The 114266-nt window shown below is 39.5% G+C and overlaps 1 protein-coding gene across 3 annotated transcripts; it reads left to right on the top strand.

The window, feature by feature from the left end:
• The first annotated feature begins 36080 nt into the window (after positions 1–36080).
• On the top strand, positions 36081–112301 carry EEA1 (early endosome antigen 1). Of its 3 annotated transcripts, XM_032208027.1 has the most exons (30): positions 36081–36149; positions 42869–42961; positions 56540–56667; positions 60737–60791; positions 60913–60978; positions 61822–61861; positions 62693–62800; positions 62881–63002; positions 64828–64983; positions 69609–69623; positions 71369–71485; positions 75865–76203; positions 81000–81149; positions 82121–82240; positions 82472–82675; positions 83218–83418; positions 84778–84891; positions 86120–86275; positions 88077–88216; positions 88830–89160; positions 90367–90468; positions 91867–92061; positions 92880–93062; positions 99329–99514; positions 99991–100122; positions 101589–101774; positions 102083–102321; positions 103752–103872; positions 104168–104266; positions 105264–112301. In XM_032208027.1, the coding sequence occupies exons 1-30, from the start codon at positions 36126–36128 to the stop codon at positions 105384–105386; spliced, it is 4245 nt and encodes a 1414-aa protein (XP_032063918.1). In that variant the 5' UTR covers positions 36081–36125; the 3' UTR covers positions 105387–112301. The 3 variants fall into 3 exon arrangements, with proteins under 3 accessions (XP_032063918.1, XP_032063919.1, XP_032063920.1); XM_032208028.1 differs by lacking the exon at positions 69609–69623; XM_032208029.1 differs by lacking the exons at positions 36081–36149; positions 42869–42961 and adding an exon at positions 46011–46106.
• Positions 112302–114266: the final 1965 nt, after the last annotated feature.

Below are 114266 nucleotides of genomic sequence, written 5' to 3' on the forward strand. Positions count from 1 at the left end.
ACGAATTTCGTGAGCCATGTGATATTGTTACTGTCACCTGATAAGACATGCTTATAGTTATAAACTACTTTTTCTTCTTTTGTTCTTCTCTGCTTCCCTCTCCAAGTTCCTGTATCTGTTCTCAACCAACTTTGGCTGCAATAGTAAAACTACTTTTTGTAAAATTTTGTTAGAGCAGACTTTTGTTCTTGGCTCTTGGAATATCTCTGAACAACTCGTAATGAAGAGGTTAAGTATTGAATTCAGTGAGGTAGTTTCAAGCAGGTTTTTAGATTATTTGTGTAAATCCAAGACATGTTTACCTGGCTCCCCTGGAACAAAATAATTGTGATTGTCACTAAATGTTACATCTGGTGTCAAATTCCATGACACTAGTTTATGTCTTTGAAAATCTCTGGACCCCACTTAAATAAACACTTCACAAAAATATACATTTCATACTTAGCAGTGGAGAGATGCCACAGTTAGATGACAGAGACACTCTATGAAAAGGGTCTCACCATGCATTCCCAAGGGACACATCTTGTTAAAATAAAATACAAGGAAAACAAGAACATATCAAGAATAGTGGTCTGTGTATTTCAAAGGCAACACGCTATGCCAAGAAAAACATTGTAGTCATGATTCCAGCTTAAACAATGTTTGAGAAGCATATTGAAAAGCTTTCTACTTCAGTTTCAGTTCAGTGCTAGTGTGAGTTTTTAGGCTTAAAAGACTTTTTCATATATATTTAATTTGGACACAATACAGAAAGTACAAAATTAAGAAAAAGCATTCCTAATGTTGGAACACATTTGTTATCTAGTCTGAAAATGCATGAAATATAGCTTGTTCTTTAAGTTGTTCTTAAGAAATAGGTTGCTCTTAAGAACTTGGAGAGATCAGGAAGAATGTTCCAAAAAGTATTTTTTTTTTTGTTTACTTTTTTGTTTCTTAAAAAGGAGAATCTAAATTGGAGAAACAAACCAGCTACATTCATATGCAACTAATGCACTAATTCATATGCATTATTAAACTGGTAATGGTTTAAACCTAAACAAGAAATTAGTCTTTCTTGCAATAGCAATGGCTAAATGGAAAGCTGGTGATGAAAACCCTTGTTTTAGGCATAGTAGTGTCTCTTTAACAACATTACACAGCAGCTTCTGCTGGCTACATATTAGATGAAAACTATTCTGCTAGATATTGTTCCTTGGAGCAATTATTAGCAGAATACAAATGGCATAAAATTGGTAAAAACAAATCAAATATATAGTTTCTCAGAACACATTTCTGTAGATAATCAGTGACAACAGTGAATGAAACTATCTGGAAAAGGTGACATCTGGCAAAAGGTGACATCCAGAAAATTTAGCTGATTTGGACAGGAATTATCTACAAACTGGCCAAACTGAGTAGCGCTCAGAAGGGAATATAAAGGCTTGTGTTTCTGATCATTCCTGTGTTGCCATCTGTCCCTGCTCTAAAGAGCATAGCAATCCTTAGTGGCTCTACATGGTTGCCTGCTTAGGCCATTACCTGAGCATCTGTTTCTTTTTGTTGGATTTCAGTATTCCCAGGAATGAAAGGGAGTACAGAACTCTAGAAAGTGAAACTATATAAATTAAAGAGTAACCTAAACCAGCTGTAAAACAGAAGGGGGAGGAGGAATGCTGCACTTCTATTGCTCCTGTACAATATGCTGTCCACCCTGATCATCTAGACCTGTCAAGTTTTCTTCTCTTTCGACTTTGACTGCATTTATCTTCTGGCAGCACCCTTAGTTTTTTTAGCTGTTTCTGTGTGATAGTTCAAGCTATAAAACTGGGCATTATTCTATGTAATTGGTTTGATATATTTCCAAAGATTAGACGTGCATGCTTCTGGGATTTAGATGGAAATATCTGAGATGTGCTGGTACACATGGGTTAAAGCTGTGTGTTCAGCCCCAGTGGAGCAGGAAGCCTAGGACACACCAAACTGTCCAGCTTCAATAGAATAAAACCTTAGTTTTTCCTATCTGCACCATGGTTTTGCAATGTGATAGATAATACTGCAAAACCAGAGCACTGGAAGGGGGCAGTAAGTGGAATTTCTATGATCACAGAATTGTAGAATATCAGAGTTGGAAGGGACCCACAATGATTATCAAGTCCAACTCTTGAGCCTCCAAAAGACAACCCCCTCAAAAACAAACAAATAAACAAACAAAAAAACAGACCATGTGTCTGAGAACATTGTCCAAATGCTTCTTGAACTCTGACAGCCTCGATGCCGTGACCACTTCATGGGGAGCCTTTTCCAGTACTCAGCCACCCTCCTGGTGAGAAACCTTTTTCCAATATTTGGTCTTAGCATCCCCTGTCCCAGCTCCATGCCATTCCCTCGGGTCCTGTCACTGTCCCCAGAGAGCAGAGCTGAGCGCCTGCCCCTCCGCTCCCCTCGTGAGGGAGCTGCAGGCCGCCATGAGGCCTCCCCTCAGCCTGCTCTGCTCTGGGCTGAGAAAACCAAGGTACCTCAGCCCCTCCTCATTCATCTTGTCCTCCAGACCCTTTACCATCTTAGTTGCCCTCCTTTGGACACTAACAATTTTATATCATTCTTATACTGTGGCACCCAAAACCCCACAGAGTGCTCAAGGTGAGGCTGCACAAGTGCAGAGCAGAGTGGGACAATCTCTTCCCTTGACCAAGCTGGCAGGGCTTGTGCCTGATGCACTGCAGGGTATGGTTGGCCTTATGAAAGGATTGAAGAGGACTGGTCCTAAAATGGAGCCCTGAATAATGTAAGTTCCATAACCAAACTAAAACTTTCTGAAAAATAATGAATTAAGCTAATTTCTGAAATTATTTAGCACTTGAAAATGACATTGCATTTTGTCTTCCTTTTTTTCTGGAAAGTATCTGAAGTTGCTTAAACTGCCTGATGGGAGGCTATGAAAGACCTAGATCCTGTTGGCTGTTATGTGAGGGAAAAATATAGCTATCCTTTAAAGACCAATTTCACCTTGCCTTTCATTTAACTAGACTGTTTTCTGCATTGGGTATTAATGAGTTGTATTGATCTTCAGAAAACAAAACAAACAAAGGAACACAGCTAAGACAATTTCAAAAACAATTGGAGAAATAATCTGTGAAGACCAATGCAGTATTTGATTGGAGATGAAGGAAGGAAGGCACATTTGCTCAGCATTAGATACTTAAGATACACATTCATGATGGTTGTAGCCAGCCTACCGCTGGCGGTTGAACCCAGTGGCCTCAGCCTCTGCATTAGCCAGCCAGGCTGCCTAGGCTTCCTTTGTAGGTAGCAGTGAGTGAGGCCCCTGCACAAAACAACTGAGAACACCTGAGTCAAGAGAGTCCTGATCTACTGGCAAAGGAAACTCTCCCATCTCTGTTGGACATCAGAGATATGTGCTTGGGAGGTGCCTAAGATTACATGGTGCCAATTATGCCTAGTATGTAAATTTTTAAAGAACTAATACATTACCTCAAGTCCTCTATGAAATATCATGGAGTCAAATAATTTCTGTTCGCTTCACTAACCAATAATATTTTATTTTATTTTCTTCTCAAAAATTGTCCTTATCTAGCTTTCACTTCCCATTCCTTGTACTGCTACCTTAAGATCATGAAAACAATGCTTCGTGGTTTGGCCTTATCATAGGAGAATCAAAACTGATATACAGTGAGAAATAGTGCTTACTAAATTTAAACATCAAGGCAAGCTGTTATCAACATGCAAGACAGCATTATTGTTATGATCATTTATTCATTATTCTTCTAGCGTACCAGGAGCTGTGCAGCACATACTGCTAGGTGTGCTCTCTGCCCTTTGAATAATGATATTTTGGAGTTCTCATGAGACTGAAAAGCTGGTTGATGTACTCTTGAAGCTTGACAAGCAATATTCTTATTTATCTTTTTAAAATGAGACAACAAAATGTAATTACCATTCTTTCTGAGCATCTGGAAAAATGTATATAACAGACATGAACAACTGCAATTCTTTTCCTCTGTTAATCACACTGGGTAGGAATACTTACAGATTTTATTGTCTGATTGCCTTCTTCATGTAATGTGATTCACCACCACAGTTGGGGATAAATGCTGCAGGAAAACTGCTGTGAAAGGTAAAGTATACATTATTCTTCGAGATGGTGCATTTATCTGTTTAGTAAACCTGGTTCATGGCTTTCAACAGCTATAGCCAGCCATGGATAATGTAATTTGTGTCAGCCCACAGGGGCCCGATAACAGAGCAACTAGGACACCTGGCCAAAGAGCCAGAATGGTGCGCATGAGTCCTGCTCCGTATATGTGCTGACAGTGCTTCCCAGGGGATCCTGCTTTGAATGAAGGCTTAGTCATTCAGGCTGGCAAGTGGGCAGGGGTGATCCCTACAGCCTCATGACTGTTCCTGCTGTTTTCTGCAGAAGTGGGGATGCTTTAGCTGCACTTAGACTCTTGGGTCTCATCCCAAGACTCTGGTGGGTGGTGGATGTGTTTGGTAGATGCATATCACTGCCCTCTTATGGACAGAGTCGGCAGTGGTCAGAAATCCATTATCAGTCCCCCACAGCAAGGCTCACGGTGTGCCTCATACCTAGAAAGCCTCTGTGGTTCAAGCAGTGGCAACCTTATCTTTCACAATATTAATATTATTAAGTGCATCCAGTCACCAATACAGTCTTTGCTGTGCTGTGCTGCACAGGCCAAAATCTTAGTCTTGCTGAAGATGGCTATCTGGAACCCCCTTATTCAGATGTACAAGCTGCCCATGGAACCTACTGTAAAAGCAAACTAGATTAGGAAAATGGCAATATTTGCAAGCAAACTCAATAATAATATTTAATCTGGTAGGTTAGTATTGTGCAGTCAATCAAAACCAAGACTTCACAACTTCTGTGCTAAGGAAGAAAGAAAGTGTATTCTCATTAGCTGGCATTAAACCTCCCTGGCTATATTGTTGAGCTGCTACAGTTTCAGTCGCTCTCTCTCTTATTTATTTATTTATTTATTTATTTATTTATTTATTTATTTAATATCAGGCTGAAGCTCCATTACTCTGTTTGTGACCTCTGTCAATCAAACCTATTGGAGTTCTAGCATCAGTTCTGGATCAGGTGTTGAACACAATTCCCTGCAATAAACAGCTGCCTATTTTCTCTGTACTTGTGCACTGCTACCTAAGGTGCCCATCAGATAATGGCAGTTACATGCTGTAGCTCCCAATCCAGTGAATTACTAGATGCTGAAGAGGGAAGATCATGCCACCTCTTCACTCTGCTCCTTCTTCTTGTTGCAGAGCTTTGGCTGTCCTCTGCATTATCTCTACTACTCATCTGACTATACAGTGAATTGACTTAACATGTTAGCCCAGCAGTAAAATAACCCCAACTCAAAAACTAAGTAGAGCTTTTTACTGCTTAGCAATTTGATTTGGCTTTATTGTACAGTCAGAGCATCAGAAGCAACACAAGAGAGGAGTTGAGGCTGTTTTGTTGGGAACAGGAATACAGACAAAAAAGAGAGAAAGGGAAAATGGATGAGCAGGACCATCACTTCCCAATGCAACCAGCTGTTCTGTCTTCTCCACTGTGCATCTAGCTGTACTCTTAGCATCTCAGCACCTCTCTGTCTGTGGTCTGTGGTTGCCATTTTACAGGAGAGAAAGTGAAGCACACATAGTCAGTGAATGTTCCAGTGTTAAGCGGATGAGCTGAGACATGGCAAGAAATTGGAGTTGGGTGTTGCAAACCCAAGGTGAGTGCCTGAACCCCTGGCCATCCTTTTTTCCAGGCGGTGAAACCAATCTTTCCTCCTCTGTCTTTATTCCTGCTCTTACATACTAACTGTATGTCTGCTTATAAGCATACAGAGTTATTTTAATACTCTGCTGCAAAGGCAGAGGTTTGGAATCCTTATCCTATCCTTTTATCTATGGAACTACTGCAAATAATCTTGACAGCTAGGAAGTAAAATGGAAGTTGCCTTCCATTTGTTGCTGCCCCATTGTAGACTGACTAGTGAGCATCTGTGGTCCTCTGTATCTGTTTAGCTGCAACAGTTTTCTAATTTCTAAGCTAAATGTGCTAGCACTTGGATTTCAAAGTGTAGCAAAGTATTTCAAAGTGTAGCAAAGTTTAGCATATTCATATGCAGGAGTGCTTCTAACTGGAGTTTTTATGAAATGGAGTTTCCTTCATTGTCAGGATTGGGGATATGAAAACATGTCTTGCTGTTTAAAAGTCCTAAGGTAACATGTCCTGAAGATGAACTTGTTTCTACGTAATAATCATGTGACACTCTTAAAAGCCACTGTGCAGACTGTACATGACACTCAGGGACGTGTTTAAAAGCAGTGTTACCAACTTCCAGTCTGACGTGCCAGTTCACATGTATATATAGTAAGTCAGATAGAAGTGTCCTATGCTTAGGTCTCTTTAATTACCCACTTGTAAAATCTTCTAGTAGCACAGTACAAAGGCAGTAAACAGCTCATATAACACCTTGAAAATAAAGTAACACATTGGAGCTGAAAGCTTCTAAATTACAGCTTATTTGTTGCATTTAATATTAGCCTCAACTAAAATTTTTATTGGCTCTGTTTTGCTCAGTGAATGTAGCCTCTTCCACTTACGGAGTGCATCCAAAGAGACTGTGCTTTCCTTGTGCATATTCTGTAAGTATGTTTGCAGTATGGAATACTTGGTATCCACAATACAAGCTGTGCTATTTAGCTGTGATTAGTTACTTAAGTCACTTGTTATTATTTCCATTACCTAATTGGGGGAGACAAATTTATAATTAGCAGGGTGAGTTTGACTTTCTGAATAAGGCAGTAATTTGTGGGATGAGATTTAGCAGTGAAGTAGAATTAAGATATTGTCCCTTTTCTTAATTATATAGATCCTGTCCATAGCATCAATCCTAGAAAATTAAGTTACTCTTAATACTTTCAGAAGGGAACATATTAATTTTAAATACTGTATTCTATTAAAAAGGAAATGCAAATATGTTCTTGATACTAACTGAGAAATATTGTCAGTAGAGTTTGGTTTGTGTAGGTCTGTGTATAACATATGTACGATGAGTCTATTATGTACTTAGATATTTTTGATCCATGGGCCTTGGCTCTTGTAACCACCTTTAATTTGTACCTGAAATCAGTGATATAGCTGTGATTAGAGGCTGACAGTTTGGTACAGGTTTCTAGTCAAAGCCTTTCCTTGCTGGTAAGGCAGCTTTTCTGTGTTGCTTGTGTGGAACCGCTGAAATGTATTAGGAATTTTGACAATTAAGAACCACAAACTTGTTCTTTCTTCCACATTTGGTAGGACTGGAAGTCTTTCCAGGGATACATTTAATGTTAAAGTTGAAGTAGCAGTAAGAGTCTGGCCTAATTGGAGACTTCAGCTTCTGCTGAGTCTATATGGGAATATTTTACTCTGTTTAGGAATATTATCCTCAAATCTGGGCTGTTCAGTGTCAGTCATGCAGTTCTAAATATCAGCTCAGGCTTCTTTATTGTGCTGATTTTAATAAACATAGTCTCTGGCACCTCAAGATTTAGTTTACTCTGTATTTGGCTTACAAATTATGTTTTCAACTCCAGTCAGTAGAAATGAGAGACTGAGAATGGACTCAAATGGACTCACAGACTTTCTTTAGGTTGCATCTAGCCTCTCACTGACCTATGATGAGCATGAGGGGCTGAGTAGTGCTCATAGGGCAGTCTTGAACTCTGTTGGGCTCATACAGAATTGATAAGCTAGGTGTCAGGATGAATTATCACTCAGGTGCTTATCATTCTTCATGGACTACACAGAAAAACTAGTGTGACTGGGATTCCAACTTAGAGGTCTGCATTAAATACCTACTGCTAGAGGTCTTTTTATTTTCTTTTTTTTTCCTTTTTTTTTTTTTTTTCTTTTCACGTTGGCAGTAATGCTAATGAAGATCAATTGCATAAATAAACATTCAGCACATCAGTACCAATCAAGAACTACTATGGAATTTACTCAGAATATTCTGATCAGGGGTTGCTCTCTTTGTCAGTTATTTTGAATAACATCTTGAGGTTTTTTTTTGACAAATACAGAAATACAGTGAAAAATAGGAAAGCTGGATCCAAAGTAGGTGAGTTGATTCCAGCTTTGTTCAGGCTTGATCTAAATCTGAAGAGAGTGCCTTTCCACAAGATGCTGGGTGGAGACACCCTGGGTTCTGCTGCTCAGCCAGTCTGGCTATTTCACTTGGAAAATTCTGCTTCGTTTATGCTTCTGCTCAGGCCAACTTTGTGCTAGCTTCTGCTTTCTAACAGATGTGCAGATTCACCTGGCTCCTATATATTTGGTAGAGAACTCCCCTCCTGAGTTCAATGGATGTGAAAATAGAAAATAAGCAGTACTTATTATGTCTTTCATCTATATCTGCATACTCTGTTAAGTCCTTGTACAGAAGTTCCCCTTTTAGAGAGAGGAAATTGTAGTTGTGAAGGGGCTGGACCAGGAGCTGATTCTTGCTTCTCCGAGGGTTGGGCTTGGCATAGAATTCATTAATCTGCAGCTCTGGCTTAGGCAGGCATTATCCTCCCTCCTTCCTCCTCCTTTCCTTTCCTCCACTTGGCTGCTTGTCCTTGTCTGGATCTCACCCCACCATGCTAGCAGAGTTGTGAGTAGAACTGCTGAATAAATTGGACTGGGGAACTGGTCCAGCTAAAAAAAGATTATTATATTGGAGGTCCAGATTATATTTCAGCTGAATCACTTCCTTAGGAGACTACACAAATGTTTGTGCTGGGAGGGCAGTGCAAGAAGCTGGATTGGACATGAAGTAGGAATGGCTTCAGCTAGCAAAAACATCATGGCTGCCAAAGCCTCAGTCACAAGAAAGTACTCTCAGAGTGAGGGCAAACCTGATCAAGTGACCCGATAGACTATTGGCAATGGACCTGCTTTGAGCAGGGAATTGGACTAGATGACCTGCAGAGATCCCTTCCAACCTGAAATATTTTCTGGTTCCATGATACAAACTTAAGTCCTGTTTCAGACATCCTTTGGCTTTCTAAATTTGGCACCTCATCTTTTGAATTTATCTGTGATGCTTTTGCACTTGTATTTTTTCAAGAGATGAATACAGAGTTAAGATCACTACTGTTCAAAAGAGGTAGAGGCCTTCTGACCATCTGGTATGCTGAACATAGTAAAAGCCAGAACACATCCATCCCTGTTTTCCTTAGTAGGAGGAACACACTTGTGACTTTCCTTTACTCTTTTTTACCTTTTTCTTAAGTAAGAGTTGCGAATGTGGCACTGAGTACTGTTGTATTTTGATTTGTTACAGCTTAATTGTAAATAATGTGAAAGCTGAAAGGATGTTGTCTAGGCAGAAACATTAGACAACCCCCTACCTGTTCTATTGTCACTTTCTGTGATACCCATGCTTCTGAGCCTGTTGTTGCATAGCAAGTGGCAAAGCAGGCAGTGCCTTCAGCGGTGCAGGACTGTCCCTGACAGCCATTTATCAGCTCTCTGGTTCAAGGCCACCGTGTGTTGGAAGTAGATTGCATGGGCACGTTGACTGTATACCTACCTCTGTTTCCTTTTTGTGCTGTGATGCTGGTGTTGAGACCAATGTTTATTTTCATGCACAAAGCAGGGAGCAGAAGACAGCGTAGCTTTCACTGTAGCTGCAGCAATGCAGATATCAAAGAAAGTGCTGAAAGTACCTGGAGATCCCACACATCTGATGCATCCTCTTGGGTATTGCAGCTCTGGCAGCCCCTGCTATTTTCCAATGGGATAGCACTCAAGAAGACCACAGATTACTGCACAGAGATCCAAGGCCAAAGATGAGTACTATGTCTAAGCACTCAAGGTGCTGTGCCTGACTTTTTTGGCAGTCTGCACAATTTCAGTTTTAAAAAATATATATATCTTTTTAGTATGCATGAAAATATATGTGGGAGACTTTATTCTAAACTTTTTCTGTGGCTTAAGTGAGAAACAACTCCAAGTATGCAAAGGAAACTGGAATGAACCAGTTCGAGGGTGATATACATGTAAATGTATCCAAGTGGGTATTTGTAAGAAATGGTGCAAGCAACTACAGCTCTGCTTGTTTGACATCCAGAAGGGGATCCATTTATGGATTCAATGGAGAGGCATAAGTACTCTAATACATTAGTCACCCCATTCTGAAGTAGATATATAGATTAATTCATACAAGTTGTACATTCTGAAGTAGATATATAGATTAATTCATACAAGTTGTACTCCAGAAGTGCCTCTCCACTACATTTAAAAGGTTGTCCAGATGACTAGCTCAGATTTGCCTGTTTACTTAAAAGGCATCTAAAGTTTTAGTGAAATGAATATCACCCCTGGTTTACTGCAGGCCTAACTCATGTCCAGCTTTAATTTGGGGATGTGAGAGCCTCATCCTGCTACTGACATGAATATGTTAGCTCTGTCTGGATCTTAGCCATATTGAGAGAAAGATATACTGACATGCAGAGCCATGGCAGAGGCAGGCAGGGGGCCATCAGATATGCAAGGGCTTCATGAATTTTGTCTGTCACAACGTGGGGAGCATCCATGCAGGGGGACGTGCAAGGGATTGTCAGTAGCTGGTGCTGCCCAGACACAGGATCTGTGGGTCACTGGTGGCATCTGAAAGGTAGGAAGAAGCACTGCAGTAGGTTGGTCTGGGAGAGGGATGCTCCTAAAACTTTTTATGACAGCTCTGCCTGCATTTCTTGCATGCCAGCAAACACTGCTTCTGACCCAGAGAGAGGCACGTAAGTTGCATTGCTCAGAAGCCGACAGCAAGTTATCTGCAGCATGTGAAGGATATTTTAGAGCAAGAGTGTTTCAGAGAAGTATCGTGTAGGGTCAGGACCTCAGGGGCAGCTCAGGGATGAAGTCTGAAGAGGAATTCCCTGGTGGCAGACCTGATCCCAACCAAAATCTCTAGCCAGTTGGCCTTCTCCATGCCAGCACAGCTGTTCATATCACCATGTAGGAGAGCAGACTGGGAAACTGATGCCACAGAAATATAATGTGTTCTTTATTATTTTGCCGTGTTGTTTGCTGTCTTAAATGGCTCTGCTGCCAGTTGTCCGTGGTGAGATTCAACCAACAACCCTTGCACAAAGCTATTTTTCAAAGGCTCAGTGTAGCCCATTGGAATGAATTGCTCTTGAATTGCTTGAAAGAAAGGTCTGATGCCTGTAAACATTATTTGCACAAATAACATGCTTAGTGAGAGAGTATCTGAGGCCGACCAGGTATCTTACTTTTGTCCCCCCATTAGATTTCTGTTGCCGTCCAGTCAAGTCATTCTTGCTGGTGACTCAGGTCTTTGCATGTTTCCTGGCTACCCTTCAGCCGCTCCTCAGAGGAGATACGGAGTCGTGACAAGCTCCTTCTCTGAGCATGGTCAGCCAGGCAATGTCGCAGTGCCTTCGCTTATCGTCAGTGACCTCACCGGAGAGACTGAAATCGATCCTCAAGGAGGACTTGCTCTTTTAAGGGAAGTCAGTGAGCCTTTACTAATTACTGGTTGGCATGATATGTGTTGGTTATTTGAACTAGAGAGGGCAAAATCCCTTGGGCCTGCTGCCCAGGCTTTATGAGTTTATTTGGGGGTGGCTGACAGCTTGCTGCCCCGGTGCTGTGCCTCATCCTGGACGTGCAAGGTGACTGAGTCAGCTGCTGCATCACCTCAGTTTACATCATGGTTATGTTCTGTGGTAGAAGAGGGCTGATTCACGTCGATTCACCAGCAGCTCAAATGTCCACGCAGTTTGGGCTGGGCAGAAAGCTGGGGCTTTACTTTTCACCTTTCGTCCCATCTAATGCACGGGCACCTTCACCGCAGCCCTTAGGCGATTTGAGTACAGGGGGATCCACTGCTCTGCAGAGCACAGCTGGCAGTCCTTCCTGCTCACCTCAGCACCCTTCTGCCAGGGACTTTCTTGGGTCTGCAATCGCAGGAGCATAATTCTGGTGGGCTCTTGCTGTGCTGCCAACCCCTGTATGTCTTCATTTCTTCATAGCTCACTGAGTGAAATCCCTTTTCATTCCCAACCCTACTCATCTCCCCGGCTCTGCCTCTGCAGCTGTGTGTGAAGCAGCAGATTAAACCCTATCACTGCACTGCTGAAAGTCAAAAGGAACTTTATTTCTGATGGTTAGCTGCACTCCTGATTGTGATACAGTTGCACTCCTGGTGACACTCCTGATTGTGATAGAGTCAGTGGCACAGCCCCATGGTGAAGTTAGTAGTGGACAGGAAACTGCCTGGTGGCTTTGTCTTGCAGAAGACAAAGCTTTGTGGGCTGAAAGGAGTCTGTCAAAGGGGCTTCAATGTACGAAGGGTGGGAGATCCACAGGATCTGCTCAGAGAGGCCTAAAGGACATGGTGGGGCAGGGTGAGAAGAATGGCCAGAAAGGTGGAAACGAGTGTGTGACAGCTTAGTGGGTCCAGGCAAGACTGTGAGTGCTGTCAGAACAGAGACAGGGCTAAGAGGAAGCTTCTCCAGGGAGAGCTGTGCATCAAGTCAAGGAGGGGAGCACTGGAAGAATATTGTTATCTTTTGTTAGATGTATTTGGAAAAGTTCAAAGACATTTCTAGGCACATCAACTTTTCAGTGGTGCAGAGATGGACTTGTGGACCTGAAAATCTGGCTGCTTCCCCTCCCCCCCCCCCCCCCCAAATATACCACTTAATCAAAAAAAAAAGAGGACCTCTCCTAACAAATGTTGCCTCTACCCTGAGACCATCATAGCTCCAACAGCAATGCTATTACAGGCAGAAGTAGAGACAGAATGAAATGTGGGGCACCAACAATTGAATTGGAGGAAAAATTCAAAAGCAGCTCTTTCTCAAGGGTATGTGAAAAACAAACCTTCCTTATGCAGTCTCTGCCCAGCAGTAGATTTTACATCCTCTGTAGTTCCTAGAGTTCAACCCAGTTTATCATCTAAAAATGCTTGCCTGTTTGTTACATAGCCAGATCCTGCTCTGCTTTCTCCAAAATTAGCAGGGCTTCTCAAATAGTAGAGATGACCAGGATTGGTCCCTTCCTGTTGTCTTTATGCACAATTTCCTGCACAAATTTTTTGTTTACTGCATAAACTCCTCAAGCTAAATATGTCCATCAACTTATGTGTCATGGCTCTGTCCCAACGCTGGCCGTGGTACAAACACTGCGTGAAGGAAGTCTCCTAGTGTATGATAACACACTGCCTTCGTGTTTCTAGTTTACTGCAGGGTAAGTGATGGTATATGATTTCAGGGAAGACTGCTGATCTGCAAACTCTTCAGGAAATTGTAACGTTCACTTAGACACTATCCTTAGTCTGAATATATTAACTCACTGCCGAAAAGACGGCCACAATTTAAGTTAATTGTACAGTTGTTGGAAACAATGAAAGAAAAAAAAAAGGATTCTCATTGTAGTCAGTCCTCCCACTCATGGGATCAGCCAGTTTCATATCCTTGCTGTCTCACACCACAAACCAACGGGGAGGAAACAGTAGTTCCTGACTCCTTTTTGAATTAGAGGAGGCAAAGGAAGGACATTTTTGTATTCTGCACAGCTTTATTTTTTAGCAGTAAGTTTGTATTTCACTACAATTTTCAAGTGTTTCACGTAACATTACCACAGCTATCCTGAGAAATATCAGCACTGGAATTGTCGCTTTATTCTTTAAGCAAAGAAAACGAGACAAAAATAAGTGAAATTGAAGGAATTCATGTCAGGATTTCCTGTCTCTATGTTTAGGCTTAGTATATTAGAACCTGTTAAATGGGGAGGCGAGCTAATTGCAAAAGGCTTCTTGGTAAAATGGAATCAAAGGGTAATACTTCCAGACTTTTTCCTCCAATTTACAAGGTAGGGCTGTGGAATAGGTAACCAGGCAGCATTCTGTTACATCAGTCCTCAAATCTGGAGAGAGTAAGATAAGGAGAAATGCTCTGTTTGCCTCTGAAATGCTAGTGGCTGATTCTGAAGGATCCCTGATCTTGTTGTTGATAGGAGGAAGCTCTTCTTAGATGAAAGGACCCTGTCTTGGAGATTATGGTCTTGGCCGCAAATCAAGGCAAGAATGAGATATCACTGTGCAAAGAAGTTTTCCCCAGGCATTCAGGAGGGGCTGGGAACCTTGAGTAGCTATTGACTTTGAGTAGCCTATTCACAGGCATATGTTCCCAAAACAGAGGTTTCTACATGCTATTTGGAGACAAATGCTGGTGAAAGCATACACCAAAAGGTGGCACCGCATTAAGGCCAGCAGTGCTGCTTAAAACAGCAGGCTGTTTCCCCTTGCTTCTTGCAGTCAGCCATTCCTGTTCTTACAGAAAGCTCCTAACAATCCCAACACAAGCATTTATATGACCCTGTGGCACACTATATTGGAAAAATTGCTTTTTTTTTTTTTTTCCCAAGGGCTGTTTTTCAGCTGGATCTGTTCCCTGATCTGGTTCACCACATGGCCACACAAATATTTATGATGGCACAGTACAGCAGATGATCTGGGAGTGATGTGGGAGTGGGAGAAATCAGGGGCTGCTTTATTGGCAATCTTGCACACTTAAAAGAATACCAAATTGTAGCTTAAGGAAGAAAGGAAAAGTCGTGGGGTGACACATCTGAGAAGAAGGGTTGAGGCATGTGCATTCTTCCCCAGAAATAAAAACACAGCTTCAAATGCCAAATGGTGCAATTACAGGAGGTGAAGATCAGCTAGCACAGCCATTTCAAATAGTGCAGTCTGCAGGCAGGGACATTTTCAGTATTTCATCCATCCCAAAACCTCACTTGGAGGGAGCTGGGAAGCAGAAGATGCAGACGGTGGACCAAAACAGCTGCAAAAGCAGTGGGTCAGCATGCAGATGAGTCCTACACTTCCTTGTGATCTGCAAGAGCTGTGGTGAGATCCTATGGGAGAATATCACCTACAAATTATTAATCACAATTTTCCTGCTAAGCGGGGCTGCTTGCAGTAGCCTTCTGTGCCTGGCACAGCAGCCTGGCTGAGCCCTCATGGGAAGATGACGTGGGGCTCCCTGCCCTACCGGCTGCAGTTGTACACCCTGCCTTGTGTCACTTCGCACTTGGGCTTTTCTGGCCTTGGGACAGGTGCCCTGTCTGTACCTGTCAATACCTCTCAAACAAGACTTTGCTGGGACTTTGGATGTCCTCTGGCAATTGCTTTAATATGTCTGGTTTTTACGCCAAAACATCCTAGTTCCAGGGCACCCGGGTGGAGAGGAAAGAAACTCAATAACTGTTGTTTTCTGCTTTCTGAAGCTCTACTGTGTTATAAAATGCTTCGGAGATAACTCCCAGTCCAGCAGGGAGCTCAAAAGACACTTCACCATTGTTAAATTAATGCAGTTGCCAAGTCTGTTCAGAGCCTTACAGCTCTGTGTGCTGAAAGGCTTTGCTGGACAGGACAGCAGTAAAAATGCTGGGCTACATCTCGGCTGCAGTCTCAGACTCCAGTTCATACTTGCTTTTTTTTCTCCAGGACCCAAAGTACAGCTTAGACACATCCAAGCTAACTTGTTAACTCAGAAGTAAAGCTATAGGGCAGCACAGAGTTCAGGAAAAATTCCTACCAGAACATCTGGGTGAATGAAGCAGCATTGAGCTCCTTGGTGCTGCGGGTTGTTGGTTGTCTCTGCCCCCCAAAATTGGGTCTTTCCACACTGCACAGTGTTTGTGGGGCATTCAGTCCATTATGCTGTGAAGGACAGTGCTTCTCACGTAGTAAGTAGAGATAAGTTTTCCCCATTTACAACTGTCTTTCAAAAGATTTTCAGGCCCCTGTTGTGTATAACCTCACAGTTACACAAGAGGTGAGGTGAGGGCATTTCTGCTCTGTGCGCAGTGTCGCGGAGGGATGGGCCCTGTGCAAGGACTTAGCCTGAATGCCAAACCTGATTTAGTGTAGAGGTTCCTCTATTTTTGTTCCCGGGGACACAAGAGCCAGTTCCTTTCGGAAATGGTTTGTAATAAATGAAGTTCTGAATATCCAAGTGACTTCTCATTTTTCACCGGCACTTTGTTTCAGTAGATACAGTTTCAGTCAGTACTTCCCTATCTTTTAAGTGAATGATGTTATTATACCTCCACTTCTTCAGAGGCTCTCAGGATCTGTGGTGAGATCAAAGATTTCGACTGCTCTGTGATCTTCATTAAAATGGAGAGACAATAGGGAGTGGGCTGGCTCAGGCAGTGAAAAGTTCTTTAAAAATCTTTGTCTCTTCAGGCCATAATAACTGAGCAATATCCCAGCTTGGGTAGAGGATGCAGGGCAAGAAGCAGAGCAGTGCCAGAATCAGACCATTGGCTCATTTCTTTCTTTTGCACTTTGGGAGGGTCCTTTCCTGAACATTAAAAGTTCTGCGTTGCCCCTGCATCTGGCTGATGAAACCTGATGGGAAGGAACAGCCTTGGGAACAAGTTTACAGTTCCAGCTGCTACAAATTGAAGAGCAGGATTGCGGGGCTTTTAAAGCTCCGAATGAAAAGAAAGCAAAAACATCCCCATCCCCAAGGAGGTGTCCGGTGCCCCCGTGCCCTGCTCCTGGCTGGGTGATGGGACAGGCCCTGCCCTGGTGGAGCCACGGGGAGCCCCCAGCCCCAGGAGGCCCCCGGCCCTCATGGGGCACTGACAGCAGGTCTGCTTCTGCTGGAATCCAGCCAGTGCCTTTCTGCGGGCTTTTTCCCGGTGTGTTCTCAGCTACATGAATACGTCTGAGCTGACTAAAAATATTCTTATCTATTATTCAATAATCTCTTCATCTTTCACCTTGCTGCTGGGTTGCTTTGTAAAACTTTAACAATAAGCTCAGCTGATTGAAGTGCAGATAAGGAGTCAGCTCCTATGCGCAGATTTTTGCTGGGGAATGGTTTGTGAAACCCCCACGTATTCAGTCTATCTACTAGTTTCAAGACCTACAGACACCACCACATGAAAAGAGGGTGCTTGTTTGTTTCCACAAATGTTTCAAGTATGTAATATAAGACAAACATGTTATTTAGCTTTTATTTAAAAATATCCATTGCAAAAGCACTGAGCTAGACTCCAACAGCCAGGAATAGCAAACGAGCTGTTCGTTATGTGAAGCAATGTTCTCAACAGTGTTTTCATATTATCAAATATTTTCAATATTTTTTCATTTCAGTGATTCTTCTTCATCAGTGTCAGAATGTTTGGTGAATGCATTTCACAATATTTTCTTAGAGAGTGTGTGACAGCCACACGTTTGAGGCTGGAGGAGGAGGAGGAAGGAGGGAGTTACCTCGCGTATAAAGGAGAATACTGGAGCAACTTACCTCTCCCAACCCACTTCAGATTTTATGACACAATTTGCGTTTTGGAAATATGCCATTTCATTTTTTTTTCTCCAAGGGAAAAAAAAAAAGGCAATACATTTTTCACTGTGACGAATTATCATTCTCCATCCTGCCCAACCTGTACATGTGCTACATGCAGGCAGTGTAACGCTGTCTCATGGAGGCACTTGTTCAGGAGTGACAATGGAAGTCTAATCCAGAGCACGATGATGGTTTTGGTCTGAAACACACTCCTACCTACATAAGGAAATTTCACCACAAAATACCTATCTGAGCTCTTGCCCAGTGTAGATAGGTGGATATCTGGCACCTTCTGCATTTTTGCCATTGAGGTGGCTGTGATAGCAAAGGCTTCTCCACTCTTAGCAAGGAATTGCTTTCGCATCAGACATCCCTCTAGGTCTCCTGTGTAAACAGGACTGAAAGCGAAACCATCTATATTCTCAGTATTTCCCTGAATCCAAATTCTGGAGGAAGGAAGGGTTAAAAGCATTTAAAGCATTAAGAAAAAAGTCTTATTAATTAAAAATGAATGAAATCCATCTTAAGCCTCTTTGGCTTTAGCTATGCTGAGAAAAAACAACACTGAACCAACTCATAACTTGCAGAAAATGCAATTGCATTTAATGACATGGTAGCTTGTCACAAATTTCTGCCCTTGCCCATTCCAAGGACAAAATGAAGTTTAATGTTGTGATAGTTAGAAAGCATTTTACCTCATACATTTAACGCTGCATTTTCCCAACGTAGCGTTGGGCTTAGTTATTCTAATTTTATCTTCAGTAATGGGTTCCTAATTTTATTGTTGTGGCCGTTGCTCCCTCAGGGCATTTGGAAATGAGAATCGGCATTTAAAAAAACCTTAGCTATAACAGACTTTTAATAATGAAATCAATGAAAGGAGTATTCCTGACTATAAATCCTGAACACTTTAAGAAGGACACATGAAGCATCATTACCATTTGTTTAGTGCTGAGTTTTCTAGCCCTGTTGCATTTAACCACATTTTTGTCCTGAGGATATTCTGCCCAGATCTGCCAAAACCCATTCAGAAGGGCTGGTGCATGACATTTTTTTTTTCAACCAAAAATCGTTCGTCAGATGTGGCAGAGTCCAGGAAACCTTTTGAAATAACAGAGGATTGTGGTAACCAGTGTAGAGTTGTGGCATTATGACCAAGAAGCTGCTTTGAAGTAACAGCAAGCCTTTCCTCTGACACAGAAATAGGTGCAATTTTTCCATCACTTCTGTGGGAAAGTTGGTGACACCAGATGTAGGAGGAAGCATGTCTATGGCTAGGTGGGATTCTGGGTTTCCTGCAGCTCTCTTCAAAAAGGTGATCAGTGTCTCTGTATGTGCGCGTCCCCGGGAGATGGGCTTTTCTCCTGGGAAAAGTCTCTGGGTCTCCTCACTGGCTGCAGCTTTTCTGCTCTGTCTGCCCTGTGCCTCCCCAGCACCTGTGTCTCAACCACTGATGGCATTTGGAGGTAAAAGGAAAGCCTTGGTGCCACAGCTCTGGGATGGCCAGGTGCTCTCTTCCTCTGCTGCCCTTCTCCACATCAGCAGGGACCATCAGTAAAGGTGTCTGTGGGCCCCACGTCTGCAGACTTCTCAATTCCCATGTCTGTAGATTACTCAAGTAGGATAATGTGTTTAAAAAAGGATTATCTTGCTGGCTCTTGTTTGCCAAATATCAGCCAGGAGCAAGTTTTTACAGCCGAGTTGCAATGGCCTGATAGCAGTGTTTATGATAGAAATTCTGCCAGCTATTTAATGCCAGGAACGCGCTGGTTGCTTAGTCACTGGAAGACTTTGTTGTCAGAATGATTTTTTTTTTCTTTTTTTCAGATGGGAATATGTTTGGTGAATATTGCTTGGTGCTTCTAAGAGCAAAGGCTCCAGCTGGTTAGTGGTTAGCCAGCCCCACGGGCACTGCTTGCAAACGCCCCATGCAGCTCTGCCAGGAACAATAGCGGCTAATGCTTGCGCAGCACTTCTCCTCGTCAGGCTGATCACAGCGGTGGTGGCACCCGCGCTGCACAAAGCTGTGGGTGCTGCAGAGCTGCCACCACAGCTGTCTGGTAGTACAGGGCAGGAAGGGGGTGGTGGGATGCAGGACATATGCTGCCCATCGCTCCTGCGTGTTGTGTGAAGAAGAACAGCGCATCCCAGCACAGGCACTCAGCACTTACCAGGGCTAGCTACCGCATTGTGCCCACCTGGAGGTAGGACTCCTCTATCCTATGGACAAGCATGTCTTGGGATATTTTACATGGGAAATATGGCCTTGAAGTACCACAGCTATGGCTTCCTAAACTCTTTTTTTACTGCTCTTCATGTCACAGAATCAGAGAGTGGGGATTTGTTCCTTTAAGGCAATTTTTTTTTTTTTTTTTTTGATTTCTCATCTGATTTCTCACACTTGGAGCACTTCTGGGTAAAGAATACCAAATATGCAAAACTATATAGTACTTCTACAGTGGAGTTACTAAGCCCCATTCAATCTTGTGCCCTTGAGCAAAAATTAAAAAAAAATAATGACAAGGCAACCTCATGGCAGTGGACTTTGCCCTCACAGAATTGCAGGATAACCTTTCTGTGGATATGCCCTTGGGAGATACTGAGAGCCAACAGCCTCACATGTTGGTATGGACAAAAGCTACCTAGAATCTAGACTAAAAGGAAAATGTGTTTGCTGAGCTGCTCTCGGTAACACAACAGCTCCTACACCAATGTGTTTGTTGTCATTGGCCTGGTACAAGCAGCAGGGTATGTTCAGCTCAAACTCAGTCATATAAAAGAACATGAAAAATGACACTGTGATCCAAGACCACGGAGCTTCAGGTTACGTGGTACATTGCCTGCTTTCAGTTAAGCTCAATTCGAAGGAAATTATTGCCAGTTGTGTTTCATTAGTGCATTGAAAAAAGGCTGCGTTTATGTTTTCCAGAAAGTTGCTGAATCACATCACTGTGCAGAATATGTTCCTCAAATTGTGTCTCTCCAGTAATGCAAGGAAAAAAAAAAAAAGGCAAACCCGTATCAAGACATGAAACCCTTTACATGGGTTAGTTAAATAAAAATAATACCACCTTTATTTAAAGCCTTGTGTTGCAGTGCCTGGGAGTTGAAGGGCATAGAGTGTTCCTCTTCTGTTCCACTGCTGCATGACCCTTGCTTAACTATTTATGCTGCAATCCTAAAACCTGCTCTTGCTCCCCAGGAGACAAACACTGAAGTGTTATTAGACCTTAGTGCGTGGGGGAGAGCTCTTAGTATAATTTTAATGTATAAATATTGTATGCTCTGTGCCTGTTAAGTTTTACAGACACACAAGTTAGCTGGTGCACACTCTGGTGGCCAGTCGTTCTGCAGAAGGAGCTCACAGGTATGACACAGTAAGTAGCACGTGTGTTTGCCATGCACTGTTTGCCAATTTCTCATTTATTCATAGTTATGTTTAAGCTGAGGATGCATATACTCAGTTACACATCTTATAAAAGTCATTACTTCCAAACAAATGTTTTTCAGTTGCTAGTCCTTCGATTTCAAAGGCTGAATCAAATCTGGGGTTGTTTGCTAAGATCGACTTTCTGTCAATTTTTTTGGTTACAGCCCCCATCTCCTTCAAATATAAAAATGCCTTATCCACTCTTTTTTGAACAATAAAATGCAAAGTGAGGTGAAGTCTCCTGGTACAGATCTGTATCATGCTCAGCAAATGCAATTCTGACTAGGCTGGGCCTTCTGGGCTTTGCAGTTGAAAAAATAACTACCAACTTTCTGGGCTGACAATAACTATATCCACGGGTTAAAGGTTTCTATTTTTTTTTTTTTTCTCATGTAAATTAGAATAAACATATTTGATCTGTTGAAAATCAGGCATATAGGCTGTAGTCACAGGAACAACTCTGTGCTATTTCTGTATATTCTGTCTTCTGAATGCCATAATAATATTGATTCTGCTTCATACTGCTGCCTTTATGTTGTCTGTGACATACAGTTAATTATTCATTTTCTAATTATTCTTTTTGTTCAACAGAATAGTAGGCTTTACTTACTGCATTCTTCCCTCATTTCTAGGCAGCTGTCTATTGCTTAGGGGGATGAAATTCTTCTAAATCAAGGAATCACAGAATCACAGAATTGTCTAGGTTGGAAGAGACCTAAAGATCATAGAATCCAACTTCTGACTAGCAAGTCCTCCACTAAAATATATTGCTAAGTTCAACATCTAAACATCTTTTAAAGACCTCCAGGGAAATCTCCATCCTGCAATGTGCAGAGAGAATGGGATGGAACAGGCCAATGACTGCAGAAGAGGGAAATCACAGCAATTTTTGACTCCTTCCTGGGCTCAGGTGTGAACTTGAAGATGTGTAAAGGAGGAAAAGAAGGCAGATGGGCAGCTGCAGCCCTCTTGCCCATGCCCTGGGCAGGTAGGTGTTGCTGCTGCCCCTCCTCTTTGCAGGGTAACTCGATCTAGCCCTAGGGCTGCTCCCTAAGACATTTTCATCCTCTGGCTGTCCTCTCAGGGTTATCACAAGCTGAAAACGGCTGTCACTCAGGAAAAACGGGCGACATGCTCCCTCTATTGGCTTTTCTGGTTGTTGCTCTCATGAGCTGGCTGTCCAGGGGATCAGAGCCACATGCAGGTTTTGAAGGGTGGTGAAAACTCGTGAGTGCGTTTATTTTAAATTTAGAGATGATTTTTGCATGTTTATATGTATACATTGGACACATGTTTCTCTATTTATGTATGTTCGCTAACACCCATGTATATAGCTACTTTTCCTGCAGAAGCCACATATGGAACATTTTTTACTGTTTAGTCTTAGTCTTTTTTGAACCAATTTATTATAGTGTTTTTTTTTTTTTTTTTTTTTTTTTGGTACGAATTTTCTGTTAATGGCATTATGACAACACACTTTTGATTGCAGTCTACCTTTATTAAGGAAAGAGACCATCTGAACCAAGGCATGCTTCCTTGGTGGTGCCAGCAATCCTGACTGCTTTTCTCCCCGCTGCATCCCAGGGCCCGACCTCCTCAGTTGCACCAGCACTGCAGTTTCTGGTGTCACTCTGATAACAAAAGCAATCTGGATTAAGAACATCCTGTAAATAAAAAAGATGGTTTGTAATTTGGGTCAGCTCAGTGACCTGCAGCAGTTGCAGGGCTGCATGAGTGTGCAGAAGCAGCCTGAGGCAAGGCAGGGAGAGGAGGATGATGTTCCCAAGCTGGTGTTGCAACCGATTTCCCCCTCTTTGAAAGTACACCTGCCAGTGTGCTTCTTTTCTGGCATGGATATCAGAGGGAATTCCCCTGTAGTGCCTGAAATAACACTTCAGGGAAGAACTGCAAATCTGTGAGTTATATATTAACAGTCACAGGTGACTTTCAGAGGGTGGCAGAGTAACCATCTCACTGAATTACTGATTAAAATAATGGCACTTTTTCCATTATGCAGAGCACAGATATTAACACCTAGGAAAATACTGCCAAACTCTTTCAGTTGAATGGTACCATTTTCAGTTCCTTCTTACTTTTGTAAATGTAAATAAATTGTTCAGAAGTTTTCAATGATAAATAGATAGCTCTGGCTGTTTCTTGTGGGGAGCAGAAGGGAGAAGGCAGGAAATGTTTTAGCTAGGATGTCGAGGGCATTTCCAAGGAAACGTCAGGAGAGTAACATACAAGCTTGCTTGAGTTACAGAAAAAAATCTTAGCAGTCATTCAGTGTTGTGCTCATTTTTCCTTCTCCAGGTCTGACCTTGTTCTGTGTTGAGCACTATTGGAAATCTGCTGCAGCGAAGTTTATGTACTTATGTCACTTAGGACACAAATGAATGGCTTTAACTCAAGCTTAAAAGCAAAACCCTGCCAAAGATGACAAATCTATATACCACCAGTTAAATGACTAATGATTTATTTGTCTTTGAAGCTTCTGGTGAAAGCTGAAGCATAATGAAAGAAAAAATAATGTAAGTTACATAACATCTCACATACGGAATTTATAATGCTCTGATTTAATATGGAAAAAAATGTTCTTCAGTGGTTATATATGTAGATATAATGATGATAATTTTATGCACAGTGCACATTGGACACCAGATATGTTCAGGAGATTAAGCTTTTTGACTAGAGAAGAAACATTCACAGAAGAGCCTTTTTTGGTCAATATATTCCACTACTTAATTAAAAGAAATCTTGGTCATGTTTCAATTCAATTGTTTGGTTTTCAAGAGACATATTTTGACCTTCAAACATACAAAAAATATCCTTGTTTTAAACCAGCATATTATCTTGACATTCATTAAAAATTGATATATATATATATATTTTTTTTTTTTCCAAAGATCGTCTTGTTTGCCTAGTAATACATTTGCTTCAGATTGGATGTTTGGAATTGTATGGAATTTGTGTAGCCAAGGATTTAAGCACGCTTGCATAATTAATAATATGAAACAAAGTCCTTGTGGTGTTGAAGCAGTTATTCTAACAAGAACTCAGCTAGACAGACACCTGCAGAGACTCTTCAACTCCATCAATATGGGAAGCATGCTCTGCACTCAACAAGGCAAAATAAGAAGGGATTTGGGTGATGAAAGGCTGCTAATAAATACCAGCCATCACAGGAGATTTAAGGGTGGACCATATTCAGGGCAGTATATAGTTATAATTATAGTTGGGGAGGGAAGGGCTGTACATTAGGGATAGGGATATAAGGGCTCATATGTAAGGGTAGCTGATCCACCCCTTAGAGTTGCTACCACTTCACATGGGCCAGCGTTGTCCTGGGTGATGAAAGCTGTATCTCCTTTCATCACACCCAGACTGCTCCAAGAAAAAGAGAAGCATAAGTAAGGGAGAAGAAGATAAATAATTCTACATAAATAGCTGGTGCTGTGGCAGCCGAGGAGGCAACCAGTGACAGGGGAGAAAGGTGAAAGGCATAGAGGATAACCAGGATTAGGTCAGAGTAAAGACTGAGTAAAAGCAGAGAGAGAAGCATAGGTACAAGAGGTTAGCCCACGGATGAATGATGCAGGGTTTTTATGCAATGGGTAGAGTCCAGGATGTAAGTGTGCTTAGGAGTAGAGTGGTGGTTATGTTTGGATGCAAGGGCATGGTATGTATATGTGCACTGCAGACACTGAATGCTGATGCCAGAAGCCTGCCACACATATCAGTCTTGGAATTGCTACCAGTTTGCTGAGTACAGTGTGTCCGAAGGATTATTACATGAGATCGCAGTTAGTAGCATGCAAAATGTAGCATGCTGCATGTAAGTCATACTTGCATCTGATGTTTGGGCAAAGAAAGGGGGAAGGAGATTACATGTGACAATTTTGATCAGTCTTTTAAATAAATAAATAAATAAATAAATAAATAAATAAATAAATAAAGTGCTTTGTACTTGGCCATAGATTAAATTTGTGTTGTGATGAAGAGACAGTAACATCAATTTCCACCTCCTGGAGTTGTTTAACATGCAGGCTTTGACAACCTCGTTTCTCCTCATGGGAGAAAGAATGTTAAGAAATTCCAGCGTTACCTTTCGAATGGTTATGCCACCATGCGACTGTATTATACCACCAGGGCCTTGCAGAGTACAGTACAATGCGAAGCTACCCAGGCTTAAAAAGGCTTGGGAGTGACATATTCTTTACTGTACGCATGACACCATCTCAAAAAGGAAGACTGTGCTTATCATGCTAGAGGTGATGGGAAGTTGGGAAGAGTTGTTATGAACTTAATTTCAGCAACGATGTGGTTCAAATAAGAAGAAAACCGTTACTGTCATTGTCCTCATTGCCACTTCTACCTGTAACTGTTCTCTTTCATTTCAGAAGAGGCAATCCCCACAAACAGCAGAATGAGCAAGTTTCCTGTGTATGAGCCAGAGCAACATCAGAGCGGGATGTGCAGAGCATCTGGTGTGGCTGTTTGGGCCACTCGGCAGGACCAAGAGGACCACGCTCCGCGCTGGCTGCAGGGCAGAGGAGGGAGCTGCCAGCAGCCACCTCTGGTATCAGACTTACACAAATAAAACCATGTCACTGCCGCATAGAAAATACCCACATTTCTTTCTTGAATTGATGAGAGGAGCACTGCAGATGTGAGGACGTGGACAAAAGTAGCCAGTATTTCCTCTCCTCTCTACATGCTAATCAGCCATGCTAATGGGACACTGGCTAATCCCTCTGGCTTTTGAATTGAGAAAAGAAATGCTCCCAGTAACTAATGAATCATCCCTTTTAGTACATGGCATGCATGACTGCATTGTTAAAAGCAGCCTTAATCACTCACTGAGAAAAATGATATTGATCATTTCTCCTTTTTAGAGATGTTGTTAACTGTAAGCCTCGGGAACTCTGACTCACACTCGCTGTGTGCTGCAGCAAGCCCAGAATGACTACAGTAGATTTGTAGCTAGTTATAGAAGCCCCCTGAGTCTTATTCTTTGTGTCTTCCTAGTATGGCTATAATTTTGAAAGATGCTAGATTTCTTGGCTTTGTACCTTTCTAGGGATCTCTAGTCTGCAGACAGATTTGGACTGAACTTTACACCAAAGTTTGAAGAGGGGATGTACTTTAGGTAGGCAACTGACTTCTAGTGAGAACAGAGCAGAACAGTTCCTGAACTGGAGGAATGGTACACTCCATTTTGCCTTTAGTTCTGCACATCTGATGGACAAGCTACACGTGCAGCAGTTCATCCTGCTTTATGAGCATAGGACTATGTATCAACAAGACAGTGGAACGAGGAAGAAGATTTAATAAGCATACATTTAAAAGTCCTTGACAGCTTCCTGGAAAGAGACTGAATGGTTATGAAGTGAGAAATACATTCTGTTGTTGTCTAGGAATTGCCAATGGCAGAGCAAACAAAGTAAATAGAGAAAAACTTTTCAACCTGATGGGAAAAAACATATCTGTTGTTGTTTCAAATATAGACAGATGTACTGATAGAGGTACTTGTGCATTCCATGCATAGAAAATACCACACTGAAAGACTGAAGATTGTTACCAAAGCCAAATGGTCAAGTTTTCAGCTGTTGGGGAAAGCAGGAATCAAGACAGCCCACATCCTCTTAAATCAGCCCCTTTGTGCACGTATATGTATTATATGAGTATCATATGGCTGAATTATGTTATTACAACCAGGTTATTTATTAGGCCAGGACCTGAACTTGTTAATTGCTCCACAAATGCACAGGAAGATCTGGGGCCTCCACTAGGGGCATGTAAGGACAGTTCTGACTGTCAGTGCCTGAAAGGATGCTTGCTTTTACTGACGCTTTCTGTTATTTCCCCTAAACAGCCCTTCTCATTCACTCTGTGCAGAGACTGCCCCCATTTGTTGCCCAGTTCTGACACCGAGTGCCATCCTGCAGGTCCCCGCTGTCCCACCGCTGCCTTCCTCAGCTGCTGGAAAATGCAGCTTGCCTCTGCTGACAGCAGACTCTCAGGAGGCAGGAAGAGGGTAAAAAGGCAGCCGATGAACTAACGATTGCTCATGTAACCAAAAATGCATGTGTGACAAGACCTCATCATGTTTGAATGTAGCTGGGGGCAAAGGTGATGTGAAACTGCTGACACAAGCGGCTGGGGTGGAGGTGCCTGGATGCTGTGCGTGATGCCCCCTCGCCTGTGCTGTCTGGTAGGCTGAGGTTGGTGACACAGCAGCTCGGTGATTTGTTGGGCGCTGTTCAACTGTCACAGCTTTCTGTAACAAACAAGTGCAGGGCACAGTATGCTCAGCCCCTGAAGTCCACAGCAAAGAGGTCTCTTCAAAGGGACCACGTTCACCCACAGTGGCTGATGGCCTTTTATTTTCTCAGTGGGCCTTTCTGGCAGCTCCATCCCTGCTCTCTGAAGAGAAAGGACAGGAGGCACTCCCTCCAGGACCAGTTCAATGTAGGATTAGGATCCACTTGCATGCTGCCCAAATGCAGTAGAGTATTTTTTTATTTGCTGCTGTGAAACATCAGCCATAAAAATAAGTGTAGGCTACTCATTAAATGTAAATTGCTAATGATGATGGCGAAAAACAGAGAAAAAATATCTCCAGATAAATGGCATACTAAAGGTACTCAATAAAGGCTCTAGTTACCATCACGTGGTCTGCTCTTTGAGTTGCACTGGTAGAGGTGGAAGGGTGAGAATGGCTCAAAGATCCTGTGCTTTAGCCAGAACCCCTGGGACACATTTGCTCGATCTGTAGATCAGGCAATCGTAGTTTTCTGTCAGCATCTTTGCATTGGATTGGAATTGGCATTGCATGGCATTGGATGATTGTGTTTTTGTTTCTTGAGCTGCCTTTGCTACAAAAGTTATTTCCATCTAAGAAATATCCTTTGCTATATGGAATGGAAATAGGATTTATCTAGTGACAGTCCCTCTCCCCTTGCAGGTTGCCTGATGGACGTGGTCACTGGATGGATGCATGCCGTCATGGGGGAGCAGCTGCCGGGACCTGCCCTTGTGTCAGCTCAGCTCTCAGACATAAACTGCCGTCAGGAAGCAGATGTTCCCAGTGGTATCATGAGGAAAGAAATGACAGAGGGAGCTTCTGGAAGAAGAAAGAAATGACTGGGGGATACCTCTGGAGCAAAGCCCCAGTGACCACAGGCTGCCAGAGTTGTTGCAAGGTCTGACTGCCCTGAGGGTGCAGAGGGTGCAGAGGCAGAGCCACAAATCCCAGCCATCCTCTGTGGTCAGTGAGAAATACCAAATAGTAACTGTACAAAGTTCCAGCCTCTACATAGTTTTCCCTCAGTAGAAAATAACCTGGCTCTTGGCAAAGAAAAATGGACTGACCTGTTTTAATCATCTGTAAATGTTTTCGCGACAAAGCAACAGTTACAGTAGCCAGCACTTGTTCTTTGTAAGTAGGGTAGCAGATGTCAGGAAACCAACATCTTTAATAGCAATCTGCAATGTGATGTTTGAATTCCTGACTGCAAATTCAGCTTAAGGTCTCTGTAATACTCCTAAAATATACTTCCAGTTAGGAACATCATTCAGCATCGTACTTTCTGCTCAGATCTGAGAGTACTTTTTAATACTTGCTTTTTGTTACATTCATAAAAATAGTAATTAAGCATCAATGGGTCCTTTATAATACAGGACTCTTGGATCACTTCACTAAATTACTCAGTACAACTAATTGCCCAGCACTGCACAAGGCCCCATTTCTGTTTCAGTGGCCTTCTCTGCAGCCCCCAGTGAGACTGAGATATCTCCTCATCTGGTATCCCAGTATGTAAGGTGTAAGATGGTGACTTTCAATAGACTTGAGCTTTTTCCTCCTAGATCCCATGCATGTCTATGGGCAGGCCCAGGTCTTCCTGGAAGACCTCAGAACTGGGCCCTGGGGTCACTCTGGCTGTCACACTCATCCAGGCCCACTGCTGTGGCCTCTCACAGTCTGTGACATCTACAGTCTGCCTTTCCTTGTGAACAGAGCGTCTTCATTACTCATTACTGGAAATCTCAGTATTTGACCAGAAATTGCTAATATGAATTAAATATGCCAACTTCAAACAGCACACCTGTTTCCACTTCTTACTTCTCCAAATCACCTGTCGAACTCTACAAGAGATTTTGTTTTTCTAAGCACATATTCTAGCCAGTTAAACCACCACCACTGAGACATTTTGCAGGTTGGATGGTTTTAATTGATTTTCCAAACTTTAATCTTAAAAAGATATTTTCTTTAGAATATGCTTTTTCTTGCTTATTTGGTTCATAAACTTTTTTTGAGGCAGAGACTGCCCATGCTATGGACTTGTATAGTATATAATATCCAGTTTTGGAAGAGCCATTTTAGTATCATTACAATGCCAAGCAGTAAATAAGGAGTGAACACTTATTTTCTGAGCATATGTATCAATGCCATTCCTTCAAGTGCTCTCAAGAATCACTTATTTCTCCTGCATTGTTCTTGCTGTTACAGCTACCTAACAGCCATCCAAGAAAGGACAGGTATGGAGGCCAGGCCATGGTTCCACTGGGTGGTAAATCTGGCTTCAGGGTACTTAAATGCAGATTAGAAAAGTTACCAGCGTGAATTATAAAAAATACAAGTCTGGTGCAAACTCATCCGACCTAATAATTTAACATTGTTTTAAAGCAGTAGCTTGCTTTATTTATTTATTTATTTATTTATTTATTTTCTGGCCAGCTTTATAATGGACATGATGATTTCATTTTATTTATTTATTTATTTATTTATTTTGCTTGCAATCAATTTACAGTAAGCTAAAAGCATAAAACTTCTTTAACACTATATCCCACACTCCTGGTAGTTCAGAAGAAACAGAAGCACATTGGTGCACATATATTTGATTCAGATTAAAATTGTATTGTCAGTTGACCCAGTAATGCATATAGCTGGCATTAATGAAAGGAAAGCCTCAGCTGTTGAAGGGTTGATTCTTGAGAATGATGTAGAATTTCATCATCCCACAGGAAATGCATTTGTTACTTTTCCCTTCATTGATTCCCAGTGCCTGTTTGTCCTAGGCTTTGGTAAACACTCTTAATTTTTCATTTGTAAATTAGCTTTTTTTTTTTTTCCTTCCCCATACTTTATGTAGTGTTTATGAAATTGCAAAACTTACCTGCTGCATGCCAGGAAAGGCAGATCAAGAATGAAAGGTCCACTTCATTATTCTTTTAGTATGTACATTTTAACATTAACAAAAAAAGGATTAAGTAAGAGATTTTTAATCCTGCTTTGGTTATTCCCATCATTCTTCTTCTCATCTAAATCATTGCTACAATTGCTACACAGACAGGTTTGGCTAGTACTGCAAGAAAATCAAGGGTTGGTCAGCAGGGCTTTTAGCAGTGTAACACTGTGCATCTTAAAAACAGCATTTTGGATCCTAGATGCAGTAAATTTCTGACATTAAAATACAAATTCTGAAAGACATTGAGAGGTTAAATTTATAATAATAGATGCCATGAAGCATTGTGTTGCTACTCTAGGCCTGTAGGAGTATTTGTGTATTGTTTGAAAGCCTGGAAACCTCCTTTTAGAGTCAAATTTTGCCCTCTTTATTTAGCAGCCTCTACTCTGACCATTTCAAAATATTTAACTGAATTGCTGATGCAATGCATGTACACAGTGACTCCCAACAAAGCCAACATTTATTGCAACTGCTTACTTACAAAGCCATGAACAAATCATGCATTAATTTTCAGAGAGAGTGAGGACAGTGTTTGAATCAGTGCTATATGGACCTCCATATATTTAGAAAAAGCTTGCTACTATGTTTGTTTAATTTTGTGTTTGAAAACTACTGCAGACCTTCAGCTTTTTTTTTTTTTTTTTACAATTATTCAGAAGGGTTATCAAAACAATGCACATAACTATTATTGCAATCTTTACATATCACATTGAAAATCCATCTTCTGTTTCAGCTTCAAGTAAATGAGCCCTAGTAAGATTAATGTAAATGATCAGTAGTACTGGCATCCCCTACAATCTGCATAACCAAGAGCTCCTCTGGTTATTTCATTTGGAATTTTAAGTATTTTGCTGAAAAATCTTTGAAATAGCCTCAAGCATGCCTAGAATAATGGAGAATAAGCTTGTGTCTAACACCCCAAGAAAGAGAAATTATATACATATATGCTTATGTATAAATATATATAAAAGCACATACCAAAGTGAGCAGGTGAGTAAGCCCAAAGAATGTGTTCTTTAAAATATTTATGTTTTACTCTGCAGTGGAATTTCACCAATCCCCTTTCTTTTTCCTATTTATTCATTTTCTGTGCCATTTACTTGAAAGTGCCTAGGAAACTTGCCAGCAAGAGCTAACATCTCTTTGAAGTAACAGGATCAGAATGTCATGGTATCACTGCAGCTTTTTAGGGTGGAATTTGGAAGTCTTTGTTTCGTGGCACGCTTTCAACTTTATGCAGAATACTTTCTTAGCTGAGGCATTTGGCAGAGCACTCTGCATGACTCAGCAGCAGATCTCCATCTCAGATTTTGGTCATATTAATATCAAGTTTATTTTTTACTTGAACTCATACATATTTATCATTTCAGCTCTCTTTCATGCTGCTGGGCTTTCTCTTGTCCCAATGCCTTTCTCTCCAGCTACTCTAGCAAAGCTACATGGCATGCTCCACATTCAGTCCTGGGGGATGGGAAAAGAAATCAATTACTGCAGCCTTTTTGTTGTTGTTGTTGTAAATACAGATAATTCTATCCTGTCTGTCTTTAATTTTGGGTTACCCATGGAGAACAGTGCAAATCCTTCAATGTTCAGGTTCTGTAACACCAGGTACAAATCTGGAAGGCTGTTGAATTTGTTACTAATGCTAGCCATGCGATCTTTCTTAGTACACCCACTTGTTACTCATGCAAGTAATTGTACTGACTTGAAAGAGGCTTTCTCTAGGACAGGACCTGGCCTGTAGTCACCTCTTTGTTACAGACCTCATCACATATTCAGCCTGACTCTGAAAAAGATGGGGAAACACGCTCACCCTGGCACATGCAGGCTGAAGTACTGATGCTCTGGCCAGCTTCTACAGTACCTCAAGTTAAGAATTGAAGAGTGGTTATTTTTCTCTGTAGTGAGAAGGGAACGGGTCAGGAAAGACTGGTGAGCAGTCTGAACAGCCTGTAATCACCCTAGAGTTTTTGCCTAGCTCCTTAAGGAAGCAGAGAGGACCTCGTGTGTCTTTCAACTTCCTTGCCTCTGCTCTCCACCAGCTCTGGACTGACCACAGCACTTATGTCTCCTGTGGAGTGACTTTTAACTTTGTGTGTCACTTTTAAAACTTTTTTTTTTCTTTTTTTCTTTTTTTTTTCTTGATGTTCTGTGAGTCTCCCTGATGTCTTAGCCCAATTGTCTAACACTTATTTCTCCATATCGCAAATGTCACCAAGAACTTTGGTTTTCTACCATTGGTGCCACCTGCAAGAATGACAAGTTACAACTGGAGTTTCTCAGCAAAATGAAGAAAACATGAATTTGAACAGCACTGTGAATAGTTAGTTTGCAAATATTTTTAATGGGAGACAGGAGTATCAATAGCTGAAATGTTCTTCAGGGTTGGTTTTCCTTCCTAAATTTTAATTTGTCCAGCCATGTTCTTAAATGACAATTCTGAGTAGGCGTTTTGATGGAATGGTGCTTCCACTTAGGAATACACAAATCCATAATTTTCTGTGGAATACATGCTCCTAAACCACTTGGGTGAATTTGCACATTCCTGATGTTTCTCCTGGTTTCAGCAATGTTGTAAATTACAATGTACTACTCACCTATGAATTACACTTCTGCACTTACAATGCTTCCTTCCTTTTCTATTCACAAATTTACTAGCTTAATCTGTTTATGAAATGTTATGTACTTAACATATATATATATATATATATATATATTTTTTTTTTACAAGTGACCAAATTAGCATGGCAAAACACTCCATGATGCTGATCTAGCATTTTAGAACCCAACCTCCAGATGACAGGTTTTCTAAATCATTGAGGACTAAATGGAAGATGGTGGCTGTAAACTTTATCTGTATCTGGACTCCTTGGCTGCCATTTAATAAACATGCACAGTAGTTGTGCAAACCTTTTAAACAATTTCCAGAGCTAACAAACTTATTGTGCCTATTTGTTTAAGTATTTTAAGATAAAAGACTTAACCTGATCAATAATTTCCATATTGTAAGCTGTATTTTTTTTTTAATACATATTTAAACTCTGTGTAGAATCCATTTTTTTCCCATTACCTCAAACATGCATTTGTTGGAGGTACTTGGGTGAGGAAGATAAAGGGGAGGTTATGGAAACTTTTAATCTTTGAAGACAGATGGTTGGCAAGTTTTTAATACTCTTAATCTTTAATCTTATTATTTGTCTTTGCCTGTTCTATGGTCTGTGATGTGGATTTCTAACATATTACTTTTACCTGCTAGTCATTATGGTTTTCAGCATACAAATCCTTTAAACCATCTGTTTTGTGCATTCAACTTAAATTCATAGAGTTTAACCTGAAAGAAAAGAGCCTCATAAAAAGATGTGGGCAAATCTGAAAGATGCTTGCTGAAAATACATGAACAGCATACAGTGACAGTCAAAAATGTACAACTTAAGAGCTAGGAAGAAAAAGAAAAAAAAAAAAAAAGAGAGAGACTTTATAATTCCCTTTATAAATTGGAAACTTGAAGGCAACATCTTGAAAACAATTGGATACTTTACTATTGCAGCACATCATGAACCCAATGAAATTGTGACCAAGAGATTTTGAGGTCAGGAACCTGACATGATTGAAAACAATCATCCATATAAACACTGATAATACACAGGACAGCAGCTCAGAATCTTTGAAAATTTACAGGCCACAGGTCTAAGCTAGTGTATGTGATGTTGATGTTATTGCACTTTTTCCCTATTGTTTTGTGCAATGTGCTGGTGGCTCCTTGTGGCTCTCAGGGATGGCAGAAGATTGTATGGGCATAGTGTCCTGTGTGCCACAGACCAGGAATCATTCCTTTTATTTGGCTATACGTGTAGCCATAAAACCAGAAACAAAACCAAAAGAAAAGGCAGCTCTCTGTTGGAATGTCTGTGAGGTGTTACTGCATGCTGGGCCATTCTGAATACTGCTTATACAGTCAAAAGATTGATTTTGATTGTTTGCTGAAATAAAGGCCTGCTGGGTTCTGCAGCTAATGGTATGCAAGAGGTTGATGTGAGTTCAGACTTTAAGCCTTTGACTTCTGTTCAGAGGATGAAGTACCCGCTTCCAGCTGGAACGTCCATGAAAGTCTTTGCCATGATTCTGGTCCAAGGCTCTTTTTGTCACCAATGAACTCCATAAAAAGGCACCAAACCCATTGCAGAGTTCATGAGGCTGGATGAAACTAAAATTTGCAACTCCCATGCCCAAGGGCATAAACCATATTCAAACAGCATGAGAGTGCTACAGCTATTAATTCGTAAGCATTACTATATACATAATAATTAAAAGTGAGGAATTCCACTGGAAACGGGACTGATGAAATCTTTCTTGTTTTTTCTTCTTCTTTTTTTTTTTTTTTTCTTTTTTTCTTCATGTCTGCCCCAAGGGTGAATTCTTATGTGCATTCTTGGTATTTAGTAAAGGTAGTCGAGCTGCAGTCTTTCCTTTACAAGGGGAAATGAGTAGGCTCTCTGTCCTCTTCCTGGTTGCCTGCTGAAATTTGTAGGAGCTCAGTATCTTTGAGCCTTATCTGGCTCTGTCATATTTGATTGAAATTGGCCATTGGATGCAGAAGTTACTGAGTGAATGGACAGGGAGACAGATATGCATGTTCACACAAACATCCACACAAAGAAACGGTCATGCATTTCCTTGCACTACTCATCTAAGAAAATCTTCCTCTGATGGACACTTTTCATTAGTGTCCTCAAATTTCTGTCACCTTTCTCTGAGGATGGAAGAATTGCTAACTTGGGAGAGTAACAAACGGGCCGCTTAAGTTACCTGGCATGGCAAACTGAGCACTCCAGCAGTTCATCATCTAAGTTGCCAAGTGCTCTTGTTGAAATACCTAGTAAAGGGAGTGACATATTAAAATTTGCAGTCATTTTGAATAGATTTAGAGTAAACATCTGCAGCTTGGCTAGACATTTAAGTAACTGTACAGCTGTGCAAGAACAATTTTGTTCCAATTGTCAATCCCAAGCAGAAAATTCAGAAACAGATGCAATTACCAGATAGTACAGCCAATGTTAAAGCTCTTTCAAACTGTGGACACAGAAATGAAAATGATCTGATGGATGTGACCAAAGAAGTCACCACGCAGCAGCTGAAGCCAGCACCACCTCAGTGCGTGCTCTTAACTTGCCCCATCTGAGGATTTACAACAGCAGGGAACAAACTGGCACCTGGAGCCGGAGTGAACTCAGTTCAAACACGTAACACTACGGTGCTTCAAGTCTTAAGCTGCTGCAGCTGAATCCTGCCTGCCCTGTGCTCATAACTCATGCTAACCCTTGGATTTTAGGATACTTAGAAAAATGTCAGCTCCTGAGTGGAAAAATGTTTTCAATCTTTGTATCGCAAGTGGCATTTAGTGTTTTCTGTGCTCAGGACAGTGTGTCATTGATCAGGTGTATTATGTGTCATGACCCTTTGCCTTGCATCACGTATGTAAAAGTTGCAGCTTTAGAACAGAAAAGGAAATGACAAATGTGTTCAGATGCATTCTGGAGGCTACTGGTTTTGTAGCAACTCTCCTGCTAAAAGCCTCATACGGGTTTTTGCCTCAGCACCAATAAGCACAGGCTCTGCCTTGATAGAACCACTCTTTTTTTAGCTATGTGTAAGCAAAGTACTAATTCCTGGTGGGTTATTAGGGGCTATGTGACGGGGCAGCCCTTCAGCCCGGGGCTGTAAGGCAGCGCGGGGGCACCCAGAATTCAGCTCCCAGCGGGTTTGGCTCTGTCGGTTGTCCACACGCGCTGTGACGGGGTTCAGGTCCTTCGTCGCAGCGCGTCCCCACGGATGTGCGGGGCGCAGGGCCCCGCTCCCCGAGGCTGTCTGAGCCGTGCCGAGCTGTGCCGTGCCGGGCGGTCCCGCCCCGGCTGCTGCTCCGCCTCCCGGCCGCGGCGGCTGTCACGGGGCTCGGGGCCGCGCCGGGCTCCTGCGGGGCGGGGGCGGCGCTGCGCGGGGCCCCGCGGCTTCCCCTCGGCGTGGCGGCCACCGCGAGCGCCCGGCGGCACCCGGGCCCCGCCACCATGTTCAGGCGGATCCTGCAGCGGGTAAGGCGCCCGGCGGGGAGACGCGGGGAGAGGCTCGGCTCGGCTCGGCTCGGCTCCGCTTCCTGCTGCCGGCCGGGCTCGGGGCGGGGGACACCGGCCCGGCCTGCTTGGCCGCCGCCGCTTCCTCTCCCTCTCCCGCCGGCCTGGCGGCGCCGCGGGGGCGGCTCCGTGCCGAGCCCAGCCGGGTCGGGGCCTGCGGGGTCCCCGCCCGGCGCTGGGCAGAGGCCGCGGCTCCTCCGGAGGCTCCCGAGCCGCCCGCGTCCATCTTGCATCCCCGGAGCCGGCTGAGCGCAGGGCGAGCCCCGCGGCCCGGAGGCTCCCCGGGCGGCTGCCGGGTGCTGGGTGCTGGCTGCGCCCCGCGGCTGCCGCAAGGAGGAGCGGGGGCTGCCGGGCGGCCCAGGGGACTTCACGGTGGCTGCTGGCCTCAAGCACGTGTCCCAAGTTGGCTGCTCCGTGCAGCCTCACGGGGGGAAGGTTGCCCCCGGTGTGCACGGAGAGCTGGTGGGAAGGCGCACCAGGAAGCAGGGAGACCTCGGCGTCGGTCTCACTAAATGCTGCTGGCGTTTAACCAGGTGTTTTGTTGGTTCTGAGACGTAGCAGGCCTTTGAGGAGAGGTTATGCGATGTGCAAAACACCTCGGTACAAGGGAGATTTGCCCCTGAGTGATAAGTTTAGCTGAAAACCTAAAGTCGGTATAAAAGTTTTCAGGTATTAGAAACAGCCGTTTTCAATGGAAATTTTAAACAAATAACCGTCCCCCAGGGGTTCCCAAAATTGCAGGATTATAGCAGAGCCAATTGCTAACAGAGGTGAAACAAAACTGCCCCAAAATAAATAAGGAAATGGCAAAATTTGCAAGGGCCTTTTGATTGGTGCAAATAACTATGCTTTTAAAAAATCCCTATTTCATAAAAAACCTTTTCAGTAGAAGTAGTGATTGTACGCATAACCTCACACATACTTTTGTGACCCACAGTCTGCAGTTGGCAAAGTGGGAGAATAACTTCCGATGTGCTTTGGTGCTAAAAGTGAGCCTCTGGTTGCTGTCAAATTTGTGCACAGAGAAAATAAGTATTAAAATCTTTCCTATCTCTGAAGCAGTGATTTGAAAGCCAGGGGATCCTCCTCTTGGTCCTTCCTTGTGTGGCATCAATGTAACTGGTTAAAAGAGAAAAAACAAACCCTTGAAAAAACAATCCATGCAGTCACTGAAACATTGTTTCTTACATAAGTTTTTGTTTTGTTATTGGCTTGTAGGCAACAAGTAAACTTCTCCCTTAAGGTGTCTTTTTGTGGTTCAGAGACTGGCATCAAGCTGTAAAGGAGGAAGACCAAAACTAAAAAGATGCTGTTTGCAGTTTCAGTCACTTACTTGACATTCTGGTTCCTGACATTTTGAAACATCAGATGCTTCTTTTTACACTCTTCCTGTTGGCTGATGACCTTTTTATTTCCTCCACAGTTTAATTTTTGTTTTTAGAAGAATACCCTCAGTAACTTTGGCATATTTCTAAAACAGAAAGTATTATGTACTTGTTACTACTGAACATCACTCAGTTTCTTTTTGAAGTTAGAGTCTCAGTGCTGTCTTGAACCAGGACCTCCTTTTAGGTCCTTTCGCTGCAGGCTCTTCCTACATTTTATGTGTTTTCAACGTAGTATCTCAAAGATCCATCTGTTCTGTGTGTTTGCACTGTAAAAAAAAAGTCTTTCATTTAGGCTCTTGTCACTCCTCAGTTTCAGGCATCGTTTGTCATGCTGATCTAGGGAGAAGGTAGTCCTTCCTGAAAGAGGTCTGTGTGGAATGACTGACAGACAACTTTCCTGCCCAGATATTTTGATTTTTATCAGCCCTACTTACACGTATTCCCCGGAGAGCTGTCTGATTACGTTCAGCTCCGAAGGCCCTGTGTGGCCAGTGCTTCCCCTCCCAGTTGGGCATTTACTGGTGGAGCTGGTGACCGCTGCCTCTGGTCAGCTGAAGTAGAGAGCAGAGCCCACTTCTTACGTTCACCAGATACCAAAACTTAGATGGGGGTGAGCATTTCTGTAGGGAGGAGGCATTTATTTTTAGTTCTTGGAAAACTAATTACTTAGGCCTTCTTCTTTCTCAGCTGTCCTATCTTGTGGTGAAGAATGCCTCTGGTGGGCCGGCGTGATTAATGTTTACATTAGTTTTTGCCTTAATCCTTCGTGTTTAGCAGGCTATCTCTACCTGTTAGCCACTGTGCTGTGTTTGGGTGGTAAGATGTTTTGTTTCTAACACTACTTGGTACACTTAGGTTCTTGGCAGGTTTTGCAGGCATTTCTGTATCTCAAGTAGCATGGTTGCCTTTTCTCTTTCTCCATCCTCAGGACTGGAGATACTGACGTGTCTAGGGTGTGTTGCGTCTCACACGGTGCCTATGATTCTCTTTGTTACGTTTATAATTACAGGGCTGGCGCGTTTCCTCAGGTGGGTGCTGAGCCGTGGCCGTGCCGGTGCCCTCACACAGGGCGGTGGGGAGGCCTGCTCCGAGGGACGGGACAGGCAGTGTGGTGGGGGGAAGGCTTCGTGCCCCGAGCATGGGAGTCCTTGCCTTTAACGCAGCCGAAAAACAGCTGTCACGCTTCCGAAGAAGTAAACGCTACTACTGTTCTGTACACATGGTGTACTCTGATTCTGGCATGCGAGCTAATTACTTTTAAGTGACGGTGTTATCAGGTGTGCTTAATTAGATTTACAGTGTTTTGAGAGCTGGAAATCTCGTAGGGAGGCCTTGAAAAGATGTTGACTGCAGAACATTGTTTTGAAGTGTGAAGTAGAATCTATCCAAATAAAAAAACTTGCTCTTTTCTTGGGAAGCTTCTGCAGAGAAAAAAATATTTTGAGTTTGTTTGGGCTATAATGTCTTTAAGGGTAGACACAAGCAAAACAGAGGGATGAAAAATGCACTGAAAGTTGTTTAATACCAGAGGCTTTTGCTGTCTTATCTTTTTGTTCTTGCATCTTGCTAGTTGCTTCAAGACCATAGTAGGTTTGGGCAGTAATACCCTTATGCAGTATTTAAACCTGTGCTGGAAAAACTATATAAATCTATATTTGTTAAGACATTCTTGAGGCTTAACATATTTTTCAAAGGTTTAATTTATTCTGAATTTAAAACTGCTGAAAGAGCTTCACAAGTGAATGGAGCGTAGCTATAGACAGATAAATGACTGTGCAAAAATGAGATGGTAGAGATCCATATTTATACTCTGTCATTTTAATGTATTAACTCAACTCATTCATTATATAATTTTCTGTTCCTTTACAGAAAACAAGCTGCACTCGTCTTGCTTTCTGTTGTTAATGATGTTTCTTTATATTAGCTTGCAGTTTGGAGAAAACACAGAGAACAACATGATGAAGTTTAGCATGTCATTTCCACAGCTATAGCGCTATGAGTAGAAATGCATGCTTCTCAGCAAAATAAACAAACAGAACTTGGACAACTAGGAAAGAAATGTGTTGGCTTAGAGACTAATTTTGTGTCAGTCTTATATCTCCATGCGTGGCTTTAGGGATCGAATGTTAGTTATGTTAAAATACATATACAGAAGCCTGTGTGATTCATAAGTCATTCTTCTGCTCCCCTATATAGCCCAGAGCTTTATTAAGTAAAGAATAAGAAAGGTAACTGAAAACAGAGAACATCATTCTGGGTCTCTCCCTAGTTCACAAAGTGTGCATCCCATTTGGTATGTTGTTCAATGTGTTATTTATTTTTTTAATGGAACAGGGCATGGCAGTGGTGTGGGAGCCAAGCTTAAACATGTTTCTGAATGTATTTCATCATGGGGTGCTCAATAGAAGGAAAAAGTCCTGATGTATCGGTCCTCCCATTCTTTATTTGTCTGTTGAAGCACATTGAAATTACAGTACAGCTTTAAAGGATAAGTTAGTTGCATTTATGGTCTTGGTCTCCATAACATCCTTCCAAATTTGTATTAAATTTTTCTTGACAGTTTGTATTAGTTATCAGATGGATGCTGTGGTGCATTTCTCCTGATGTGGAAAGGTACTTAATGACCTTTTTCCTTCCCACCCTTCTTTCTTATGCATGCCACTCACGAGAAGTGTACTAACCTTTCTAAATCTAGCTTTGAATCATGCTTTCCATTTTAAAATGAGCACATTGTGGTTTTTTAAAGCGTTAAAAGGATTTTACTAGGTACTGTTTAGTAATTTCTCTCTTTCATATTACATCTAATCAGACAAACCATGCAGTGCCTTTTAGTGTGATTATAGCATGTCTGAGGTGTTTCATACAGCAAGTATTTTAATCAACCTTGTAGTAATAATACAGTAATATATCATCTTTCATCCTCAAGGTTGTAATAATCTCCAGTTTGTGGTGCTAAAACTAGCAGAACTTAATATGCAAGTCTCATTGTGAAACACAGTCCTGCCACACGATAGCTGATGAACTCTGGGCTACTGTGTTGTCTAAGAAGTCACAATATAAAATGAAGAAAATGTTGTTCTTCTGTCTTAGTTGTCACGGGAGGTTCTTGGTTTGGGGAAGAAATGATTGATTCACTATACCGAAAGCATGCTGTCAGGTATTGCAAAAGCAGAGGTACATTCTGCCTGCCTCAATAGATGGTCAGACCATCTGTTGCTCTCATTGTCCAGGCTGTCAACTTTTATTCAGTTTCCCTCTTCTGCTGTCCGAGGCTAGGTATGTAAAGGTATATTCTTCAGTTTTTGGAACTGAAGAGAGGAGCTAAAGGCTTCCATTTGTTGTAAAGGATTACATGTACTGCAGAGGTGCATAGCTGTTAATGCCGACACTTTCTCATCCCATTTCTACGTGTGGATGTAGGTATTGGGACAGATAGGGGTTCAATTTCTCAGCTTTCTGGGGGACAGAGGATCCTTTGTAGCTAATTTCCATACAAAACCCTTTTCATCATGCTCAGATTTTTAAAGCCTTTTGAAAAATTCCTATCATTAAGAAACTGCTTCTGATATCTTGAAATTTCAGCTCCTTTATGGGAGAAAGCTGTGGCACCTGACTTAGTTGTGTTTCTTTATGCAGACATGTATATACATCCTCTTTGGGTTTGTTGTCCTCGCACAACGTGGGTTCACAAATGCAGTCCAACCTCCTGCTGTGGGCAGGCTTGGCTACGAGGTCAGAGTGGGCCACTAAGGCCTGTCCTCACTGTGAAGAAACTTCTTCTTACCTCGAGTGGGAACCTCCCATCTCAGTGATGACCCCAGGAAAGACCAGAATGAGGAGAGATGTTCTCGTAGTTGCTGTCACTAGCTCCTGATAGCTCGCTTCTGTCAGCCCTGCTCACTTCCCTTGGGTCAGCCTGTGGAGCCGTTCTAAAATTTAACAGTATCTCGCTGGGTATGAAGTCCTTAATCAGTAAACTTGACGTTTTTATTATGTTTGTTTGATTACAAGGCTGTAGTCTTTATAAGAGGTGAAAAATAGAACCTTCTTTACAAAACACAGCAGGAAAATGTACCTCAGTTTCCAAGTATGGAAAAGCTTTCGTGTTGTACGTATGTTGTAAATCAGGCTGATTTGTCTGAAAAGAAAGGATATATTCCAGAAGGAAAATCGTAAACCAGAATTTTGGAGACACCAAGATTTAGAAACTAAAACTATTTATCAAATTCTGTTCCTCTGTCTGTGGATTTCAATCTTAATATTTTAAATTCTATGTCTTTAATCCCCCTACATTAAATTAGAAATTCCTTTATAACATTACATGTATTTCCAGATGGGCTGGAAATGCTGAAGTCACATTACTTCATCCCATTTTCAGTTGTCATCACGGAATTACATAATGAATTTCTGTTCTTTGTAAAAACTAGGATTGAGTATCAGTATTAAGATAATTTATTTACCAGTGCTTGCTTTATGAATGCTAAACCTTCTGTCATTGGTCAAGCAGTGGAGTTGCGGAGACAAGTAAGAGAAGTTAAATTTAATTTGAAACAAAGTTAGATTTAAATAAGGTTTATAAGCAGTGATCCATCTATCCAATTTTTGAATCAAGTAGTACTTCAAATTTATCTGGAATTTATTTTCTCTGAATCTATGGTTTCAATCAGTAATGTTGTTTTCATTTCCAGCATGCTCATGGGAATTTATTTGTGTAGGTTGTCTTACTGAAAACATGGTTTAACTTAGCCATAAGTTTAACACTTGGGTATTTTTTCTATTTCAAATTACAGCACTAGTGTGCCTTCATGTCTGCTTATCACATCAGCAGGGTCCTTGCTCTTTAATTGTCTTTAATTTTTTGTCTTTGAGGTTGTAGATAAGTTGTCAAGAAAGCAGTATGGTATTGCCACTCCGAAAATGTTTATTGTGTAATTTCTGGTGTTCTATTTGATAGAGAGACCTAATTTAACATCAGAATGAGTGATGTAAGGGCAGGCTTTAGCTTAATTCTTTGTTTCATTTTGAGCGTTCATAAGAGGAAGTGAGTTAAAATCCTTTGCATTTGGTGTCTTCTTGTTGTATAATATATTGAGTCTTGGATAAAAGCTTTGTTGAAGTGTTGCACTGAAAATTAGGTAATTGGTTTGTCAGCTTGTTCATTTCATTACTCTGTGGAGGGAAAATACTTCTCTGTTTTAGTAAATAGAAGAGAGGCTTTTCCACAAGTTGCGTGCCATGCTTTGTTAAATGCAGTCAGCAGACATTTCATCTTTCCTCTCCTTTCTCTTCTAGACTCCAGGCAGAGTTGGGTCTCAGAGCTCTGATTCTGATTCATCTGCCGCACCAGGAAATGCTGTGGATGTCAACAATGAAGGCTCCTCTGAGGTACTGTGCACTGATACATGGATTTGGAGTTGTAAACCTTGTTTCTTGGGTCCATGAAATTGGTGGGCATTCCTTTTGATGCCATACCTCAATTAACAGCTGTACAAAGTAGATACTAGCAAGTGTCATTGCCTAAGAATAGGTCCTTGTTTAAACAAAAAGTGAGGGTAGATGACATAAATGTGTAACTTTTGATTAAAATAATCTAAATGGTCACAAGTAATCCTTCCTGTAATCATAGAGATGAATCATTGAAATTAAAAACAAGGAGACACAGCTTAATACTCCTCATTTATAAATGTTTTATGAGTTTGGAAATACAAGGCTCAACATTTTTACACACTTGTAATTCCTTTTTACCTTGCTTGTGCTAGCTGTAACGTATGTTGGAAATTTCCTTCTCCATGTAAAATAGAAAATGTGTTGATTTTTGTCTGTTTTTTATTTCAAAAAGCTACCAGTTACAAGTCCTATCTATTTTCTAATGTGTTGTATACCATGCTTAGCCAGCAGAATAAGTTGTTATTCTTGCTTCAATCCAATATTACGATGTCTTTAGATTTACAGTGTTGTCAAATATTAACTTTTAAAAATGCAAGCTGACTTCACTGGCTGCTGAAGCTATTTTGTGCTAACATAGCCTGATTACCTGGCTTGCAAATATGTATCAAGCTTGACATACAATTGCAGTGCAAGGTTAATTACTCCTATTACAGCATTAAAGGGAGCAAAGTGCCCTTTCTTACACTGAATGAAGTGTGCGATGATTCAAATACTCCTATGTCTGTTACGATAACCGATAAGAGAACTTTTTTCACTGTACTGTTTAAAATCCTAATTGCCTTCCATCTGTGCATCTGCTTAATTCTTAGCTCTCAAAGCCATATTAGAGTCAGTATAATCAAACATTCATTAATTTATTGCTGCATGTTATACATGTAATGCATTTGTGAGTTCAGTTCTAGTTTGTATGCATATTTACACTGTCCCTGAAGCAAATAAATATTCTTACTTTACAGACTAAAATCTCGTTACTTTTATAGTTAACAATGGCACAAAAATATGCAATTAGATAACTGTTTCTTTCCAAAGTTTGACTAAAATTGCACAGCTCTGTTAGCATGAGTGTAATACCACTGACTGTACAGCTCTGTTAGCATGAGTGTAATACCACTGACTGTACAGCTGGTGGGTGTCACAAGGTACCTCAGTATTAATGTAGGGTTATCTTCTTGACGTAGGATGTGCTTTAACAGTGTTGGTGTGCCTGCCCTACTGCACCATTAGTTTTTCTTGCTACTGAGTTTAAACTCAAGTCAGGCCAAAGGCTGCTGTGTCACTTTCAGTTGATACTACACAACATATTAAAAAGTATTTTTTTAGTTGTCAATACTTCCACCATCTGCTGCATTAGTTACAAGTAGGGTGTTCTCTTTAGCACACAATTTCCAAATCTGATTAAAACTGAATTCATTGAAGCTGGTGATGGTTTCTCATTTTCCTGAGATTCATGCATTTTGGCATGCAACTTGAGCCTTTCTCTTGGCCTTCCTTTTCCTGTGCAGCTGTCCTAAAATGTTCTCTTTGAGAGAACTTTCTCACCAGAAGCACCTTAGCTAGGCTTTGCGGGATGTTTTCTGTCCTTCATATAGTTACAATCCCACCTGGTTCTCCAGTATTGCATAAAACCAGAAATCTAGTTGACTTGTTTTCATTCCAATTTCTTAACTAGATTTTCTAACTTGTATTTCTGTAAGATTCAAATGGAGAATAATCATTAAATCTGGATAGTTTCTCATGTTTCTTACTCCCTTCAAACCTGGTTGAAATCATTCCTGACTTCTGAGAGTTGTAGTACAAAACAAAAGGAGTGACGAAGGTTGGTTAAATTCAAACTGTTTATTGCTCAACAAGAGCAATAAACAAAAAAGCTTGTTTGAGTCCCTCCTGGGGCTATGTCACACATGGACCTGTAGTTAGCTCTGGATATGTATTTTATTTACTGTGCAGTCTAAGAAGGAAAAGTTTGAGCCTTTTCTTTCTTTGTACCTTAGGTCCCAGTGCAATTCCATCTGCAGTAAAGGGTTGCTAAATACTGCATGTTTGCATTCCACCTGTGATGTACACTTTTGTTAGTGTATACCGTGGCTGCAGTGGTTAGACAGACCTGCCGCAGACCTCCTTTGTGGACGTGCACCTCTGCAGGGGCTATGTTCAGGCCGTTCTCTCTGCCTCTTCAGTGGTCTGCCAAGGAGGTGCAGGCATCCTGCAGCCAGCAGTGTGCACAGGGACCCAGAGCAGGTTATGCTACACCCATTTTTTTCCAGGTGGTTAAGGATGTTTCTTGAGCATCTAAAGCTGCTGTTCTTCAGAATCTCATTTAACTTCTGGCTTTGGTGAATCCCTGGTTGAGAATGTTTAATCTCCCCTCCCCCCCCACCTCCATTTTTTTTTTTTTTTTTAATTCTACCAAGAAAGACGCTTCTTTTTCCCTAAGTGGGAATACTGCTTGGACGTGCGGTTGCACTAGCACCTATGCCTCTCATTCTGCTGTAAATTTGCTTATTAATTTACAGAGATATTTCTGCAGTCTCGGTGTACCATCCTGGTCTCTTTCTGTCATGCATCTGAAAACGCCTGTGGGAAACTGCATGATGGATCTGATCTGATGCCTTTAATGGTCCATTCATGATTTGTTACACTGCATGTTCCTCTGCCACTTGAAGGGGGTCCCAAGGGTGTCTGGAAAACAATAATATGCAGCATGGTACTAGCTTTTAAAGTGTGTTCTAGATTTATTTTCATGTTCTTAATAACCGTTCTTTCTTTCTTTTTTTTTTTTTTTTTTTTTTCCCATGGAATTGATATGCAGTTTGCAAAAATTAACCTTCCAAAAGGAAGTAGCTGCAGACTTTGCTTTTAGTGCTTGTAAGAACTTTCATCATAAAAATTTGAACATCATTTGATTCCAGATCTTTTTGTGTCTTTATTAGTTTCTTAAAGACCAATATACATTTCACAGGGCTTCATCTGTCCACTCTGTATGAAAGTGTGTGTAACTTCTACTGATCTGTGTGAACATTACCAGAATGAGCACATGGGGACAGAAGGAAGACAGGAGCTTCGTGACCTTCCAGCTGTTACTGTGGGTCTTGTTTATTTTGTTTCAATAGCTTTGGTAATGGACTGTTATAAATGAACATGCATCTTTTCTCATGGCGTGGATATCAGCTTTTTTTTTCTTTTTTTCTTTTTTTTTTTTTTAAGTGTGTTTCTTTTGATTCTTCACAAAAAAATAGTTGATCTCTTTGCAGGATTCAATAGCATACATTCAGCAGAAGAATTCATTTATGTTTAGCTCTCTGGTTTACAGTTTTGTCTCACATGAAACATGTGCAGTATTGGGAGACTCACATTCACTAATGTGTTCTTTTCAAACAGCTTTTACTTGGCTTCCTTGTAAATGAGGCTTGCATTATTTGATATACTTCATTTGATATACTAGAGCCAGTTTCATGATAAATATAGTATTAAATCTTGTAAATCCCTTGTGAAAATACATGTTTTAAGCTTTTATTAGCTAATGTTTTAAAGCAGATTTCTAGAGGGAGACAGATACATTGCATAAAGGATGGAACTAAAGATAGGAATTTCAAAAATAATTTAGAAGTGTCTCTTCTTGAACATTTTTAGATCTCATAGGTACAACAACAACAAAAAAAAACAACACCCACATCATACTGGAATTGTTTTATATCTCCAACAAAAAGCAAAGGCTGTTTCTGTTAATAGACTGTAAGTAGTAGTGTGTTTCTAAATTCTTCCAGTTGTAGGTCGTAGAATATAAAATAACAGCCTAAAGCCTTCAGCTATCTGATCTCCGCCCCCCCCCCCCCCTTGGGAACCTTCAGAGAGTAGATTTTACTTCTAAGGGAAGGCAACTTCCCATGCACCAAATGAGTCTGAAAGGAGATAAAAATTGTTTTGCATTCCTTTTGATGATCTTCTGAGTTTTGGAATCAGTGTTTATTCTTAGTTGTATAAGCTGGGTGATTTTACCCTGTTTGTTGCTATATGCATTTGCTAAGCAGTGCTTTTTTTTCCAACCTAGAACCTAACGTGTATTTATGCTGCATTTTTAAAGGGAAGACTTAAAAGTGTGGGACTTTATTCCCAAAGATACTGAATGCCCTCGTTACAGAGATTATCTCAAAGTCACCTGAGATCCCTTGTAAAGGACAAACTGTCACCTGTTACAGTGAGCAAGAGCTGTGGTAAGACTGGCAGCTGCTCTCCAGGTGCACAGAGGGACTTCCTCATAGCCAGTAGAAGTGGGAACTGCCTTCTGATTAATTCATCACTGCCACCTGTAGTGCTGTTTGTGGTCACATTGCCTTTATTTTGTCAATTTTCTGGTCACTATGCTAGTGCCTTAGTTGAGTAAGCTGTCACTAACAGTGACAGACTGTGGCATTCCTGATGCAATGGTATCAATAGATAATGGGATGTGAGCCAATAGAGATGCCTTGGTTACCTGAAGAAATCATTCTTCCATTTAATCTGGGCTGTGTTTAAGATAGTTTTGAGAGTTGCCTGTGGGTTCTTGCCCAGTAAGAGTTTTTGTTTTGCCACCATCAGTTACTTGTCACATTACAACTTTTTAACCTAATAACATTTGTGTGTTAAGTGTGGCATGCGAAAGGGAAATTCAGTTGTTTCTAACTCTTGCTGTTTGCTGTAAGCTGTATTAGTTTAGTGATTTGATAAATATCTGGGAGAGGTGAGAAACAAAGAATGCTAATATATAGGGAGTTATTTATCAGTTTCACCTTTATTATATCAGCGTTCATAGAAACATTGAAAAAGTGGGGTATTTGTTAATCATTATCAATGCTAGAATGTAAAATTTTAAATACTTGACTACTGAGAAGCTGGTGGTTTGTATTTGTTGATGGAAAATGATGGTTTGTATTTGCAACAAGCACATTCTTATCCTGAAACAGGAACACAACCAAGCTGTCACCCTTCATTGCATCATTGCCATTCCTGAGGCAGCATTATAAGAGTATAATCTGCTATCAGAGTCATCTTCTGTATCAGACATATGAAACATTGCTGACTTTGGCTTACTCAGACTGATATATGGCTTTGTGTGGCTTGTTAATATTACTGTGAAAAGCTCAGGTACATTTTGCTGGAAACAGTGATGAAGAAGCTCCTAATCTTTTTTATTTTTATTTTTATTTTTATTTTTATTTTTATTTTTATTTTTATTTTTATTTTTATTTTTATTTTTATTTTTGCCAGTGCATTGTCCTCAAATTTAGAGACAGGAAGCATCAAAATGCCAGTGTTTAGTCTAATGTGTGATCTACAAAATGGGTCGTTGGTTGACAAGAGCATTAATTAGTACCTTACTTTTAAGTTTGCCTATTACTTTCTTCGCTAACTTGTCTTTTGCTGATTCAGCCCCCCTGCTGATCAAAATTTTAGTCAGTCAGGCCGCCTGCCACGCTGTTCTCCTTGCCCTTCCTTCCCTGTGTGCAAGGAGAGTTGGTGCCATTCTTCAGGCAGAGGTATTCTCCCCTGGACCTTCTGAACGTGTCTGATGGCCTGCTGCAGGAAAGGGTCCTCGCCGCTCACCTGCAGTGTGATTTATGGTCTTTCCCTTAAATAGCTCTCTGTGCAGCCCTCATTTTTCAAACTAGGGACTGCTCCATATGATAACTGGTGAAAATAGCAGTGAAATACTTTTCCCCACTCCTCAAGCACTGATGAAGCCTTACCCTAAAAGGTAAGGCCTATGCAGCTGCAGGAACAGGCACCATAACGTTGGCAAGTGTATTTGTCCATATATAGTCGGCTTGGCCAAACAAATTCCTTACGGAAGTGAAACGCATCGCCACGTTCCCAAACAGGGACATTGTTCCCCAACTTTTATATATACACTGGAGCCGCTAACAAAAGCCGTGCGGTTCATTCTGTTTTGTTTTCTTTTTCCTAAAGGAATGATACATTTCTAAACCGTTTCCCCCATTTCCTGACTGCCTATGTTGGATGTTCATGATGTTTAAACAGTAAACCAGAGAAGCTTAATTTCAGACTTCCCGGTTTCTCCAGGGGCATCCAGAAAACCACTGTGTGGCACTTTTGCAGTGTTTAGGATATGCTGGCTGTTAATGTCTATTGTCTTAGCTACAATGCAGCTAAATGTAAGGCAGTTTTAAACTGTTCTTGGGTTGTTTTCATGACTTTCCAGATGCTTAGTAAATACACATTTCTTGGCTAATACAAGCAAAATATGACACTGTTTTCAGAAAAGGCTTTTTATAGCTCGTTTGCCTAGAGTGTAAATTGGAAAACTAGTTGTGCAAGAATATGTTTTCTGTCTTTGAAAATACCTCATTCTTTTTTTTTTTTTTCTGCTTGTCTCTTATCTCAATTGATTACATATTCTTTTTTTATGGATGCCATTGGAATGTTGCAGACTCCTTCCTTTCTCCCTTTCTCCCTTTCTCCCTTTCTCCCTTTCTCCCTTTCTCCCTTTCTCCCTTTCTCCCTTTCTCCCTTTCTCCCTTTCTCCCTTTCTCCCTTTCTCCCTTTCTCCCTTTCTTCCTTTCAACAGAGCATTGTGTCAGTGCTTTCATGCTGATACTATATTTTATCCTCTTTTTTGGCTGCTCTTTCAGCTGCTTCTCCAGTTAGGTTGCAGTTTTCACCTTGCTGGTACTTGTCTGCTTTGCACAGGAACAAAAATAATTGGCTGAGCTGCATTACTATATTAATTTGCTGCAACATCTGAAGAATACTAAGAGAATGACGAATCATAGATACTGATTTGATTTGACTTGGCCATTTCATGTGACTTTCTTTTAAGAAATAGATAATCCACTGAATTAGAATTTCTAACTCATGACAAAATTGTAGTCTTGTAGGTTGTGACAGAACTGTAATCCTACTCATCAATAGTAATAAAAACAGAAGAGAACAGAACTAGAGATTGTTTCTTTTCACGTCAAGAAGAATGCAGATTCTTTTGTGGAAAGACATTGAGTCTGCAGTATGTTATAAAATAAACTGTAGCAAGGCACCCTTTTCCTTTTTTTGATCAGAAAGTTAAATACCTGCTTATAAAGTTGAAATGGATGTATCTTAATTTTATGGAATGTGACCTTTTAACCCACTTTTCTAATGATTAGAGAGAGATGTCATCTTAGTGTGTACGTAAACACAGGGGAAAGAGCTTTTTCTGGTGGAAGAAGGGGGAAAAAAATCTGTCAATTGTATTTTCCTTTTAAGAATATATAAAAGGAATGACCTTATTTATTTGTTCTTTAACTTAAAATACTTTATTTTTATTTTTTGTCAGTATGTCAGACTTCTGAAATAAATTACAGGTGTGATCTTGCCCTTACTCTTTAGGCAGGCAGTTTAAATTGCGTTTGAGAACTTCCTGAGGATTCAGTTAATTGCTTCAATGTGTATTCAGGAAACAAAACCTAGAAACTACATGATACAGCTTTCAGCTTTGAAGCATTTTTGTCCTCTGGCCCTAAGTGTACACAGTTCTTACCCTTCTGTCCTGTAAAGTGTTTCAGCCTTTAAATCGCTGTGTAACTGGAGAATATCTGAATTTTAGTCTAGAGTTACATGTTTTCACTTAGCATTTAAGTAGTATCCGAGAAGGTTGAGGAGGTTCAGCTTCAGTGGAAAAACATGAATAGTGAATCTGGAATCCTTCCAAATAATTGGCACAGTTAAAAACTAAAATCACCTCCAGAAAGGTGTTTATGCCTCTGAGTACATGAACAGGTTGTTGAATGTGCTGAGAAAGTTTTTAAACCTGCAGAACATTATTCACCGCATCAGCTTGTCATACCAACACAGTTCTGAAGGTTTTTAATGTAAATCTGAGTTCTGAGACATTGGCAAACATAGATCATGGCTGGGAGGTATTACAGCTTTGGACTTGAATCACAGCTATCACTTTTTGTTCATGTGGCTCAGTGTAAATAGGCTGTAGGCTTGAGTGCTGTCCCAGTATTTCTGGAGGGTCAAAGATGAAGCCCAGAAAACTCAAATTTATGTAAACTAGAACCTGGTCATGTAAATGCCAAACATGCTAAAATATGTACTGGATTGGACTGAGCTGCTCCATAGTGTGCATGTGGTGGACTATCCACTCGCCTTTTCCAAATTGGTAAAAGTAGCAATTATACTGCAATTCTGTGTTTTTTTTTTTTTTTTTTTTAGTTGTTATTGCTTATTTTTTGTTCACCACAGTACTTAAATATTTTCCAAGAAGAGTGTTTATGGAACAAAATCGACTTCTCAGTGGAAAATAGCAAAGTTCATTGGTTCTTTAAGCTTGACTCATGACGTAATTGCTGGGATAAAAATGCAAGATGTTGCAGAAGTTGTGCTTACATTAACAAATAGAGCTCCATGTGCACTATTCCTGTTATATGGCTCTCTACCACAGACAGCTGTACATCAGCAGTAATTACAGCAGGCATTTGTTTAGTTCTTTGCAGTATTAAAATGCGTTGGAGAACAGAAAGTTACCCCAATTTTAAAGAAAATACTAAGGAAGCAGGGTAGCTATGACTTCCAAACTTACCTAGAGTGCCTTTTCTCTTGTACGCCAACTCCTTAAGCAAATCTGAATTCCATTCTGTAAAAGCTGTCTTTGCCCATGGGACTGTCCCTCAAGAAGAGGTGGCTTCTTTTTGCCAGATAGCTCCAATTTTTAATTTGTGAAAAAGGAGCCTAGAGTAAAGTTTGCTGTGTTTTCACTCATTAATTACTTAAGATTTACTTAAGATGGGAGGAAAAAAGCAGTTGGTAGAAGTTTAGATTTAGATTTAAGGCATATATGTGGAGTTGGTTCAAGCTTCAGTTATCAGTGATGGAGCCTAGGGAGCTGTTACGCTGACCCTACTTACAATGTACACATTTGTTAGGTCAGCTGATGAGTTTCTTGCTCCGTTATCTGTGTCGAATAGCTCTCCATTGATGGTGATTGGAGAGTTGGACACCTCTGTGTAGATGTGTTTTTTTTTTTTTTTTCAATTGCACGCTGAAACCTTCAGTTTGTTGAAGAAATATTTTTGCATATCTTCAACTTTCGTTGCTACTGAGTAGGGAAAATATTGCTTATCTGAATGTGTTGTCACGTAACATAACTTCATGTTTAGATCAGGTTTGTGCAGAATGGTGAGGAAAAACATTTACAAGAAAGGTAATATTCTGAAAAGTTTGAAATTTTCAAATATATATTTTTACTTCCCTCTCTACTCATACAGAGTAATACAAGGAGCCAGAGAACCAGAATCCTTTCAGTTCTATGCGTGCTTTTTTCTGTTACATAAACTACTTGTGAATCAGATCTAACAAGGCTGAGGGTTAGGAGGGCTCCGTGGCTGTCTGGAGTCACTCTGGCCATGTTCAGTGTGCCTACGAGACTGTGCCCCAGCTCTTGCAGGGGAGGGTTTCTGTGTGGGAGGCCAAAGTTCTTCAAACAGCTAATTGCCCTGTAAATTATATTGGTACGATAAAAATAAATACGGTAGCTCTTGTTGCAAGAGTTCCCTTCTAGTGTCACTTTTAGCATTCGGGCTTAGTTCCCCAGAAGTGCTGTATTAACGAGTTGTAAAAATACTAATGTTACCTACAAGAAATTTTTTGCTTTGTATGTCTTTTAGGAGAGAGAAGCTTAACTTTATCAGGTCTGAAAGTACATCTTAACTATTAGAAGATTTTTTGTGGCTATTTTTCCCCTCTACAGGGTTGGTCATTAGTCATTCTTGAAAAAGGCAAATAAATGAGCATCTGGTACTTCCATGGATTTCAAAATTGTTAGTAAAATTTGGCATTATAACCCAAGCTGAGAGAAGACACCTTCCTAGGCAATTTCTTAAAAAGCCGTGTCTGTTCCGCTCTGAATGAGCTTGTCTGTTTTGAAGTCTGCACTAAGGAGGACCCATCCCACAGAGAGCAGTGTGGTGCTGTGGAGGTGCTTGGTGCTATGCATGGCTCAGAAGCATCTGCCTGGAAGAGAAGCTTTTCCCTCTAGATCAGAAAATTGGGATTTGAAATCGAGTGCCTGTCTCATCTACTTTGAGCTCAAAGTTGTGTGCTGATTCCTAGTGGACTGTTTGTGCACGTATATGGTGTTTTGGTTTGGACTTATTCTTTTTTCAATATTCTTGTTCTATCTTGCTTCAGAAGGTCTGCAGTGATTCTAAGAACTGTTTCCTGATGAAAGCTTGTGAATGTGGTGGTTTTGATATTACTTTTCTTCTTCCTTAACTAACAGGCATCTGCAAAACATTTTGGATTCAAAAAATTGTCACTTATATTTGTATTTTATCTATTTATAAAAACAAAAAGCAACAAATCATCCTTTAACTTCTTCCAGGCTCTTTTCTCCCTACATAAAGCAAAAGATAAAGCCCCATTAGAAACATCAGTTAGGGAGTTAAAACTTACAGTGCAGCACTGCAGGGGTTATAAGTGATATCTTTGCTTTTATTAAATGAAGAATATTAAACGCCTTCCACTTCTCCATGACTGTGCCTTATGCAAAGTAACTCGTAAATGCATTTTTAAATGAAATCAACCAAATGTCTCTTGGCAAATACAACCTTTTGAAAACTGTAATTGTGCTTGTTAGGTGTGGTAGCTATCTTCTTCAGATACAAAAAGAGTGCTCTGGTACTTTCTCAGCAAGGGAGTCTGTTAGTTAAGGAAGCAAAGCGTAGACTCACTGGAATGGAGACCTCCCTGCCCTCCTCTCCCCAGTTGTGGTGACCAGGGTGCACCTCATGGTTGTAACTGTGCAATCTCCTCTTTATCCAGGACCAGGCCTCACAACTTGATGTAAATTGCTGGAAACTAACAAAAATGCTTATGAGATTTATATATCTCAGACCATCAGTTTTTCTTCGCTTCCTCTTCCTTCTCACTCATTCATCTTTAATTTAGTGCAGTATACTTTTGTATGTTTTCAAAATACATCTCAAGACAATGCTGAGAAAGAGCTTTTTTACGGTTGCACTGAAAAGAAGAAAAAGTTAGGGAGACCCAGCACCCCAGACAAGATTCTCACCTGGGGCTAACAGTTGCAGGCCCTGGAAGGCTGTATGCTGCTGGCAGTTACTGGCTGATGCCCAGGGAAGTCCTGGTGATTCTGCTTTTCTTACTGTAAAGAGAACTGAATTAACATTTAGATGTCAGCCCTGGCTTCAGCAGTGTTACCAGCCTGCAAGAAGCAACCCAGGCCCGAGTGTGTAGGCGTAAGGCTCTGCTGTGGGAGCTGGGGCGCACACAGCAGTAGCAGCTGGTGGTCTTGCCCATACCAGTTCTGGAAACAGGGGGAAGGTTGATGTCTTCCATCCTTCCCCAAGGCTGCCCTTTTGCAGAAGGACATCGTTCTCAGAGCTCGTGATTCGCACCTTTAGGAAGTGCTGTGTTAGCGTAGGGGCGTGTATGCGAGCTGTAGCCAGCACTGACCCCAGCAGTGCCAGGCCCCTCAAAAGCGAGGCCAACCCTGGGTATGGCAGTGCCGGTGGGGAGGCTGGGACGGGTGGGTGACACACTCAGCCCATGGGAGGGGAAGGTGGCTCCTGGTATTAGAAGATGCTGTTATTATCTGTTGCCAGCAAGCCTGGCTCTACAGAGCTGGAGCTCCTGTCCACCGTGGGGGCTTTCACTCTCAGCCTGGTCTCTGGACAGCAGCTTTCCTCTGCATCTGGCCCCTCAGCCCTGCAGTGGCTGCAGTCACTTCTGCCTGCCTTTCTGGGAAGTCTGAGGCTGGCTTTGCTTAATAACAAGACAAATGATTGATTGCTGTCCCCTTGGGCTAATTGTGAACATAACCTATTCTTTCCTCTTCTCCAGGGCCCCTCTTTCCACAGAATAAAACCCGACCACACACCAAAAAAAACACCCATCCACCCCAAAACCAACCAAACAAAGAAATGAACTTGCTGTTCAAGTGGAAAGAAATAAAGGGCAAAATGAAGGAGAGGACAGCAGTTTCCTACTCTTTCCAGATGCTCGTAATTGTGCAATGAGGAGTCTGCTTTTCTCTGAGAACTGCAGGCATTCCTGTCACTGGGAGACTAAACTGAATGCTGAAAATCGCTTGGTAGCCTTTCATCCAGAAATATTCTGTTGCAGTGTCATTGTATGAGACTGTCTGCTTTCACCTGGTAGTTAAAATACATTCCTTGCTCTTTTTGACCGCTTCTGTAGTTCACTGCCACTGCTATTTGCCAGGAATTTCCTAGCATTTCCCTCTGGTACTTTCACTGCCGTCAGGTTAATGTTATTGGGAATTTAGTACTTTAACTATCTTTCTGTACCCGTGTTAGTATGTATGCCTATATATAAATTACTTGTTTTAATCTGGAGTGGAACAGTGCGGACCAGTTCTGGAAATAAGTAAATGTTTGTTCAAGGTAAATGCTTGTTGTCTGCTGATGGAGTATGCTGTTCTCTTTAACAGAATTGTGCTAAAGTTAGTCTTCAAAATAATATGCTGGATTTGAAAAGCAGCTATATTTAATTATTAATTTCAGTAAATAAATAATAGCAGTTGTGAAGTCTCTGCTCAGTGCTCTGGAGCTTCAGCCATGTTTGAATACCTGTACTTGACAGTTCTCTTGCAATAAATCCATGCCAATGTTTGGTTATTTAAGACTTAGCAACCAGGGGACCTTAATTTCACTTGCATGAGGTTCTCTTTACACAGTTTGGAATGATAAGGAGCCTTTAACAGGAGATTAAATTGTTTGCTTGCACTCTGAAATTTCTTTGTTTTGTCACCGTGGTGTATATTGGCTATGGTATAAATGAGAATTAGACTTGGAGTGGGCATGATAACCAAACGAGTGAAGAACCGAAACAAAATCCAGCCCCTAAAACCAGATGTAGGAGGTTGCTAGATAAAATGAGATGGATGAGACTTATGGTAAGTGTCAGTCTGGACACTCCACAAATATTTAGGGGTTCATAATAATAGCTGTTTTCACTTGGCTGTCATTTAATGGGTGGAATGACGGTATTACTCTGATAAGTTTTTGCCCTGGTCAGCTTGTAGTAAATATCTTGGAATGAACGTGGATAACTTCAGCTTCTTTAGGCTGTTAAGACGTGATTTCCTACAGATAGTAAGTGCAATTCAGAAAAATACTAATTAATTGTATGTGATGTAAAAAGTGGTTCTTGATCTCCTGGTCTTTACTGAAATCAGTAGCCTAAATATGGTGGAAGTTGCAGTGCAGTCCTTATAACTTCTCATTTTTTGAATAAACGCCTCATTACTAGTATGTAATGCTGATGGAAAAGAAAGCATTGAATAATGAAACATGAATTATTTAGGCATTTTCTAAATTTTTAATAGCCAAAGCTGCTATCAAAGCAGGAAATAAATAGTATGAATCTTTTTTTTAAATAACAATTGTAACTGCTACCTTTTAGATGCACAAAAAGCACATAGATTTGGGCAAGTGATGGAAAAAAAAAATTACTTCTCATTTCCTTTTTTTTCTTTTTCCCCCCTTTTTATAATAGGGCTTTATCTGTCCTCTCTGTATGAAGTCTCATGGATCAGCTGAGGAGCTGTTCAAGCACTATGAAGCGGTTCATAATTCTGGCATTGATTCAACTCGTGGAGGGGAAGGTCATCTGTCACCGGAAAGGTGGAACACTACTCATTTGTGCATGTGCTTTTGTGTCAGTGTTGAGCTGCTTCTAATTACACTGAAGGCAGTATTAATTTGAAGACTTAATTACGTACTGAAGTATTTAAATGTTCGTGTCCTATTTCCAACTATAATTAAAAAGCAGCTTTAAACTTCCATTGGTTGATATTAATCTGACAATAAATGAAAACCACTTGTTTAGGTTTAAATTGTTAATTCTGTTTTTCATGCATCTGTTTTTCATGCATCTGAGAATGTAGTGTAACAAGCTGGAACGATTTTTAGGAGTGTGGCAGAAAAATACTGCTTTATCCTTATTTGCATCATAGAGCTGAAATTTCATCTTTTGAGCTTGGGGCGAGGACAACCCTGACTATACAGGAGAAACCTGATTTTGTCCCTTAGTGGTTAGAGTTACTGGGTAAAAATAACATCAGTTTTTGCCTGAATAGGTTCCCATATTACCAAGCTACCTGCAAATCTGAGAAGTCTCTGTTGTACTCAGTCCCCTTCCACGTTCCAGAAACTCCATCCTCATTTGCAGAAATTTTCTCTAAATTATTTTGTTTAACCCTTTGGTCAAAAGCAAAGTGTTGAATATATTCCTAGGAAATATGTCAGTCTGTTTTATTTCTGAGACCAGCAGACACTGATGAGATGAACCTTACTCTTGGTAGAACAGTTTAGAGTAGCTGCCTGTGTTTGAGTAATCCCTCACGTTGGTTTGGGGAACTTTTTCTTACGGGTAAATTTTACACAGGGTTCATTTTCCTTCCTGCTGGTTCTTTTTCTATTTGGGGGTTATCGTGGATGGTTGTAAATGACAGTCCACATTCCTGTTTGGTCCCCCCTTCTCCCCTGACCAAACTCTCTTTTGGTCTGTATGCAACAGTGTCGCAGTGAGCAGCTGACTGGCCTCACTTTGCAAACAGGGGTACCCACTTTAAAACCCTGTAAGGTTATCCCCTAATAATGGAGCTGGCTTCTGCTGCTGCTGGGAAGTAAACCATTCAGACGTTTGTAACTAGTAGAAACATGACCCAAAATGATAAATGATCACATTGAAAAATACATGCAAGTATATAACTCGTGAAAGGTTGGTACTTTGGTGAGAAAAGTGTGTGGAAAGCAACTTATTTCAGTAATTACCCAAGTGAAGATCCTTGTCTCCCCAGTGTTGTGCAGACCAAGCCAGTTAGAGCAAATGTTATCAGAGGTCTTGTCTTCATGCACGGATGGGCCCTTCCTTATGAGCTCTGTTCTTTCACAGTTGCTGTAGGTTTCTGGCTGTGCTCCCTGAAAAAGTAAATTGCAATACTTCTTAAAGTGAGCATGCTGCAACCTAACTGTTCGAGGGGAGTAGAATTTTCTTCTTATTTTTTTTTTTTCAGTGGTGCTATTATTATGATCATTTTTATCCACAGTGTTCTCCAACTGTATGAAAAGCCAACAAGAGCCAATAAGATGTGGAGGATAGTTTGAAATAAAAGGAACTGTGTAGCTTGGGGAGAACAAAAGAAATCGAAATTTAGGCTTTATATATGAGGAAATAGTAGGGTACTAGCAGAGCTATTTTGGGTTTCCTATGTGCACATTTACTCAAGAATGAGTATTTCTTCTTTGATTTAAATCTTTTCAGAGTGATATAACTTGGATCCAAAATAATACTTGTAGTAGAATAATAGCATTCACATGGGGGAATTATTGGTCATAACTATATTGTTTATATAGTTTATGAAAGATTTATTTTTATGCCTGCAAGTTTCCAATGTCAACCAGATGTTGGCTGGCAAAATATATATATCTTTTCTGACTCTTGACAGTTTAAGAACAAGTGGTTTTGTTTTCTCTCGTATAATTGAAAAAGTGAACAAGGTCAGGGAGCTTGGATGGAGTGAAGGGAGTCTGAGAGCTGTTGTGTAACACACAAGCTATTTCTTCCTGTTAGTGGCATTTTCACATGTTTCTCAGTTGCATGTCTTCTTGAGAAAACTCTCGTTCAACATAAACATGTTTTTTCAATACTCAGAATACTGCATTAAAGAAGTATTCCAACCTGCAGCAGGGGGCCACTCTGCTAGTGGTCTAGCAGCAAAGTCTGCACATGATTCATAAAACTAAGTTTGGTCTGTGAAGTTCCTTATTTAGTCAAGAGAGAGAGACAGGTATGATGAATTACCCTGTGTCCTCCCGCCCCACCTTCAGTCAAGTACTGTAACTAGGGCCAAGAATAAATCATGTAACTCCCCAGAGCAGTTGAGCTAGGCCACTGGTACTCAGTGTTTGGATGGAGGCAGCAGCGTTAGCATTTGGGAATAGAGAGGAGTGTAAGGGAAAGGCAACAGGAGTTTGCTGGATGGGGAGATGCAGGAGATGTGCTAAGAAGACAAAACTAACAGCACTAGCGGAAAGGGAGATTTAGTGAGGATTTGGATGGCAGTAAGAAAAACAAAGTTACAAGTCTAAAGTGATCAGTTACGCTTTTTTCCTTATTTCCTGTTCATTTTCTGCTGGGCAGTTAAGCCAAATTTAGGTTTTGTCTTATAAATGTCAAGCAAGACAGTGCTGGGAATATTGAGGCAACTATGGTAGAAGGGTGTTTTTTCTTGTTTTTCCCCTTTCCTCCCCTTCTTCTTCCCATATATTATGAGCTATTTTTTCAACAGTTCAAAAACTTACAAAGAACAGAGCATATTAAATGGTTTAGAATTGCAGATCTGGCATGTGTTCAGGCCAGGCTTTAATGTAGTTAATTGTTTCACCTGCCTGACATTACATTTCTAATCTACCATGTGAATATTAGCTGATTTACTTAATACTGGTGAGAAAGTTGCTCCTGCTTTTCCACCCCCAAGCAACGTATGGGTTTTGAATAGCAGTTACACCTGTCTCATTAAAATTGTATTTATGAACCTCCAGTTTATCTCACACAGGCCAAATAATGTGTAAAAAGCAAAAAATCTTCTGACAAAAATATCCTCCCAATATCACATCTTCATTTCACCATTAAAATCGGCAATTCTTGGAGTTTCTTTATTGTTCATTCAAGTGAACATATTTTGCTTGCTTCTTGATGACCCTGACCTGTTGCTAATGTGAACTGTAGGTTGAGTCTATTCCTTTGCAGTTTAGCTAAGAAATAACTTACTTTGTTTTTTTTTTCTCCAAAGTATGAGACAATTTAAAAGAACACCCGTGGAGGAGGGGATAATGCAGCACATGAACAATAAAATTGTATGGTGTAAAACAGAGAGAATATGTTGCTATTGTCGCCCACATATACATATTCTGTGTGCCCCTCAGTTATGCCACCATACAAGCAATAGGAAAGGATTTGTTTGCATGGTTTTAATGATCTATATATTCTACATTTGAAGTGGCCATATCTCAGTGATGCAACATTATAATTGTGTGTATTGCTATCTCCTTCTGTAAGGAGAACTGAGATTTAGAAAGGTGCTGTCTAAACCACAATTTAGCCTTGCATCTTGTGTTCTTGCATGGCTGGAGGCTTGAACATTAAATTTGAGAATTTTAAATCCCATCACTTTAGGCATTCAAACTATTAAGTGAGTGTATATGAATTGTTATGTGAATGAAAAATTATGTAACTACGTGTTTCTAAAATAGCATGCTGTCTCTTAGCATTGTTCCTTATGTGATATGGGAAATGAAGGAGAATAGACCTGTCCTTTTCATGACAAAGCGTGTTAAACATCCCAGTGCACAGCTGTGCAATTTTGAACTTGTGGTCAACCTGATGCACTGAATTAGATTTGCATTTTGGTTTTGTTTTCATGAGATTTTTTTCAAATCTATTTCTTTGCTTAGCCAGTGAATGTTTCAGCATTTTTTGGGTGATGTGCAAAATGAACTAATAAGTATCTATTATGCACTTTGTTCCAAATTTCAAAAAATATAACTGTATTTATGTAAGTTATACTTACGTAGTATATGCCTGTAACTGTCTTGCAGTTATTTAATATACATTATAACCTGTACATAATTGACAAAAATATAATGGCTGCATATTAATTTTCTCCACTCCATGGATATATTTATTCAGAGATGAAGTATCACTGCTCCGACAAGAAGTACAAGACTTGCAAGCTTCACTGAAGGTTGGAAAGATATTTTACTTGCATGTATTCCTCTGTTTCAAATTACAAATTAAGATGTTCCAGTATCTTGATTAAACTAATTTACAGTTCTCTTTCCCCCATCTCTTTTTTTTCTTTCTAGGAGGAGAGATGGTATTCAGAAGAGTTGAAGAAAGAACTAGAAAAATTGCAGGGGCAGCGGCAGCAAGTAATTGCTTTAAAATACTTGAAGCAGGTTTATCATCAGCATTGACATTGAAGATTAATACCTTTTTTGTAAGGCACGTGGCCTGATTTAGTTAGTTCCATAACTTGAATATTGACATGTTCTTGGAAATAAAGCTAGTTATCTCTCCACAGTGTTAACTATACATAAATATGAAGAAAAAAAGCTAAGAGAAGATAATGATTCTTCCATACTGCTTACAACATGTTCAGTTCAGACTTTCTGTTGAGCTTCTTCAGAACTCAGCTTATTGAAGACAACAAATTGAATGTAGTGTTTCACCTGTAATGAGAAAAGTCAGTGGGGTCTTTCTTGTAAAAACAGAAAAACAAACAAAAAACGTGGGGAAGAATAGTAGTGTGATTTCACAAGTCTATATGAACTGAACAAACGATTGAAAACAAATTTGTGTGTTGTGCCCTAAGGAAACTCACTTTGTTACTTAGATAAGCTACTTAGATAACTACAAGCTACTTAGATATTGGATTGAATATCTATGAACCTCAGAAATTATGTTCTGACAGAATGCCTTCTCAGATGTATTTAATAGTGTCTGTAACCTGTGTTTTAGGTCAGATTTCAATATTAAAGAAAAGAAAGGGGAGGGGGCTTAGAGTCTTGCAAGTCTGGAAGTTTGATAGCAATACAAGAAATAGAAAATCCTTTTCTTCCAGATATAAAAATACCTGATTTCAAACAATTATACTGCAGTATATGAGCATAGAAATCTTAATTTTTGTCTTTTCCAAAAGTGGGATGAACTTTTGAAGTAGTAGTTTTTATACCTTCTGTATAATGAAGCATTTATCCTTTTGTTTTCTTAAGGATTCTAAGTCTGATGGATTGACAACATCTGCATCTACAGGTGGCTAACATTTTATCGTATTAATTTCTGAATTATGTTGGGTTTTCTGAAGTTTTGTTCAGTGTAGCTTTTGGGTTGATGAAAAATCAGTTTTGGTAAGCTAAAAATATAACATGCTGAACTAGTACAATTACTGAAGCACTTGCTTGTGTTACTTGTTTTAAGACAGCTATAGTGTAGGGAAATGTTACAGAGGCTTGGGGTCTGTGATTTGTAAAAGTGAGAGTTTTCCTGCCTGTAAAAGCAGTTCTGTATTAGTAGTTTTAAACTTGTTTTAAATCATTTAATGTATTCAAGTCTTCTGCAGAGAAAGACCATGGCTGTATACATTTAAACTATATCATTTGTCAGTGCTGGTTTTATTCAGTGTTCTTCTGTACTGATTGCTAGCAAAGAAAACGATGAATTTTGTTGTTTTACTTGTTTTCCAGGCCAATAATTTTTGCACCATGTTTGTTTTCCATGAGGTACTCATGGAATAAGTTTTTTTCAAACGTATCCATAAAGTATCTGATCATGATTAAAGAGCTTTTAATCACAGTTCAGGGCTCATACTTCAGCACCATGTTACAGTGATCTGAAGGACTATTTGTGACTGGTGAAAACCAATATGTACTTAATTTTGCATAGTACTCTACTAGTAGCAGGTTCCACTGTCATGCTCATAGATATTTAACTTGAGTAAAGTCACTCACTTTATTAAGGTAATTGGATTAGCAAAGTGAACTTAGATTAATTTTTTATCTGCTGTGGTTTGTTATTGATGTGAGTAACTGTATAACCTTGTCCTAGCAATTCTGGAAATTAATACTGTTCTTTTTATGGAAATAGAATCATTAGAACGACAACTAGAAGAGATCCAAGTAGAAAATTTTAACATTAAGCAAATGAAAGACTTATTTGAGCAAAAAGCAGCACAACTGGCCACTGAAATTGTGGGTGAGTAATGAGGTCTGATTCTGTTCTCTGCTTATGTAGCTTGTGCAAGTGATCATTTATTCAACTTCCTTCTTAATTAGATCTTAAAGCAAAGTATGATGAAGAAATCAGCCTTCGGGAAGGTGCAGAACAGAAATTGACAAACCTAACACAAGAACTGCTGAAGGAGAGAAGTACAATAGAAGACTTAAAGACAGAGCTGGTATTCATATCACACTATTAATGTTTTTATAACTTTTGAGTCAAGGGGAAATATATCTACCTTATAAACACAGCTTTAAATTAGACAAACTGTTGAGATTGCAGACATCTGATTGTGGGTTAAAAGGAGGTTCAGAACACCATTGTTTCTGCTCTTTTTCAGTGACTTAAATTTTCAACATTTTTCCAGTGTATATTAAAATTTACCATAAGTTATGTTGTAGTCTTCTTGTTTGATGCTCTGCACTTCAATAATTTTTCAGAGTATCACAGCTCTGGATATGTTACGCAGTCCTGCACTTGGTGAATGCTGTTGTTGACTTCAGGAGCTGTCTTTAGATCACCCTTTTTCCATGAGGTGTTACACTATGACTGTCCCTGGACAGCTGCATTCATAAGGAGTGTTCACAGATGTGCTCCATGACATGGTGGCTAAATGTCTGGCAGCTGTCGTCTGTTAATGTTTTCCGTCTTGCTTTTGGCTGATGATACTGATATGTGCGTATTCCAAGATTTTGGCTCATGGTGTCTTTTAGAGATAGCCATGGCTTCTGGGAATGATCTCCATGACTCAGAAGTTGTGCTGCTTCCAAAGCAGTGGCTAAGGGACTTCCTAAATTCTTGCTTGTCTACCACTCAACCACTGCAAAGACTCCGGAGGACAGTAGGATGGTGTTTATTCCCCTTCTTCCCTGTAGTCAGCTGTCCTCAAGTGTTTACTGGTTCCTCTTGGCACTGACCAGCCACTGGACCTATCTATTCCTCTCTACCTGTTTAGTTTTGTCTTCCTTTCTCCTTCTAAACTAAAAGAGGGTAAATTCAATTTAGATATAAGGAATACATTCTTCATGCGGAGAGTGGTGAGGCACTGGCACAGGTTGCCCAGAGAAGCTGTGGATGCCCCATCCCTGGAGGTGTTCAAGGCCAGGCTGGATGGGGCTTTGGGCAGCCTGGTCTGGTGGGAGGTGTCCCTGCCCATGGCAGGGAAGTTGTCACTAGGTGATCTTTAAGGTCCCTTCCAACCCAAACCATTCTATGATTCTACATTCCTACCCTTTTTCCTGTACCTGTTCTCTACAAACTGAGAGCACTTTTCTCATCTTTCTTCACTGCTCAGTATTGCCTTCTACATTCCTTCACTCCATGAGTCTTCTCTTGGTAGGACTTCATGGTGCTTTAGATATAATTACCAGCAAATTTTATGTATGGGTCTAGAGTGAAGTGTGTCTGACAGTTCCTTCAAATATCTCCTTCAGTTGCCCTTTTTTTTTTGGTCTGTTGTTTTCTGAAATAGAAGTTCTTGAAGACATAAACAGTATCATTCTAAATCTGTCTTCTACTGGATTGTTATATGTCTCAGTCATGAGAGGGGCTTGTGTGTTTTACAGCAGTTTAACATATACAGTAATTTGTTCCGTAGAGTAGTAGAATCAATGTAACCTACTTCTCATGGCATTATGACTTCAGATAAATTTATTGCATTGATTCCTTGTCACTTCAGTGTTTTCTCTGAGTGAAGACCTCCTATACTTAGCCATCTACCTACTTGAAAATTGTAGGAATTCAGTCTCTGGGACCTTATCCCTTTTTGTCAGCTTTAGTTGAAAACAAGTTCAAAATTTAGAAGGCAAGAACTGACAAGCAGGCATTATCCTATTTCCTTTGGGAACAATACATACTTTGTTTTGTTGTTGTTGTTCCAGCTATAATACTATGTATGTCACCTTGTCTATAACTTGGTTTGAAAGATTTTGAGAGATGAAATTTGATGCTGGAAGAATGTCTGCCAATGTCATATTGCTCATTCCTACTTTTCTACTTTCCAGCTACAAAGGCCTGGTGTGGAAGATGTGGCCGTCCTGAAAAAGGAGCTGGTCCAAGTTCAGACGCTGATGGACAAAATGACTTTGGAGCGTGAGAGAGAATCTGAAAAGCTGAAAGATGAGTGCAAGCACTTACAGGCAGAGCAGGCGAACTCAGAGGTAATAGTCATACCAAAAGACATGTGTATTACCTTTGATGATATTTTTTTCATATGAAAATGGAAAATATGAATTTATAGTAATGAAAAAGCTTTGTTCTTAATAGGATCTCTAACTTATCTGAGAGACATGTTTATTTGATATTAACAGAATTATGCAATTTACTGTATTTACCCTCGAAACACCCCCATGCTTTTTGTTGCTGTCGTGGTTCCGCTCGAGTGGGCAGCCGAGCTCCACCACAGCCGCTCTCTCACTCCCCCTCCTCAAAGAGGAATGGGGAGAAAATATGTGAAAAGGGCTCAAGGATTGAGATAAGGACGAGAAAATCACGCAATAATTATTGTAACGGGCAAAACAGACTCGGCATAAGGAGATAGTAAGATTTATTGCCTACAACTAACAAGCGAGAGAAGTGAGAAAACAAAGGAAAAAAAAAAAACAAAAGCACCTTCCCCCCATCCACCCTCTTCCATCTCCTCCCCCCGAGCGGCGTAGGGGAACGGGGTAATGGGGGTTATGGTCAGTCTACAGCACTTCTTCTCTGCCGCTCCTTCTCGATCACTCTCGTCCCCTGTGCTGTGGGGTCCCACCCACGGGATGCAGTCCTTGATGAACTGATCTGGCGTGGGCTTCCCACAGGCAGCAGCTCTTCCAGAACTGCTCCAGATATGGGTCCGTACCACGGGGTCCATCCCTCAGGAGAAAACTGCTCCAACCTGGCTCCCCTACGGGCAGCAGCTCCTGCCAGATCACCTGCTCCTGCGTGGTCTCCTCTCCACGGGCTACAGGTCCGGCCCGGAATCTGCTCCGGCAGGGGTCTGTCACAGGCGGCAGCCTCCGTCGGTGCAGGGCCACCTGCTCCACCGTGGTCTCCTCCACGGGCTGCAGCATGGAACCCTGCTCCACCGTGGTACTCCATGGGCTGCAGGGGGACATCCTGCTTCACCATGGTCCTCACCACAGGCCGCAGGGGACTTCTGCTCCGGCGCCTGGAGCACCTCTCCCCCTCCTTCTACACTGACCTTGGTGCAAGGCTGTTCTCCCACTCCCTTGACTCTCCCGGCTGCTGTGTGGCGCAGCGTTTTTTCCCTGTCTTAAATATGCTCTCACAGAGGCGCAAAACAACATCGCTTATTGGCTCGGATCTGGAAAACAATGGGGCCCTTCCCAAACATGGGGCAGCTTCTAGATCTTTCTCACAGAAACCACCCCTATGGCTCCCTGCTACCAAAACCTTGCCACGTAAACCCACTACAGTTGCAAAACCTTTTCTTGGCAGAAAAGTTATTACAAGAGCCTAATAGCAGAGCAAAAGACCTTCTGGTAGAGCTGTGTTCTGCTTGGAGAGAGAAATAGAGCAGTACTTGTGTGATTCAGAGAAGTGTTTCTGATAGTGAGCTACATGTAGATAAAAACAGTTATTGAAAATTATGGCTTTAGTTTAATATTAGAGTTGATGTGTTTGAAAATGGATGCTAGAGTGTTAAAATGTATGAGAAGAATTATTAATACAAAGTAGATAATTTGAGGACATGGAATTATAGGACATCTAACTCTTAAGCTTACTGAAGATTTAAAAAATCTCAATGGATGTTATGTATATATATGGTTTTCATTTTTCTTTATCTAGCTTTTACTATTGAATTTGGAAACCTTTCTACTGCTAGTATTTATTGGAGATATATTTTGTGTGTAAGATACAAATCTCTTTCTCCTCCTTGCCAAAATCTACTACATAATAGCCTCCAAATGTTGCTTGTTATTCACTATACAAGAAAGTGAGTGATTCCCAGGCCTCTCACCATGGCTTAAAGTCAAGATGGCAGTATGTCACTTATAGTCTGTTTCAGGCAACAGCATTGTAGTTTTCTTCCCTGTTTGCTCTTTTCCTTGAGTTAGTTACTTTTTTGTTAGCATTTTTTTCTCCATAGTTCCTTGGATTTAAAGCTTTTACATTCCATCTGTAAATTGGAACCTCACTTGTTTATTTGAGTTGTGGAATATGCTGGTTTCTTCTCAGAATTACTTTCTGAAGGCTTGCTTCTCTTTTAGCTGAGTCAGTAGAAGATGTCTTAAATTGCTGATGGGAGATTTGAAAGCATTTGTCCACTTCTGTTATTCATGTATATACAACTGATGAGAACTCTGTATAGGATGCAAAACTACCTAGCTTTCCCATAGCAAATGTTTGTGGATTTTCTTTTGTGTGTGTTTTTTGTTGTTGTTTGTATGTTTGTTTTTTCTTGGTTTTGGTTCCTCTGCTTTTCCAGTACTGAAAGCTTCCATTTCCATGCAGGCTAGAGTAAAAGCAATGCAAGAGCTCTGACTTGGATTTTTTAGGTGGAATCTTACTCCTCAAACTGTCCTGAGATAGAGTCATGTCACATCTCTCCTGGCTAAGGCCTGTTTGATGTTTAACACAATAGTAAGGGAAGAGTTGTTGACAAGAAATCCTAATAAAAATCCGCTATCACCAAGAAGGCTTTGTCTAACATAATTTATTCTGCAAAAGAATTCTTGTACTAGGTGTTGCATCTTACTTGTTGTTGGTGTAACTTGACTAACTGTTGTTCCCCCACCACTGCAACAAGGCCAGCAAAATGATGCAGAATTATGGTCCCTAGTTAAACATGTTCACTGCAGAATTCCTCAGCTTATGTGAGGAAATGAGTAGAGTTTCTGTAGGATTTATACTATCCTCCATCCTGCTGAGACTTCTGAACATGAAGAATTCCTGACATCTTGTTGTCCTGGGGTTTCATGTGTCCTAGATTTCAGAAATGCAATTTTAAATTTCTAGTTCTTAATTTTCACTGAAGAACTTCAGAGAAGCTCTGCCCTGTATTATTTTAAACTCCTTAGGGCTTTCCATCCTGCCTTCCCCTGAACACTCCAACAGATATGCAGAGCTCCAGGAATTGTAGAAGTGTACAGGATAGAACTAAATGAATCTACCATTGTTTTCAATTTAAAATTATGTATGCCAAGAGCTTCATCATACATGAAAAAAGGAGTATCACAGTTGGAGTTAGGAATATGATGTGGTTATGTGGCCATGTAAGTTGCTGCATCATTGTAATTTGGTTTTAACTGTGAGATCCCACAACTATGCTGCAGAATTCAAATTTCTTTTCAAAATACAGTCTTTGTAGTCTCTTGTGGTTTTGGATATCGTAGTTAGTTTTCATGTGAAGATAAAATGACATAGTGACAGAGGCATAATGAAAATCAACTTGAAACACTCACAGCAACATGAGTTGTTCCTGTTTCCTCAAATTAGGTATGTTTTTCTGACATAACTAGCCATTTTAAAATTTAGCTTTAACATGCAGCTTTTAACAGGAAAAAAGACAAACGAAGAAGGTTTTTCAGTCCTGATGGGAGTAATGGCAAATGGAGGAGAAGGCTGCATGATAACCCTGGCTGCTCCCAGAAGAACAGTCTAAGAAGTCTTAGATGTTATAGAAGGTTTATAAAGCACAGTGCAGTAATTATAAATTGGGTACCTATGTAGTATCATCAGTATGAGCTGTTGCATGAAAGAATATGGTATGCAGGGGCAGTCTGTTTCTTCTCAGAAAAGTTACCGTCTTCTCTGCTTAATTCAACATAGGACAACAATAGCCTAAGGCACAGGTAGCAAGACATATTCAAAATAAAAGCTTTTCTGTCGATGCAAAGTGTCAGTAGGTTACACTTTAAAAAACAAAACAAAACTGAGTTCATAGCGGTGAAAACTCTACTTTAAAACAAACAAACAAAACTACATCTTTGAAAAGTATTAGCCATAAGAAAACAAGAAGTGGAAATTCATTGGTCAGAATTAGTGCAGTTTTGTCCATAAAAGTTTGGCTGTGTTACACCTCAGCTTTGCTCTTTAAGTCAACTTCAAGGCTGAAAGAGTAAAATGGTTCTTGTGTCATCCTTGGCCATTTTGCTGGGATGGGTGAGACAATGTATATTAATATTGGTTTCCAAAGTGACACTTCTTTAAAATAAGGTAGATTTATAGTCTGGGTGAAGAGAATAACAAAGGTCTTCCTAACTCTAAATGGGCATCTTAAACACTACAGGAAAGGGAGAACATGAAGGATAGTATACATCTGCAGTTGTCACCCAGACGTTTTCATTATTGTTCTTTCATTTTGTTGGGTGTTACACCCTTATTTCAGAGTTGTGCCTGAAGCTCTGGTGAAACTCTGGTGTCTGGTTATCTACCTCAGAACGATCATTCTGAGATACTCCTTCCATGTATAGATTCACTATAGGGAATCCTGTATAATGAACACATTATGAAAACAACTGCACTGTTGTAGAGCTAAGCATTTCTATGAATCTCTGCAGACTGGGATTTGTTTCAGTATCTGATAAATGTTCCTACAGATTGTTATGTTGAATGTCTAAGTTATTAAACAAGATTAGTAGATTAAGTTATGGAAAGAATTGATAAAGACAGGACTGTTTTTTTTTTCTTCTTTCTTTTTTTTTTTAAACTAAGCATATGCATTAAACCCAGCAATGTTTGACAAATTTGAGGAAGCTTATCTGCTAACAGCTTTTGTCACTGCTTGTTTCCATCTTTCATCCATCCATTTTATTTTTTTTTCTGCTTTCTAATGGAGACGCTTACATTTGAGGTAACTTTTTTGAAAACTTCTTATTGTTACATTAGTTTTCTGTCTTACCGAGATAATTTTAGGAGGTTGTTAAACAGGTGAGTTCCTATTTGCTTATTGTTCTATCGCTTAATTTTTCATTAATCATATGTACACATCAACCAGACAATATCTGGAATGAATACTCATCCATGATGTATTCCCATTTTTAGAATGAAATATAGGACAGCTCTTTGATTTGTAATTGAGAGAAGTGTATCTTAATGCATATAAATCATGGTTCTAGTTTGAACAGTTGCAGTGGCAACCTTAGCAAGGTTCTGCATATTTTCTGCATCTTCTCTCAGTAGTGAAAGCTGTTTTCTAAGAACATCCTGGAATATTTGTCTGCCTAAGATATTTGTCTGAGATATTTGATATTCGAGATATTTGTCTCAGGTATTTGTCTAAGATAATTTGTCTGCCCAGGATATATTTTAACTAATAGCTATTTAATATAACAGCCTTGTAAACTACAGGATTACAGAAACTCAGTATTAATAATGATATGTAGCCACACAATAAATGTGTTCGTATCTTCTCTTTGGTCATCCTTTTTGCATAGGAAGGTCATGATATGTTTATTGTCTACTACTTCTGATCTTCTACTTTAGTTCATTCTTGAATTCAGCATTTATATCTTTCTGCTTTATCTGTGGTTGTGAGAACAATAGGAAAAAAATGAAGGTCATTGAAATGACGTATTTAAAGTGAGTGGATTCATACAGAACATTTCATTTTCTGTATTACAAATATTCAAGGAAACTTCATTGGTGTGTTTGTCAAAAAGAAGCTGAGCATTAATAGCAAGTACATCAACTGCTAGCTTCTGGTAATGTTCTAAAAATGTGTTCTAATTAGGTAACTCAGTATTCATTAACCTTCTGTAAAAACAATTACCTATTCTGTCCAGCATAAGAATCAGATTTTACTTTTTAAAATTATATATGGAGAGATCCCACTTTTGAAAGAATCCTTTTTTTTCTTTTCTTTTTCTTTTACTATTTTTTACAAATTCTCTGGTATCTGCAGAAGGTCACAGGGTGACTGAAATACATGATATTATTTCCCATTAAAATGAGCACAACATGCTTTAGGGCAGCTTTTGTTACCCATCTAAAGTCTTTTTTGTTTGTTTTTCTTACTGTATACAAATACTATGTGGTCATTGGTATATTCTGTTTTGTACCAATCCTGTTTGATAGGGTAGTATTTGTTATCCTGATTATGCTGACCTGCAAGGTCAATGTATCCAAAAGTCATACACCAAGTTTGCATCAGATGCCAGACTCAAAGCTTCTAGTACCTTTTCCAGTGCTTTATCCTTACAAGGCAGACAAAGGTTTTGGTAGTATAACCCCAATGATTTTTGGAGGGGAGGGGCTTCACCTCGAGCTAGAACTGTGATAGTGATTAATGGATAATCTGTTGTGATTTTCAATGCTTGTGGGCCCAACGTGGTGTTTTCTGTTGGGCTGGGACAAATTTTTGTCTTCTGAAATAGCATGTGAATTAATCTTTACTGGGAAATTATGCTCATTGGTACTTCTATAGCTGATGGTGCTCTGAGATGAGTTGAGTTTTCAGGAGTTTTTTATTTATTTATTTCCCTTCCTTTAGCTGTTTATGTGTATACAAGATGCCTTTTATTTTGCTACCAAACATATTGCTTCGGTTTGGGTTATTCACAACTTTGCTTTAAATGTGGATTTTGTTTGTTTGTTCAGGCTACCATTAATCAGTTAAGAGCTGAACTTGCCAAAGGACCTCAGGAGGTAGCAGTGTATGTTCAGGAGCTGCAAAAACTTCAAAGTTCAGTCAAGGAGCTAGAACAGAAAAACCAGGTGAGAATACTGTTATTTCCTATACTTGTCAGTTCACATTAAAATGGAAACATACCACACATTGCCTTGGGAAGTGTTGAAGACTGTAACAAAACACTTCTTGGTGTTGCAGAAGTTGAGAATTCCTTTACCATTTCACTTAGCATATGAAGGATATTGTAATGTACAAGCAAACAGTGTTTCTTAAATGATCATCAGTACATTTCAACTTAGCTCCTCTGGCTTGTGTTTGCAGGTTTCTAACTGCTGTAGTTTATGCAGCATTGCCATCTCACACATTAGAAGAATAAAGCTGTAACGATCAAAATATTGTGATGTTTCTGTAAAAATCAACATTCAGAAGGCATTTTGAGATCTCGTTGTTAGTCTTACACTTTCTTTGCCTTTATATCAGTGTTGTACTAGTGTTGTATTTTCTGACCTTTTATTAGAGTCATGAATGGTGGAAAATTGAAATAAGCTCCTGAAGCTTCTTAGCTGATAAGTACTTGAGAGCTTTTATCAAAGCCCGGTGAGCTTGCTGCATTTTGCATTTGCATTAAGAAAGCATGTAGTGTTAGGTAATAAATAGAGATAAGGAAAGAAAGGAGACAAGGAAAAAGATGTATATTGGTTATTGTTGTGCGTGTATATATAATACCGTATATATACTGTGAACGTTACATTTGTATTTAACAGCAACATTGTCAATCTTGGGGGAAAAAATGGAAAGGACAGGGACCAAGCAGTATATATTTAAAGTAATTTAATATTTAAAAACCATTTTAAAAGATATAATAGAGTACAATTTGGTAAATTAAACTTGGCTTTGGTAGTATGACTCTTGTTTTAGCTCATAAAATAAAGTGCAGAACTGAGATGGTGAGAATTATCGTGCTGTTCCTTCCACAGACCAGCAACACTGAATAAAGCTTGTGGCAAAATTATTTCTATAAAGCACAGGGCACTTGCCTGAATGTATTGCTGTTGCATTTACAGCATGAAGTGAAACAGATTGATGAATAAGATGACTATACTTTAAGAGAGTGTCCTCTGCCATGTCAGGTTAACACCAAACACCACATGAGGAACAGAGAGAGCAGAAGTGAACTTTTCTTGAAAGAAGAAAAGAAAACTTTTTCTTGAAAGAAGCTACTTTTCTTGTTTCAGTGACTTAAAGCAGTTTACAGCTTATGTAGCTTATGGTATGCTAGCCAAGGAACCTTGGCCTTGGAGGACTTGGTCCTAGAGTAGGAAAAGGTAAGACTAGCTTCCCAAACAACAGAAATTGCCCTACCTTCAGTGTGTGCTCCTTGAAGAAGCTGTCAGGAAGGCAGGATGTGCTATTAGCTGCATCCATACATGATGTTTTGCTGTGTACATCCTTGTATAATTTCATTCTAATGCACGAAGATATTTCTGTGCATTGATGCAGAGTTTTCCAAGATCATGTACAACCTCAAGTAAGCAAGCCATTTCTTGTATTTCTGGAAGCTATACTGAGAAGAGCAGATGACAAGCACATAAGATCAGTTTTCTGAGAACAGTAGGAATTGACTTCCCTTCATTTATAAAACTCTGTAATTATGGGGCTTGGCCTGCTTTGCACTGCCAGTCAATGCTTTGGAGGCTAGTAATGGCCTGTAGCCCAGAGGAGACCTAATGTGAAAAAAAAGCATCTCTGCTGAAGTATAAAACTTGCTTTAATTTCCAACCCATTGCATGTGGGTTTTCTGTTTTCTTTTAGGAAATTTTTGATGCATTATCTACATGGAAAAATGCTTAGTTTCCAACTTACTACTGACATAACTGTTCTGAAATTCAGCCGGTTACCACAGTGTTCATTCTTTAATGCCTAACCATTGTGACTGCACAGTTTGTATTACATTCTTCTTGCATGTTTCCATGGAGCAATATAAAAGAAGGGATCAGAGTTGTGTTTCAGCTTATATCTTGTGAGCTTCGAAGGCTCAGGTCTTTGTTGCGGGCTGGAACACACTGACAATCCCTTTTTCTTTTCTGTGGAAATGAAACCCAAGCCATGGGGAAGAGAATGTGACACATGCCTTTTTTTTAAATCTGGGATGCAGCTGGGACATGCATCCAAACAGGAAATGCTACTGGGTTCCCTGGTAAAACCTGAATGATGATACATACATTAGCAGCTCTGTGGCCTCAAGTTTACTTGTGGGCTCCAGACACAAACAGAGGTAGAAGGCTGTCAGGCAAACACAGCTCTTGTCTTGAGAAAGCAGCAGTAACTGTTTGTGGCTTTGTCAGGCTATTTGTGACTGCAGAAGGTGTTCAGCTTTCAGGGGCAGAGGCTCTGAGTTGCAGCCTGTTAACTCGACCTTGCAGTTTTAAACATGAATATTCACTGTTCTATTGCTCAACAGAGCAGGGAGGGGAAGAGAAGCGCCAAATACAGGGCAGCATCTTGAACCATGCGTAGCTGCTGCTCTTGGCTGTCCTTTGAATAACTTGTAATGAGATGGTGAAGAAGCTTTGCTTCTCTTTTGTTTTAAGTAATGCCCATGAATGCTTCCCAAAGTCTCATACTGCTTCAAGACAATGTTGGTTATTCCTCTTTCTCTTTTTTTTTTTTTTTTTTTTTTTACCTCCCAGCTTTACTTGAAAATTTGAAAATTTGTGTGCTCTGCACTGACTCATGATGAAATAACTCACAGCAGTTCTACATTTGACATGCGGATCTAGTTATGAAGTACTAGTAATACTAATATCTTTTTTTCTAACTTGTCGAGTTCTGATGAAAAAGCTACTGTGGTGTGTTAGCATTTTGGGAACATGATTCAGCCTAAACGTTAATGATCCTGGCTGGCCGTTTCTTGGTAATGAAAAGGGAATTGCAACTTTATTTTAGATTCAGTGTGAAAGCAGCAGGAGCCTTGTCACTGACTTCAGGAGGGTAAAGGTGACAAATGACCTCATTATGTTCTTGAAGTTTTTTATTCCTTCTTGTTTTGTACATTTATATATGCCTGTACAAAAACTTCTGCATACCTGTAACAGCAACAATTTGTTTTGTTTTTCAAGAAACACTTCAAAATACACTACTTCAGGTCTTGGATGAACTATGCTTTAGAAAGTATATATTTTTAAATGGACACTTAAGGTATTAAATGTATTTGTTCTCACCTGGATTGCTAAACTGCTAGAGTTGCCATTTTAAAGATTTATTGTTGTTTTCTAACATCTCTTTTAAAAAAGATACTCCCATTTATCATTAGTGTAAAATACAAGTGTGTGGTTTCTAATGGTCAGTATAGCTGTCATTCGTTAAAATCTGTAAAGAACAGATTCAACTTATTTGGATAATTTTATTTCTGGCAAAACAGATTTCATCCCTGGATACTATGTGGAAGTGTGCTTTTAAGATGTTCAGCGTAGCCAGAATTACAGCTCTGTCTGTCTTCTCTTGGAACAGTGTTGCTCCAGAGTTGCAGAACTGTCTGAAGTTTTCATGCATAAGATTGACCTCAGCGTTGGCATTTTTTCAAGCTGACATGTTAGAAATACTCTTTCTTTTTCTGTGCTTTAATTGAAAGGGTCACTAGAGAATGTAGTAGTCATTGAAACTGCAGGAAGAACACAAGGATTTGAAAGGTGTGCATAATAATGCTCCACTGAGATACTGCAGTATCTTACTAATATCTAAATGGAACTTGCTAATACATTTCAAGAAGACAGAATGAATTACCCAAGCTGGATGGTGACCAGGGCCTCCTTGCAATTGAATTTCTGTGCTTCAGAAAATTCCAGTGGAAGATTGAAATGGTTCTCATGGCTTCTTTGTCATGCTTGTAGATCTCTGAAATTGAAGTTAATGCTTAACCTAAGCTTGGGAGAAAACATAAACTTTCCTGAAATATATATTGCCCTTTAAGATACTTAATTTCTATCTGAATATAGTTTTGATGAGGTCATGAAAATTGGCTAAAAAAAATGTAATAGCTGAAATTTATCTATAAATATATATATATATATGTATATATAATATATAAATATATATATATATATTTGGCATGTGTCAATGTGTGCTTTCTCCAAGCAAATGCAGTTGTAATAGCCTGTGATTTGAACTTTTCTGGGAAAGCAAATTATTTTTCAGGATACATGAATGGAGCATGTATGGTGTTCTCAGTAAGAGGAGGTGGATTTATGTGAAAATTTGAAAACCAATACAACCAGGTGAAACTCTGGGCATTGTGGGCTCTGGAGTTAACTTCTGTAATATGAAATAGAGATCAGAATTTCCTTTAATAAGACTTTTGAATGAGTTCTTTGCTGTTCTGCATCGGCACTTGAGAAGGCATTTGTATAATGTATTGAATGGGTGTAAGCAGAATTGCAATTGAACTGCTGTGTAACTTTGTTTGTAGAGTCTGAGTGAGAAGCTGCTGAAGAAAGAGCAGGAATACAGCCAGCTAGAAGAAAAACATGATGAGATATCTGTGAGCAAAAAGAACGTGCAGGCAAGCTTTCACCAGAAGGACCTGGACTGCCAACAGCTTCAGGCGAAGCTGTCTGCATCTGAAGCCTCGATACAGAGATTACAGACAGAGCTAGGTGAGAAGGGAGAAGCAAGCCAGAAGCTTAAAGAAGAATTATCTGAAGTAGAGACAAAGTACCAGCATCTCAAGGCAGAATGCAAACAGCTCCAGCAGCAGAGGGAGGAAAAAGAACAGTATGGCCTGCAGCTCCAGAGCGAGCTCAGTCAGGTAAGGTCGTTAAACCTCCCAGACCATCATCCTATTAGGACCATTCCTTAAACCATACCATTAGGTTTTATTAGCTGTGCTTTTCCTTGTTGAAGGGGAGTAGAAAAGTAGGTAACTGGTATTTCAATAAGTCACTTTTTCTTAGAGACTTAAGAAGAAAACAGGCAAAAAGAAGAGCCTGTGATATGAGTGCTGAAAGCCTTTGCTGTTTGTATGTCATACGAATCCTTTTCATAGGCCCAAATGCTCATCAAGGGCAAATGAACACAGCTGTAGCCCCCGTGGCACAGTCAAACTCAATGAGATCTACAATTCCAGCTATGTTTCTACATTTTTACTTCTGGGAATACTAATATAACATCTAGATATCTGTAGTATAATTCACCTTTTTCAGAAGGGGAAACTACATTTCTGTTCTAGTTCTGTTCTAATTACCTGTCTTTACACAAATAGCTTTCAGTTTTGAAGATGTAGCTTATTTCTTGTGTTCTGAGAATTTACAGGACTCTCTTGCGTATTAATAAATAAGATTTTATTTATTTAGTGAAACAGGTTTCTTGTTCATTCTCCTTCTCTTATTGTGTTAAATGAACTCTTCCTTCATCCTCCATCTTTTTTCCTCTGCTTTTTTCTGTTGGTGAAAAAGGCATAAAATTCCCTGAAATAAGGGGTGTATTGTCAAATGAGAATGCAGCCCAGAATATTGAGTTTCCATGGAAAATATGGTAATGGGCAATTCCTAAGAAGTCAGCAAGATTATTTATTTTGGTTCAGTAATGTAGCTGAACCTATAAAGAGTTGAGGCTATGAAAAAAAATCAAGTAGAGTATCAGAAATAGTAAGATTACTACTTGAAGTCAAACTACTCCATAGGAAGTGTGAAAAATTAAAGTCCTCTTGTTACATTAGAACTGAACAATTGTTTTGTTTTAAAATTTGAATAGTGAATGTAGTAGAGAATACTTAGTGTGAAGAGCAGGGATAATAAGGTCTTAATGTTGCTTCCCTTGAACCTATCCACTAACACATGTTGTCTGTGGCTAAGAGAACACCTAGTACAGTCATGCCTCCACTATCTCCATATTATTCTGCTGTGTACAATGAGTTATGGAAGCAAGACTTTCATACAACATTGAGCATGCTGACTTTTGAGGCTGCCTTCAAGTTGTTTTATCTAGTGTCTTGGGGAGTAATACATTAAACTGAAGAAAATTTGCACATCAGGAGTCCAGTTCTAAGATAGAATTATTTATTTATTTATTTATTAGGATGGAGCACTTCATTTTAAACTTTTGCTGTAACTTTATTACTTTAAAGTGAGTGTTTCTTAGTTTTCAATCCTTTGTCAAAGTTGCAAGCTCTGCATGTGTAGTTTATTTTGGAAGAAAATAAACTATACAGAACTTCATTTATGTATCCCCAAAATGTCTTTCCTTATCCCGTCAGTCTTTTTTCGGTGGGAGAAGGGAGAGAGAGCTGTATTCTGCTTAGTCATCTGCTTAGGAATCTTCATTGGTAAAACTGCCTCAGTCTGTCTAGGCAACACATATGCAAGCTTCAGAAGCAAATACAAGAATTAGTGCTGAAATGCGGCTTCAGATTATTAGGGCATTTGGAGAGGGATTTTTGAGGTGAGCAGATGAAGAAAGATTGTGAATGATGCATGGCTGAATGAATTCCTCTGGAAGGAAATGCAGGCCTCGCACATTCTCTGGGGATACCACTGGGAAGGAAGTCAGTCTAAGAATGAAAACCCAAATATGCTGCTGGATCTCAGGGTGTGTTTTAGAATTGTGCTGTAAAAGAACAGTTGAGGAAAAAAGTCATTCACACGTTCAGTTTATATGGTGTAGAATTAGGATTGAAACCAAGCAACATTTTTTTTCTCTGTCCCTCCAAACAAGTAACTATTATCGTGGAGAAAATAAATTTCTCTTATTTGTTCACATGTTACTTCAGTGGAATTACCTTTCTACAGATGTAGTCTAATAGCTTATGTTGTCACAGTGAAATGTTTTTTATGAAGACAGATACAGAGGTATTTAGTCAAACCATGTTTTCAAAGAAGCTGCCATCTTCTCAAAAATCCCTTAGATAAATGCAGGTCTTGGTACCAATGTACTTCTGCAAAGTGCTAACCCACCTAACTGCTGTTCTAGGCAGCAGCTGGGATTCTCTAAATATTAACAATTTTTATCCCACAGTCTTCATTGAGCAATTGTCATTGCTCACAGGCTTCCTGTCTTAAGTAGTAGTAAGAAAGTTGATACATATTCAAGAAAAGCAGACTTGTATTTTGATTCTTCGAGTAACAGGAAGAGGTGCGATGCATTTTTTTTATTTTTTTATTTTTTCTGAAAAGATGGAATAGTTTTTCAGTTTTATGTGCCCCTTTCTGAGTGCTGATTTTAGAATTTGGGTGACCTGATGGAAATGATCTTCACAATGGAAGGAAGCTCTGATGGTGGCATTGGTTCCAGCACCGGGATGGGAAGAGGCTCTCACAGGGAAATAGGAACTCCTTTGATCTAGAAGAGTTGTTAGCTGCTAATAAATACAATTACTGTTGTTGAGGCAAACTTTAATATTTTCAAGATTGTATCTTTTAAAGTCTAAATATTCCCTTCTTTATAGTTAAATCTGATTTTTGTATTCTGTAATACAAGGTAATGCTGGGTTTCATGGTTCTGTTTACTTAATGTCATTAAAAAGACTTCAGAGCCTCATGATTTTTTTTTTTTTGTTGTTACAAACATGTACTTGCCTTTTGCAGATTTTTTTGTTTTTTGTTATGCTATATGATATTCTGGTTTAGTTTAAGTATTTTGCTTAAATGTTTCACAGGGGAAAAATGACAAGACTTTATGGGTACTCTTATATTTCATAAATGACCTGCTAGAGAAGTTATTTGTGGTTAATGGCTGTTATCTTTTTTTGAGGTCATAACTTATATATATGGCCAGTAACAATTTAAAACACACAGTATCATCTGTAAGCATCTGTAACTTAACATTCATCTGTTAACTTGTTGACTGATTGCAAGTTATTTCTTAGTGTACCTACAGTAAAAGTGACTTTAGTAGAATGTTGTTTGCTGATTTCCTTTTCTCCTTTCCAAATATTTTCTCTCTCAGTATCAGCATAACTGTGAACTCTGTAGCCATCTCATTGTGCCTTTTCTTTGATAGATTTTTTTCCTTTGATAGATTTTTTTTTCCTTTGATAGATTTTTTCCTTTGCTCTTGTTCATATTTTTAGTGAGGAAGTATTGATAATTCAGCAATTCCTGCAGAAAAAGACAAATTCAATTGTCAATTTTTTTTTGGTCAAAATTTGTCAAAAAAAATCTGTCATTTGACAAATGTTCTTGATTACTGGTATGTTCTCTTTCCATGCCCTGTCCTCTCTCTTTTTCTACTTCTTGTAACTGTGCAGTCACAGTTAGGAATCAGCATCTCAGCTGCATGCCAAACAGCTTTTCATTTGCAGTGTTGGTGGTTGTGGACATATAAACAAATTTGTTTCTCCATCTCTATCCCCTGTAACTTTTGCACTGTTTGATAACTTCAGCCAATTTTGACAGTTGGCGCAAAGGTCTTCAGCATTAGGTTCTTCAGTGTTAAATTTTTGTGGAAACAAACAGCTGAGTGGAGGAAGGAGACTTATGTTTGTGTCTCACCCCCTCCATGCCTCGGGGGAGATTTAATGTTACCGAGAGCACTGTTCCTTTTTTTCTGTCCCAGTAGGCAGCCAGCTGGTGTGCATATATGGCCAGCCAGTCAACAAGTGGTAGCTTGCAGCAAGCAACAAGGTCACACTGCCTTTTGCCTAGGTATTAGTAAGAATTTGAGGTAGGGCTTAGGAAAAAGGTTTAGGAATATGAGAGGGAGGGCCAGGAGGTACAAGATGAATGGTACAAAGGTCTTGGACATAAATTAATAGGAAACCAAGCTTCATTAATCCTGACAGCTTGTAGAAACTTGCTGTGATGGAGGGTCTGATTCACTTCTTGTTTTTGCATTAAGTTGAAAGTTCATTTGTGTATCCATAAATTTGTTAGTGTGGAAGTAGGTAGAAGGTTACCCAAAGGGAACAAAAATTGATTTTATGAAGCAAGCTTTTTATAATAGTAAATTGTATAAGGCCATTCTTGCACTTTAAAGATGGCGCAGTACTGCTTTTGGTGACCCCTAAAATTACAAGGGAGTTTATTTTCAGCTGGAAGAGCACTTCCCCTTATTACTCTCTGTTGCTGGGAGGAGCTGGAATATAAGCCACCCAAGTTACTGTGTACCCTACAGTGAAGGTTCATGCATGTCTTCTCAGCAGAGCATGAATGCCACTGATGTGCCTAACAACTCTTACTAGTCTAGCAATGCAGAAAACAGTATTGCTGGAGCCAGTGCAGCAGGAAGGCACAGTGTTTCTGCCACTGGATCTACATGGCTGAGATGTAAGATGTGATCGCTTAAGCATTACTATTTTCCTTGATAGTATTAGAAGGATTACTCTTTTTTTTTTTTTTTTTTTTTTTTTTTAAATCTCTGTAGCTATGTAGAAGGTCTTTTGTAGATAAATGAAGATTTTTCTGGGTCCCCCTTACCTGCTGCTTTGAATATTTGTTTATGCTTGTACAGTTGATGCTGTTCTATAATGTGACTTATGTTTCTGATGACTATGATGTATGTGCATGAATTCAGGAGTTATTTTAATCTGGGTAATGAAAATTTATGTCAAACATAGCCAACAGTCCTGTATTTTAGACTCTGTGTGAAAAAATGGATTTCTATTTGCAGTTGCACAGTAAACTTCTAGAAACAGAGCGCCAGCTAGGGGAGGCACATGGGCGGCTTAAGGAACAGAGGCAGCTCTCCAGTGAAAAGTTAATGGACAAAGAACAGCAGGTGGCTGATCTGCAATTAAAGCTTTCTCGTGCTGAAGAGCAGGTAGGACATTTTCTGCAGGCTCTGATTTATACAGTTTCTGACAATAGCCTTTATATACTCATGTTATTTTGTTGTGATTTATAAAATTTGTCCTTATGAGGATTTCATTCGACTAATATTGCTGAAATCCTACAGTGAAATTGTGAAAATCTGCCTAAATATCATTTGTATTACAGATTTTGTAAGGCTAAATGCTCGTCTCATGCATGTATGTTCATGGTGCTTTAGAGATGAATGAAAGATTTTCCTTTTGCAATTTATGAGCTTTGTTTAAGTGTTCTATGAAAGACATAGGTACACCTAAGCCCATATGGAGTAATGTTTGGTGTATAGATGCTGTGGGATGAAACCCAAAACCAAATGATAACCATTGTTAGTTAATAAACTGTGTGGGGTGGATGGGTAGAACTTGCTTGTTTTATTTTTATTTTTTCATTTATTTTAACGAACATCTTGTATATGTTGCTGATTTTCTGCTACCTCTATGGGGATTGGCCAAATATGTGAGTGGTATGTTGTCAAAGCTTTAAAGCTTTTCTGTAGCTAATTTGTAAAGCCTTGAACAGTATAAAAGTGGAAATGCTACTAAACTGAAATTTCTACTAAAACTGCTAATAATAATAATGCTGTTTGTTTTATGGATACCTATATTGTTAGTCCTGTTGTATCTTAACTGTTGGAAAAAAAACATGCTAAATTCTCTATTTATCTTTCATATTTTTGAGAACTAAATTACATATATGTCTGATAGTGTCATAGTTCTCGCTTATGATATTGGATCTTACCTATTAATAATAAAGAATGCTTCAGTTAGGTTTTGATTCTATAACTTAGCATCACATAGTTCTGTTTTTATACCAATTTTTAAATATTCATGTTTAGAGTAGACCCTTCTGACACTAGAGTAAACATTGAGTGCTATGAAAATACTGAATGATGCTTGATCATTCATTAGCCTCCTTTTTTCCCAGCTGAAGGAAAAAGCGGCAAATTCCACGGAATTGCAACATCAGTTAGATAAGGCAAAACAACAGCACCAGGAACACCAGACACTTCAACAAAACACAACATCAAAGCTACGAGAAGCCCAGGTAACATAGTAATATATCCTCACATGAAAGTGTATTTCAGAATTTCATTATTTTCAATGCATTTTCTTTGTAAAATCAGCTTGCATGACTTTATAGTAGTTTCAATAATTTAATATGTAAACTTTGAACAGAATATACAGAGGATGTTAAATAAATGTATCCAACATTTTATACGTTAGGAATAACTTCTAAGGTTGCTATAATTAAGGAAGCTACTATGTGATTTTCTAGAATGATTTGGAGCAAGTACTACGGCAAATTGGAGATAAGGACCAAAAAATTCAAAATCTTGAGGCCTTGCTTCAAAAGAGCAAGGAAAATATCTCTCTACTTGAAAAGGAAAGAGAGGACTTGTATGCAAAAATTCAGGCTGGTGAAGGAGAAACTGCAGTTCTTAACCAGCTACAAGAGAAAAATCATGCATTGCAGATACAGGTAAAAACTCGAGATCTCTTTCTTTTTTCTCTCATTATTGCATCTTATTTTCTTTATTTCTGTTTCATTAAGCATGGCTTTGGTCTTTTCTATACTTTGTTTGCTGTTTCTTTGATACTGTGAAGTTTTTGCTTCTTACATTTCACAGTATTTGTGCTTTGGGGACCTCCTTGCTATCAGCAAAGAGGAAGAACTTCCTAGATGTTTCCTATGTAGACATGCTGGCAATATATGCTTAAAAAATGGTTACATACATGTTTGTTTCTCTTATCTTAAAAATAGGTGTAATTCCAGCTTTCAATACCAAAATTCAGTCTGTTGTTTTTTCAGTGTGTTGTTTTTGTTGCTGTAAGGCCAAATTGACCAGTCACTTTGCTTCATTTTTCAGCTCGTACGCTATTCAAACTGATGCCACGAGCTTCGTTGTAATAATTAAAGTTGGGACTTCAAAGCCATGATAAGATGCCCCAGAATTCAACAGGTTTATGACTTTTTTGGTCATCCTGTTCCAGTCTTCTATTTAGCTCCTTTTTTCACTGCAGGTAACTCAGCTGACAGAGAAGCTGAAGAATCAATCAGAAAGTCATAAACAAGCCCAAGAGAATTTGCATGAGCAAGTGCAGGAGCAGAAGGCACATTTAAGAGCTGCTCAAGACCGTGTACTCTCCCTGGAAGCAAATATCACTGAGCTGAGCAGCCAGCTAAATGAAAGTAAAGAGAAAGTATCACAACTTGATGTACAGGTAATGGAACTCTGTTCTGCCTGGTGATGATAAATCCTGTCTGTGATTTCTGTATTCTCTCCAGAGAATGTACAAAGCAATTGGGGAAGAATTGCATGTTTCTACTAACAGATAAATGAAGTAGAATAAGGCAGATAAACTTGAGGATGTAAGTGGATTCAGAATAGGAATAGATGGCAAGGTTGGTGTGATTTCTTTTTTTTTCCTTCTTTAATGGGTAGGTGTTTTGTGGTGGTGATGGTCGGAGTTTATAATCAAGTTGTGCAAACTTGTCCTTGAGCATCTTTTTTGTATTCATAATGGTTAATCATCCACGAAACAGCTTTTAGCTGTCCTGGATTCTGTGCATCAGAGTCAGTCTGTTAAATCAGTAAGATCTTGCTGTTGCCTAGAAATTTCCTAAGCTGGTGGCTTTTATCAAAAACAAACAAACAAAAAATTGCAGGCTGCCTTTTTGTCAATTTAATTGAACTAAACAAGGGAAATCCCAAGTATGGATTCAATGTGGTCTCTCCTAATTGCTGCTTAAGCTAAAAGCAGCTAATTATATTCAGATATCATAAAGAATACACAACACCTTTTCAGATGTTTAGCAATTATGTTCCTAGATTAAGACACTTGGTGCACATAGTACTGCTGTTGTTGGATTAATACACTGTGATGTCTTTTTAATTAGTGTTACTCAGTACCTTCTTCTGATGTAGCTCTGATACTTTTGCTGTGCTGTATATCTCATGCTACAGTATCTGACCCTGAGTATTGCTTGCAAGCACCAGCAGCATTCATACCTGCCCTATAAATTTTTAGCTAGTTAGCTATTTTGGGAAGAGTAGGAAGTTGCTCCCTGACATGCAGATAGGCACAGAGAAAAATATACATGTGGAAGCATGTTTTACTTGTTTCTTCGTCTTCTAACAATTTTATGTGCATGTAGTCTGAGGTTACTAAGGCATGCAAGAGTGTGAATGCAGTAAGTCTCTCCCATTGTTCCTTGCTTGTGAATAAAAACACTTTCCTAGAGGAGAATGAGTGGGACTGTTTTTTTTTTTTTTTTTTTTTTTTTTAAATTAAATTTGTGTTTTTATATCAAAGAAAGAACTGTGGCTTAACATCTTGGTTATTTGCTAAAACTTGAAAAAAAATCTTTTTAAATTAACACATGAAAACTGCTAATTTTACTATTAAACTTAATTATCACAGAATCATCTAGGTTGGAAGAGACCTCCAAGATCACCTAGTCCAACCTCTGACCTAACACTAACCAGTCCTCTGCTAAACCACATCAAATTATGAATATAAAAAAAATAAAATCAGCTACAGTAAAAGAGATATTTTAGTGAAGCATGACTTGTCTTTCAGGTAAAAGCAAAAACTGAATTGCTGCTCTCAGCAGAAGCATCAAAAGCTGCTCAAAGAGCCGACCTTCAGAATCATCTGGACACTGCCCAGCATGCGTTGCAAGATAAACAACAGGTTAGGAGCAACATACAGACATAATGTTTCTACCTTACCTAAAAAGCTACTTACAAACCTACGAATAATGTGCTTACACACTAAACATGTGACTATGCGTTTGAAAATAATCATGTAGGATATTTTAACCACGTGATAGGTATTCAGTTCTTTTTGCTGTAATCTGGACCAGATACATTTTATAGTGTAAAGAACTTAATTACGAATCCAATCCTTGCTGTATTTTTGGCTATGGTTTCCGTATTGGAAACCATATTTGGTATTCTCAGTTTCCGTATTGGGGTACAACTCAATTCTAATCCTTATGTTACGAAAAAAAAAAAGTTTATAGAATGCAGTGGGTACAAGTGAAAACTCTTAACTTGTATTGCATACCCAGATAGTTTCAAAATTAGATGTCTTTTTTTCAGAAATAATTATCTGCATGCCAACTGACACAAAAGCTAGAAGGTGCTTGTTAAAACTGCATGTTTTATTTTACATTAATCCCAGTGAAGCATGCTACCAGGTACTGAATCAAACATTTGTACTGTTAGGATTAGTGCTGCTCCAATCTTAGTGGAAATATCCAGCAATTCTAAAGAGCACTGGTTTTTCGGGTGGGAATATAATTATTTGCTATAAACAGAAGACCTCTTTTTGCAGCTATTAATTAAATACATAATACCTAATAGTTAAACAAATCAACTTGCTTGGAGAGCAAGGAGGTTGGATGTAACTGTCATCTTAGTGGTTACTAAGTGAATGCGTTTGTGTCTCTTGCAGAAATTATGTTGTTATTTGTTGAACAAAATGCTTTGTAATCATCTTTAGTATGTGAAGAGCATACTCTTCCCATGATACTGGCTTTCTTCTTCAGTGATTCCTTGATTTCAGGAAGACAGCAACATTTTCTATAAAGTTTTGTAGTGTTACTTTCTAGTTATTGCTGTATTAACAGCATGCTCAAGGATCTTGAGCATTTATTGCATACAATTTCTCTTCTGTTTATAAGTAAAATCACATTTCTTAAGGTTTAGCTCACAGCCTGTAGAGTTTGAGAGGGATATGTTTAACATAGAGAATTTGTGCTTTTCCCACTCAATTTCCTGCCTCTCAGAATAAAAAACATTTTTTTCCTTTTTAATTTCAACACATTAGATCATTTAAAGCGTTTATTCAGAGGACATTAGTCATTTTTGGAAGCTATTTAAAAGCTAACAACCCTCTTATTTTTATTTTACCCCAGGAGTTAAACAAGGTCAGCAGTCAGTTGGATCAAGTTACCACTAAGCTGAATGATAAGCAGGAATACTGTGCTCAGCTGGAAGCCAATCTCAAAGAGCACAAAGAGCAATGTCTTTATTTAGAACAGAAAACCGAAGAGCTGGAGGGACAGCTTAAGGTTTGTATTGAGCACAGTATATGAGCTTACTGCAACTGATGTTCTCCTCTGCTTGGTAGTATTTCATAAAAGCTGTGCTCAAATTACAGTGAAAGGATTTTATCAATATGACTTCTGAAGGTTTTCTTTTTCACCGGTGTTTCCTGATCTGCCCTTTAATCCTATTCTCTTCTGTGCTAGTATATCATACTAAGATTTAGGATGTTGCCCTTATGCTGTCACTTTCCACTATGTGTGCTTTTACCAACCTCTATGCTACCTGGAAAATACTATGAGAAGGAGCACGAATACTTCTTGAAATTAAGTCTCCATGTCTATATATTTTACAAGTGGTACCAGTGAATATGTGTTACGTTGGTTAGCCCAAGTTAATAGTACCTGTCTGTTTTGATTTAATTCTGGAACCTTTCAGTAGGCCTTTCTGGGGGCTTTTTATCGTGATTTTTGTGCGTGAGAAATATTTTTCCACAAATTTGATCATGAGTTTTATATTCCATTTCTGGATTTGGATTTTCTCTTAAATTGCACATAATTCTGCCAGGTTTGCAGAACCTTTTGTTATTTTGCTACGTTAATGTTTTCCATTAAGGATGAATTACTCCTGATGCTTCAGTGTTTTTAAATTTGGGCTTTACATTTTGTTCAATACTTGTTAAGCATTCTTAGTGGTCAAAATCACGGTATATAAAATCATGTAATATATAGGTCTTGGGAGCAATGAAGAATTAGTTTTGCAGTGTTGTGTATCTGTTTTGAAAGAGATCAGCTGTCTAAAGTGAGTTGGGTGCTTTTTCTTGTTTATGTGCTTTTCTGCCTGGTTTCATTTGTGCTTTTATTTTTCATTCTTTTGCTAATGTATCACAGGTAACCAGTGTACTCAAATGCTTAAATGCTCAAATACAGGAATATGCTGTTTGCTTCCCCAAGATTTTATGAGGTCTGTATTAAATGAAGTGTGAAACTGAGCAGGGTTGTTGATGCTGTCAACAGGAGTGCAATTCTGTGTACAAGTCTTGGTGTCATCACCATTCTTTAGGATTATTCCAGTTGAATGCATGGTATTAAAAATGATAGAGGAGGGAAAAAAAAAAAAAAAAAAAAAGGCTGAAACCCTCAGGAATGTTCTCTTAGAAACTTGACCATGGTGACCATGGTGTTTTATGGCCACTGCATGAAAGCAGAAGCATCTATAAAACAGCCAGTGTGTTGAAGAGTCCAAGCAGTGCCTGGTTGCTGAGGACTCCTGTGTTCTTTATATTCCATGCAAATGAACAAGTATCTTCTACAAACAAAACAAAAGAAACCTTCTGCCAAACAAGCACAGTTTTTATTTATTTGTTTTTTTTTTTTTTTTTAATAGCTGTAGTTCATGTCTTTGTATTTACACAGAATGGCAGAGTTGGGGGATATGTAAATCACCAGTCATTTGAAACTGCTGAAACTACTTGTTGGGAGCTGAGAACAGGGCCCCAAAGCTGAACACTGTGTATGCCCTTTTAAAGATTTCTGCATTTTATTTACTACTTTGCAGTAAAATGGCTGCTTGGCATTTAACTTAAAGGTGATTTCAGAATGTTTTACCAAAACGGATCACTTCTGGGGGAGCAAAAGTATTGCAGGAACTAAATAATGAAAGACAAGTGGCCAGCTAATGAAATAGACTGTGTGTGAGAACTGTGACTGCTTTCTACAGTAAACACGTTTTACAGTAAATACTACTGGACGACTTCTGATTTTTATTGTTGTTTTGTTTTATTGTCTCTGTTCTGATGGCTCTAACTTTTTTGTTTTTCTATCTCAGAAACTTGAAGCTGACATTCTTGATGCTAAAACAAGCAAAGAACAAGCTCTTCAGGAATTACAGCAGCAGCGACAGCAATCTACGGAATTAGACCTCCGAACAGCAGAACTGAGTAAACAACTTGAAGCGGAAAGAGAAGTGTATGCATACCCTGTGCTATAATACTTTTCAAAGTTAGATATAAAGCTAAATTAGAGTGGTTTGGACTACAGTTGAAATTTTATTCTTCTCTCCTGTGATTTCTTAAAATCATAAATAAAAGCGATGTATTCCCTCTGCTATGAGAACTGAGTTATATCTCATCTGTTTTCTTGCACTTTACCTGCCATGCAGACTCCATCTGCCACATCATCTTCTGTGAATCACTGGCTGAAGTGATTTAACACACTTTGATATATTCACTGTGCTTGTCAGCTAAATATCTAAGTAGGCTGACACGCTAAGGTCCGTCTCTAACTATCCATAGCTCTGTAACTTTCAAAGATTAATTTTCAATTTATGTATAAGAAGCAAAGGGGTAGCTTCTGTTCACAATATTTAAGGAAGGAAAATCCATCTTAGAATAGTGTTTATAGTAGCTTATATGTCTTCACTGGAGAGACAAATGCCTGTATTCTGGAAGGAAAATGTATTCTTTGAATTAATTCTACAGTTAATATATTTAAGTAGAGATGTTTAATGATATAAAGAATCTTGTGAAGGAGAATTTTTTAAAAAAGTTTTATTTTTCTTTATTTTGCTCTGTATTTGCAGCACGTCTAGTGCTAAATTGGATTTACAGAAGAAATCTGAGGCCCTTGAACAAGCAAAACAGCAAATTTCAAAGCAGGAAGAGGAAAATGCCAGCCTCAAACAAAACCTTGAGAAATCAAGTCAAGATACAAGTAAACAACTCAAGGAGTTAGACTGTAAAATGCAAGTAGCAACATCGGAGTTGCAACAGGTGAAATCAGAGAAGGATGCCCTATTAAAGGACCTTACAGCTACCAAAGAGAAGCTCTCAAAAAGTTCTGAATCCTTCAAAAAAAAGAAGGAAGAATTAGAAAAAGAAATACAAAAAGAAAAAGCAGCTGTAGCAGAAATGGTTAGTAGACTTTTTTTTTATTAGAGCTTAAGTTTGAGGTATTTACAACGTGATATTAAGATTTTATTTTTGTTCTGAAAACAGTGCACATAAGTGCAAGAAAGTTAATTTCCTTAAGGAAAAACAGATTTTGATTTTAGTTGTTTATACTTGTGTCCTAACTTGAATTTTTATCCTAACTTGAATTTTTGTCTCAATGTTTACTGTGGTAGACATCAGTTCATATCACACAAGATCCAACTGGCTGTTTTTTTGGGAGATGCCTAGCTTAAAGTTTTATAAGAGTACTAGAACTATTTGAGTTTCAGAGAGGTCTCACACATGACAGTATAGTAACAAACACTTGACCAGAGCAACCTGTTATGGTAAGAAGAGTGTACTCCCGGTAGCTTTAGAATGTACTTTTTTTTTCCTTCCCCCTTTGCTTTGTTGGTAACATGACTGACTACTATAAAAGTATATATTTTATAAATTTTCTTATACAGGTTTACTGACAGCCCTACCCTCAGAACGTGGTAGAGTTTCTTTCTCATTCCCTTCCTATTTTGCATGTCAGTATTTCAGTATTTCCCAGAATCCATGTATAGCTGCTTTTATCCTACTCTTAAACAAACAAACAACAACAAAACAATAACAACAAAAACAACCCTCCTAATACTTAAAAATAACACTTTCCTTTCCTACTTCACCTTCTTAAGATAAGCCTTTTTGCTTAGAGGCTTGATTAAATATTGTTGTTTAAACATTTGTGTTTTTCCTAAAAGCTTGAAGGATTTTCTCTCCAATTTATACTCAAATACTATGTTTGTGTACTAATTCTGCAAATCTATTTACTCATGAGTTTTAGAACATCAAGAAATTATGGATCCTGAGGAGAGCAATAAGCCTACTGCTTGCCATAAGAAGAAGGGCTGCCAACAGCAGCTTCAACCAAGGCAATTATTCCTAATCAGAAAAACTTCTTGGCACATGTCTGCCTTGAAGTACTAAATATCAGCAGAGTTCAGCTTAGACTTATCACTGTTAATGGCTAGAGATATTTTTAGCTGAAGATGTCTGCAACTGAGAAGAAAAGCATTTTCACTAGAAAGAAAAGCATTCTTTTAGAATGCTTTGTAGCTCCTGTGAAAATACATGTCACTGGTCTTAGAAACTCACATAAATACTTGCTTGTCTTCTGTTTTTTTGTTGTTTTTTTTTTTTTAGGAAAAATCTTACCAAGAAGTAAAACAACAGCTCCAGGTACAAACAGAGTCTGTAGCTAAAGAGAGGAATGAATTGAAAAACTCACTGGAAAAAAAGGAGGGGGTAAGCCGTCTGCAGAGTTCCAAAAATCAAGAAAAGAATAATAACAAATGCTTAAAAGATTCATTTTCATTTTCATTCTCATATGTTGGGATTAATGAGGAAAAAAAAAAAGAGGTTGCAGTTCTCAAATTGTAACCCATCTGGGACACTGAAATTAGGTGATATAAAATTGCCTGGCAAAAGGTAAATGCTGTATAAAATTATGGAGAAAATTATTCTGGGAGTTACTGAAAAACACGTCAAGGACAATGTGGTCGTTGGTCACAGCTAACATGGGTTCATGAGGGGAATGTCCTGCTTAATGAACTTAATTTCTACCCACCTAGTTTACCAAGGGAAGCCAGTTAGTTGAAGTGATCTTTTTGGATTTCAGTAAAGCTTTCAATACAGTTTCACACGGTAACTTTATGGACAAAATATCCAGCATAGAGTTAGATAAATGCATAATACAATGGGGGAACAACTGGCTTGAGGGATCGGGCTCAAAGGGTTATAGCAAACAAGATTACATCAGGCTGGCGGCCAGTCACTAGTGGGGTGTCCCAGGGCTCCATTTGAGGGCCAGTTCTCTTCAATATTTTCATAAATGACTTGGGTGTGGGACTAGAAAATGTTTTGAGGAAGTTTGCAGATGATATTAAATTGGGAGGAGCTGTTGACCCTAGTAAGCATAGAGGCCTTGCAGAGAGATCTTGGCAAATTAGAGAGCTGGGAAATGACCAACAGTATGAAGTTTAACAAGAGCAAGTGCTGGATTCTGCACCTGGGAAGGGGCAACCCTGGCTATATATGCAGACTGGGGGACAAAAGGCTGAAGAACAGCCCCACAGAAAGGGGTCTGGGTGTTTTCTGCATAATTTTGCCATGTTGAAAATAAGTCAACAATATGCCCTGGCAGCCAGGAGAGCCAACTGTACTCTGGGGTGCAACAAGCATAGCATTATTAGCTTGGTCAAGGGAAGTGATTGTCCCACTCCACTCTGCACTGGTGCAGCCTCACCAAGACCACTGTGTGCAATTTTGGCACCAAAGTATAAAAAAGACATAAAGCTATTAGAGAGCATCCAAAGGAGGGCTATGAAGATGGTACAGGCTCTTGAGGGGAAGATGTATGAGGAGCAGCTGAGGCCCCTTGGTTTGTTCAGCCCAGAGCATAGCAGGCTGAGGGCAAGCCTCTCAGGTTACTGCAACCAGTGGACACTCCCCAACTTCGAGCAGTCCTTTGGGGGTTGGACCAGAGACTTTATCTTCAGCTTTAACAGTTTTTTCGTTTGTGAACTTGTCTGTTCACTTCTTGAGCTTTGCAATTTGTCATACACACAGTTTACATACTACAGCATGTGCAAATAATGATGTAAATTAAAATTATATACAGTTATTTAATATTTTTGAATATAGATCTCTAAGCAGTTGTCGATAGAACTTGATTCAGCACGTGCACAAGTACTGGAAATTCAGGGTCTTCTGAAAGACAAAGAAAAAAGTGAGCAGCATCTTCAGGGAAAGCTGAGAGACCTAAAGGAATCTTTTGAGCAGAAGAAAAAACACAGTGAAACACTACAAGCTGAGTTAAAAACTGCCCTTTTAGAAAAGGTAAGGCTGGCCTTACTCGTGTAAGAAAATTAATATAAATTTGATATGTGCTGTGGCTTTTATGCCAATGTCTTTGGAATAAACAGCTATTTACTGTAGTCTTGCTGGAAAGGGTAAGATCAGGATGTGGAAACAAAGTCTTCAATGGCCATTGCTGAAATATACAGACTCTCTAGGAGCTGAGTTTCAGTAAATTGGTAAAAATGGCTAGATTGTATGTCTTTATTTTGACCCAGGAGGATACTGTGAAGTAAGAGCTGCTGTTTTCTTGTAAAGCAGTAGACAGTTTTGTGAGAGCAGTTTAGACGAACGCTGCAGTGTTTTGGAATGTCCATGGCAGTTTTAAACTCTCTTTCATTATAGCAAAATAATTTATCTAAGTGACAGAATGAAACTAATAAACTATAGTGGAAATAGTTCAAATGTCTTACATTAGTGAATGTTGTGTTGTGTGCTGTGCACTATTAAATGTTTTGCCAGCTTCAGCTGCCCTGTACTATATGATCATACTTTTGCTTTAGCTTGTCTAGGGACACTGTATGATTAAAAAAATAAATATATATATATATTATATATATAATTTAAATTTAAAATGTTTGGTCTTGCTGTGTTTTACTAAGTCTTATAAAGTGAATTTAATTTTGTTGTGAAATTAGTTACAAAATATTGCTATAAAAACTGTTTATGTTAGGTTACTTAATTGCTATTTCATAAGTGTTTTTCAGTAAAAATAGTTTTTCAGTAACAATATGATTTATTGACATCATAAAGCATACTATCTGTAACTTTAACTGACACTTTGTATGCCTGTGTTTCAGGCAGAACTGGAGAATAAGCTGCAACAGCAGACAATTTTGTCAGCTCAGGAGCTTAAAACAGAGAAAGGAAAACTAGCAGACTTACAGAAGACCTATGAAAAATATAAGGAAAACATGGAAAAACTGCAGCTGGATCTTTACGGGAAAGAGTCTGAGTTGCTGGCGACCAGGCAGGACCTTAAGGTACTTAGAGACACTTTAATGTTATTTGTGACTTAATAGACCTGTCTGTATCCATTTTGAAGATACAGAAACAGTGCAAAAACTGTATGGGGAAAGAAAAAAAAAAAAGCTCTTTGCTTCTATATATAGAATATAGTGCTGTTCAATCCTTTCCCCTGGGACAAAGGACATACTGACACTAATTGAAAGCCAAGCGTATTTGCCACCTTACCTGAACTACCCTTCCATTTTTGCAATGGCAATCTGACCTGTGGGTGCAAAGTGAAAGATGATTTATTTTCATATTCTTTTTTGAGTTTTTTGTTGTTGGTGGTGGTGATGGTGGTATATATTGTAGCTTTCAACTAATTTAAATAGTGTAGCTAATTAGGGCAAAGTCACTGACAGCATGTGAGTAACCACTGCCTTCTAGACGATTTAACTAGAATTGTAGTTGTCAGTCTGCTCCTATGCCCTTGCCCCTTCTGCTTCTTCCTGGCTCATTACAGACTTTGAGAGATGTTATACTGATAAAAACAGTAGGTTTAGGGACCTGCCTGGAGTGCAGATGTCTGAATGTAATCCTCCAAGATTTTGCTATTCCTAAGCAGAATTTACCTGGTTTGGTATTCAGATGTAATGCCTTCAAAAAGATGTTGCTGGGAATTGAGTCGATAAGAACAGGTGTTTCTTTATCCTTTTTCCATTCCCCCGCCCCATCCCCTCATGTCAGTGCTAAACAAATGCTCAGGTTTGTTCCAAGACATACTATGCTGCAGAGATGTGTGGCTTTGGCGCTTTTCACTTGCAAAGCTGGAGAGGGAGTCATTGTCTGTGTGACACTGTTGTTTTAAGATTTCCTGAAGTTCTTCGAGTTAAATAGGTGCTTCTGGAGAACTGGTCATCCAATCCATTTTAGATGCTGGCTTCTGTTGCCTTCACTATATATAAAGAGAGCTTTTGGTGACTGGTTAGATTTAATATGTCCCTTCTACTTCTCCCAGTGTAGTCTTTTCAGTCCCATCCTTGAAATATTAAAGGTTTTGTGGCTATTTCAGATAGCTCCATATGAGCTGTGGAGTCCTCGCCAAACTCAATGTTTTGAGTTCCTTTAAGAAAAAGAAAAGTAGCTCCTTTATGTGTACATCATTGGATTTCTCTTAATCATACTCTTCCTCTGTGACATTAGATTACCTGCCACGTTTTCCTGCACGTCAGATTAGCTTTATTTTTGGTGCTGCTTGATTGAATCCTTGTGCAAGGGTATAAAGAACTTTGACCTGCTTAACAAGCAAAGGTGGTTTAAACATACGGTTAGTTACTATAGCTTGCTAACCTCCTTTCTGAGTTAATTTCCCAGAATGTGTTTAGATCAACACATTGGTATTTATGGTATAATTTAAATTGGTAATGCAGTGACCTGTACAAGCATTGGATGTTCATTTAAATATTGCTTGCTGCAAAGATAGCTCTGAATAAGTATTATTAAGCCAGCTAGATGACTTCTAGTTCTGACAAATATAAAATAGGACAGTAGGTCTCCCATGTGCTTTTAAACCTGAATTGGGATGGTAACAAGGGAGAGATGGAACATCAATGCAAAAAGGTAAAATAAGGTGATAGGAACAGGTGACCAGCAACACCTGTAATATATAAATAAGGTGACTAGTAACAGGAGAATAAGATTGTTAATATGAACAGGTAACACGATTTATTATGTAAATATCTGTGGAGCCTAAAGAGCCTGCGAAATATCGGTGTCCTCGGTGCTGAGGTGATGTACCAGTTTGGAGGCTGTTTGCATGGTTGTTTATTTATTTATAGTTATTTACAATAATTATGGATGGTGAGGTCTGCTTGGCACCGCTTTGCTTTTTTTCTGTAAAATCCAGGAGAGGAAAAAGGACAGGGCCAATATATGTTTAATCACAAGTGTGCCGTCTCATTGCAATGTTAAACTAAAATAGTAATGATATTCTTTGCTGCTTTCTCAGACTAGTTATAAAAAGTGTCAAGGAAGACTAATGCTAGTTTGGAGAGCTGAACACAAAAGTACCACTCAAATCAGAAGAACTCTGTGGCAAAGATTCATAGTCAAGCCAGTTATGTGCATTATGTTTGTCCTTAGGGGAGTTATTTAATGAAGGCAGATGATTTGAGCCAGAGCTACAAATTTTGGATGGTTTGGAACCAAGGAGGGCTGGGGTCCAGAATGGTCTTGATATTATTGGTAGACAGTAGAAGAACTTTTTAGAACTTGTGTATTAGGTAAGCTTAGATGTCTTATTGCAGGATTTGTAGCAGAAGTATGAAGTCCCTGCACAGCTGTGTTTAGTGAGCATGGTTTGAAGCCCAGTGAGCGGGGCTGTACGCAGAGCACCATCTGCTGGCTTCTGGCTGGAATATCACTGCCGGGCTGCTTGGCTGCTGGTCACCTCGGGCTGAGGGAGCTGTGAGACTGGAGTGTGATAAAAAGTGAGTAATGCTTACATGAAGTTTTGCAGTTGGGGATGCAGCACTGCGTGAGAGCTAGCTATGCCTAGCTAGAGGCAGAGTAAGCGGGCAGCTGCCTGGCACACCAGCAGCACAGGCTGAAAAATTGAACGCCCCCTTAACACTTCAGTTTCTGGTTCAATAACAGAAGGACCAAGTTATGTAGTGTTAGCCAGATGCAAACTGTGAAGCTGTAAGTCTCCCAGAGCAAAAGTGAGAAGTGTTGTAGCAAATTCTAAAGTGAGAACATAGCTAGAGTCTTATGGATACGATATGCTGCACATTCAGTTTAATTTAAACAACCTGCCTTCTGTAACAGTAAATAAACTCATGTTTTTGTCTCTGATGGAAAAAAAGAAATTGGGCAAGATTTGAGTGCTTGTAAAAGTTATATAGTATTATTTATATATTTATATATATATCATTTATATCTATAAATGGGATTCCTTTTTGTGGAAAAGCCTATTTTTATTTACAAGACTTATTGAAAATGAAGAGCTGTTATTATTTCTGCCTTGATTTTGAGTTAGTGCAAACATACTTGTGCATCTTGCTCTCCTGAACTCTGCCAAATACTCTTTGGTCTTGGCATTTGTGCTTTTTGTAGTCAGTCCTGGTTTCTTCTGTGTTCTCAAAAGAAAGTTTCTTTGCCTCTGATATTGGCACCACTCTCCATGTATCTTCAGTGGATGTTCTGGATGCTCTTTGTGCTGCCAGACCTCAAGTCTCTAAGTTAGGAGCCTAAGTTGCCTGCGGTCAGTCTAATCCTACTGCCGAGGAACTGAAGCGACATTAGGTTATCATCTGTGAATAACGGCATGCCCCTTCTGTGAGCTGGGTGGGGGGAGAGGGGCATGCAGACTAAAATTGTTCATTTGTGCACCTCACTTCGATGGAATGAATCCAGGACCTAGCACCTGGCTAGTTCTGCTGGTGGCTCCATGTGGCCTGTTTGCAGTGCAACAGCCCAATTGTACTGGACTGCGCTGAGATTTCCTTTTAATTGGTTAATTAGTTATGCCAGTCAACCTAACATGTGGTTTTATTTACACTTAGTCCAGATTGACTTCTTTTGTTCTGTATGTTTTCCTTGCATTTGGTTTTCTCTGTCATCCTAAAGAGTAATCTCATGACTGGGGTTATATTACCGCTTTTGGAGAGCGATGTCAAAATTGAACAATAATTAAGGTGAATGGCATCAGATTTTGAAGAGGTGATTTTCTGTTAAAGATGTGAGCTCCTCAGGAGTCCAAAAGAATCCATCTGAACTAGTTGGAGACTGAGCCAGGAGCAAGGACAATAACTGGAATGTTTTAGCCATGTGCTGGATTTCTGCTGATTTCCAGAGGGTGCTGTGAGGGACTTCTGAGGAAGGCAGAAAGAAAGGCACAGATAGATAGAAGGTGGATTTACTGCTAAAGTTACATTGAATGTTTTCTCAATTAAGGCCAGTAGCATTATTGTTAATCACAACACAGTTAAGAGCCACTTGCTGTGCATTAGCTGTAGTAAGATAAATTGTGCTCAAAATTCAGAGTCCCTTATATTGCAAACGTTTATATATAAGACATTGCAGAGCAAGCTGAATACTGACTCCTCTTTTAAGGACATTCACCTTGTCTTAGCTTGGGCATAGGCACAGTCAGATTGCCTGTCCTGTACCGACACTTTGGAGATGGTTGAGGGAAGAGTATCTGATAGGTGAAGCTTTTTGTTGGGCTACCCACTCCATAGCCAAATTTTATCATCCTGTACAAATTGTCTACAATCCTGTACAAAATTGTCTACAATCATACTTCTGCAAGAAGCAAATCTGAATAAAAGCCATGTCTTCAGAATGAAGACATGTCTTCATTCTAAATTTGCAAAAACTATTGGGTTTTCCTGTGAAGGTGTTTTGTGATGATGCTACACTTCCCATCCTTTCTCAGTTGTAGGAAAATACTGTACTCCACCACCCACAGTGAAATAGAGAGGGCTTATTTTCTTTTCTGAAGGACCCACTCTGCTACAACCTTGAAATTGCAAAAGCACCTACTATTTTGCTTCATTTTTTTCTTGAGCTAAAACCTTGTGAAGTTTTAAATAGTAAACTTATAGATCAGAAGACAAATAATTGGCCTGCAAATTAATTCAAAAAGGCAGTTTGAATTTTTAAGTGACTGAAGCTGTAGAAAATGGTATTGGATCAGCAGTGTTCCATCACGTTAGTATTTCAAACTAAATCTCATTCTACCAGTAAAACACTTCAGACTCTACAAGTAAGGATTAGGAAACAGAAATCAGTTTTTAAATGAAGACAGGAGCTGCTTAAAACAGATGTACAATTAAGTGAAGTCAAGGTTGTTGAAGTTTAGTGATTTTTTTTAAAGGAACAACAAGTACAAGAGGTTTAATTAGGGTTTAAGTAAGAGGAGTAACAGCTAAAAGAATGTAGTTTATTCTGAAAGAATTTAAATCCTTATTGGTGCACAGAAGGTAATAAATTAATTGTTAATAATAAATCTCCCCACCTCACACTGTGTATCTTAGCATAAAATGTTTCCATCAAGTACCATGATTTTGGTGACTTAGTGGATGAGTTGTTTATTTTTTCCATTTTGGTTCTTTGTGAAATGACATGCTCCTAAATGTAGCTAGTCCATGGCTAAGCCAAAGGCTTTAAAAACATCACAACACCCTCTCTTCCACAATACTAAATTAAGAAGAGCCTCAAAGTTTGCCTTTGCTGTGAGCAAATAGAATGAGTCTTGGGTGTGAGTTTGAGATTGTTACTTGGGTTTCTGTGACCTATTGTATAGAGATGTCTTTTTCTGTATAACAAAATCATAGAAGAGATTGCATTGGAAGGGACCTTAAAGATCACCCAGTTCCACTCCCCTTGCCATAGGCAGGGATGCCACCCACTATATCAGGTGGATGTCCCATCCAAGCTGGCCTTGAACACCTCCAGGGATGGGGCATCCACAACCTGTGCCAGTGCCTCTCCACCCTCAGAGTGAAGAATTTCTTCCTAATGTCTAATCTAAATCTATCCTCTTTTAATTTAAGACCATACCTCCTTTGTCCTATCACTATGTACCCAACTAAGGAGTCCCCTCTCCATCCTTTTTATAAGACCCCTTTATGTATTGAAAAGCTGCAATGAGGGCACCCTGGAAATAAAGAGAGTTGGAGGCCGGTTAAATTATGGTATGTAATAGATTCTGATTGGAAGTTTAAGATTTGATTGAATTGAAATGCTGATACACATGAGACTGTGAAACATTTTGCTCTGATTCTAGCTTTTTTAGGTTGCACATTTCACTTCAGGATTTTCAAAAATTTCTTGACTGTGCTAGTGCTAGTTTTGTTAAGTCATTGGAAAAAATACAGTAATAATGAATCACTCCTGGAAACTTCACAGTGTAGCTTTTCTGTTGCTTAAATACCAGCTGTATAGAATTATAAGGTAGTACATTTACCTTGAGAATAAATCAACTTGTGTAAGCCAATTCAAGTTCATTCTCTTTTTGTCAAACAATCACTTTTCCTTCTTTGCCCTCTGGATGTTTTCGCATTTTGTATGTGGAAGGATGGAGTAGGTACTGCTGCTGGAAATGTTTCTGGGGTACTTTGTTTTTGCTAGGCATAACCTCAAGACCCAGAAGTTCCTGTAATTATGCTTTGTCAACATTTGAAGTAAAATGTTGCATGCTATGTGACAGTTTTTCTGTGGAAAATGACTAAATGATTGTCAAGTATCTGAAGCTCTTATACTGACAGATAATTTACAGAGTTGTCTTTGTAATTAGTCCACAGAAGAAAAACTTGCTCTTGCTCAAGAAGAGGTAGTTTCCAGCAGAAATCGAATTGCTAATAATAATCAGCAGATCCAGGAACTGAAGAAAGCAAAGTCTGCACTGGAACAGGATGCATCAAAGAAGGAGCAGCAGCTGGGTGAGAAGACCAAAATGCTACAGGATCTTCAGAATGATAGGGTAAATGTCTCTGTCTTTTGAAATCTTCCCACAGAAACACACAGCCTCTCACCCTCTCCCCACCCCGTTAATTCCTGGTACATCTCTAAACAGGGGTTGTTTTGGGGGCATACCACTGTTGTAGAGCATAGCAACAGCAATTTTATTGAACCTCCTGCTTGAAGACTGCTAACAGACAGCTGAAATGAATTTGCTTTAAAATAGACTGATAATTTGTACTAAGTGGTTAGACATGCAGAAAAACATTATTAATTTTAAATATAAAACTGTAAACATGCTGCTAATTGTTTGCCCTGCTAACTGTGGATAGAGAGATGTGACGGATGTTTTCCTTCTTAGAGCTTTTGTAATTAAGGATTTGGGGTACTAGATGGTGTTTTTTTTTATTTTATTTTTTTTGTGGACTTGGAAGAAGTCACTTTTCTATCACCTTTTAAGTATGTATATATATCTGTATATGTATTTTTTTCTTCAAGATTTTGAAAGAAAAAGACTTGGCTAATGAAAAATGTAAAACAACAGAGCTCCAGGAAATAAAGAGTAGACTTGAAAAAGAAAGTGCCAAGCTGGGTGAAGAGCTCAGAGTCTGCAAGCAAGAATATGAGAAGGTATATTGAAACAAAATGAATCTTCATGTGCTCAGTTATCTGATCAGAAATACAGAAATTATCTGGGATGGCTTCGCAAAGGTGGTTGCTGTAAATATCAGTATTATAGATAAGGGAACCAAAGCACAGATTTCACTGGGGTTCCTGAGCAATGCTGACCTGATTAGTGATAGTACTGGAGCTCCAATTACCAGTGTGCTTGGCCAGGTAGATCACATGACTTGTCTTAGTTTCGGGGCTTTTTTTCTGTTTTACTGTAGACTCACTGCACATACACTTGCTTGACAATTCTGAAGTGTAGAAAAGATGTCCCAAAGTGTCATGAATATGAACTTTTCCAGATGCTCTAGGAACATCTGGTACTTCTCAAATATGTGTGGTAGAGTGTGAAACTTCCTTGATATGCTGTGGTTTTTAAAATGTCTTAAAAAGTCACACTTGGGGTGGGGGGAGGGACACAACATCGGGAGCCTCATAAAAGACTGTTTTCCAAAATCATAACAGTCAAATGAGATGTCTAAAGGGTAAAAATCTGTAGACTTCAATTAAATAACTTTAAATCTTCAGTAAAACAAACTATTTCACACTATGAAATGTGTGTACACCAACGGCGGCTTAATACATTCATCTCTTGATCTACATACAAGGATTCAGACTAAAACAGAAATTGTCTCCTACAGGCCTATACTCTAATTCCCATTTCTTGTCAGGGAATGGACTCTTATCCTATAAGATACACTCTTATAGGACATCCTTTTGTCCTCAGGTTATGTTCTCTCTCTGTCTTTGGTTTGGCTTTAGTTTTTGTTGAAAACTTTGATTTCTGGAAAACTGGCAACCCCTGTTAGGCTCTTAGTACCTGTACATTTGGCTGTATAATTTTAAGGAAAGAGATTCCTATAAATTTAACTGAGTATTCTACCTCAAGATTTTTTTTTCATATTTTTTATTACAGAAAAACAAACAAAAGTTTAAAATCAAATGTATCATCCTGCTTGCATAAAATTTAGTGCATATATTTATACTTATAAGACTAAGAGAAGCCAGCTTTTTCCCATCCGTGTTTGTTTTTAACTTGGTCATTATTATGCTTTTAAACTGATTACTACAACCAAAGAACAAAGTGAAGTAAATTTTAGAACTGACTCTAGAAAATGACAACAGTCATTTATTTTCAAAGAACAGTAAAAAAATAATCCAGCACAGCTTCTGCTAGTTTAGTAGAAAAAATACAGTAAATTTAAGTTTATTTTAAAAATTGAGCATTATTCATAAAAATTGTATAAGTTTAAAGTCTTTGATCATGAAAATCATTGGTACTCTATGCTGTAAAATCATCCTTTCTTCCAGTGATAAAATGAAAAATTATTGCTGTGCTCTCCCTGGAAAGCAATTGCATTAGTTTTGAATTTGTCAGCAAAAGTTTCAATGTTGCCACTTTAACGTTTAGCTCTGTATCCTAACAGGAGGTATCAAATCTCAAGGATGCAAAACAGCTATTGATTCAACAGAAATTAGAGCTTCAGAGCAAAATAGATCATATGAATTCAGCTCTGGAGCAGGAGAAAAAAAACCAACAAGCTGTCAAAGATCAGCTGAAAAAGAGAGAAGAAGAACTGAAGAAAGAATGTGTTGAAATTCAAGATAAACTGGTTAGTATGTGAGAGACTGTAAGACTGTTTTGTGAATGTGCCTTTGGATTCTTTCTTTCAGGGGCAGAGAGGAAGCATAGAGTTGTCTGACGTTTTACATCACACTAATTTTTAAATGTCAAGATCAAAAATCTTTGAGGCATTTAAGAGTGTAGGAAGTTTCACTAGGATGACAGTCTTGTGTAATAGGGTCCATTGGTTAAAAGTAATGATTCTAGTATGGTAAAGACTCTTTGCCTCATTTGAGTTTAATGAATACAGAAAGAATACTTGGAAGGTTGTTTTTCACTATTTCTTGATATTCTTAGCACACAGAGGTAAAAGAGAAAGAAGAAGAAAACCGGAAACATGAGGAAAAGGAGGCCAAGCTCACCATGCAGGTAACAGCTCTGAATGAAAATCTGGCTACCATGAAGAAAGAGTGGCAAAGCAGTCAGAGGCGAGTGAGCGAGCTGGAGAAACAGACGGACGATTTACGTGGGGACATTGCTGTCTTGGAAGCAACAGTGCAGAATAACCAGGATGAGAGAAGAGCATTGCTGGAGAGGTGAGCAGTGGTCATGATGAGGTGGAAGTGTAGTTTGGGAAATGGGTAGCCTTGCACTGAAAACTACTTTCAGTTGACTCAAGCTCTGCGTCCATGCTGTACTTAAATCCATGCTTGTCTGGGCTGTGGCTTCCAAACTGGAACCTTCTGTTGTCCCTGCCAAAGCGCAGCAAGCGGTGTTGTGAACGAACTGTACTCTGTGAGCTTTTACAGGGTGACCGTATTGTAGGAAATCAGGCAGGCTTATCAGAACCTTACTTTATCACTAAAGCCACATGTCTGTGCCTCCGCTTAAAGATTTATGTCCGTCCCTACTGGGCGCCTTGGAATTTTAAGGTGTGTAGGTTGTGGCTTTTCATGTCATCTGTTGCATGAACCATGCAAGGCCTGGCTCTGTTACCTGAGTAAACTTATCTTCTCTGTCACTCTGAGACTCCTTGGAACTCGATTCATTTGAATGAATCAGAATAGATGCAGCAGTCATCCAGAAACCTGGATCAGACTCATTAGTGCCTCCAATAACACAGAATTTGGTTATGGACTTCTAGGTGTGCCCACTGCTCATCATTAGGGTATTGAACATGTAATTGGCTTAGAGAGACTTTCTAAGGTTCATATGAGGCATTTTCTTCCTCCTAAAAAGCTAATATCTTCCTTTCTCCAGTTCTTCTGTTGTCTTTACGACATAGTCGTTAAGACTTACATAAGCAGAGCTGCTTTCCTTCAGGCAGCAAGAGGCACATGTAAACCAGCAGGAGTGGCTTGAACGTAGAGATTATAAGGTTTACAACATCTGTGAGACTGGAAACTTCTTCCATCCTTATTTCCTGAGATGTTTGGTGAAGGCAGAATGGAAAACTTTATTCCGTCCTGTCAAGCTTGCTGCTTGGCTTTTAAGCAGTAAGCCTTGGGAAAGGATGGGATCAATTCAAATGAGATTCTTTTTCTTTGGCTATCCCTTGTCATACTGTGCTGAACTCATCCAGTAACACTTTTACAGCTTAGTAGAAAAACACCCTTTAAAATCTGTGTTTCAAGTTAACTGAATTTCAGCTGATGAGAGGTGGCCTTGCTAAAAGAAAAAGGTTACTTTCTGCTTTGTTGTCTGAAGTGATTTGCTGCAGATGCTTTGTGAGAGTGTTCTGTTGCACAGTGATGCTCATCAGGGCGTGTTGATTAATGGGCTGCATTCAGTACTGTCCCTGGTGCTGGGAGTAACTCCAGGTATTAAAAAGCCCCAGATATTTGGGAGCAATGCCAGATAATCTTAAACTGGTTGTTACAACAGAATATTTTTCCAGCCAAGAACTTTCACAGCAAGTGTATTTTCAGACGGATTTTATGAGGCTAACTCTTCTCAGTCATGACAACCTGCCCAAAGGAGGCAGAGCACATTGCCTTTGGACTGACTATTCACTCTTTATCCTCAGGTGTATAAAAAGTGAAGGAGAAATTGAAAAGCTTCAAGCCAAACTTGTAGAAATGAAGAAAAAGTTGGACAACACTACTGCTGCAATGCAGGAGCTAGGCCGAGAAAACCAGTCATTACAGGTATCATTTGATTTGAAGCAAACCTGTTGATTCTCTTTGTGGGTCTTGTCAGAATTGTAAGTTTGCATCATATTTGTGGCAGGTTATCTTTCCACAGTGATTAAGATGTTCCTGTGGTGCAAAAGGACCGTAATGCTGTCTGTAGGTTAACTCTGCTTTTAGGTTTCTCTGTGAATTATAAGCTCTCGGTATCATGGCAGAATTGGTGCTTTTATACAGCATTGGGTAGTGTATGCAATGTAATAGAGCAAATGAGTAAGAATTACATACGCTTTTTTTTTTTTTAATTAAATAGATCAAACACACCCAAGCTCTCAACAGGAAATGGGCAGAAGACAACGAGGTACAGAATTGTATGGCCTGTGGAAAAGGCTTTTCAGTGACAGTGAGAAGGGTAGGTTTGTCTTTCGCTGTATCTGTGGGGATTTTCTTTTTCTATTGTTTTCAAATTGTTTTTCATGAGATGAAACTTTAGAAAATGGCTTTAAAGTGCTATGATACTTGGGACGTCTCAGAATACAAATACTGCTTATGGTGCCTTAAATACTAAAAATACAGTTTGTGGGGTTTACTGCAGTCATGCTGCTTTTGTCATTTTAATGATAGCATTTTATAAATAATGTTAAATAGCTCAGTCCCCGAAGCAAGAAAAATGATACTGTTTTAAGGGTACTTACAGTAAACGTATTTAAAACCAGTCTGGAATGGATTTTGAAGAGGAAAAGGAAGGTAAATTTGTTGAAACCACATATATGTGAAAATCTAAGACATCAGCAAGATCTGGAGCTTTGTGATTGTAAATGCTAAGTAGACAAAGAACAGAAGAAACAACTGGGTATGTTTTAGGTCTGTAGTCAGACCTTCTTTGTAAAAACAGCTGTGGTCAGTTAAGATGTTAGCATCCCTTCCTTGGCAGGGCCTGCCCTTCATCCAGAGATTATCATCCCTCCACCAAGTGACTTGGCAATGAAGTAGGTGAGGGATGTTGGTGAGGTTCACTCTGCAGTGCTTCCTGACTTGGTATTAGGTGGCTCTCCCTGTCCTGCATTGTGATGTCCTTTGGGTAGTCTTTGAACAAAGGCTTCTGGTTCCTTTGATTCAAGGGTGTACTTCCCAGTGTGAAAGCAGATAGTTACATGTCGGATGAATGTGTTTCATGCAAACAAAATAAGTTCAAGAGGAAAAATTCAAAAGGAGAATGAATTTCAACCAGTTCAGATCTGAAACTGGTATGGGTCTCCCTTCTCAGTGAAGCAGCACTTGTAACTGGTATTTTAAAAATCTGAAACATGAGAGTGCTGATTTGACATGGTAATTACCTCCATTATTAATCTACACCCGTAAGCCTGTAATTGATGTTCACCATGTGTGTTTTTTCTTTTCTTTCACAGCATCACTGTAGACAGTGTGGAAATATTTTCTGTGCTGAGTGCTCAGCAAAGAATGCCTTAACTCCTTCCTCTAAGAAGCCTGTTCGGGTCTGTGATACTTGCTTTAATGACTTGCAAGGATAACTGGCTATCGTGAGAGACAAAAAAAATGTTACGCTAAAATTTATAATTTCTGTTGATGCACTTCATTCTGCACTCAGACTACTATTCAGTTTGGACAATGATTGTAACACTTGGCAAAATTTAGTATATTTTAAAATGTTTATTGATACCAAGTAAAACTATTGTATTTTTTGTGAGATATGGGCTCAGATCACCCATAGCTTATTGCCATTTATCCTGGAAAGAGCTTCTATGTCTAGATTAGAAATACCAAGTTATTTGTAAATAAAGTTTAAACAGAGGAGTAACAATGTATTTTTTTATCTTTATTTTTTTTGTTCAAGAGAAAACGCGTTTATGTGATATTGCAGTTTATTCTTGTTTCCTTCAATGGAAAAGGAGGATGCAAAAATTTGTGAGGATTTTGTGTATCAAATGTTGCTGTAATAGCATAACTAATTGTTGCATTTGATTACGTATCTCATGTTCTTTATAACCCCTTTGTTTTGCTTTCTCTCTCTCTGATTCTTGGACTTTTCTCTCTGAAGTTCTAACTCCGCAGTGAGGGTAATGGGCTGGACTCAACTCTGTTTTATTTGCCTGCTTAGAACTTGTAGTGTCAGCACCTGAGTTCTTTCCCAGCTACAGCACTTGGATACTGGAATACCTTTACACATTCTGTACTGCATTGTGTGTGTGTGCGTGTGTCTGTGTGTCTGTATGTGTGAATTAATGATGTGACCAAGTTTAGTGGGCATTGTAGGAGTACTACACAAAGCTCTCCCATATTAATTGATTTCACTTTTACATGTTTGATGAATGGATTTTAATATTCCAGAAGCCCTTTATATGCAGGTTTTAAATAGTAAACAAACAAGGCAGATAGTAGCCTATAGCCCATCTGACCCTCTGCCCATACTCTGGAAGCCCCAAGAAGTCCTTGTGGTTCTCAGGGATGTCCAGAAATGCCTCGCTAGGTATCCTACTAAGAAAAGCTCTTTTTTTTTTTTAGAGGGTGCTGCAGTTTAGCTGACCTTTTCTCCTATCCCTTCCTTCAGCTTTTGGTGGAACAAGTTGAACTCCTGCTAGCCCTAACAAACATCGCTTTTCCATTGTTCCTTCTGTCCCCCATTGCTAAGGGTTCTTAAATGGTGTGTGAATTCTATGATTTAGTTTGCTTAGGATGGTGGTTTAATTCTCCTGGTGCTGGCTTAGTTATAAGCACACAACTCTAAATATACAGGCCAACATGTATGGTTCTAGAGCATAGAAGCATAGAATGACTTGGGTTGAAAGGGACCTTTAAAGGTCGTCCACTCCACCCCTCCTGCACAGGACCCTAGATCAGGTTGTTCAAAGTCCCATCCAGCCTGACTTTGAACGCTTCCTTTGAACATCAATGGAAATTGATGGGACAGCCACAGTGTCTCTGGGGAACCTGCTCCAGCGTCTCATCACCTTGTATTTGTTCATATTTCCTTTTCTGTACTTACTACAGAGGTTTCCTGCTGAGTTCGTATAGACTGCTCTTTTTGTTGTGCTTTTATTTACACCTGTTTTTTCTTGCCTGCCTGTGTCTAAATTTTCCTCCCTTTGAAAGGAGTATCTGGTAACTGGCCTCAAAACCATTAAGGTTATTTCTTCTGATCATTGATTATGCCTTCCAATACTTAGGGACCCTTAGTCTTCATTATCCTAGTAAACTCTCTACAACCCAAGCCCTTCTCTGTCTTAAAAAATTGTGCCAGCTGTTCAGAGAAAAGGACTATGTCCTCAGTTCCTCTCCTCCTTGCCTTCCAAGGTAAGGAAACACGTTCTGTTACACTGATAGATGCTTAGCCATCTTTAGGCAGACTTATTTACTTTTATGTATTGACAGCTTTTTATGTGAATGAAGAGGAGCCTCTTTTATGAAAAATGTCTAGTCCTGACTAACTCTCAAGTGAAAAGACTTGTTAATCCCTATTCCCCTGTAATGATCTATATGTTTCATATCCCATCTTAGCTTACCTATCTAGTTCTAAATTTGCATCCTCAAGGAGTCATCTTAAAATTTAATTCTTATTATTCCTTATGCTTGGAATACATGCATGGTTATGTGCAGTACTTACCAGCTTTTCTAGTTCGAACTTCTGAGGTTTGTTTGCTTGAAAGAAACAAGTGCTGTAATGATTCTGTATGAATAGATCCTGTGTGCTTGCTGCTTGTCCTTGTCAGGGTAACTGATTGGAATAAGAATTCTTTGACTGGGAAGTATGAACAGAATCTCTGCCTCTTAGGATTTTTTTCTGTTCAATTACTTACTGATGGAATCCAAAGAGTTTGCTTTCAAGCCTTTCTCTGTCTGATACGTGGCTTCAGAAATCTGGCAAAGGTAAAGATGTCACAGTCTTGCTTCTGCCTAGGTACGCACCATCTGGTTGTGTAACACAGAGTGTACAGCTTTCAGGGTGAAGGACAACCATGTAGAACGGAGGGGATTTTAAGAGGGAAGAGAGAAACCTCCCACAACTGCATGAAGGACAAAACGTATGTGGTGAATGAAGATGGAAGTTTCTCAGGGGGAACTAGGGAAATGGTTGAAAGATCCGCTTGTGTTCAGATGTTTTACTTTTGAACAGAGGAGAGAGCTCTCCAGCAAAGAGGAAATGGTAGAAGCTCTGCTATCATTGTTCTTGATTTTGGGATGCTTTGCTGTAAAGACAAGCAAAGTCATCTCACTCAGCTGGCTGCTGAATAAGTGTGTTTGGTTGGTCACCAGACAACTCAGGAGTTGGATGTTGGACTTGATGATCCTTATGGGTCCCTTCCAACTTGGGATATTCTATGATTCTAACTCAGGATGGAGCTTCCCAGCTTCAAGGTGAAACCAGCTCAATTTCTGAAGGCTTCTTTTTGCTGACTGATGTGTGTGACTGACTTCTTGAGGGGACAGAAATACTTTTCAAACACACAATTGTAGAAAGAGGGATTGCTAAGATCAGGAGGAGCAGTGCTGAGGTAGAAACTTTGATGTTTGAGACTGAGGCAAAGTTAGGAGTTCTGCAGCTTTTCACTGGAATAAATTAGTGGCTTCATTGTTAAATCTTATGCTCCTACTCTTGTGTTTATGATTTTTAGTACAGGTCTGTATTCTCTGACAATTTGTTGGTATGATAGACCACATAATACTGGCTGCCACGATGGAAGTTGTGCTCAAGCTCAGTAAAATGACCTAAGGGTATTACTATTTATATAAGGAAAACTGGAAGGTGAAAAGTGTTGTATTTGTAAATGTGCTTGTAGATTCTGACTGCTTTGAGGGGTATGTTGTCAGTAAGATGTGGGTTTTTTGTTGCACTCCTTTCAAATATAAATAATAGGAAAACCTAGCAAAAAGTCTGCTGGGTTTTACCACACTGAGATAAAGGACTCTGGACAAAGTAGTTAAATGCACTGATTTTTCAGACTACAAACATGGAAACAGAGGAAAAAAATGGCAGAAGAGACTAGAACATGGAACAAGAAGGTGAAAACGTGTGGTGATGTGTTTTAGCAGCCTTTAGCAAGAACCACATAGCTCTGATTCACCAAGGAGAGGCCATTGTAGAGTAAGATGTCAAGAGGAAAAATGGTGAAACCAATGCTTGAATCAGAAGGTATGTGGGATCCCCGAGCTGCCTTTAATTGCCAGCCATTACCATGGCATCAGAAATTGAACAGTGGATATATAGATAGAGTGGATAGAGTGTCTTCAGGGGCACATTCAGCATCTCTGGTGAAGCAGAATCTGAAACACCAACTGCTGCATGGGCTGAGACAATCTACCAAGTCATTTGGAGAAGCATAAAAGATGGTCTTGTTAAGGATGGGGAGAGGTTCTTCTAACTTTTTGGAGATGCTGCATCTCTTCCCAGTCAAACAGCCACAATCCCTTGGGTTGTTGTCTCCAAAATGCCAAATCCCCACTGTTTTATTCCGGCCTCATGTCAACAATGCATACTTCATATTTTCATACTGCAGTCCCCATGTAGGCAGAGAGCACTGCAGGGTTCAGTGGCAAGCTTTTGATCTTAGCGGGATATGCTTCACTGTTGTTTCTTCTCCCCATGTATTCCTTCCCTCCAATAACCTTCCCCTTTCTGCAAAGGTTTAACAAAGATTATAAAATTGAGTCACAGTAGGAAAAATTGCTGTCTGCAGATAAAGAGGCAAAGGGAAGTTTCTGCTGCTACTTCCAGCAGAGACAAGAGGTTTAGAGGGATCTCATTTTTCGTCTGGCTTTGCTCTGGCACAAGAGTTCAGCGCTCTACCACAGAGTGCAGTTTTTTTCCTCTGTTTTTGGAAAGTATTAAGTAACCAAGTTGTTGTGGAGTGTGGAGTGCTAGGCATGCAAGAGCAATGAATGTTTTTGTTGGTTTTGGGGCCATTAGGTTTATTTGTGAATCCTCACTAGAAAACCTTTCTTAGTGAAGCAAGAGGGTACTTGGGAGTGGAAGCATGAAGTAACCTCGCTGTTTGTATCACATATTAGCAAGAATAATTGTTTCTACTATGCTAGATGTAAAAGAAATTGTATTCCTAAAGCAGGGACTGGAAAAAAAAATATTTTTCTAGATTGTTCAATGTCAGTTAAATGGAAAGTTGAAACAAATGCTTTTTGCAAAACTTAAAAATTTATGACCAGTACTCAGTGGCAGACAGAAAACTGCTGAAGCTGGAGCTCAAATAGAGCACGAACTATGTCAGGAAGAATGATACCGTGGTTTGAGTATGCTAAAACTGTTAAATTACTCCTCCAAGTACCACCCCTTCCACTCATATTCTTGTGGGACTAGGAAATAACACTGTCATTTGCACTATGCACTTTTTGCTGTCTAACTGAATATAATCTCCAAGAAGCGGAATGGCACTGCTGGCGTTGCGTGTGCTAGCTGTAATCAGTGGGCAGAAGGTTTATCTTCAGCTGGACTTTCACTGCATTACATTTGGCCCCTTGCTATGTAAGGAGAATTGCACTCATAATTACTTTGTACCAAAAATAAGGTCATCATCTGGGAGCACATGTAACAAGAAAATTCATGTAGTCACTCACACGTTGTCTTTGTAGAGCTTCATTTTAAGCTTATAACGTGAATATACATTAATTTTATGTATTTTCAAGGTTCTTGCCAGTTGTCTAGTCCTTCATTTTTGAAGTATTGACCTCACCATCCCTTTTAGGATAAGTTTAAAATTATTGTCCGACCACAGCCTCTCTTGGAAAACACTAAGTGGTCTACTTTTCAAAAACCAGCAATAATTGGATAGTAAAGTCCCTCCACAGAAACTCAGTTGTGTTTCTCTCTCTTTTTTTAAAGTGGCACTGAATAAAGAGCTTTGTATCTTTAGAGAGAACACAAGATGCCACTTAGAATCACAGTAAGAAAGAGAATAGACACTGGTTAATGTAATAAACTCTGCCTTTTGTCTGCAGTGTGCCATATACTATGCACTTGCTGTGCAGCAGATACAGGAGTACCTGCTCATGTGGAGATTACTGAAGCCCTGCTAACCCCTTTAGATCAACGTTACTATGAAAGCAGAAGCCTGGTAGTCATGTTTTCCGACTTTGCCTCCCCCTGTGACCTAAACTAAAAAACAAATTCACCCGTTTCCTGCCTTTTTAGGGTAAAGAAGGCTGGGAACAGTGTTCAGTGTTAAATGTCGACAGGCCAGCACTGGCAGGTCTGGGCTCCTGCTGCTGGGTTTATGGCAAAGTGCTCTGCTGTATCACGCTAAGTCTTGAATCCTGGCACAGGAGGGATGTTTAGAAGAATGTCTCGCTGAGTTAGCAAATACCAGAACTTTTTATAGTAATGTGTCCAAAATGCTGCTTGTATAGGATTTGTCACTTTTGTAAGAAAAGGAAAAAAAAATCAGAAAAAAAAATAAAAATCATGAAACCCCACCATTTGATGCCGTTACTTAAGATTTCATTTGAACTACCTCTCAGTGTGAAACTCAAACACTAGGTAAGTTTAATAGGATTTGCTCACTGTCACGTTATGTAAAAATTATAGTGAAAGCCAAAATTGCAAAAGTTTATCACCAAAAAAAAAAGTCTTTTTTTTTTTTTATATGTTTGGAAGTATCCAATAGTTTCAAGTTACTGTAAACTCTGTTGAATTCTTTTAACCTCTGTAATTTCAATCTTGCAAACTAGCTGCTGGACAGGAAATAAATCATAACCACAACCTTTCATAATCATGGTCTGCTGGGCAAAAACAATTTTGTATACAGCTTTGTCATTTGAGTATGGATAACCTCATTCACCAAATGTACCATTAATTTAGCATTTTTTTCCTTCAATACGCAAGATGTGAACTTGATGAATGGTTTCTCTAATGGATGCGTGTCACAAGTAGCATTGTGCTGTTTGCCTCTTTTCAGCATTTTATTGATCGGTTTATTATTGCAGATGTGAATATCACACATACAACTTATTTTCTGTAGAATTGTATAAAATATAAATGGAAGAAGTTTTAAGTTCTTACCCAGTATTTAGAGGTAATGTATTATAATAGCCTTATGATACAATTTTACCTACAGAGTACTGCACTTCTTTTAAACTGGATCATACCATCTTGGTAGGTGTAGATAAATTTTGCATGAGTGTGTTTGGATTTTGTTTCTTTTTCATTGGAGTTTGATTCTTAAGTTCTATTTTCAGTGTTTGTGTTTACTACTTGTGATCATGTAGTTGTGCCTTACATTGTGAAAAAAATGTAGTCCAGCGTGCACTGTAATTGCTAAACTCTGCGATTTGGAAGGTGGCTGTGGATTTGGATGAGTAAATGACACCATGCATCAACCAGTTCTGTATAAACTATGATGAAATGTTATTGAAATGTAATTTTTGTTTTCTAACCTGTTACAGGAATGATGAATGACAATAAAAGAAAAAATTAGACCTTTCTAACAGACCTTTCTGTCATTCACTTCAGACAGCAAAGCTACTTTGAATTGGGGAATATATCATAATATAAGGGAACTCTTGGGAAATCACACATGTGGGAACAACTAAATGCTTCAGTTTCTTAGACTGGTTGGAGGCTGCAACAAAAGCTTTCGCTTTCATGAGGAGGATGTGATAATGACTGGTTTTCACAAGTTAAATTCAGAGTGGTTTTTCCTTTCCTAGTAACTGTGCAAATCTGCTGGTTATACTGGGTTCAGTTATTCTTTCTGTCACTGACCACATTCCTACATTGTGTTCAGTGCAGTCTAACAACTGACATAACTGGAAGGCTCAAAATTACTGCTTGTTTTAGTTCTTCAGGTTATGGGAGGTTTCACTTATTGAATGAAAACCTCTAAAAGAGCAGAACTGCAGTGCAGAGAGAATCCAGGCAATCAGCATGTGCCCCATGATAAAGCCACTATTGCATTGTGGGGGCATTTACAAAAAACTACATTTCAAAACTGAAGTAGATCTTCCTAGAGGCTTGGTGTGTAGACAGTAGAAAAAGTTTGAGAGAGGCTTTCTCTGAAAGGGGATTCAAGTTGAGAAGTTGATTTCTGCTTTGATTGTTTTCTGGGGCATCTTCCTCTCCAGACCACAAAAGAGCCCGTTGAGTTTGTCTCCCTAAAGACAGCCTGTGTGAAAGTACTTCCTTCCCCTAGGGTATCCCCCTTAGAGATGTGCTGACATCTGGGAGTACTGAATCTCCAGGACTATTTAGTTACCTGGTAAACTGAGCAGACCTATCTTAAAGATCTTTCTGGAAGGAAAAAAAAAAAAACAAAACACAGGTGCAAAACACCCCCTTCTTTTCTGCCAGTGCAGGAAGCACAGGGCTTAATCTGACAGGTGTGACTTTTCTGGGCTTAAAAATCTTTGGTATCATCACTGATGGCAAGATATTGTGAGATTCTGTAGAGGTGCTGGGGATGGAAGAGTTTGACACAGCACACAGCTGAGTGTGGCATCAGTGGAGATAGAGCACAGCTGTTGAAGCCAAGCTGTGGCCAAGTGTTTGCAGCTTGCGTGGCTTCCTGGAGCAGCTCTGCTGTGTCTGCTCAGTTCTGCTTTTCTGCCATATGCGTTTACCCCAGGCATGCAGCCTGGGTAGCTGTCCCTTTCTCACTAGTCTGTGACAGAAACGTGCCTGTTCTGGGCATAAAAGGGAAGAGCAGGAGCATGTGCTGCAGTGACATTGGGAGGACGATGGACCAAGCAAGTACACGCAGCTTCCAGACCAGAGTTTGTGTGTAGATGTAAACCACTCAAGTGGAGAAAACATATCATAACATCCTGATGGGTGGAACCGGATCACTGGATTAGACACAACATTTGAATTTATGACTAATTTGATGCCAGAGCAGAGACAAAAGATAGGGAGGTATGCTGACTTAACCGTGAGTAATGCAAACAACTGGAACGGCGCTCCCAAATTCTTCAGCATAGTCTTCATCTGTGTGGTTTCTCTGTTCAGTTCACCCTGAAATAATTTCTGTTACTGAAGGGATATTCTAAAGGCTTGCTTCCATGCTTAGGGAGAGACTGACTGGGCATAACAAGTGGGAGAAGTGGCAGGATCATTTAGACTGGTTTTAGAGAAGTCTCTCTTCCTCTGCTATGCTAATCTCAGACTAGCCCAGGCTAATGTGGTGAGAGCACCCTCCCTCTACAGGAGTAACGTCGTGTCAACCAGTTACAGACTGTTACGTGGGGCTGTTCCAGCACCTCAAAAAAAGAAAAAAACATACACATACTTGACTACATGGACCACAGATCTGGGATTGCAGTGAAGTATTGAATGTTTTAATATAAAAAGAATGTTTGAGTTTTTGAAGAAAAGTTGAAAAGACTGCAAAATTGAACTCTGAAGGCTGCACTAAGCGTAAATAATGCATAATGACGGATCTGCTGATAATAAA

This window comes from Aythya fuligula, chromosome 1 (genome assembly GCF_009819795.1).
Source record: "Aythya fuligula isolate bAytFul2 chromosome 1, bAytFul2.pri, whole genome shotgun sequence".
In the NCBI taxonomy this organism is placed as follows: domain Eukaryota; kingdom Metazoa; phylum Chordata; class Aves; order Anseriformes; family Anatidae; genus Aythya; species Aythya fuligula.

Bases quoted from the DNA above. Each gene is read 5' to 3' on its own strand.
- EEA1 (XM_032208027.1), top strand. From the start codon at position 36,126: ATGTTCAGGCGGATCCTGCAGCGG. The intron at 88,217-88,829 runs GTATGCATACCC...CTGTATTTGCAG, and splicing joins CTTGAAGCGGAAAGAGAAGT to CACGTCTAGTGCTAAATTGG. The intron at 90,469-91,866 runs GTAAGCCGTCTG...TTTTGAATATAG, and splicing joins CACTGGAAAAAAAGGAGGGG to ATCTCTAAGCAGTTGTCGAT.